General features: G+C 43.2%; 1 protein-coding gene across 1 annotated transcript; it reads right to left on the bottom strand.

Moving 5' to 3' along the window:
- Window positions 1-21,779: 21,779 nt before the first annotated feature.
- Window positions 21,780-89,505, bottom strand: CYGB (cytoglobin). Its single transcript, XM_073683960.1, has 3 exons — window positions 89,058-89,505; window positions 28,619-28,850; window positions 21,780-22,958 (listed from the first exon to the last, which is right to left on the bottom strand). The coding sequence occupies exons 1-3, from the start codon at window positions 89,198-89,200 to the stop codon at window positions 22,794-22,796; spliced, it is 540 nt and encodes a 179-aa protein (XP_073540061.1). The 5' UTR covers window positions 89,201-89,505; the 3' UTR covers window positions 21,780-22,793.
- Between the last annotated feature and the right edge of the window lie 32,391 nt (window positions 89,506-121,896).

The raw sequence follows: 121,896 nt of genomic DNA, 5'->3' as shown, positions 1-121,896 counted from the left end.
GAATAATAGAAATTTTTTACCGTGGGATGGCAAAACCACAGTTATTGTTTACTGGGGTATACCAGACTTTTTTAAATATATAGATTTGCGGCTGAACAGTGAGCGACACACTCAAACTGTGTTTTTTTAGATACCAAAGGCCCAAAACTGGATAGTACAGAGATTTGACCCGTGGAACTGCAAAACCACACTAGGATTTGTCTGGCCTACACCAGACTATTTTCAACAGATATATTTTTGTGTCACAACAGTCAGGAGACACTACTGTTTTTCTTTACGTAAAAAATACCAAAACCTGAATAATAAAGATTTTTTACCGTGGGATGGCAAAACCACAGTTATTGTTTACTGGGGTATACCAAACTTTTTTAAATATATAGATTTGCGGCTGAACAGTGAGCGACACACTCAAACTGTGTTTTTTTAGATACCAAAGGCCCAAAACTGGATAGTACAGAGATTTGACCTGTGGAACTGCAAAACCACACTGGGATTTGTCGGGCCTACACCAGACTATTTTCAACAGATATATTTTTGTGCCACAACAGTCAGGAGACACTACTGTTTTTCTTTACGGAAAATATACCAAAACCTGAATAATAGAGATTTTTTACCGTGGGATGGCAAAACCACAGTTATTGTTTACTGGGGTATACCAGACTTTTTTAAATATATAGATTTGCTGCTGAACAGTGAGCGACACACTCAAACTGTGTTTTTTTAGATACCAAAGGCCCAAAACTGGCTAGTACAGAGATTTGACCCGTGGAACTGCAAAACCACACTGGGATTTGTTTGGCCTACACCAGACTATTTTCAACAGGTATATTTTTGTGTCACAACAGTCAGGGGACACTACTGTTTTTCTTTACATAAAAAATATCAAAACCTGAATAATAGAGATTTTTTACCGTGGGATAGCAAAACCACAGTTATTGTTTACTGCGGTATACCAGACTTTTTTAAATATATAGATTTGTGGCTGAACAGTGAGCGACACACTCAAACTGTGTTTTTTTAGATATCAAAGGCCCAAAACTGGATAGTACAGAGATTTGATCCGTGGAACTGCAAAACCACACTGGGATTTGTCGGGCCTACACCAGACTATTTTCAACACATATATTTTTGTGCCACAACAGTCAGGAGACACTACTGTTTTCCTTTACGGAAAATATACCAAAACCTGAATAATAGAGATTTTTTACCGTGGGATGGCAAAACCACAGTTATTGTTTACTGGGGTATACCAGACTTTTTTAAATATATAGATTTGCGGCTGAACAGTGAGCGACACATTCAAACTGTTTTTTTTTTTTAGATACCAAAGGCCCAAAACTGGATAGTACAGAGATTTGACCTGTGGAACTGCAAAACCACACTGGGATTTGTCGGGCCTACACCAGACTATTTTCAACAGATATATTTTTGTGCCACAACAGTCAGGAGACACTACTGTTTTTCTTTACGGAAAATATACCAAAACCTGAATAATAGAGATTTTTTACCGTGGGATGGCAAAACCACAGTTATTGTTTACTGGGGTATACCAGACTTTTTTAAATATATAGATTTGCTGCTGAACAGTGAGCGACACACTCAAACTGTGTTTTTTTAGATACCAAAGGCCCAAAACTGGCTAGTACAGAGATTTGACCCGTGGAACTGCAAAACCACACTGGGATTTGTTTGGCCTACACCAGACTATTTTCAACAGGTATATTTTTGTGTCACAACAGTCAGGGGACACTACTGTTTTTCTTTACATAAAAAATATCAAAACCTGAATAATAGAGATTTTTTACCGTGGGATAGCAAAACCACAGTTATTGTTTACTGCGGTATACCAGACTTTTTTAAATATATAGATTTGTGGCTGAACAGTGAGCGACACACTCAAACTGTGTTTTTTTAGATATCAAAGGCCCAAAACTGGATAGTACAGAGATTTGATCCGTGGAACTGCAAAACCACACTGGGATTTGTCGGGCCTACACCAGACTATTTTCAACACATATATTTTTGTGCCACAACAGTCAGGAGACACTACTGTTTTCCTTTACGGAAAATATACCAAAACCTGAATAATAGAGATTTTTTACCGTGGGATGGCAAAACCACAGTTATTGTTTACTGGGGTATACCAGACTTTTTTAAATATATAGATTTGCGGCTGAACAGTGAGCGACACATTCAAACTGTTTTTTTTTTTTAGATACCAAAGGCCCAAAACTGGATAGTGCAGAGATTTGACCCGTGGAACTGCAAAACCACACTGGGATTTGTCGAGTCTACACCAGACTATTTTCAACAGATATATTTTTGTGTCACAACAGTCAGGAGACACTACTGTTTTTCTTTACGGAAAATATACCAAAACCTGAATAATAGAGATTTTTTACCGTGGGATGGCAAAACCACAGTTATTGTTTATTGGGGTATACCAGACCTTTTTAAATATATAGATTTACGGCTGAACAGTGAGCAACACACTCAAACTGTTTTTTTTTAGATACCAAAGGCCCAAAACTGGATAGTACAGAAATTTGACCCGTGGAACTTCAAAACCACACTGGGATTTGTTGAGCCTACACCAGACTATTTTCAACAGATATATTTTTGTGTCACAACAGTCAGTAGACACTACTGTTTTTCTTTACGGAAAATATACCAAAACCTGAATAATAGAGATTTTTTACCGTGGGATGGCAAAACCACAGTTATTGTTTACTGGGGTATACCAGACTTTTATAAATAGATATATTTGCGGCTGAATAGTGAGCGACACACTCAAACAGTTTTTTTTTTAGATACAAATGGCCCACCCAAAAGTGGATAATACAGAGGTTTGAACCATGGAAGTGCAAAACAACACTTCTGTTTCTCTAGCCTACACCTGACTATTTTCAACAGATATATTTGTGTCTGAAAAATCAGATACACGCTTTTTTTTTGGGGGGGGGAGACACCAAAAGGTTAATAAGACGGGTATTTGTACAGTGTGAAGGAGGAAAAAAAAAAGAGGATTTAGATGAAAAAAAAAGGATTTTTCCTGTCCCCTGAGACCTGGAGCTAAGTCCAGCAATTTCAGCAACAGGAGCAGCACACAGGACTGTAATGCAGCATTTGCTGGTTTAACCACTGCGTCTCCTATACAGCCTGCCTGCCTGATATCTGGGATGGATATTAGTACTGAGAAGGACTGTTTGTTTGATCTGGCAGCCTTTACAGACACTACACTAACTATTTCGCAGTTTATATCTCTCCCTAAATCAGCAGCGCTGTCCCTACACTGTCTGATCTGGAGCGACTGTGTCCAAGATGGCGGCGCCCGGTTTTAAATACTCAAGGTGACGCTGTGCGTCCAGCCAATCACTGTAATGCCCACAACCAACATGGCTGCGGCATTACAGTGACTGGCTGGCAATCCTGCATGTTCATTGGCTCTGTAAAGAGCGCCAAACATGCAGGGCGGAGACCCGAGCTCCCGCCCGAGTAACCCGGAAATGCTCGGTGCTCGCCGAACATCCCGAGTAGCGTGATGCTCGGGCGAGTACCGAGCAGTGTCGAGCATGTTCGCTCAACACTAATAATAATACATGGACTGGTCGCCTGCCTGTATGTGTACAGTCCTGACCGAGGCTATTAAGTGCATGGTTGGTATGAACCTGAAATTGAAGAAGATTTTAATATGGGGGAAAACTGGGACGGACAAATAGTGTGTGGAAGCGATACGCCAGTCTAAAGAAATGGGTTTTTAGGGTCCGCTTGAAACTGTGGGTATTGGGAATTAATCGAACTGTCCTGGGTAGTGCATTCCAAAGAATTGGCGCAGCACGCGAGAAATCTTGGAGACGGGAGTGGGAATTTCGGATTATGGAGGATTTTAGTTTTAAGTCATTGGCAGAACGGAGGGCATGTGGTAGACTGAGACAAGGGAGGAGATGTAGGGGGGTACTGAAGCATGGAGCGCTTTGTGGGTAAGCGTGATAAGTTTAAATTGAACTCTATATTGGATGGGGAACCAATGCAATGACTGGCACAGGGAAGAGGCATCGGTGTAGCGGTTGGCGAGGAATATGATCCTGGCTGCTGCATTAAGGACGGATGTGCTGTTTTGTCATGTGAAGGAAAGACAAACCTTGAGTTGTTTGTTCCTGAAGCGGGTGGTTACCCGTAGCAACAAGGACTGTGTAGCATCGGCGTCTCTGCCTCCTGCCGGGCAGAGACACCGTTCCCCTCACCGCCGCGGTCCTGGTCCGGCGTCTTCCTGCCCCCCTCCTGCTGCTGCTGTGGCACGCACCGCGCGCAGCTTCCCGGGCACTGTGTTTAGGGCGCGTGCTCCCTGCCTCTTAAAGGGGCCGCGTGCACCGTCCTAAAGAGTCCCCGGCCTATGGCCGGAGGATTTCCCCTTTATAAGCCACCTCCTCAAAAATTGCAATCCATTTTTTCCTGTTACCCTTGCAAAAATAAAAAAAATGGGTCTAAAGTTAAATTTTTGTGAAAAAAAGTTAAATGTTCATTTTTTTCCTTCCACATTCCATTAATTCTTGTGAAGCACCTGAAGAGTTAATAAACTTCTTGAATGTGGTTTTGAACACTTTGAGGGATGCAGCTTTTAGAATGTTGTCACTTTTGGGTATTTTCTGTCATATAGGCACCTTAATTTCACTTCAAATGTGATGTGGTCCCTAAAAAAATGGTTTTGTAAACTTTGCTGGAAAAATTAGAAATCGCCTCCTAACTTTTATCCCTTATAACTTCCTAACAAAAAGAATGATGTTTCCAAAATTGTGCTGATGTAAAGTAGACATGTGGGAAATGTTATTTATGAACTATTTTGTGTGACATATCTCTATGATTTAAGGGAATAAAAATATAATAAAATAAAAATAATTTTCAACATTTTCGCCAAAGTCAAATTGAAGAAATTTTACCACTATCATTGATTACAATGTGTCACAAAAAAACATTCTCTCAGAATCAGGGGGATCCGTTGAAGCATTCCAGAGTAATTACCACATAAAGTGACATTGGTCAGAATTTTTAAATTTTGGCTTGGTCATGAAGGTGAAAACAGGCTTGGGGAGTAAAGGGGTTAAAAAGTTTAAATTTTGAAAGCGTGAACTGTCATCTCCTATCTCAATAATGGGAAAATCTGTCTTCAGTAAATACAGAATTTATTCATGAATTGAAAGTGAAAGATCAATTCAGGAGGCGAAAGAAGCAGATTTCTCTGATAAAATATATCACAAATTTGCTTATTTCCATGTGTACTATTGATTAATTAAATAATAACATCAAAAGAAGATTACGCTGTGAAGGGCTTTCTAAAGTCGTGCCACCTCCACACTGAAAGCCCCTCTGCCGGAAGGAAATTAACATTACTCCTCTCGGCAGTTATGGAGACGCAGTCAACACGGCTTCAGTCACCACTCAGTCCATAGTGAGCAGCGGCTATAATAAACATGCCTCCATACTGACTGATAGACAGCTCTTTACTTGTGCACTGCTGAGCCATCTGTCACTCAATGCCGGGGCGTGATTACAGCCGCAACTCACTATGAACTGAGCAGTGACTCACATCCATGACTGAAAGCCAGAGGCTCTCAGGAGAAATAAAGTTAATTTCCTCAAACCAGACGGGCCTTCAGTGCGGCGGTCACACATGGCTTTAAAATTCTATTCATCTGCAAATTAATCCCATGTCTGCAGGTTAATAGTATTTTGGGACATGACAGGTTCCCTTTAAAGAGGCATTCCAAAAACAAACTTATTGATTTATTGGCTGCCTAGGAAATTGTACCTAATGTGTGTGCAGAGATAGGAAATTCAGATTGTGACCCCTTTTTAGGACATTGATGACATGCAGAATATATTGGCACTATAACCACCTGCCTTGCGACATTAAACGACTGATGATCAGCTACTTGTTTACAGATTGGTGGTTCTTTAATAGTATATTTAGACAGTCAAAGTGCATTTCTTATGTGAACAGAGCAGTCAATGACAGATCCCTCTGTGCACATAGGCTGCCAATGTTCTCGGTAGCACAATTCCTATTTACACAGAATGTTGTTCTACCAAGATCAATTATTTTTAAGTCAGCTTAACAACCAATTCACCCAACGAGTGACCCCTTTGCTCATTGGTTGGCTGATAGGCAGAGAGTTTACACTGATTATAGGGAAACAAGCGATCCTAGGAGCGCTCTTTTATGATAATTGTGCAGTGTAGGTCCAGCTGGGCCAGGGTCTGACCTGTGAAAGAAAAATCGTCTGATTTTTATCCAGAAAATGTAACTGGGTTCGAGGCAGTAGCTGTGGGCGAGGGATTTGTTTCCTCACCACGACTGCTACAGAAAAACGGGGTCAATTTTCAGTGTGTGTACAGGTTACCATGATGGATACTTCCCAGCATCTCTGGCCCGCCACGTATTGCATGGCTCCGATTCCCCGCGACACCACGAACGGGAAACCACTCTAGACCATAAAAACAAACTAATCTTTACTAACAGCTGAATTTGCTTACAAAGAGCAGCAGGAGATGCAGGCATCGTTCCTTAAAAGAGTTGTCCACTACTATTCAAAATAGCCCAATGTGTTTTTATGATGAAAAGAAGCTTTTTTCTAATTACCTCCTGCTGCTGTTTCTGCCTATAAGCGGCGCTATCACTGGCCACTCACAGGCAGCATGTGACCCCTCGCTGATGTCACGTCAAGTGAGGCATGACTCAGCGCTGGGGTCCCCGCGGTGGCTGCTGGGTTGTGGATGGGGTTACCCCGCACGTCACACCAAGCATCCACCGCGCTTTCCCAATGAATGGGGAGAGGGAGAGTGCACGGTGGATGCCGGGTGTGACGCGGGGGGTAACCCAACACACAGCCCAGCATCCACCGTGGAACGCAGAAGAGGGACCAGTGATAGTGCCGCTCTCAGGCAGAAACAGCAGAGGCAGGTAATTAGAAATAAGCTTCTTTTCATCATAAAAACACATTGGGCTATTTTGAATAGTAGTGGACAACCCCTTTAAGTTACAAAACAGTGACATGTCTCCAGGAAACATCTTCAGCAGCACCGCTGGTGAAATTTTCAGAACCGAATTAGGAACTTCCAATCTTCCTAGCTATAATGACATTTAGCTGGGTCTTTCATGATCACTATCTTTCAGTCCACTTTCTCGGGAACCACGTAAACGAAGAGCTTGTGGCTGCAACTTTACTGACTGCGCCCCCAGCCTTGTTAACTTGTCTCTTCTTGGACCCGCAGCTTCCAAGACCTGGCTGACACTTTTCCGTTCACAGAGATGCTTAGGGACTTTAACAAAGTTGCTGACCGTTCCCTTCTCCAACTCGCCTGCTGAAAGTCTTCCGCAGCCACAGATGTAGTGCTTCTTAGATGTTCCCTTTTCTCTCCTTCACTGCTGAATTCTTACACACACACACACACACACACACACACACACACACACACACACACACACACACACACACACACAGGTTTAGATCACCTTAACAAGAGGGTGTCATTCCTTCTTCACTTGCCAACACTTAAAGGGGTTGTCCCTTTTTGATAATGCCCCAATGTATTTTTAAGTTGAAAAGAAATTTCTTTGTAAATACCTTGCGCTGCTGTTCTTGCCTGTGAGCTGCGCTATCACTGGCCGCTCACAGGCATCACGTGACCCCGGACTGCTGCCGGCTCTGACATCCGATGATGTCACGTCATGGTTCCAGATGCAGCATGGGGTACTCACTTCTGCGTTCCACGATGGATTCTGGGCTGTGGACGGGGTTACCCCGCGCATCACACTCAGCATCCACCGCGCACTTTCCCTCTCCTAATTCATCGGGAAAGTGCAAGGTGAACGGGGACCGCGTCACTGATGTCACACCTCACTTGACGTGATATCAGCGGGGGGTCACGTGATGCCTGTGACTGGCCAAGGATTGTGCCGCTCACAGGCAGAAACAGCAGCACAAGTTATTTACAAAGACACTTCTATTCACCATAAAACCACATTGGGGTATTATCAATAGTACTGGACAACCCCTTTAACTAAATTCCTATTTCTAAAACTATCCAGAGATTCCTCCTCCCCACTATGGGCCGGCCCTACCGTTAACCCTGTTATACCCAGCTAACAGGAACTGCAGCCACAGAAGGATAACAATGGAATTCAGTACAAAATAATGCACGTAAAAATGTAGGGAGCTGTTGGAGGAGTGAAACGCCATCCTCATCACCTTCACAAAAACTCGAACGATTCTCAATCATATTATCATCCGTTTTCCATCAGTGTGCCATCTGTGTGTCCATTTCTTCCATTCATGCGACACCCATGTGACATCTGTATGATGTCCGTATTTATACATCATCAGTTTAAAATATACATGGTTAAGTACAGTTTCCTAAGTTAATAATAGCAATGTACAATTTCCTTAAAAATGCATTACTAATGATTCATATGGGACCTGTTTTTTTTATTTTGCGCACCCATAGACTTGAATAGGTGAGTCTCGTCCGAAACACAAAACAGAATGGTGCATGATGAGATCTTTTTCACAGGGACACTTAGTCCATGTGAAAAAACTGTCATCTGAACACTATGGAATAACATTTGCCAGTGTACTATCCCACACAGCACACGTCCACATAATACACTCATCTGAATGAGCCCTTAGGATTTTTATAGCGGGAAAGTTGATAGGGCCTCCACAGTGGCCTCATGAGAGAGATGGCCTCTTTAGATGTACAATATTGTGCATTAGTGTAGACTAGAATGCCCCAAATATGGGTAACCTTCAGGCCCATCAGTAACAGAATCATAATAGTGGTTATAAATTGGCTACAAATAATTGATCTGGTTGAGGAGTTAAGAGATACATGTAAAAATGAATAAAGAATATAGTAGAAAGAACTGAGAAGTACCGAAGAAACTGACAGATAAAAGGGAGATGGTTCGAGCAGAGGGATGAAAGGGGGAAGTATTCTAGAAAAGAGAGAAGGCAGAATTTATGAAAGGAAGCCTCTGATGTTTGATGTGGAGCTGCCTTATGGAGCGCTTGAACAAATAAAGACTTGCTGCAGCTGTTCACTTCTCCTGGCTCATAATTGTAGCACTACATTCCCAGGAACAGCATGATGTAATGTTCTGCAGCTTCCATCTCCATGTGCAATGTGCTGCAGGTGCTCAGTATTTCTTTTTGTAATGCAGTTCTACTTCTATGTCCAATAATGTGACGATCTCTATCGCCTTGCATCTCTACACATAGAACAGTTATCTAGAAGAATAATCTTTCATTAGTATTCAGGACAGGGATTTCAGTACAGGACAATACAATCTGAGGTCACATTGGCCCCCAGGATAGGATGTAATGAAGGCTTAGAATGTAGAAAAACAGATCAATGCTTAATACAAGTTCACTACATGGACCAATTCTAAATGCTGTGGAGGCAACTCTGTTCCTTAAAGAGGAGATATACTAGTAGTACCAATTTGTCAACGTGTCGCAGTACTATTCATTATCAGTTCTGTAGAGGGGGTTTTTGTTGAATATCTTTCTCATTACATCTATTGTTTCTCTGAAGGGTTTGCCTAGGACATTGCCACTTCGGTGCTTGACATTGTAGCTCATCAAATAAAAGAGCCATGAGCACATCAAAGTATTTTACCCACCGTGACAGAAGGTTTTAGGGCAATAGCAGGTAGTTTGCGGTTAACTTTAGGTGCGGCTTAGGTTTTCATGAGAGAAGTAGGACCTGTGGATAATCACTATTGGTGCAGAGAGAACAGTAGGAGGTACCTGAGAAGAGTAGGAGTGGAGCAAGTCATTTCCCCTTGGAACCCAGACCAGAAGTGAGTAGGAGGTACCTGAGAAGAGTAGGAGTGGAGCAAGTCATTCCCCCTTGGAACCCAGACCAGAAGTGAGCAGGAGGTACCTGAGAAGGGTAGAAGTGGAGTAAGCAATTCCCCCTTGGAACCCAGACCAGTAGCAACCCACCCAAATACATTTGGCCAACGTTTGAGGTTTTTATCTTCTGTTGCTATGGTGTGGGGATTTGTCATGGATGGTACTCATTGAGTTGGATAGGAAGTCATTGGAGGTATGGTTTCTCCTCTTCAATTGAGTGATTGAGTTAATGGCCAGTGTTATTCCCGCAGGAAAACCAGAAATAAAAATGGAACTAGAAGATAGTGCCTTGGACATCATGTAACTAGGGACTTAGGTATTAAAGTAATGCAGATAAAAAAAACTATCCAAAGGCCTCCTGGGTGGCCAGTGCCTCTCGATGGCCTAATTCATTAGTTATAACATGCCAAGTAATATTTTGTGTGTTTAGATATCATATATATAAAGAGGCTGCTGTGACCATTACTTGCCAACAACAGCACTGTCTTGTGCCTAAATTTGAGGAGGGTATGCTCATTGTCAGAGATGTGGGAAGGGGCCTATTTCCAACCTAGCACATCTACAATACCCAAGTCATGAAGCTAATCATAATACCAGTCACTAGTTATTGTCATAGACAAGAGTAATGTTCTTTTTGGAAATGAAGCAGACCCTTTTTTATCTTGGACAAGTTAGAATTACCTCTAATACAGCATACCCCATTGCAGCAGAATAGACCTGCATATGGTATATTATCCTTCTCTTTGCCATTACTGAAGAACAGGTATCATTAAATGTTTTACCAGGAATGAATAGTGTTGCATGATAGTGTGGCACCCCAGGGGTCTGGTTGCCACAGTGATAGAGATATCACATCTGGGAGCAAGTGGGAGGTTCCCTGGTCAGGAGCCCTTGAACATGCAACACCTCCTGTTCCAGACCAGATAGGGGAGGAATCTGCCCTATATAAACTGGATCTGGGGCGGGGTTAGAGTAGAAAGGAGAAAGGAGAGAAAGTGAAGCAGAGAGTAGAGAGAGAGTGAAGTTCCAGACACAGGGAAAGCAACAGCTAGGAGCTCTGTAGGAGCAGGAGCTGAGTGCCAGGGGCTGGAAGCAGATATTGCTCGTCCTGGCTGAAGACACTACGACCGGACAACGGAGTCTGAGGCTGTGAGGACTTATATATCCAGCAGCAGAAACCAGCCGGCAGGGGATTCCAGGTCCTCTGGCCATAGAAGCCCGGAGGCTCAGTCACACACAAGGGACCGGTACCGCCATTGAGGAGTGGAAGCTACCAGAGGGTCCAAGTCACCAGCCATACGGGTGAGCACCACACAGTATACTCAGGGATGTGGGCTACTTCCACTCGCTTACAGCAGGGTAGCCAGCAAGAGTGCAGACAGACGGGGAGGCCTACAACTCCACCTGGCCAGGGGAACTCCTGTTTGTTCACAGACTGACCAGGCCTCTTATGCTGGCCAGTACTCCCGGGAGGGTCTGCCTTATCATCATCAGTAAAGACCCTGAACTTCACTGCAAAGACTCTGAGTCGTTCCTGCTTCACCCGTGCACCATCACTCCCAGCATCCACACTCACTGCCCTGAGGCTATACTCCTCCCGTGGGGAGTTGGCCCATCCTCTGCTGCGCACACAACACCAGTCTCAGCGGTCAGCCTTGCAGCAGCGGTACACCCTGACCGCAATCGACGGGTGGCGTAGTCGGACATTAACCTAAAATATATAAAAGACTGCCACTGGTTTGACCACCCTGAGCCACGGGAGCGGGTCGCCGCCACGGAGACTACAACCCCCCAGAGACCCGGCTCCGGGTAACCCACACAACCCACACGCGTGCACACACGGCCCAGGGGGCGCGTCAATAGCATCCCTTCAGGTTAATTTATATAAATGAAGTTCCATTAGTGATTGTATACTTGCATAAGACATTTTCCTGCTGACAGCTTGTACTTAGCTCAGGAGACTTGTGTATATTACTGAATCATGTTGTGAAGTTTCCTATATAACTGGATGGTCATTAGTAACTTGGAATGCAATAGTCTATATGACATTTATAAATTGCTCGGCAGGTAATATATCACTGACAGCGCAATGCTCCAACCTTATTGCTTATTATGCAATATCCTGCAGTGCCAAACACGTTATAGGTTACTGTGTACAGCATATTCTATGTAATTGTCTCTACAATTCTTTTACATGCTATGAAATTGGTTGTGCAATGCTCTGCAGGTCTCTAAGGGTCTCAGGCTTCCTCTCAGCTGTTTTATAGCTGAATCCCTGCTTTTCCATGCGTGAGAGAGTGAGGAGGGGGTTGACTCCTGTTTTGTGACCTCTTCTCTCTGGCGCTGGGGATGTGACAGCTCATACAGATGCTGCTTGTCACCTCTGGTTCTGCATGGTTCCACCAACTGTCACCCACGCATTTATCACACAGACTGACGTCTTAACCCTTCAATCGCTGATGCTGGCCCTCTGGCTGTGAACGGGTTAAGCCAGAAACAATATAGGGCTATCCAATAATCATTAATCTGCAAACTTTATGAGGGAATGTAAAAGAAATACCAGGAATTCTATCAAGAATTGGTCATTAGAATCAACATTTATTTATGATCATTATCCATTTCCTCCTCTTATCTGTGTGTCCAACAAAGACCAGCTGTCCCGACCCTTCAAGATTCAGAATTTGATGAGAAAGAACATCTTGCATGGATCCAGACAGTGTTATATGCTTGGCAGCCATGACTAGTCCCATACTAACCAACCCAACCCGAATAATGGAGCAATAACTTAGTTGGTGACAACCAGAAACATTCTCCCACACACAAGGTCACATATCTCCAACTTTCTGGCTGAACAGTATCAGGGACCACTTAGACAGCGGTAGGTCTGTGCGTGATCCATGTTTCATTTGGAACAGAAGGTTTATCTTCCTGCCAGTTATAGGGTTGTCACCTCGTTAGTAGATATCTTCATGGCGTTTACATTTATTATTACTTATGAGCTTGTTGTTATATTTTATATTTGTTCCATTAGTGTATTCTGCGGGGAAATGAGATAATGGCCAGGAATACAGATGGCTATGTAGACAATAATTTAATCTGACAAGTAGACCAATGAAGTGGGTGGTGATCACTCTGTAACATTGATACTTTCTCAGACCTTCATTAGCTGAATCCTCTGGTCGGTGACTACACAGTCTGGTCAATCAATCCAACTGCTGGCACTGAACTTACCAAACCCTCTGTGCTTATACATGATTTACTACATGGGAAGAGATAGAGAGGGGTGGTTAAAGGGGTCGTCACTTGGCCATGTCATGATTAACTGCTATGATTACTAAATGAATGTAAGGTTATCACCAGAGGAGTGGTAGCAATGGATAATGTTGTATTGATAATATATATGATAATGTCTGTAAAGCGCTGTGGAGTTAATGGCGCTATATAAGTGAGTAAAATAAGTAAATAAATATTCTAGGTATATTTAACCCAACCATATGTCCTCCTTCAGTGACAGCTATCTCTTCCAACCCACCCCCCATACACATGTAATCCCTGTTTAGCCACGATGCATATCTGGCTTCAAGAAGCAGCCAGGTATGTTATTCTCTTAAACACTCCTTTTTTCAGAGAAACCATAGTTTGAAGAGCTGACCAGGTACCATAGGGAGAGACCTGACTATCTGGTGTGACCCTGGGCCAGATTCTCCCCGCCTCGCTTCAGTTCATTGGCAGGTTTCTACCTATGTGCACAAATGAGAGAGACCTGTCAGTCAACTTAAGTGGGGCTAGAGAATCTGTCCAGCTCTTTAAACTATGTCTTCTCTGAAATTCTGGAGCGTTTCAGAGAAAAGTAGTCCTGACTGCGCTTGTGCAGCCAGGCTCTGACTCATGCTACCTGTGGCTTGGGAAGCATGAATCGATTGACAGGTTCCCTTTAATGTTGGGACATTATTTCTTGAACACCATCCACTGGATGCACACATGACTCAGATGTGACAGTAAAGGGAGACTCCACTTCTCACACTCACTCATACACTCAATTATCGCAGGAAGCTGACAATGAACTAAGTACACCACAATAGCCAGTTCACACATCCACACCACACTTCTTCTTACTACCACCACTCGCTGATTTTTATAGGCCAGTGAGATGCCGGCCCTGAGTCTGGCCAGGCTATACTGTCCCTCTTTAGGATTGTAGGCACATTTAGAGCAGAAAGAAACAAACTTTTTCATATATAATATTGTGAGCCCTTGCGGGGCGGGCAGGGTCCTCTCTCCTCCTGTACCAGTCGCTGACTCATTTTTGTTCAAATTATTATACTTGTTGTTTGCTATGTATACCCCTTTTAAACTTGTAAAGCGCCATGGAATCAATGGCGCTATAATAATAAATAATAATAATATACCAAAAAAAAGGTACAGTGATTAAAAAGTTGAAAAAAGATGAAATAATAAAAACACATACATAAAAAGGAAAAACAATATATAAAACAGGAAGGGATAAAGAAAACCCTTATTATTACATCTGGAAGTGATTCTTTGCAGGAGAGATCAATGCCAAAATTTGGACAAATCTACAATTCACATTGTATCTCCTCGATCTGAAAATGAGGTTTTGTGGATGAGATATTATAAAGGGCCTCAACAACACCACTTACCCCTCCTCAGGTGAAAGGAGGATAGATTATTTTATACATGGAGGTATGGAAGCAAACCATAATTCTAATTTATGTTATATTTTCCCACAGGAACCTCCTAATGTAATAATATGATTACCATATTTCCAAGCAAACTTTCACAATTCTAGACACACCAAACATGAAATCTAGAAATCGGGATAATATTATATTTCTGTGGTTTCCAAAGCCCCAAAATCCCGGAACTTGAACCCACAGAAGCGACTGTGATACTCTGATCATAGATATATCCATGGATTGTGTTGGCAACAGATTATTATCAATATGGCATGGAAATATTGGATTTTCATTTTGCCATGTGATGTCCCTAATATGGACTAGAGATGTCTAGTCTGTCTTAGAGAATTTATCTGTTCTATATATTATTAGCACCCCTTTGCTAGCACGAAAACTACACAAAAAAAGTTTCCTCTTCCAGGAACCACTAGCACCATGCTAATTTAATTCCCTACTTACAGAAGATATGCAGCCAGGTGTCAGTGATATCGGATTTATATTTATTTAATCCATAACTCCTCCATAGCTCTCCTAGAGAAACAGAAGATTGGGGCATGTTGAGGTACAGATGTAGCAAAGGGTATAAGGTTTGTCCCATGTTTGGTAGAAATAGGAGTGTATAGCTACCCAACCTCCCCGTTTCCTGTCTGCTGGGGGGATGTGCACTTCTTGATTGACAGTTCGGACCAACAGTGCTGTCATGCCACTGACCCAACCCATGCACTTTCCGATGCCGCTAGAGGCAGTGGCACTAAAGCTGGCTGGGATTGGCAACTCCAGCAATCTAGACAAGCTCCTGAGCAGTGCTTGCAAGCACAATAGGATTGCCTGTAATCTAAGCAACCAGCTTGTAAGCAATAAAAAAATAAAACTGTAATTATCAAGGGGGAGGGAATTTTTGATAAACAGTAAATTAAAAAGTTGTTTGTTTTCACAGGCATTATCCAATTATGTCCATCAATGAAAATGGAACTAAGCCTTTAAAAGCAACATGCGAGGAATGCTACACCAATATCGAGAGCACCTACTCTACTTGTGTAGGGGGCCACTAGTTTACTTTGCATGATGACACTATGCAAAAAGCTTATTCCTTGTGAGGATGAAAATATCTGTAGCCATACAACATTCCTGCTCTTTGTCTCCCACAATTGCAATCATCAGGAAATCCAGCAAAAACAGCAGCTTCAGACTGAAATTGTTTTCCAAGTCTTTTTTTTCATTATAGAATCACGAACCCCTTAGATGAGGTTGGAAAGTAAGGTTACCCCTCGATCCTCTTCTGTGATGAGTTGTGACTTTTTGATGAATCCCAAAGCCTTACCTGGTACTGATATAGTACAACCAAATTATTTCTCATCTTCTCCAGAATACCCTTTGATTGTGGTGTACTGTTGGCTAGTGTTCTTTACTCAGATTGACAAGTCAACCTTACTTTCAAGGTAAATTATAATTAACAGATGTAGCAAAACTGGATTAGACATCTCACTGTATCTTCTGTCCACCATAAAACTATATTATGGTGTTGATTATTGGCTGGAAGGACAAAAGAGAGCTAGATAGGGCATTAACCAGACAACAGGCATTTTTGTTCTGTGGCACCTGTTCACCTGGCAAAGTTATGAGAAAGCACAACTCTTGGAATAACACAGAAACAAGAGTCCAGCAGCTGCGCCGCTGGTTGGCAGATCCAACGTTGAAATTAATTGGTGTGGAGAAGCGGTTATGCTGCACTGATGGCGTCTCAATGAATGAGAATGTCCAGAAAGGGATTTAGAATCACAAATGTGATTTAATCTCTATGCATTTCGATGTCCAACTGACTTCTTCATCAGGAGGACCACGAGACTTGTGATAAAGAAGTCAGTTGGGCTTAAAAACGCGTAGAGATTAAACTGCATTTCTGATTCCAAATCTCCTTCTGAACATTCATTGAGACGCCAGAAGCGCAGCATAACCGCTTCTCCACACCAATTGAAAAAAAAGATTATTCTCATCAGTTTTACCTAATATATTGTCAAAACCACAGATACCATATTTTAATTCAAGACAAGTTCAGCTCTGCCTGTGTACTCAGGTAAAGGGCCTATGCACATGGTCATAGTGTGCCTCTCTTTAATCTGGTTTTCTAATAGAGAACCCATACAGTTTTATAGCGTCCTACCTCCGTGTGCCTCCGACTTCATGAAGAGGTGTTGTTCCAAACTGTCCTGTTTATCTTGGATGCTGAATGTTCAGATGTATTTTCTCCTAAAAGTCTTGTTTTATGTGGCATCATACAACCATCATAGGTTTAGCAAAGTGGGTCAATGTTAGTGCTGGAGTTCTGGGTTCAAATCCCACCAAGGACAACATCTGCAAGGAGTTTGTATGTTCTCCCTGTGTTTGTGTGGGTTTCCTCCAAGTTCTCCGGTTTCCTCCCACACTCCAAAGACATACTGATAAGGAATTTAGATTGTGAGCCCCAGTGGGGACAGTGATGATAATGTATGTAAAGTGCTGTGAAATATGACTGCACTATATAAGCAGAAATAATTGTGACATTTCAACCAGCCTGGCTGAGTTTAATTACATTTTACCATGAATTGCTGCGGCTTTTGCATTTTTTTTGCATGTTTCTTACAGTCAAAACAAAACCCTTGATAAAAAGCAATGCAAATCTCATTTAAGCAGTTCTTTTCCTAAGCATGCTGTATGTATAAATGATGCTTTCACAGCTGGAGATCCATAAGTTGCATGCTATTTCCAGATTTTATATTGTTCAGTATGAGGCATATATGAAGATCAGTACTGAAAGCAGATGGGTTGTACACAATGTTGGCTGTTTTGAGGATGTATATTTTTGCCTTCATTTAGAATGATTTAATTCACAGTATTTAAGAGTTTTGTAAGCAGCAATAATAAAATGGTAAGTTACGGTAATGCATCTGTCAGTGGTTTAGAAACATGACCACATTTAATTTTCTGCCCTATACAATAAATAACGGCTACTTTATAAAAACCCAATAAACTTAGCAGCTGCCTATATAGCAGCTTCCCTTCTATACAGTACAGACCAAAAGTTTGGACACACCTCATTTAAAGATTTTTCTGTATTTTCATGACTATGAAAATTGTACGTTCACACTGAAGGCATCAATACTATGAATTAACACATGTGGAATTATATACTTAACAAAAAAGTGTGAAACAACTGAAAATATGTCTTATATTCTAGGTTCTTCAGAGTAGCCACCTTTTGCTTTGATGACTGCTTTGCACACTCTTGGCATTCTCTTGATGAGCTTCAAGAGGTAGTCACCGGAAATGGCCTTCCAACAATCTTGAAGGAGTTCCCAGAGATGCTTACCACTTGTTGGCCCTTTTGCCTTCACTCTGCGGTCCAGCTCACCCCAAACCATCTTGATTGGGTTCAGGTCTGGTGATTGTGGAGGCCAGGTCATCTGGCGTAGCACCCCATCACTCTCCTTCTTGGTCAAATAGCCCTTACACAGCCTGGAGGTGTGTTTGGGGTCATTGTCCTGTTGAAAAATAAATGATGGTCCAACTAAACGCAAACCGGATGGAATAGCATGCCGCTGCAAGATGCTGTGGTAGCTATGCTGGTTCAGTATAACTTCAATTTTGAATAAATCCCCAACAGTATCACCAGCAAAGCACCCCCACACCATCACACCTCCTCCTCCATGCTTCACGGTGGGAACCAGGCATGTAGAGTCCATCTGTTCACCTTTTCTGCGTCGCACAAAGACACGGTGGTTGGAACCAAAGTTCTCAAATTTGGACTCATCAGACCAAAGCACAGATTTCCACTGGTCTAATGTCCATTCCTTGTGTTCTTAAGTCCAAACAAGTCTCTTCTGCTTGTTGCCTGTGCTTAGCAGTGGTTTCCTAGCAGTTATTTTACCATGAAGGCTTGCTGCACAAAGTCTCCTCTTAACAGTTGTTGAAGAGATGTGTCTGCTGCTAGAACTCTGTGTGGCATTGACCTGGTCTCTAATCTGAGCTGCTGTTAACCTGCGATTTCTGAGGCTGGTGACTCTGATAAACTTATCCTCAGAAGCAGAGGTGACTCTTGGTCTTCCTTTCCTGGGGCTGTCCTCATGTGAGCCAGTTTCTTTGTAGCGCTTGATGGTTTTTGCAACTGCACTTGGGGACACTTTCAAAGTTTTCCCAATTTTTCGCACTGACTGGCCTTCATTTCTTAAAGTAATGATGGCCACTCGTTTTTCTTTACTTAGCTGCTTTTTCTTGCCATAATACAAATTCTAACAGTCTATTCAGTAGGACTATCAGCTTTGTATCCACCTGACTTCTGCACAACACAACTGATGGTCCCAGCCCCATTTATAAGGCAAGAAATCCCACTTATTAAACCTGACAGGGCACACCTGTGAAGTGAAGACCATTTCCGGTGACTACCTCTTGAAGCTCATCAAGAGAATGCCAAGAGTGTGCAAAGCAGTCATCAAAGCAAAAGGTGGCTACTTTGAAGAACATAGAATATAAGATATATTTTCAGTTGTTTCACACTTTTTTGTTAAGTATATAATTCCACATGTGTTAATTCATAGTTTTGATGCCTTCAGTGTGAATGTACAATTTTCATAGTCATGAAAATACAGAAAAATCTTTAAATGAGAAGGTGTGTCCAAACTTTTGGTCTGTACTGTACGTATACAGAAATGATTGGGGTTTGCACCCCATATAGCACTTTAGTTGACCACATTATAGATATATACTCTCATAAAAGCAATGCTTCCAGAGCAGAATAGTTACACAATATGGTATACCATGAAGCATGCTATAATTCTAAAAAAATTGGGAGCCACATTAGTACGACTGGGTAACAGTATGTAGCCCAAGTAAGCTCATGTGCAAGAGTCCAGATCAATCAAATCAGACAGCATTTTTGGTTTATCCATGTACTATATAATTAAACAGAAATAAAGAAGTAAACCGATGACCAAGAAATGTCTCAAGACTTGTGTCCATCTCAGCCGAGCAGTTTTTCAGTTTCAATAAGCATATCAGCATTCACTGATAATGCTATTATCAGTGAAGCTTCCGATGTAGAGACTGGTTGAGGACCCGTAGTGAAATCACGATCATGTGACCATGATGTCACTACAGGCCTTGCAGTCTGAAGAGCTTCAGGACCTTTGGTGAGATCCTTGCATTGAAAGATGACCGTGCAGTGAAGGACAGGAGCAGCGACCACTGAACCTACCCCAGATCGATAGAAGCTCTAACTGGCCAGGGCTCCTGTCCTCCTGCACAGAGCCTGAGAAGGAGCCAGAGACTCCACACCTACCGAGCTGCGCTGCCAGATAAGTTCTCCTATGTCCACCTGTGTGCTGTGCTGCTCTTGTCAGCCTCCTCCTGCTCCTATCAACCTTCTCCTTGCTCCTATTAGCCTCCTCCTGCTCCTGTCAGCTTCCTAATGCTCCTGTCAGCTCCTGTGCCTATCATTCTTCCTCAGGCAGTGTAAAGAGGCCGGGAAACAAACGTCAAACAAGTTCAATATTGTCGATCGCGCTCATTGAATGGCCTAAACTCAGCACATGTAAATACAACCGAAATGTTTGAGTGTGATGGTGCAATATGTGAGCATTTAGGGCCCAACTTTTGCGTAGGGCCCCACTTTGCCTAAAACCAGCCCTGAGTGCTGGATGTAGTGGGGGCCAGTAAAAAGTGGTCGTTAGAACAACCACGGAGTAACCAAAGGCTGCACACTTCAGCTGACGTCATCATGCGGCGCATAGCAGTAAAGACCGCTGGCCAATCAATGGCCGCACGCATCACTGTCATTGAATGTCACTGCTATGCGCTGGGTGCTGACTTCAGTGCGCAGCACATAGCAGTGATGTTAAATGGCAGCTAGTAGCCTTTAAATGTCACTGCTATGTGCCACGCACCGATGTCAGTGCGCGGCATCAGATGGGTCGGTGGCCATGTTAACGACCACTCCAGAGATGAAGCCGCAATGGGACTCCAGGGGATCGCAGGAAGGTAAGAAGATTTTTTTTCCACTGTGAACGGGCAGGGTAGTGGGCAATGGGGCCCAAGATGGGGGGATACATAGAGGGCCAGGATGGTCGGACTAGGGTGTCTGGGGCCCACAGGAGGAATTAACTCTAGTGGCCCACGCTACAGCTATATGCAAATACCTGTTAGCCGTTATCCCCGTTATAGTGGAGTGTCGACTGTAAAACACAGAAGGCTCCTGCACATCTATTGTGCGCCACCATAACTGGGATGTACAATTACAGTAGTTCACATTAAAGGGGTTCTTTGGTTAAAAACAAGTTATCACCGATTCAGAGGTTAGGTAGGTGATAACTTATTGATTGGTGGAATACGATCATTGGAAAGGGCACTAATTGGAAGAAACGGGAACTTTTATACCTAACAGCGCACTTTTATCCCCATTTTAAAGTGCAGTGGCAGGTCGGATGTCTAACTGCAGCCTCATTCATCCTCTTTGGGGCTTCCAGAAAAAGCCAAGTGCAGCGAGCACTTTGTAGTAGGAGCAGATTATATTGTTTGGGGAAGAGTTATTCTGATCTTTAATGATGGTCATAATTGAAGCAACTTTTTTTTTTACTAGTCATAATTACAATTTTAAGTCTATTGGTGTGCAGTTTGTTGCCTAGACATTCGGCCAGTGCTGCAGTGTACCAGTAGTTTTCCAATATGCACCAGGCTTACAAATTGATTTCAATTGAGCTTGTAAGCACTGGAGTGAACCTGGCTATGATTACTTGTGCACACTGTTAGCTCCCTATCCTGGCTAGCTTCCATGCCACTTTGCTTCCGATGCTGCAGAGGTAAAGCTGCCTCATATAACAGCATCCTGAGTGCACAGTTTGGGCCAACAACTATGCCACTTGTCCAAACTGTCAATCAAGTAGGAATGTCCGCACTCCAGCAAGCGTGAAGTCAGTTGGCTAGGGAGTGGTGTGCCCCTAAAATAAGAGGATGAAACAAATGCTTGTACCCACTTACCTATTCCAGTAGATGGAAACTCTAAATACTATTGTGCTCTAGTGGCACCAAGGGTGGCATACTGAAACTTGACACTAAACTATATCACTTAGTATAGTATTGGAGTAGTCAGACATCTTTATCATCATTATTACAATAATCATTCACATAGAAGCCAACTCCATTATAGATCCAATAGTATGTTTTATTTCTATATCACAGTAAAACAGAACATTATATATGGACAGACACATTTTGACACAATTTGTCACAGGCCAGGTGTGTATACATCTCTATTCCACAATTTCACTCCCGCATCACCATCCAAAACATTCTTCCTAAAGTCGTAATCCCTTAGTAGTGGCTTATGGGCCTACTTACTGACATAGGGAGATAGCATTTCCAGGCTGATATACTGCAAGGTTACGCTGATACTTCTTCTTTACAATGCTATAATTTATACCATATAAATCTAAATTTCCCTGTACATTTGGTCCCATAAATAATCTTTAATAACTGAGGATAAAATAAAATGACTGGTGGAAAGCACTGAACCATTTATATACACTGGTCTCATGAAGACACTTGATCAAATGAGAACCAGCCAAGTAAAAATGATGAGAAAAGAAGACTAATTGCCATATACAAGTGCATGCCAAGCAAAACGGTGGGATTTAGAGTGGAGATGTAACTGAGCCATGATGTAATGTTAACCCCGTCATGTACAGGGGCCCCATTTATGAGCTAGGGATCTCTTAAGAACCATCTGTTTCTCATGCCTTATAGAACACAAAAAACGTGGAAAATATGGGACAGAGCATAACAGGGCAAGGACGATCTCAAAATAGCCTCACTTACAATACAAGATATTTCCACCCTAATGATGTGCATTGAAGCTGCACTGATCCTCGGAATGATATGTCTCTGCTCCCGCCCATGGAGATTGACCCTGTTCTATTGTCCTATTGTATAAACTGGATTTGCTTGTGGCTATGTCAAAGAAACCATATCGCACTTCCTGCCATATTAAAAAGCCCATCCCACCCTGTTTGTAGAGACCCTGTAGTTATAACCCCCATGCCCACCCAGCTACCCAAGCCTAATTTCCCCACCACCCGTACTTCCCAGCTGTCCCAGAGATCTGAGATAGCTAGGATCTGAAGTCCTTGGCTTGGCTCTCTCTGGGAGATGGACGTGTTCACACTGAATTACTGGGGTACTGTGTCCAGCCCACCTCCTTGTATGTTGCCAGTACATGACTGTATATGTGGCTCCGTAATTTGCTCCAGGCTAGCGATACTTCAGGGGTGAAATCTTTGGCAAATGCTTCTGCAATGACCTCCAGTATCACCCCGGTCAGGATCTAGGACAGACAAGAAGAAGCTAAAATTAGAGGGACATAACAAAGCACAGTAAAATACTACTATACAGAGTACTATATATATGGGCAAATGGGCAACCATGTCACGAAGCTTAGGACAAATTATTCCATTACATGACATGCCGTTCCTGCACATGTGCCTGTTTGTGTGGTTTATGACATTATTTTAACCTATTTGCTATCAGGATTAGCTAATTCTGTTGGGAGGATTGGATTTATTATGCTGTATTTTTAATAAACCCCCTTGAAATGCAGTTAAGATAAAACAGCACAGATCAAATTCAGAGAAGGACAGGAAGACTCGAACAAGTCCAAAGCCAACAGGAAACCAGTGTAGCAATGTCAGCTCTGCGCTGAAAGACAGATGCCAGGAACCGAGGCAGTAATTGGCATTTCCTCTAACTGCACAGAACTGACTGGATACTTCTTCCCAATACTGATCAGCAGTAGAAATTTAGGACCTGATTCACCATTGCATTTTCTCCATTTTTACGGCATAAATAGTTCTTTGGGACTTTTTTCGTCAAACGATTTGCTAATTTTTTTAAAGTTGTCTTTAGTTGCTTGCTTAATTTTTTTATGTCAATGTGGCTTTTTTAGATGTTTTATACCAATTGTTGAAATGCGCCTTTTTAAAAAAAGTCACAAAATTTGGCGCAAATGCACATCATCTCTCCCACCAACCACCTACTGACATGACATCACTACTGCAGCCAAACAACAGAGACCAAGACAGCGGTGGAGACACAGCTCTGGACCCAGGAAGGGTAAGTAAAGCTTAGTCTATTTATTTTACAAGTAACTGAGCATACTGCAAAGGTTTTTTACAAGGTGATACCCCCTTTAAGATGTTATATAAGACATATTTCATAATCTTGTTTAATAGAATAAACTTAGACTAGACAGTTTTAAAGGGAACTTATCAGCAGAACTCTCTTTGTGCTGTAAATGACATGACTTTGAGCATGCACTGGAACTCTCAAACAGTGATTTTTAGGCAATCGGTATAAAGGAACAGGCTACATACTGTATCACTGAGCACATGCCTTCCAGACTAGTCCTGGTAATTAGCATGCATGGCCCCAAGATATGAAGTGTTAATTCTTCTAAAATGCAGAGATCTTTACATAAATAGGATGATGATAGGAATCAATGTTAAAAGACACATACAGCACTGGTATTAGCTTTCAGGTATTAATACTACTGATAGGTTCCCTTTAAAATTTATCTAAATGGCTCATATTGAAAGACAATTCTGGTGCATTTTTTGACTGTCCAGTATACGCTTATGTGGTGCCCCTGCGGGTCCAGTCGCCACAGAGGTACTGCATCTCACCCAGAGGTGTGGTACCCCACTTTCAGTTAAGGAAGGAGTACTACCCGGGACCCACCCACCTACATCCAACACTACACCATTCCAGACCAGCAGGAGGGGCAAGATGCACTTGTTCACTGCTGAGCCCTGTCCCTGGCTGGAAGGGGGGGAACCAAGAGAGGGGAAACCATGTAGTGGGTGTGGGTGGAGGAAGAAGTTCAGTGGAGCACAGACAGAAGGGTATAAAAGACAGAGAGAAAAATATAGAAGGGTCCAGTCCTGCTCAGGAAAGCAGTGCAGAAGGGTCCATGCTCCTGGCTCCAGTGCTTGGAGCAGGAGTTCAGTAGAGTGAGGGGAGTCGGGCCTAGTGAGAGAAGCCCAGGAGAGAGGAGCAGTGAGGAGGGCTCCAGGAAGACAGAGGGGATCCCAGGGGCACGGCGAGTGCAGAGGCCACCCGTTCGCCGAATTCACGTTGACGTGGAGGGATCAGGCTGCAGAAGGGGACCGGCCCCAAAACTAGTGGAGAACAACCAGGCTCAGCTAGCCAATCGGAGGCTGCAGCATTTTCAAGGTGTTGCAGCCAAAACCCACAATTACATCGCTGAAAAGGTGGCCACATAGGGTCCAGGGGACTGTACGTCGCCCGACAAGGCCCGAGGCCACTGGCTTGGGACACTGATTGCGAAGTGCAGGGCAGGAGGGCGAGAGCCAGGCAGTGAGGCGACCAGGAAAGGTACATAGAACGGGGTCCCGTTTAAGTGCTCCTGAGGTACCTGAGAGATTGCTGGACCCCTACCCCGGAGGACACAGGACGACGTGGGCGGTCATTACCGGCTGCAGCGGTAACCTGGAACTGCCTAGAACTGTGAGTAAAGCCTGAAGACTGCACCCCACTGTCCTTGACTCATTACTGCGCCACCAGCCCTGCACTACACAGCACCAACAACATCTACCTCATAAAATCACTATATCCAGCCCTGGAGCTTAGCTCTACCTGTGGAGAGCTGAACCAACTCTGCTGCGTCACCATCAGCTCCAGTAGATCCGTACCGCAGCGGCGGCTCCATATAGCCGCATACCACAGGTGGCGTCACGAACATTATTATCCTAAAAACTCTATTCCCCTTTTACTTTTCCTTTAATTGACCGCCCTGGGTCACGGACTGGGTCACTGCCAGCGTGACATCCCCAGCACCGACCCGGCTACCGAGTACCCCACGGCCCAGGGGGCACGTCACTTACACCTGATAGTGGATGTCTTACTTTAGGCTACTTTTTAAGCAAAAAAAACTGATGGACAACCTTAGTAAGTTTGGCATATTTTACAAGCATCCTTAGCCATGCTTCCTTTTCTAGGCACTCTCTAAGCTGTCTAGTGAGGCGCAAGAAGTGTGTGAAACCCTTAATGAATGTAGCACATGGCATGTACACTGGAATTCTGGAGCAATTTTAAATAGAATTCTGGCTCATTTTTGTTAATAAATGTCCCCTGAAGTCTCATCAGCCATGTCTAAGTGCTATCTGATAATTAGTTATGACAATCATTTCGCAACTTTTACTGTTTCGGCAATTGTTCCCACTGAACGTTTTCAGACCCCTGAATGACAAATCCTTCTAGATCTTGGGCACAGTGTTGAATTGCCCAACATACACCACTGGAGCCCAACGGATCTCATTAACTTTCCATAGAGTTTGTTGGGTTCTGCTACAATATCCATTGTGTGATTCAATATGATGGAATCAAGACAGAACCTCCAATACAGACGTGATCAAAGTTTAAGTCAGATATGTATTTCAGTCTCAGAAGCAGGGAGACAACCATTGTTGGACTTGTATTAATTGCCATATTGGGTGTCATTCAATTTATTAACAAAAAAGTATTTAATAGGAAGCTGAAGTCAAAAACATAATTTTATTTGTCATTTTAAAACAACCGTAATTATTAGAGCTTTCCCAACTTGCGAAGAGAAGGCATAACGCTAGGTTATACCTAGTCTAGAGCTGCAATCAACTTCTCAGTTTTTCCCTGCAGAGTGGCTCTGCCCATTGTGTAGGGAACTGCGCCATAACTCAACTGACATGAATAGAAGCAGCTGCAGTGCACTACACACTTGGGTAGCTGAGAGTGCCGCTATGTCGGGAAAATTTAGAAGGGATTAAAGGGACAGGACTAAATCAGAGCTGCAGCCCTTTAATTCTCAAGATTGATGGGGGTCCCAGAGATCGGATCATAAAATGTTGGCATATCTTGACTATATATCAGTATTTTAGAGGATGAAATTATGACTTTAAGATAAAACTAGTTGTAATTCACTTATTTAATATGTTGTAGCTTTTATCAATGGTGACTGCATCCAAAATACATAATCCCAAAGGTGACTGCATCCAAAAATCAAGGTATAATCCCAACGGTGACTGTAGCCAAAAAGCAAAGCATAATCCTAACAGAAACTGCAGCTAAAATGCATAATCCCAATGGTGACTGCACCCAAAATGCATAATCCTGATAGTGACTGCACCCAAAATGCAGAATCCTGATGGTGACTGCACCTAAAATGCATAATCCTGAGGGTGACAGCACCTAAAATGCATAATCCTGAGGGTGACAGCACCTAAAATGCATAATCCTGATGGTGACTGCACCTAAAATGCATAATCCTGAGGGTGACTGCACCTAAAATGCATACTCCTGAGGGTGACTGCACCTAAAATGCATAATCCTGAGGGTGAGTGCACCTAAAGTGCATAATCCTGAGGGTGACTGCACCTAAAATGCATAATCAAACTGGTGACTGCACCCAAAATGCATACTCCCGATGGTGACTGCGACCAAAATTCACGATCCCAATGATGACTACACCCAAAATGCAAAATAACATGTTCTGATCCTCAGTTATATTTGAAGCCATAAGTATACATACATTTAGGTTCAAATCATCAAAACTCATATTTATGTCCTCAGGAGATTCCAGGTCAACATACTTTAGTTTCAGCAAGTTGCTTCAAAAGTTTACATACACCCACCTTCAACCATTACCACCAATTAGAGTAATGAATCATATAAAGCCAGTTGTATCAAATTAATGTAAATCATTATTACACAAAATATCACACACAAATATAGAAACCCATTTTACTATTGTTTTTTGGGTTTCCTTTTTAAGGCTTTTATTGTGCAGTAAAAACTACTTGGCTAAATGATTTTTTAGGACAGTACAATTACAGTAATACCAAACATGTATATATATAATTAGTTATTATTATTATTTTTTTTTTAAGTAATGGAAAAAAATTCACAAATTTCTAAGAGAAAATTGATTTGTGTCACACTTTCTCAGAGCCGCAACTTTTTATGTTTCTGTCGATGGACATATGTAAGGGCTTGTTTTTAGCATGGTGAGCTTTATTGATACCATTTAGCTTTTTAGCGCATTTTTGGGGACGATGCAGCTACAGAAATAGGCAATTCTGGCGTTCAGATTTTTTTGTTTTACAATATTTACCTTATGAGTTCAATTATTTAATATTTTGATAAATTGGAATTTTAATGATATAGTGATATCAAATATGTTTATGTTTTAGGTGAAGGGGGAAAAGGAGTGATTCAAATTTTTATGCTTTTTATTTATTTTTTTTATATTTTTGCAAACTTTTATTTCTTTCTCTTGTTTTTTTTTAATCTTTTGCTTTGCTTACAAACAAAAGAAAACCATCCCAACCATAAAGCATGAGGGATGCATCATGTTGTGGGGTTGCTTAGTTGCTAGAGAGACTGGCGCACTTCACAAGATAGATGGCAATATGAGGAGGACATACTATGTGGAGATGTGGAAGCAACATATCAATCAGGAGATTATAGCTTGGGTGCAAACGGGTCTTCCAAATAGAAATTGACCCCAAGCATACTTCCAAAGTTGTGACAAAATGGCATGAGGACAACAAAGTGAAGATAATGGAGCATCACAAAACCCTGACCTTACTCCCCGAAAATCTGACATTTTGCATTCTTGAACTATAGTAGTGTTTCTAAATGACTGAACGTGTAGGTTTAAAGCTCAGGAATTGTGAAAATTTGAGTGTGGATAAGGTGTATGTAAACCTATGATTACGACTGTATATTGTCTTATATTCCCTTCACATTAAAAGCTCCATTCAAAACCACACTGACTTACTATCTGTGGTCACTTGTAGAATTTTAAAGGCAGCTCTAGATGTTAATGGAGTAAAAGATCAAATCTAACGGAAGAACAATACAAAATAACTAAAAACAGCTAGTGAAGCTGCATTTTATAATAATCAGGGTAAAAAATATTTTGAAACCACTCACCTTAAAGAATACAGGGTCCACTTTATGTTTCACTGCATGGCTTTTCCCCACAATAGCCAGGACCGTGGCCACCTTTTCCGGATCTGAAAGGTTTTCAATCACACTGTTGATAGCTCCCATTACCCTTCGGCCATGCTTACGCAATTGAGCACTGCGCTCCATCTCAAGAGGGTCCTCTAGGTCCTTAAACTGGCTGAAGTACTGCTTGGCAGTTGGGAAGTTGACAAAGAACCTTTATGTTTCAGGTCAGAGAAAGGAACAAGTACAAAGGGAAGAGAAATAAAGAGTCAGACATTAGTGCAAAATCATAAAGAACATAAAGGTAAAACTGCCGAAGCTAACCGACACAGAGCATTGTCAGGATGTGTATTTGTACAGTGGTGTGAACAAGTGTTTGCCCCCTACCTGATTTCTTATTCTTTTGCATGTTTGTCACACTTAAATATTTTAGATCCCAAAACAAATTTAAATATTAGACAAAGATAACACAAGTAAATACAAAATACAGTTTTAAATGAAGATCTTTATTATTAAGGGAAAAATAAATCCAAACCTACAGGGCCCTGTGTGAAAAAGTGATTGCCCCTAAACCTAATAACTGGTTGAGCCACCCTTAGCAGCAACAACTGCAATCAAACATTTGCGATAACTGGCAATGAGTCTTTTACAACGCTATGGGGGAATTTTGGCCCACTCATCTTACAAAATTGTTGTAATTCAGCCATTTTGGAGGGTATCCGAGCATGAACCGCCTTTTTAGGCTGAGTTCACACGATGCGTATTTAATGCGTTTCCGCGGCGTTTTTGCAGTTGCATAAACGCCGCGGAAACGCATTAAAAACGCATGGTAGAAGGGCAGCAATGATCCCCAATTGAAATCCGCATGTGCTGTGCCCATGATGCGCATTTTTCCGCAGCGTAAACGCTGCGCTCAAAAATCCGCAGCATGTCAATTAATTTTGCGTAAACGCGCCAATTCCGCAAGACTGCATTTGTACTTGCATTATTGGCGCGTTCTAATATGCGGATGGTACCCGGGTGTGGAGGAGAGGAGAGTCTCCTCCACACCCAGGTACCATTAAAAAGCTGTAAAACAAGAATAAAATAAAAAATATATATATATACTTACCATCTGTCGGCCCGCGCACCGCTCCTGCTTGGTTCCTGGCACTTGCAGTGAGTTGTAGGACCTGAGCTGACGTCAGAGTCATGTGACGGGTCACGTGACGGTGACGTCGGCAGGTCTTTCAATTCAAAGTTGCCGGCGAGGGAGAATGGATTGAGCAGGACAGCGCGGGCCATCGGAGGTAAGTATATACACTCTCTCGGGTCACACTATATAAATCCATGCTGTTTGCATGGATTTATATAGTGTGACCTAGTTGTCAAGCACTTTCCAAGTGATGCTAAAATCGCCTGGAAAGCGCTTGTCAATCCACATGTGGAAACTCATGTGAATCCGCATGTGTTCCGCAGGAAAAACGCATGCACAATCTGCATGCGTTTTTTCTGCCAGGGAGATGCAGAAATGATGCAGAAATTTTCTGCTTCATTTCTGCATCGTGTGCACATACCCTTAAGGTTATGCCACAGCATCTCAATCGGATTAAGGTCAGGATTTTGACTAGGTCACTCCAAAGTATTAATTTTGTTTTTCTTAAGCCATTCAGAGGTGGACTTGCTGGTGTGTTTTGGATCATTGTCCTGCTGCATAACCCAAGTGCGCTTCAGCTTGAGGTCACGAACAGATGGCCGGACATTCTCCTTCAGGATTTTTTGGTACACAACAGAATTCATGGTTCCATTTACCACAGCAAGTCTTTCAGGTCCTGAAGCAGCAAAACAGCCCCAGACCATCACAATACCACCACCATATGTACTGTTGGTATGGTGTTCCTTTTCTGAAATGCTGTGTTACTACTACGCCAGATGGAAAATACACCTTCCAAAAAGTTCAACTGTTGTCTCGTCAGTCCACAGCGTATTCTCCCAAAAGTCTTGGCGATCATCAAGATGTTTTCTGGCAAAACTGAGATGAGCCTTTATGTTCATTTTGTTCAGCAGTGGTTTTCGTCTTGGAACTCTGCCATGCATGCTATTTTTGCCCAGTCTCTTTCTTAGGGATCATTCACACGTACGGATATTTCCGGTACCGGAAAAATCAGTACCGGAGATATTAGTGTTCGTGTGTCCGTGTGAATGATATGTGTGGCATACATGTGGTAATCGTGTGCCGCCCGTGTGCCGCATCAGTATCACACGTACCAGCACCTCAGAATTAGCGGGATAATTAGCGCTGCGATCAGAGCCAGCAGAGGACAATGTTGAGAGTAGTATTCTGTCCCCAGCTGTGTCCAAAACCTGTAAAAATAAGAATAAAATAAAAAAATCCTTATACTCACCTGTCCAAACTGTTCCATGCTGTAATTCATATGAGCACACATCTCAGAAGCAGAGTAGAATGACTCGCTCTAGCAAGTGGGCCCCTGACCTGCGCTGAGCTCAACGAGCGGTGTTCTGACACTCAGTGAGCTCAGTGCTGGTGAGGAACCCGCTCGCTGGAGCAAGTCATTCTGGTGCAACTGTACGTGTCACATGGATGACACACGTATGTTTTGCACACGGTCCGTGAAAACACTGACATGTGCACTGACCCATTCATTTGGGTCTACGCATGTCAGTGTCTCCAGAACGTGTGGAAACAGACACCACACGTACTCAAAACATGGACGTGTGAAAGACCCCTTATGGTGGAGTCATGAACACTGACCTTAACTAAGCTAAGTGAGACCTGAATTTCTTTGAATGTTGTTGTGAGGTCTTTTGTGACCTCTTGGATGAGTCGTCGCTGCGCTCTTGGGGTAATTTTGGTCGGCTGCCCACTCCTGGGAAGATTCACATGTTTTCACAATTTGTGGATAATGGCTCTCATTGTGGTTCACTGGAGTCCAAAAGCTTTAGAAATAGCTTTATAACCTTTTCCAGACTGATAGATCTCAATTACTTTGTTTCTCATTTGTTCCTGAATTTCTATGGATAGCAGCATGATGTCTAACTTTTGAGGATGTTTTGGTCTACATCACTCTGTCAGGTAGGTCTTATTTAAGTGCTTTCTTGATTGAGAACAGGTGTGGCAGTAATCAGGTCTATGTGTGGCTAAGGAGATTGAACTCAGCATCCCAAAGATGTGATAAACCACAGTTAATTTATGTTTTAAGGGGGCAATCACTTTTTCACAAAGGGCCCTGTAGGTTTGGATTTCTTTTTCCCGTAATAATAAAGGACTTCATTTAAAAACTGCATTTTGTGTTTACTTGTGTTATCTTTGTCTAATATTTAAGTTTGTTTTGGGATCTGAAACATTTAAGTGTGACAACCAAGCAAAAGAATAAGAAATCAGGAAGGGGGCAAACACTTGTTCACACCACTGTATATTGAATCAGGCTTAGCTAGGGAGAATCAATAAACTTTGGTGCACACTTTATTTTAATTACAATCTATAGTGCTGTGTCACATGAGGGAACTGTACCCTTCCATTGATCACTGAATGTGCCATAAATGGCAGGTGGGAGTCCCAGTCCTAGGCAACTTACCTATTAAGCAACAATGACCTTTGTTTTCAGAGTCAAAGCAAATTCTAAAATAAAGGCTACAGAAGTTTGCTAAAGAACCAAGCACTGCACTCCACGTGCAACCTCCTCTACATCGGCACCGATGCCACAGTCCAAGCCACTTTGCATCAGCACCTTGGTGGCTCCTGTTGTCAAGCATCTAGGGCACACCCTAGCAATACAGCAGTATCCTCTGAAAGAAGTATACCTTGCCTTAATTTGTTAGTCTTGGCTCCAACTAGTAAAGCCCATTTTGAAGAGAATTTAGATTGGATGACCAGAGATACAGTCAGTCTTTTTCTTTCATGCACACAGGTTTCTGAACACATGCAGTAAAATAAGTCACTGACACTCTAGACTGAATTCACACACAGTAGTTTAGTTGCGGAACTGTTTCATTCAACTCATCGTCTAAGGGGTAATGTCTCTCCCTGTCGAGAGTGACATGCCAGTGTAAGGTGACTCACAGGGTATGCAATGCTCTTCTGGGAAATTAAATATGCAAATTGCCTCTTCAGAGAGGAAGAGGACTTGAAATCTAGTGCCACCAGTTGGAAGTAGCTAAAAGTCAATATTGATCCTTTAACGAGCCTTGCCATATGACTTAGGAAAAAGATTCCGGTCTGGCTTTTATCCTAAGTCATGTGGCAAGGCTTGTTAAAGGGTCGATATTGACTTTTAGGATTGCTAATTCCAATAGGTGGCACCAGAATTTAAGTCCTATTCCTCTCTGAAGAGACAATTTGCATATTCATTTCATCGGACTTGTGCAAACCCATGTGTTTGCTGCCAGACAACCCCATGTAGAAAAGTGGAAATGATTTTCAGATGCATAGATTTTTGCCATAAATCTACTTCATGTGAATATTCACGATAAAATGTACAAGATGACACTTTTCACTGGTCCATATACTATATTATTAATGTGCAAAGCTCTACATTCCTGAATCTCCAAACCATGACCTTTACTCATGTTGTTCTTGAGTTACTGCAGGGTATATTTCATTAATTAAGGGGGGACAGAACCACAAACACATGGCAAAAACATAATGTGCATAAAGCCTTGAAGGGGTTTCCCAGGAACATAATCTTTTACCCAATGGGCCAGTACTTGGTTAAAGTAATAGAGCCTGTTACTCACCATCCCCAGGTCAAGTGCTGCCTCTTCGCCACTGCTCCATTGATTGTTACAGGCTGTAACAGTGACATCATGATTCCAGTGCACATCGAGCCCAATGTAACAGCATGAGCTGCTAACCTCATTGATTGGCTGCAGCAGTGATGTGCACTGTAGTCATGATGTCACCACTACGGCCTGTAAAAAACAAAACAGTAGAGCAGGGGAAGGTGAGTAACAGCTCTTTTTATTATTATTTTAACAAGGTGCTAGCCAATAGGCTGGAGAATGTTATACAAGGAAAACCCCTTTAATATGAGATCTGCCTCTGGACACTGACGATTCCGTTGTATGGTAGTTCCATATATAAGTATAGGAGATTCTGAGTCTTCCAAAGTGAGAACTATAATAGCTTTCTGCCCTGGCTGAGAGCAGGGTTCTAGGCAGTAGACTCCATGCTATGAAGTCCTTGTGCACTGATAGATTATTTAGACAGGTGAGTGGCATAACATGAAGCCCCAAGACAAAATCTTCAACAGGGCCCCCAACTATAAAATGTCTTTAATTGCATTGGTCTTCTCATATGGGCCAAAGAAACCTTTTGAGCACTTCTAGACTTTAGGGCCCAGTTGTGACTGCAACCCCTACAGCCACTACAGCTACGCCCCTAAGAAAGGAGCAATCCTGTTGGCCAAACCCTTTAAGCATTTTGCTAGAATATAATCTTCTTAATGCATTTCCTCAGAACATGTTGACATCTAAAATCTTACAAAATTTATATTGCTGTGATTCAATAAAATTACATTAGTAATGTAGAAATCTGCTGCATGTACTCCATTACTATTTAAATGTGTAAACAACTGAGTATTTTGGGCATTTCCAAATGACCGCCCACACAGTTTCGTGAAATCCCTAAAGCTGGCCATAGATTTAAACATTTCCCTCTTGCAGCGATATTTTTCATTCACAGGAAAGAGTCTTCGTTCTATCATATTTGCAATGATGGGAACAGTTTTCCATGGGGATAATCGTTGCCATCATTCATTTGCATTTCTGCTGTGTATATTTTCGCTTGATTGCTTGTTGCAATGCTTTAGTTTTTATCAGATTATACAGAAAATCTTCACTGGTTACCTAAAATACATTGACTGGTGGGATATAATGCCAGAGCTGAACAGCTTTATAGCCAGCGCTATAGCTGACCTATGTTGGCATGACTTTCTGACCTGCTATCCAATTAAGTATTTACAAAGTTACTGATAGTAAACTAGTGTTGAGCGAGTATGTTCTGTTAACCCTTTTGCCGAGTATGCTCGGGCCGAGCTCCGAGTATTTACAGCTGCTCGGTGATAAGGTTGAATTGCTCCCCTGTGCATGATTTGCAACTGTTTGGCAGCTTTATTACATGTGAGGAATGTGTAAGAAATAGACATTCTTCACATGTAATAAAACTGTCAAACAGTTGCAAATCATGCACATGGGAGCGATTCAAGCATATCACCGAGCAGCTGTAAATACTCGGAGCTCGGCCCCAGCATACTCGGCGAAAGGGTTAATAGAACATACTCGCTCAACACTAATAGTAACATTTTTAAGAGTTAATCTGTTGCGGGCCCAGTTCCTGGAAACCTCTATGAGCTATTTTGACTTGGCCGAAGGTTCTGTAAGCCATGCATTGGCAAACCATGTAATCTAATATATAAAGCTGAATGTGTGTGTGTATGTGTGGCACCCCAGGGGTCTGGTTGCCACAGTAATAGAAATATTATGTCTGAGAGCAAGTGGGAGGTTTCTCTGGTCAGGAGCCCTAAGCATGCAACACGGCCCACCCAGACCTGGGAGGGGAGGAATCTGCCCTTATAAACTGGGTCTGGGGCGGGATTAGGACAGACAGAGCCTGCAGAACAAGCAGAGCAGTCAGAGTCAGAGTGAAGTCCCAGACAGAGACGCAGTCAGGTCTGGAGGACAGCAGACACAGGGAAAGTGACAACAGGAGCTCTGTAGGAGCAGGAGCGAGTGCCAGAGGCTGGAAGCTAGAAAGCTCGCCTTGGCTGAAGACACTAAACCCGGACACGGAGTCCGAGGCTGTGGGGACATCCAGGTCCAGCAGCAGAATCCAACCGGCAGGGGATTCCATGTCCTCTGGCCTTAGAAGCCCGGAAGCACGGTCACAAGCAAGGGACCAGCACCGCCTTCGTGAAGCGGAGGCTAACGGAAGGCCCCAAGTCACCGGCCATACGGGTGAGCACCACACGGTATACTCAGGGACGTGGGCTACTTCTACCCGCAGAGAGCAAGGTAGCCAGGAAAGAGTGCAGATAGTCGGGGAGGCCTACAACTCCACCTGGCCAGGGGAGATCCTACTTGCTTACAGACTGACCAGGCCCCTACTGCTAACCAGTACTCCCGGGAGGGTCTGTATTATTCCATCAGTAAAGACCCTGAACTGCACCACACGTCTCTGTGTTTCATCGCCGCACCAGCACCATCAGCACTGGGACGCTCACACCATCACTCCCATCATCCACGCTAGCTGCCCTGAGGCAATACTTCTCCCGTGGGGAGTTATCCCATACTTGGCTGCGCATACAACATCAGCCTCAGTCCAGCCAGTTCAGAGAGGAGGAGAAGAAGACAGGAGTTCAGCCAGAGAGGGCTGACAGGGAGCTGTGGCTCAGTCTGGGCCCAGCTCCAGAGGCAGGCCTGGAGTGGAGGCCAGAAACAGCAGAAAGAGAGAGGAGAAGGAGCGGAAAGGAAAGTAAGAAAGGAACTGGAACAGAGGAGAAAGGAAGCAAGGAACACAGAGAAAGGCCCAGAGACACGAGGACCGAAGGAACCCCATATGCCCAGAGGAGATACAGGGTGAAGGGTTGGCAGAACAGGGTACCGGAACTCAAATTGGTGGAGGCAACAGATTCCTCAGCCAAAGACCGGATGTTGTTACCACATCTTGGTGCGACCCCTCACTACATCCACCAGAAAGGCATACCGTATAGGGTCAGGGAAACCGGGAGAGGTTTCGCCAACAGAAGGCCCGAGGAAGCTGGACAAAGGTGGGTCACTGGTGGGGACGGCCAGAGAAAGGTAGAGAAGGGAGCTCTGAACCACACTCTGGAATTACCTGGGAGTTGACCGAGTCCCTTGCCTGGTGGACGCAGCGCGGCTCGGGCAGTCATCGCCTGCAGCATTGACATGAACAACAACTGTGAGTAAAGCATTGAAAACTGCAACCGCACGTCTCTGTGGTTCCTCGCCGCACCAGCACCCTTAGCACTGGGACGCTCACACCATCACTCCCATCATCTCTCACATTAGCTGCCCTGAGGCAATACTTCTCCCGTGGGGAGTTATCCCATACTCGGCTGCGCAAACAACATCAGCCTCAGCGGTCGGCAGCGCATCGGCGGTCCCCACTGACCGCAATCCACGGGTGGCGTAGTCGGACATTTGTTATCACACTCAGACTGCCACTGGTTTGACCGCCCTGGGCACGGACCGGGTCACAGCCACGGAGGACTACAACCCCCAGCGATCCGGGTCCGGGTATCCCCTGCACAGCACAGGCCCAGGGGGCGCGTCATATGTATGTATGTATGTATGTATGTCCGGGATTGGCATCTGCATCGTCGCAGCTACAGCCACAAAATTTTGCACAGTCACACGTCTGGACCCCGAGAGCGTCATAGGCTATGTTGTGAGGCGAAATTTTAACCCCGCGCATTCCAATTCAGCAAACAATTTTGCCCCTATCTACATAATGGGGAAAAAGTGAAAGGAAAAGTGTTGGAGGCAAATTGACAGCTGCCACATATGAACAAGGGAGAATTAAAGAATGAGAGCGATGACGCCAAAGAGTATATACCTTACAGTTGCTAAGGTGGGGCCCCGACATGGGATACTCATACTCACCACACACGGGGATATGAACACACACACAAAATGCGCCACACACTACCATGTGCTTGAACACATATACCACCCTCAGCACACACAAAACGCATCTCACAAAGATTTATCAGGCTGCCAATAGCAACCAATCACAGCTCAGCCTCTATTTTGCTACAGTTAATTAATCTGAGCTGTGATTGGTTAATATAGGCAACAAAGGACATTCTCAGTATAACAAAGCTTGTGTAAGGTAATAATATGTCAGGGTGTGTTGGTGGAAAGGCTGATGTCAGTCACATTACTTCTATGTGAGAGGATATAGAAACTGCCTGTTACAGACTATTTTTACTACAATAATGCATCATAAGAAAAGGAATTTCATGGCACGAATGTCAGCTGATGCGAAAAGAAAAGCTGCATTACGGCCCAATGAAAAATGAAGAGCCAATGAACTTTCTGAGCAGAGGGAAGCGAGGCTTGCAGACAAGAGAACAAGAGCTGCTTCCTCAAGGGCCAATGAACTTTCTGAGGAGAGGGAAGCGAGGCTTGCAGACATGAAAACAAGAGCTGCTTCCTCAAGGGCAAATGAACTTTCTGAGGAGAGGGAAGCAAGGCTTGCAGATATGAAAACAAGAGCGGCTTCCTCAAGAGCCAATGAACTTTCTGAGGACAGGGAAGTGAGGCTTGCAGACATGAAAACAAGAGCTGCTTCCTCAAGGGCCAATGAACTTTCTGAGGAGAGGGAAGCGAGGCTTGCAGATATGAAAACAAGAGCTGCTTCCTCAAGAGCCAATGAACTTTCTGATGACAGGGAAGTGAGGCTTGCAGACAAGAGAACAAGAACTGCTTCCTCAAGAGCCAATGAACTTTCTATTTGTTTTGTGGTTTTTGTGTGGAGAATAAATTTTTGTTAACTCATTCTATTTTGCTAACAGCAGTTATTAACCTGGGCGAAGCCGGGTAGTACAGCTAGTACATGAATAAACCAGGTTGAGCAGAAACCTCCATATGTCTAATTAGGGCAGACTACAACTTAAAACGTGGTGATTGTATCTGGTTATTAAATGTGATCAGATGAAGCCACCAATGAAATCACACTACTCCAATTTATTGTGAATGGTAATGGTTTCAGTAATCAGACTGAATCAATTTATTGCGGTTGAAACAAACCAGTGAGATAGGCACTAGAATTTTTTTTTTCTTCAGAGCACACCTAAACTTTACAATAGTCAAACTGGATAACAGAAATTATTCACCCTGACAAGGCAGGATTTATGACTGGCAGAGAGGCGATACTCCTTTGATGCTCCTATCTACAGATGCCGAAAAGGCCTTGAATCTTATTCATAGAGCCAAAATAGTCGATACTCCTTTGCTGCTCCTATCTACAGATGCCGAAAAAGCCTTCGATCGGGTCAACTGGGTGTTTATGGAAGAGATGCTAAAATCAGAAGGGTTGCAGAGCTCCATGCTAAGGTGGATTTATTCTGTCTACAGTACCCCCGTCCAGTGTTCGAGTGAATGGTTTTCTTTCCGAGAGATTTCCCATTACAAATGGTACTCGACAGAACTATTCCCTCTCTCCTTTAATCTTTATTTGAGCCCTTCCTTTGCCATATCAGATCCAACCCTGATATTACAGGCTTAAAGATTCAAAACATCTCCTATAAAATTGCAGCCTATGCAGTTGACCTGTTATTTTTTATCACTAATCCAATTGTCTCACTCCCCAGTTTAATGATGGAATTTTACAGATATGCTTCCTTATGTAACTTTAAAATTCATTTATCTAAATCAGAGGCCCTGAACATAAATCTTTCATCTAAAATAGTCTCAGAAGTCTGCAGAATTCGATTAAGTTTCGTTGGTCACCACAGTTCCTGAAGTATTTGGGCATTTTCCTTTCAGCGGATATAAAGTCCATCTTCAAACTTAAATTTCTGCCATTACTCTAGCCATTAAAGAGGATTGTATGAAATGTTCCAAACATTACTTTACTTGGTTTGGTAGATGTGAAATCCTTAAAATGAATGTTCTTTCCCGCATTCTGTATCTCCTTCAAACTCTGCCTGTTAATATTCCTAGCTCTTTTTTCAAATGTTTTGCTTCTCTACAAAAAGGCTTTTTATGAGCGAACAAACCTGCTAGACTTCCGTGGTCCCTCCTAAGTGGACCAAAAAGCATTGGTGGTTTGGGCCTTCCGGATATAAAAATGTATTATCTGTCTACTCATATGTCTAGAGTTATAGATTGGTGCAGACATGCCTCCGTGAAGCCATGGGTGCAAATAGAACAGAGTTTTTTTTAGCTCTCTTTGTCTGTCCTTTCCTGGCTACCCAACATTTCCCATCTCTCATTGAAATCTCATCCTACAATTAGCACTACAATCTATTTCTGCTCCAGGACAGAGATACGCAAACATCTCCTTCCCATTCCATCTCCATTATCGGTTCTCTGGATTTCCCCCCTGGTTTATCAGACCCAGTTTTCCAGCTCTGGATCTCTCAGGGAAGGTTTAGGGCTAACCAAATTGGAACAAGCACTAATTGGCCTTTATTAGAGGCACTACAAGATATCGCAGACTCCATGCCACTGGGAACCTGGTATTCTCTCCAACTCCGCCATTTTCTCCGCTCCCTCCCAAATACACACAAAGCACTTCCGCATTTGAAAATCTATGTGTAGGGTGTGATTCACCGTACACTTTAATCCATACACTCCCTGCTTGTTATCCCATCGGACCAACCTCCCCCCAGATTTTTAACACATTGGGAGGATGATTTGGGCATCACTCTTTCCATAGAACAGAGGGATAAGGTGCTGTTCTTGGCACATAAATCCTCCATAAGTTCACGCCTGCAGGAATCAAACTACAAACTCTTGTCAAGGTGGTATAGGGTTCCAGTTAAATTAAACAAAATGCTTCCCTTCATTGACTCTAACTAAGTGTTTGAGATGTAGATCTCATAAGGGTGATTTCCTTCACATCTTTTGGTTATGTCTGGTATTACAACCATTCTGGACTAAAGTGAAGAGCATTATCAGGTCAATTACAGGTATTACAACTGACTTGGACCCTGACCTGTTCTTCCTACAACGCTGTGAGACCTCTGTTTCCTCCTATAAACGTTCTCTCCTAAGATTTTTAGTGATGACTGCCTGAGCTTGCATTCCTCTGTTTTGGAAGAAAACCAATTGACCTACTTTGTCCCTTTGGATTTCTAAGGTTAACGATCTAATGTATATGGAGGACATGACTGCTTCTCTTTACAGTAGATATGAGGACTTCTATAAAACTTGGATCTACACTGTGTTCCAAATTATTATGAAAATAATATTTTCTCAGATTTTCCCAAATTACCTATATGAATTGCAGTCATTGTAATTTTCCAGTCAAATAACTATTAGAGTACAATTGAAAGGTTTTTGTACAAACAGCTTATGATAACAGTATATTTTTTAAAAAATAAAAAACTCAAACTGCACTCAAAATGCATGTTCCAAATTATTATGCACAGCAGAGTTTTCAACTTTTTCATTTTAATAAAGAACAAAAAAATTGTCATTTTTGAAATTATAAGCATTAGCAGGTTATTACAAACTGAAATCAAACAGTTTTCAACTCAAAACTTTATTCTAGGTGATGTTACATTTGCACATAGGACCGCTTGTTCGAAAGGAGCTTCTGAACTCTCTCGTCCATTGAATTTGTCAGGTTTTGGATGGTTTCTGCTTTAATTGTTTTGCATGAGGACAGAATACCCTCCTGGAGCTGTTGCTTAGATGTGAACTGCCTCCCGCCATCATAGATACTCCTTTTGATGATGCTCCAGAGGTTATCAATGGGGTTGAGGTCAGGGGAGCATGGGTGCCACACCATAAGTTTGTCCCCTTTTATGCCCATAGCAGCCAGAGATGCAGAGGTGTTATGTGCAGCATGAGACGGGGCATTATCATGCATGAAATGATCTCGATGGTCCAGATGGATGGATTGGAGGATGGCTGGTTGATGGACACCCCATGCAAACACGGCTACGGCGCTAACAAGGAGGAGGTGAAGTAATGTTTTGGGCTGGAATCATGGGGAGAGAGATTGTCGGCCCTTTTAGGATCCCTGAAGGGGTAAAGATGAACTCCATAATGTATGTTGAGTTTCTCAAACAGCACTTCCTTCCATGGTTCAAGAAGAAGAACCGTGCATTCCGCAGCAAGATCATTTTCATGCATGATAATGCCCCGTCTCATGCTGCACATAACACATCTGCATCTCTGGCTGCTATGGGCATAAAAGGGGACAAACTTATGGTGTGGCACCCATGCTCCCCTGACCTCAACCCCATTGAGAACCTCTGGAGCATCATCAAAAGGAGTGTCTATGATGGCGGGAGGCAGTTCACATCTAAGCAACAGCTCTGGGAGGGTATTCTGTCCTCATGCAAAACAATTGAAGCAGAAACCATCCAAAACCTGACAAAATCAATGGACGAGAGAGTTCAGAAGCTCCTTTCGAACAAGCGGTCCTATGTGCAAATGTAACATCACCTAGAATAAAGTTTTGAGTTGAAAACTGTTTGATTTCAGTTTGTAATAACCTGCTAATGCTTATAATTTCAAAAATGACCATATTTTTGTTCTTTATTAAATGAAAAGGTTGAAAACTCTGCTGTGCATAATAATTTGGAACATGCATTTTGAGTGCAGTTTGAGTTTTTTATTTTTTTTTAAATATACTGTTATCATAGGCAGTTTGTACAAAAACCTTTCAATTGTACTCTAATAGTTATTTGACTGGAAAATTACAATGACTGCAATTCATATAGGTAATTTGGGAAAATCTGAGAAAATATTATTTGCATAATAATTTGGAACACAGTGTATTGGATGTAGTACCAGCAGTCTAGTGAATATGGTTGCCTCTTGCTATCTGACTCTCAGACTTGATTGCCCTTGGGGTCATGATTGAACGTCATCTGGTTTGGTTCCCTTGTTCCTTGTTTTATTCCCCTCTTTAATCCTCCCTTCCCATTCACTCCTCTTTTTGTCTCTCCTCTTCCTCTTGATGATATTCTTTTTTTTTCTGCTGTTTTTCTTGTCCTCTACATAAAATGAAAAACTTTGACCAAACTAAAACCGCACTGTGTAATTCCACTTACGATACAGATGTCTTCCTTGGTATTTTAGAACTTTGAGTTCTTCTATGTATTCATTGTCATGTTATATTTCTATAATGCAATGTTTCACTTTGCTTTTGTCACTAATGTCGTTTAATTTATAAATAAAAAATATAAAAAAAACAACTGGGTAATCAAATTGATTTGAATTATCAAGGCTGGATCACAATTAGAGAAGGACCTCTAGGAAAGATATGCATGAAGTTCCTCCAGTATTTCGAGGTAGGGTAAAAATGTAGTCATACTTCCCAAATGAGTATAGTGCCCACATACTATGGCTATATAATACATAATTATGCCAAACAGTAAACAAAATACATATGACATCTAGTATACAAATACTACTATAGAAAACAACTTGTCGTGAGATGACTAGTTGAAAATGTTTAGAGTAGATTTTATGAGACTGGTATGAGGAATTGCAACTCTAATGGCAATTATTCCTTTTTTGCAGATATTAAATACTTTTTTAATGTTAAAACTTACATGTAAAACTCTGGCCGGTGAGCCAAATCAGGCCTGCAGAGTGGCTATATTTGGCCTGCGACACCAGAACCACCCAACCGCCCATTATTCTGTATGGAGGACTCTGTTGGGCCCATTATTCTGTATGGAGGACTGTGTGGGGCCCATTATTCAGTATGGAGGACTGTGTGGGGCCCATTATTCTGCATATTGGTTGGCCCGTGACTTTATCCAAGTTTTTCATTTTGGCCCTCTGTGTGTTTGAGTTTGACATCCTTGTTTTGTTTTAAAAGGTTCATAAGCAAAGTAATAACTGGTCTCTTAGGGCTCGCTCACATGACCATATAACATGGCAGAATGCTATCCATTGTTTTATTGGATAGCACTTGTTCCAATGTTATTCTATGGGGCAGTGCAGATCTGCTTTTTTTTGTACATGAGAAAACAATCACAGCATGCTGTGGGTGCATCCAATGATCGGCTGTGTGACCCCAGTCTTAATGTCACTCTTCAGTCAGAAGAAGAGAATCATTTGCATCTTATTAAAAACATTTACTTCTCATTATACAAGTGTATGTATTTTTGTATACATCAGGTGACGAGAATTAAACAGTATAAACCCATTCTATTTATATCTGGAGATTGTTGAGCTGCACCTTCATGGAACCTGACATACCAAGCTGGTTTAGTCTGTGGTGGGATTCAATCTAACAGTCTCTAGTACAGCTGGTAGAAGATTTAGCACTGAGCCATAGGCTGAGCTGCTAAGTATACAGTCATGGCCAAAAGTTTTGAGAATGACACCAAAATTATATTTTCACATGATCTGCTGGCCTCTGGTTTTTATTAGTGTTTGTCTGATGTTTATATCACATACAGAAATATAATTGCAATCATATTATGAGTACTAATAGGTTATATTGACAGTTAGAATGAGTTAATGCAGCAAGTCAATATTTGCAGTGTTGCCCCTTCTTCTTCAAGACCTCTGTAATTCTCCCTGGCATGCTCTCAATCAACTTTTGGACCAAATCCTGACTGATAGCAGTCCATTCTTGCATAATCAATGCTTGCATTTTGCCAGAATTTGTTGGTTTTTGTTTGTCCACCCGTCTCTTGATGATTGACCACAAGTTCTCAATGGGATTTAGATCTGGGGAGTTACCAGGCCATGGACCCAAAATCTCTATGTTTTGTTCCATGAGCCATTTAGTTATCACCTTTGCTTTATGGCAAGGTGCTCCATCATGCTGGAAAAGGCATTGTTGGGCGCCAAACTGCTCTTAGACGGTTGGGAGAAGTTGCTCTTGGAGGACATTCTGGTACCATTCTTTATTCATGGCTGTGTTTTTAGGCAAGACTGTGAGTGAGCCGATTCCCTTGGCTGAGAAGCAACCCCACACATGAATGGTTTCAGGATGCTTTACAGTTGGCATGAGACAAGACTGGTGGTAGGGCTCACCTCTTCTTCTCCGAATAAGCTGTTTTCCAGATGTCCCAAACAATCGAAAAGGGGATTCATCAGAGAAAATGACTTTGCCCCAGTCCTCAGCAGTCCACTCCCTGTACCTTTTGCAGAATATCAGTCGGTCCCTGATGTTTTTTCTGGAGAGAAGTGGCTTCTTTGCTGCCCTCCTTGAAACCAGCCCTTGCTCAAAGAGTCTCCGCCTCACAGTGCGTGCAGAAGCACTCACACCAGCCTGCTGCCATTCCTGAGCAAGCTCGGCACTGCTGGTAGTCCGATCCTGCAGCTGAAACAGTTTTAAGATACTGTCCTGGCGCTTGCTGGTCTTTCTTGGGCGCCTGGAGCCTTTTTGACAACAATGGAAGCTCTCTCCTTGAAGTTCTTGATGATGCGATAGATTGTTGACTGAGGTGCAATCTTTGTAGCTGCGATACTCTTCCCTGTTAGGCCATTTTTGTGCAGTGCAATGATGGCTGCACGTGTTTCTTTAGAGATAACCATGGTTAACTGAAGAGAAACAATGATACCAAGAACCAGCCTCCTTTTAAAGTGTCCAGTGATGTCATTCTTACTTAATCATGACTGATTGATCGCCAGCCCTGTCCTCATCAACACCCACACCTGTGTTAATGGATCAATCACTAAAACGATGTTAGCTGCTCCTTTTAAGGCAGAACTGCAATGATGTTGAAATGTGTTTTGGGGGTTAAAGTTCATTTTCGGGGCAAATATTGACTTTGCAAGTACAGTAATTGCTGTTAAGCTGATCACTCTTTGACATTCAGGAGTATATGCAAATTGCCATTACAAAAAATGAAGCAGTAAACTTTGGAAAAATTACTATTTGTCTCATTCTCAATACTTTTGACCATGACTGTAGAAGACCTTTCTCTTCCTAAAGAGTTGTATAATATTCTTCTTTACTACAGGCATATTGTACTGGTATGCAGTACAACTCTATATACCTGTACATCGCTATATACCTGTATATTGTTATATTAAGAGTAAAATAAAAAATAAATCAGGGATATTTTTTCCTAGAAAGGAAATAAAAAATTATGAAAAACAATTAAAATAATTACATTTTTAATATACTTCTTAAAAATAAATATCACAAAACGTGTTATGTGTACAAATATTTTGTAAATGCCGGTGTGCATGTTTGATCTATTTATATGCATATGTATTGTGTAAATGCATATATAACGTATTATAATGTGCATATCTGTTTACCTAATGTGAATATGTATGTGTAGCGCCCCGAGGGTTCGGCCGTATAAGGGGTATTGCACCTCTGCCAGAGGTGTGATATTCCACTCCTGGGTAAGGATAGAGTGTGGACCAGGGCTCAGTTAGCTGCATGAATCACACACACCCCATTTCCGGGGGACAGCTCAACGGTGCTCCCATTAGACAGTAATGCAGGCACGATAGAACCTGTCCCTGGCTGGAGTGGGGAGGGGGGAGGAAAACCCAGTGATGTAGGAGCAGGAGGGGACGGTTTCTGGGCATAGGTAGGAGCCCATTGGTTGCAAGTCACCTGGGCTCATACACTAGAGGGAGGTATAAAAGGTGGGCACCATCTTAGTTCTAGTAAGTGCAGAATGAGGAGAAGTTCAGTCAGGAGGAGTGAGAGAAGGAGTTCAGCCAGAGAGGGCTGACAGGGAGCTGTGGCTCAGTCTGGGCCCAGCTCCACGAGGCAGGCCTAGGGTGAAGGCCGGAGCCAGAAGGAAGGAACAGAAACAGAAAGGAACAGAAACAGAAAGGAACAGCAAAGAAAGAGAAGTACCCAAAGTGGAGAGAGGCCCAGAGACACGAAGGTAGAAGGAACCCTAAGGACCCAGGAGATTACGGGTGACGGGTTGGCAGAACAGGGTACCGGATCCCAAGTTGGTGGAGGCGACTAATCCTTAACCAAGAACCGGAGGTCGTGGCCATCTCTTGGTGCGACCCCTCGCTACACCTACTAGAAAGGCACACCACATAGGGTCAGGGAGGTGAGCACGAAGCGCTCCCAAGAGAAGGCCCGCGGGAGCTGGACAGACGTAGTGTCACTGGTGGGGCACGGCCAGAGAAAGGAATAGAAGGGAGACCTGTGCCACACTCTGGAATTGCCTGGGGGTTGACCGAGCCCCCGCACCTGGTGGATACAGCACGGCTTGGGCAGTCATTGTCGGCGGAGTGACTTGGAATATAAAGAACTGTGAGTAAAGAACTTGAACTGCAACCCCACGTCTCTGTGCTTCATCGCCGCACCAGCACTACTAGTGCTGGGACGCCCGTGCACCACCACTCCCATCATCCACTTTCCCTGCCCTGAGGCCATACTCTTCCCGTGGGGAGTTATCCCATCTTTAGCTGCACACACCACACCGGCCTCAGCGGACTGCCTTGCAGCGGCGGTTCATCCTGACCACAATCCACGGGTGGCGTAGTCGGACAATTAACCTAAAACCTTACAAATAGACTGCCACTGGTTTGACCACCCTGAGCCACGGGACCGGGTCGCCGCCACGGTGACTACAACCCACAGCAACCCCCAGAGACCCGGCCCCGGGTATCCACACACACGTGCACACATAAGGCCCAGGGGGCGTGTCATATGTAAATGTGCATATATAGACCTGACAGATGGGAAGGTATGGGGGAGACACAAGTCCTACACAGGGGCTTTCCATTGCTAATGTCCGCCCTTGGCCAACTATCACATTCTTAGCAAGTGGAGACAGTTGCTTTAAAAGCCTAATTGAGAATTGTATTTCTAATTAGTACCTAGATAATCCCGAATACTTAAAGGGGTATTCCCATCTATAAGATCCTATTCCAATATGTAGTAGGGTTGTTTGCTTTTGACCAATGAAGACTGGGAAGAATTTGCTTCCCATGCCTCAGTCTCTGAATAGCTCGCACGTGACCTGGGAGACTTTGGGGGATGGGGACATGTGATTTTGGAGTGGCTGGCATTTTCAAGAAGGATCAGGACTCGGGGACCACATGTAATTAACAAGAGGCGGGTGTTCACTGCTAGCACCGCCTACTTAAGGATAGTGGTGAGTCAGCTTTATGACATGCTAATGAGTGAGAGATGACACTGTATACTGCCATTTGGCGCCACCTCCAACCTGATATTTGACTGAGGGGATGCACGAGACACTTTACTGTTGATACCATCAGGCCCCTGCTGAGGAGCATGCACAAGGCACTTTATTAAGAAGGCCATTACAATCCTTACAAGCTAAGTGTTCACTTTCACTATACATCTTTATCTTTTGAGAACTTACATGATATGTGACTCTTGATGCACCAATTCATTGGAGAAATGCGTCGAGTGATACATACATGTACTATTTTTGAGGTTATTAAGAGTGACACACACATGTACCCTTTTAGGTGCATTATTACATAGAGCGACACATAAGTGTACTACTCAGGAAGGAATTTTTTTCCCCAATGTGGAGCTTAGTGTTTGCCACATGGTTTTTTTTTTGCCTTCCTCTGGATCAACATGTTAGGCTATGGGTTGTACTAGATGGACTTAGTCTTCCTTCAACCTTAAAAACTATGTTACTTACCAGACAGTGTGCGGTCTGGCTAATACCTTTACCCTATTGTTGGGTTCTAGCTCCCTAGCCTATTAGGCTTATGTGATATATTACAATCTCTGATGTCTTTGGGCCTTATGATTTCAATTTCTGCTTATGGTTTATAGACCTAATAAAGCTCTGATACATGTCATTTGAGACTTATGACAGAAATGTTTGCTTATGGTCTATAAATCTAATAAGGCTCTGATATATGTTATTTCTTGTTTTTGTCCTGGACCATTTTCTATTATTATGTCCGGCTATAAACTATGCTAGTTTTCCAAAATGATCCTCTCAGCTACAAATATGATGTGATTGTAAAAATATTTGGTTGCCTAATCATATACGGCTGTATTGAGTTGAATCTGTATGATATTCTAATTGGATCATAATCAGTTTATTAAGAGAGCGACTAGCAGGACGTTTTTGCACAACTAACTACTATATTATAACTATATTTTGACTTCTTGCTTACACCGAGTTGCAGTGGTGTGTTAGGTGTAGTACTTTAATCTGTGGTGTCCAGGTATTCTGGGTTGGTCACCTGGTATCCTATATCCCCTATTGCCTTGATTTGACTAGGGCTTAATAGGGTGAGTTGGGGAGAGCCGCCGAGGAGCGAGAGTGCCACAGGCGTTTCAAGAGGGTGCCGACCTCCGCAAATAGGTAGGGAACAGAGTAGGGGCCAACATAGGGTCAGGGTTCTCCGCCTTTCCCCACTCTGTTTCATTACCCCAATTTGGGGGTGCACACTATATTGGCTATTTTGGGAGATTTTTTCTATTAGTTTTTAACATAATATTAGTCGTTTTATGTGTATTTTCCATGAGTTTAATTTTTTTCCTATACACTACATTTATCTGCTGATCTGTGAATTTGTTCCCAATATGTAGTAGGTGTAATATTAATAATATTAGCAAATACCCCCAATTAGAAATGTAGTATAGTTTTTCTAATTCGCTATTTCTCTATCCTCATGTGCAGGCATTGCAGGACCTTATGTATCCATGGTTACGACCACTGATATAGTGACAGTTAGTTGCTAGTGGTCGTAACCATGGAATGTGTCTGGAAGTGCATTAGGACATACAGTAATGATGCACTTCTATCTTCTCAGCCTCCTGTTGTATTTCCTACCTATCAGCACCCTCTCTACCCTCTCTGACTGACAGGTTAGTGGCTATGTATCAGAGCAACCGAACTGTCAGGGGAGGCTGCTGTTACGTAGGAAATAAATCATGAGGCTGAGAAGCTAAAAGTGCATCGTTACACCCCAATGTACTTCTAGACACAACTTCAAAACATAATTTGTCACTGTTAGAACAGTGATATGGGGTTATAAAGGGATTAACTGGCTTATCTTTTAAAGGGCTACACAGTTACAGAAATTATTTGAGGGAATTAAAGTTTTTGGCAGGTTCCCTTTAAAGTTACATACAATAATCCACATTTGAAGAGGTCCAAATACACATTAAATTCAAAAAGTAATATGTTAATTGGTCTAAACAAATTTCCCTCACTGTAAAATTGCAAGTTTTTAGGTTGTAAGGCTATGTGCCCACGATGCAGAAATGAAGCAGAAAATTTCTGCAGCATTTCTGCATCTCCCTGGCAGAAAAAACGCATGCAGATTGTGGCATGGATTTATACAGTGTGACCGTAAAAATAAAAAAAATAAAGCTATACTCACCCCCGATGCCGCCGCGTGTGCTGCAGCGCTCGTCCTGGCTTCTTCCGGGTTGCCGGCACATCGCGAGACAGCCTGCGGTCACATGACCACGACGTCATCTCAGGTCCTGGAAGGAGAAGCGCTGCAGGGGCCGCCGGACAGGTGAATATAAACTTTATTTATTATTTTATACTTTTTTTTACAGGTACAATGGTACCCAGGTCTGGATGAGAGTCTCCTCTCCTCCAGAACTGGGTACCATCCGCACATAGAGACGCATAAAATCCGCTTGTACAAATGTACAGACGCGGATATTATGCGTCTCAATGCAAGTCAATGGCGGCGCTTCCGCTAAATTAATGAACATGCTGCGGATTTATTTGCGCTGCAGAAACGCTGCGGAAAAATCCGCAGCATGTGCATTGACATTGCGGAATGCCATTGGGGACCATGGGGTGCGGATTACCATGCGTTTTTGATGCGTTTCCGCTGCGGAAATTCCGCAGCATAAACGCATGAAAAACGCATCGTGTGCATGCAGCCTTAATCAAAGCATATCAGTTCGGGACTTTCCCATAGTTAACCCCTTCACGTCATCCGTCGTACATGTACGGTACAAGTCAGAAGTGGGTGTAGGGAGCAGGCTCACACAGCGAGCCTGCCCCATACCTGACAGGTGTATTATAACCAGGACTTGCCGCTAACAATCGTGGGTGGAGCAGGTGCTCCGCCTACGATTGTTAAACTGTTAAATGCCGCTTTTAACATGCGCCGGCATGTGTGCACGTCATTCTCTCCATCCATCAGTGCGCCCGTGATCTGGGGTCGCCGATGGGTTGTCAAGACAGCCAGGGGTCAGCTGAGTGATGACCTCTGTGCCTGTCATTATGGAGCTCCTTTGAAATCCTGCCTATGGTCGGATTTTGAAGGAGAAAAAACCCTAAGGCTATGTTCACACATGTTGGGTTTTTCAGCGTTTTTTGCTGCAGATATTTATGCAAATTCTCAGCTGCATTTTGCAGTACCAGCAAAGTCTACGAGAAAACAGAATTCTCTGTTCACACATCTTGTTTTATTTATTGTTGCGTATTTTGTGCCTTGGTTGGGTTTTTGGAAAATAGAGCATGTCACTTCTTTCAGCGTTTTTTCAGTGTTTTTTCATAGGAAGTAATGAGTGGTGAAAAAAACGCATAAAAAACGCACCAAAATTTGCATCACAGAACTTTATGTGCATGAATCAATAGAGACAAAAGGACAGTGAAAAAAATGCATAAAAAAATGCAGCATAACCTGTGTTTTTGACGCAACTGATTTCCTGCCAGAGATTGGGTTTTCCTGCAGATTTGTGACACTGAAAAACCCAAGATGTGTGAAAATTACCTAAAAGTTCAAATCATCCCTTTTTCCCCCCCCAAAAAAATACACTTATGTGGTGTCGCTGCATTTACAAAAGTCCGATCAAAATATAAAAACAATTAACCCTATCGGTAAACACCAAAAACGAAAAAAAATTCAAGAACGCCAAAATTAAATTTTTTTGATAGCTTGCAATTCTACAAAAAAGGCTGTAACAAGCAATCAAAAAAGTCACATCTATCCCAAAATGGTATTAATAAAAACATTGTGTCCTGCAAAAAATAAGCCATTACATAGCTATATCAGCCGAAAAATGCTTTGGATCTCGGAAAATGGCTGCACAACCCGCAAAAATAATTTTTGCGAACTTCTGATGTTTGTTTCACCACTAAAATAATAAAAAAACTGGACATGTTGGGTATTGCCATAATAGTATTGATGAGGACAATCATATTGCAAGGTCATTTTTACCACAAAATGTACACCGTAAAAATAGTTCCCAAAAAACAATGTCAGAATTGCATTTTTTTTTCACAATTTCACCGCACTTGTAAATTTGTTTCCCATTTTTCAGTACACTATGTGGTACAATGAACGGTGTCATTCAAAAGTACAACTCGTCCCACAAAAAACAAGCCCTCATATGGCTATGTGGACAGAAAAAGAAAACAGTTATGGAGGAAAAAACAGAAATGCAAAAACGGAAACGTAAAAACGGAATTGGCCCTGTCGTGAAGGGGTTAGTGGTACAGAATTTGATGGGGTATTCCAATCTTAAACATTTATAGCATATGGGACCAGTATATCCTATAGATATGCCACACATGCTCAACAATAGGAAATTAATCACATCCAAAGTCCATGTCTGATAGTTATGCCATCAATAATATAATTCTAATAATATGCTGTAATTATAACTAACCCCATAGCAAGTATAATTCTAATAATATACTGTAATTTCTGTAATTCTAACGAATCTCATAGCTAAACTGGACATAACAGACTTTTTGCCAAATTCAGATTTTCTTAAAGTTGAAACATTTGTAAAAGAAGGATATAGACAAATAAATACTTCCAAAGATATAAACTATTTTTTTCCATGGAAATTCATTAACATGATGTAACAAAAATACTTTTCCATTACTAAACGTGCAAGGGTGCACATACTATTGAGGGGCTACACTGAGTGCATAATTATTAGGCAATTTGTATTTTTGATGATTAATTTTATTATTGAACAATTATAGTGCTGTCGGTCAATCCAAAAAGTTAATAAACTTGAATATTTAAGAAAGTAAAACTGAGGTTATTGGACAACTATAAGGCTATGTGCCCACGATGCAGAAATGCTCAGGATTTTTCCTGAGCGTTTCTGCATCTCCCTGGCAGAAAAAAACGCATGCAGATTGTACATGCAGATTGTACATGCGGATTGTACATGCGGATTGTACATGCGGATTGTACATGCGTTTTCCTGCCAGGGACATGCGGAAGTGAAGCGTTCTTCACTGGCATTTCTGCATGTGGGTTGACAAGCGCTTTCCAAGCGATTTTAGCATCACTTGGAAAGTACTTGTCAACTTGGTCACACTATATAAATCCATGCAAACAGCATGGATTTATATAGTGTGACCGAGAGAATGTAAAAAAATAAAAAAATAAATGTATACTTACCCTCTGATGGCCCGCGCTGTCTTGCTTCACCGTCCCGGCTACCGGCAGCGGTGGATTGAAGGACCTGCCGACGTCAGCTTCGCGTGACCCGTCACATGACTCTAACGTCAGCGCAGGTCCTTCATTCCATCACGAACTGCAGCCAAGTAAGGAGGAGCGCACCGCGGGCCACCGGAAGGTAAGTATATATTTATTTTATATTTTATTCTTTTTTTACAGTTTTCAATGGTACCCAGGTCCGGAGGAGAGTCTCCTCTTCTCTAGACCTGGGTACCATCCGCACATTAGAACGCATGGAATGCGCATCTACATATGCAGTGATGCGTAATCCATGCGATCTAATGCAAGTCAATGGCGGCGAAAACGCAGCACTTCCGCAAAATAATTGGTAGTGCTGCGTTTTTTTCCGCAATGATAATCCGCAGTGGAAATGTCCGCAGCATGTGCACAGCACATGCGGATTATCATTGGGGAACATGGCAGACCTTCTACCATGCGTTTTTTAAGCGTTTCTGCAGCGTTTTTGCCGCTGCGAAAATGCTTAAAAAACGCATCGTGGGCACACAGCCTGAGGGTACAGAATTATTATGCAACTAAATTAAAAAAAGTACATTTTCCCATCTCAATTGTTTATTTGTATCTGTTACAGTGAAAATTATTGCCAAACTACTTAAAATGTACAAAAATACATTTCTAACTTTTCAAAAAAAAAATATCAGTGACCAACATCTCCATCCTTCTTTTCAATAACATTCATCAAATCTGTCAAATTCTTAATTTGTTGATCACCTTTTTGGGCCACACCAACCACAGCCTTCTAGACACAGTTCAGAGAGGGACTGTTTTCCTTCACCGTAAATCTTCCATTTAAGAAGGGCCCACAAGCTGTCAATAGGGTTTAGGTTTAGTGAAGAAGGGACCATGTCATAATTCTTTCATCTTTAAAACCTTTATTGGCTAGCCCACCAGTGGAATACTAGTGATACATTCACAAGAGCATTGACCTTCATAAAAATCATAACTTACTTGAATTATGCAGACTTTTTCCTGTACCACTACTTGAAGAAAGTGTCTTCTAAAAACTCAAGTAGGTTTGAGAGTTGAATTGAATCCATCTTCAACCCAAAAAAGGTTCAACTAGCTCATCTTTAACCACTTCGCGCCAGAGCCTGTTTTTGCCTTCGTGACCGGGCCAATTTTTTCAATTCTGACCACTGCCAGTTTATGAAGTAATTACCCTGGAACGCTTCAACGTATTCCCCTGATTCTGAGACTGTTTTTTCGTGACATATTGTACTTCATGATAGTGGTAAAATTTCTTCGATATCACTTGCGTTTATTTGTGAAAAAATCGGAAATTTGGCGAAAATTTTGAAAATTTTGCAATTTTCAAACTTTGAATTTTCATGCCCTTAAATCAGAGAGATATGTCACACAAAATAGTTAATAAATAACATTTCCCACATGTCTACTTTACATCAGCACAATTTTGGAACCCAAATTTTTTTTGTTAGGGAGCTATAAGGGTTAAAAGTTGACCAGCGATTTCTCATTTTTCCAACAAAATTTACAAAAACATTTTTTTAGGGACCACATCATATTTGAAGTCACTTTGAGGGGTCTTTATGACAGAAAATACCCAAAAGTGACACCATTCTAAAAACTGCACCCCTCAATGTGCTCAAAACCACATTCAAGAACTTTATTAACCCTTCAGGTGCTTCACAGGAATTTTTGGAATGTGGAAGAAAAAAATTAACATTTAACTTTTTTCACAAAAATGTTACTTTAGACCCAATTTTTTTATTTTCACAGGGGTAACATGAAAAAATGGACCCCAAATTTTTTTGTGCAATTTCTCTTGAGCGTGCTGATACCCCATATGTGAGGGAAAACCACTGTTTGGGCGCACGGCAGGGTTCGGAAGGGAAGGAGCGCCATTAGACTTTTTGAATGTAAAATTTGTCTGAATAATTAGCGGACGCCATGTTGCGTTTGGAGAGCTCCTGATGTGCCTAAACAGTGGAAACCCCCCACAAGTGACACCATTTTGGAAACTAGACCCCTTAGGGAACTTATCTAGATGTGTGGTGAGCACCTTGAACCCCAAGGTGCTTCACAGAAGTTTATAATATTGAGCTGTAAAAATAAAATTTTCACATTTTTCCCACAAAACCGTTTTTCATCCCTTAATTTTGCATTATCATAAGGGTAATAGGATAAATTGCACCATGAAATTTGTTATGCAATTTCTCCTGAACACGCTGATACCCCATATGTGGAGGCAAATTACTGTTTGGGCACATGGCAGGGTTTGAAAGGGAAGGAGCGCCATTTGACTTTTTGAATGTAAAATTTGTTTGAATAATTAGCGGACGCCATGTCACATTTGGGGAGCCCCTAATGTGCCTAAACAGTGGAAACCCCCCACAAGTGCCACCATTTTGGAAACTAGACCCCTTAGGGAACTTATCTAGATGTGTGGTGAGCACCTTGCACCCCCAGCTGCTTCACAGAAGTTTATAATATTGAGCCGTAAAAATAAAATTTTCAAATTTTTCCCTCAAAAAATGTTTTTCATTCCCTAATTTTGTATTATCATAAGGGTAACAGGATAAATTGCACCATGAAATTTGTTGTGCAATTTCTCCTGAACACGCCGATACCCCATATGTGGAGGCAAATTACTGTTTGGGCACATGGCAAGGTTTGAAAGGGAAGAAGCGCCATTTCACTTTTTGAATGTAAAATTTGTTTGAATAATTAGCGGACGCCATGTCACATTTGGGGAGCCCCTAATGTGCCTAAACAGCGGAAACCCCCCACAAGTGCCACCATTTTGGAAACTAGACCCCTTAGGGAACTTATCTAGATGTGTGGTGAGCACCTTGCACCCCCAGCTGCTTCACAGAAGTTTATAATATTGAGCCGTAAAAATAAAATTTTCACATTTTTCCCATAAAAAATGTTTTTCATTCCCTAATTTTGCATTATCATAAGGGTAACAGGATAAATTGCACCATGAAATTTGTTGTACAATTTCTCCTGAGTACGCCGATACCCCATATGTGGGGGAAAACCACTGCTTTGGTGTACGGCAGGGTTCGGAAGAGAAAGAAGCGCTATGTTGGCTGGGATAGGCAGCAGACACCATGTCACATTTGAAGAGCCCCTGACATGCCAAAACAGCAGAAACCCCCACAAGTGACCCCATTTTGTAAACTACACCTCTCAAGGAATTCATCTAGGGAAGTAGTGAGCATTTTTTAATTTTTAAATTTATACCATTGGGCAGTGAAAAAAGCATAATTATATTTTTACCACAAAACAATGTTTTACCCTCAGATTTTACATTTTCACACAGGGCAATGGGTAAAAATGGTGCCGAAATGTGTCACACAATTTCTTCTAAAAGTGTCAATACCCCATATGTGGCTGTATCGTACCACTTAGCCATACGGTGAGATTTGAGGGGGAAGGAGCGCTATTTGACAATTGGAGAACAAATTATTGTAGAATAGGCATTTGGATTTGGGAGCACAAAATTTTCTGAATTTCTTTTGGGGGGCAAGGACCATTTTGCTTTTCCAGAGCCTTTCTGCTACCAGTAACTTGGAAGTCCCTTATATTTTTAACAGATGATGGACCTGAGTGGGGACTAGCTTTTTTTGAGGACTGAGTTGAAGCTTTTATTGGGAACATTTTACGTAACATTTATCCGGCGCTCTAGGCTGAGCACTTACATCGGGGTTTCCATCTAATTTTCCAAGTGATGTAATTCAGATGAAACCCCTGCGGGATCCATTCACTGTAATGAGGCAGCAGAGTTACTCTGGACTCCGTCTGGCCTCTGTTTAGTGGTGTCCTTTTTTTCAGAAGTGCACAAAACTGTGGCCAACCGCACTTTTATGCACGCCTAAAACAAATGACACCGTGGGATCCCAGGCTAGACGGCATCCACAGTGGCCTATATCTGCCTCATTACAGGGAATCTTCCATCATGGGTTCTGGCTGAATCACGTATTTCAGAGATTTACACGGAAACTCTTGTGTAAGTGCTCAGCGCAGAGCGCAGGATAAATGTGAGCAGAGCCTTACTGGGATCTTTGGGAGACATAATAAACAAATCAGTAGCAGGTGAATAATATTTGTTTTATTTATTTTTTATGCCGTTCCGCGTGTGATATAACTGATTAGATTACTTTATTCTTCGGGTCGGTGCGATTACAGAGATACCAGATTTATATCGTGTTTTTATGACTGACAGCTGTCACACACTAAAATATGCTTTTTTTGCAAAATCTAGTTTTTGCATCACCATATTTTGAGAGCTATAATTTTTCCATATTTCGGCCGATAGAGTCATGTGACAGCTTGTTTTTTGCGGGACGATTTGACATTTTTATTGGAACGATTTTTGGGCATGTGACATTTTTTGATCGCTTTCTATTCCGTTTTTTGTGAGGTAAAGTTAACAAAAACAAACACTTCAGGAATTGTTTTTTGAGTTTTTTTTATGCCGTTCTGCGTGTGGTAAAAGTGATCAGGCAGCGTTATTCTTCGGGTCAGTACGTTTACAGCGATACTACACTTACTGTATTTTTTTTATGTTTTGGCGCTTTTACACAATAAAACAATTTTATAGAAAAAAAAATATTTTTTTTGCATTGCTTTATTCTGAGCGCTATAACTTTTTTATTTTTCTGCTGATGGAGCTGTATGGCGGCTTTTTTTTGCGGAATAAGATGACGTTTTCAGTGGTACCATTTTTATTTCTATTCTGCTTTTTGATCGCATTTTTTTCCACTTTTGTTTGGCGATATGATGAAAAAGCATATTTTTTTGCTCCGTTTTTTATTTATTTTTATTACGGTGTGCACAGAAGGAGTTAATTAGTGTGACAGTTTTATAGCTCGGGTTGTTTCGGACGCGGCGATACCAAATATGTGTACTTTTTTTGGTTTTGTAATAATTTACGGATTTATTGGTTTAATATTTTATTTATTTATTTATATTTATTTTGTGATTTTTTTTTTTTAATAGTTTAAAAACTTTTTTTTTTACTTTTTTTTACATTTTTACTTAGTCCCTGTATGGGACATTAATTTTTATTTTTCTGATCACTGATCTCATGTAATGTAATAGACATATATTACATTACATGAGATCTTCCCTGACTGTTTCAGTCAGAGTCTCCTGTCTGGTATCAGCTACATACAGGCTGAAGCCAGACAGGAAGGACACCATATATGGCAGAGCTGGAGGCGGTCATGTGACCTCCAGCTGCCATAGCAACCCCAGGTCCTCAAACGAAACGGAGGTCTTCGGAGGTAAGTAAGACGACCCCCTCTCTTCCCGCTGTCTCCTATATGCCGCGATCACTATAGATCACAGCATATAGAAGACAGCAAAGGGTTAACATCACTGGGACCTGATCTAATCAGGTCCCGATGATGTACCCTGTCAGAGCTAACGCTCTGCACCGGAATCGCAGTGCTTGCAGGACCCTGGGGGTCCTGAGCACTGCGAGACCACCCACCGTTTTTAAACGTCGGCGCTGCACAGAGCCCGGCAAGCGCCGACGTTTATCTACAGTGGGCGGTCGGGAACCGGTTAATAATACAAGCCCATAGAATTACCCCACCTCCAACTTGCTGGCGTCTGAGTCGAAGTGGAGATCTGTGCCCGATACTGATCCAGCCGCGGGCCCATCCATCTGGTCCATTGAGAGTCACACTCTTCTCAGTCCATAAAATCTTTAGAAAACCTGTCTTCAAATATTTCCTGGCCCAATCGTAATATTTCAACTTATGCGTCTTGTTCAGTGGTGGTCAGGTTTCAGCGTGCCTTACCTAGGCCGTGTTTCTGAAACATTGAATACCTTGTATTTCTGGGCAATCCAGTGAGGTTGCATTTATGGAATATGACAGCACTGAAGCATAATGGGTTCCTGGTTGCTTCATGTTTGATTCTTCTGAAATTTTTGGGAGTTAATGTGCATCTTTTTCTCAACACGTTACAGAGGACCAAAAAACAAAATCTTAATCCAGTTTAATGGGTGAAACAGGAGATCCCTTGGCAGTTTATTTAAACTTTTGGAAACACAAATGCAAAGTCTGGAAGAATAAAGATTAGTTCACTAGATAGTATATCTTTACAACCACATTATGTCATGGGTGCATACAGAGACAGTTGTCGAGGGGTGCATATGCTGTTGATTTGGCTACACAGGGTACTGTGGTGGAGGTGGGCCTAGGTAGGAACATCTATGGCAACATAATATATTTTGCTCTTTCTATATTAAATCTCCTCCTCAGACTATTGGAGAAGAGCTTGTCTGTGTCAGTAGATGCCTTTATATAAAGTTATACACGTGGCACACAGTACCGAGCCAACTGCAGCACGGCACCAGACCATATTTGCCTGTCCGCCATTTATAATTTTCCAGCAGACGTGGTCCTTGTCTCCAGGACACCCTGAACCCAGCACTTTTCTAACTGACGGGCATACTCCATCCGTGTCTATACCCAGACACCTCCTACCGGATTGGTTTCCTTGTCTAAGAATTGCCCCTCACTTCTACTTGACTGGTAATTCTTCTCCTTTGTTCCCGGATGCGTCTATCCACTTGCGACATTGTGATCAAGGCCACAGTGTTGGCCGAAACGTCCCACTAGTCGCCTCAAGCATCACCCTTCAAATAAAGTTTCACCTAAAGCATACCATACCTCTCTACATGTGCAGTGATTTTTATGTTTTATTACTGACGGAACCACTGGCTCCCTTCACTAGCACCGTGCCATTCCACTTTGTTGAGTGCTAGCCTTTATCGTTTCCATTTATATAAAGTTAGTTATCATCATTTATTGTCTTGAAGTGTGATCTTTTCACTGGATTCAAACTTACAACCTGTGATATGGCAGGCTGAAACCTTAACAGTAAGCCGCAGGTTGCACTATTGATTAAAGAATAATTTTTTTCTACCTAAAAATCTAAGTAATATTTTTTTTCTGTACAGGTATACCTTACTAGTACATAGAGACATAGAGATGCTTATCTATATACTAGTGCATCTCTATATACCTGTATATTAGCAGTAAAATAATATATTTTTCATATACTATTACAACAACAACAACAAAAATAATACTTTCATTGTGTATATAAAAAAAATAATCACCATAAAGAAAAATCTGTTAACTGCTTTGTATGGGTTGTTATGATTATAGGGATTGTACCAAATACATTCATGTTATTCTCTGGTCTGTAACATTTATTTCTAAAAAAAGTATTAGAAATTGGATGTGTTTAATTGTTTTTCACTTTTTCTATAGTAATTGTATATGAAAATAAAATCTGACTATTATTTTACCTCTAATATACAGGTACATAGAGATGTACTGATATATACAGTTGAAACCAGAAGTTTACATACACTATACAAAAAGACACATATGCATGTTTTTCTCAATGTCTGATATGAAATCAGAATAAACCTTTCCCATTTTAGGTCAATTAGGATTACCATAATTTTTTAATATTTGCCAAATGCCAGAATAATGAGATAGAGAGAGAATGCTTTAAGGCATTTTTATTACTTACTGTAAAGTCAAAAGTTTACATACATTTCAATAGTATTTGGTACCATTGCCCTTAAAATAATTGACTTTGGTCAAACGTTTGGGATATCCTTCCACAAGCTTCTCACAATAGTTGGTCTGAATTTGGGCCCATTCCTCCTGACAAACCTGGTGTAACTGATCCAGGTTTGTAGGTCGCCTTGCTCGCACCTGCCTTTTCAGCTTTACCCATAAATTTTCAATATGATTGAGATCAGGGCTTTGTGATGGCCCCTCCAAAACATTGACTTTGTTATCCTTAAGCCAATTTGTTACCATTTTGGTAGTATGCTTCGGGTCATTGACCATTTGGTAGACCCATTTCCGCCCAAGCTTTAACTTCCTGGCTGATGTCTTGAGATATTGCTTCAGTATTGCCACATAATCTTCTTTTCTCATGATACCATCTATTTTGTGAAGAGCACCAATCCCTCCAGCAAAACAACCCCACAACATTATGCTGCCACCCCCATGTTTCACAGTTGGGATGGTGTTTTTAGGCTTCCAAGCTTCTCTCTTTTTCCTCCAAATGTAACGATGGTCATTATGCCCAAAAAGTTACATTTTAATTTCATCAGACCACAGGACATGTCTCCAAAAATTAAGGTCTTTGTTCCTGTGTGCATTTGCAAACATTAATCTGGCTTTTTTATGTTTCTTTTGGAGCAATGGCTTCTTCCTGGCAAAGTGGCCTTTCAGCCCATGTTGATACAGTACTCATTTCACTGTGAATATCGACACAATCTTACCAGCTTCCGCCATCATTTTCACAAGGTCTTTTGCTTTTGTCCTTGGGTTGATATGCACGTCGGACCAAAGCACGTTCATCTCTGGGACACAGAACCTGTCTCCTTTCTAAGTGGTATGATGGCTGGACATTCCCATCTTGTTTGTACTTGCGTATAATAGTTTGTACAGATGAACGAGGCACCTTCAGATATCTTGAAATTGTACCCAAGGATGAGCCAGACTTGTGCAAGTCCACAATTCTCTTCCTGATATCTTGGCTGATTTCTTTAGACTTTCCCATGATGCTACACAAAGAAGCACTGTGTTTCAGGTGTGCATTAAAACACATCCACAGGTATGTCTCTAATTAATTCAGATGTTGCCAAAAAACCTATTAGAAGCTTCCAAACACATGACATCATCATATGGGCAGTCCAGAATTGTTTAAAGGCATAGTAGTCGTAGTGTATGTAAACTTTTGACTTTAAGTAAGTAATAAAAATGCCTTAAAATATTCTCTCTTTCTCATTATTCTGTCATTTGGCAAATATTAAAAATTATGCTAATCCTAATTTACCTAATATGGGAAAGGTTTATTCTGATTTCATGTCAGATATTGAGAAAAACATGCATAGTTTCAACTATAGCTATGACTCTCTATGTAATACTACAGTATGCTTGTTCAGAAAAAGAATACTATTTAGACCTTTAGATTGAAAAATTATTTTATACTCAATAGTACAACCTATGGCTTACTGTTAAAATTTCTGTCTTCCATACCACAGCTTGTAAGTTTGAATCGAGTGAAAAACCGCACTTAACTTATAATATGTAAAGGTATCTACTAAACACACACAAAAGCCAGAGGCCTTTCTCCAACATCAGTCTGAAGAGGAAAATCAACATGGAGAGAGCAGAATATATTGTATTACCAAAGGTCTTCCTCTCTGGGTCCCCCCTTCACCAAGGGTGTACATAGAAATCATGGGGCCCCATAGTAAAAGTTTTATTCGGGCTTCCCCCCCTTCCCAAAAAAAAGAAAAGAAAATTCTTGGTGGGATGCAGAAGAGCATATCTCACAACTGTGCAACCCTTACAGAGTAATTTTCCTGCTATTGAAGCCTTAGATTCTCTTTTCATTGCCCCCATAAAGTATGATGCCAACAAAAGTGCCCCCCAAACACAGTATGAAACCCACACAGTGAATTCCTACACAGCACCCTCCAGATGCATAGTATGATGACCCTACTGTATCCACTTGGCAAAGTATGGTTGCCTCAACTGTGACCCCAACACAGCCCTCCACAAAATATTATGGCCAACTCAAAGTATAATGGACCCCAGGATGCCGATACAATTGAAAGTGCGATTCCAGGCCCCCCCAACTCACAGACCCCATAGCGGCTGCATGATCTATTGTCGTTGGCGATACACCACTGCAGGCCACTGTGCATCTAAAACTACTGCACATGAGACCATGGACAACTGTCTCTGTATGCACATGTGACATAATGTGGAGGGATCTCCTGTTTCATCCTTTAAATTGGCTATAGGCATAATATTTTGTTTTTCGATCCTCTACAACTTAGATTCAACAAGACACATCTATTAGGTATATCTGCATATTTTATATGTGTACATGTTTGTACAATGTATATGTATTCATAATGTATTAATGTGAGTGTAATTTATTAGCATGTGCATATTTTGTATATGTGAGCCTCATTTAAATATGCACGTAAGTGAGCAAATGCAGAGGCAGGTGGGACCTGACAGTTCAGTGAGGTGGGTCAAAACCTGACACAAGCCCTGCATACTGTCAACGTCCACCCTTGTAGCTGACAATTACAATGAAAGAACACCCACTGGACTCCTCACCCCAAAATGTAAGTAGAATTACAGGTTATACTAAACCTGTATATAAATCTACTCAGCTCTCCCTGATCTATAACATGCTGCCTGCAGATCAAACTGAATATTCAATAGGGCAGGTTCCCTTTAACATTATTTTTTATTTTATATTTCCATTTGCTTTGTTTTATGCCTCCTTATTCTTAGCAGCCTCTTTTTTAATCCAGGATAAAAAAAATAGTGATTAGGACACCACTTTTAATCAAACTGGGATTTCCTTTGGTCCACTACTTTTTCTCATATCGCTAGTTTGCCATCTAGCATTCTTATATTTTGGGATAAAAGGTAACGAGTGATTTTCCAGTTTGCTTGTAAACGGGATAACCCTACACATGTTCATGCTACTTAATGAAAAAAAGGATTTGTACAGTCTTAGCTAGTTCTCTTTTTCACCTAATAAGACCCATGGTAGTCTTTGAGGTTTGCCTATTACCATGCGTAAGGAGATGACCACATGCCATGTTCCCCCTGAAGACATCAATGCTGCTGAGGTATAGAATGTGAATGTTTTGTTCCTGATATGTTGCCTTGTGGACTGTAGTATTAACAAACGTCCACATGATGCCACTGTCTAGAATGTAGGTGAAAGGTGAAGTTTACCTGTAGCATAGCAGGCACTTATGACAGTGTGAGAGTTAACTATGTATGAGGACAGCCCATAGTGGGTGGACACTTTAGGAATCTCTGGGTAGTTTTCACAAGCAGGAAGTGAGTTCAGTGAGTAGTGTGCAGTACTGCAGAAGAGGTGACATGTTCTATATTGGCTGCTAGGGTAGACTTGGGGCAAGTATCCCAGACAGCGGATCAGCAGATAAAAGAACTCCTCCACCAGAGTCTTCATACCCGGCCTGGGAACCCCGAGAGAGTAATCTGGGACCTAGGGGCACATTCTGTCTGCAAGCTTGCAGAAGAAGTTAGGAATCAAGCCTAGGACGTGGAGAGAACTAGTATCCGGATATACTGTTTTTGGTGAGGAAGATTCTCTATGGCTAGAGAAGAAAGCAACAGAGATGCTTCATCTAGATTGGGAACCAGGGCTGAAGTTGTATCCAGTACCTGTGGGAAAGATGACAACCCGTTGGGCTTTATCGTTTATATCTGCCTGTAAATACTGCCAGTTACCAAGTAAAGTTCAAGTTGTTGTTATGAACTCTGTGTCCTCTGAATTGATTGCTGCCCTGGTTCCAGAAGATGAATCCCTTGAGTCAGAAGAGGCTGGCTGGCCAGAAGTAATTGGAAAACACCACATACACCACAGCAAACCAGAGGGAGGACACACCTTGTCTGTAGGGTGCCAAAGTGAGCATGGGCTACAGCTCGCCCACGACTACCTTGCTTGGGCACCTTAGACATGTAGTCAATGTTTAGTCTCCAGACCAGATAACTAGTATAGTCAACAATTGTGTAAAAATCAAGTGTTAAAAAAATAATGCTTTCTAACCTCTTTTTCAAGCAACTTGTCTCCAGGCCAGCAGCTTCAGAATGGTGTTAGTAGCCAGACCATGGAAGCAATATTCTAAAAATCATGGCCACTAGCATGATCCTACAGCAGTAAGGGTGTAAAGGCTAATTTTATCTATATTCAGTCCTGATATCATGTCCAATGTATACAATCCTGATGACTAGCACTTGTATACTTCCTAATTTGCATTGACCCTTTATTAAAGTAGATCTGCTGCAAAGAGCTAAATGCTTTAAAAGAAACGTGTTAGAAACTTTAATTGCCACCCCTCCGCCAAAACCATTACTATTACTATGTAGACTTTTAAAAAATAAGCCACTCAATTCTCTTGTACCCAAAGTGCTGCTTCAGCAGCGAGAAATCGCGTTTTGAATTTCAGGCTGGAAGTGCATTGGGGTGTGCTGATGCACTTACAGCTCCTCAGCCTCTGCTGTATTCCTGAACTAGCAGCATTCTCCCCTGGCTGATTAACAGGTCAGTGGCCAGTGTACTAGAGCAAACAACCTGTCAATCAGCCATGGAAGGGTGCTGCTAGTTCAGGAATACAGCAGAGGCTAACGAGCTTTAAGTGCGTCGCCATAACCCAATGCACTACCAGACTGAACGTCAAAACATGATTTCTCTCTGCTGAAACACTTTGGGTAATTTAGGGATTGAATGGCTCATCTTTTAATGGGCTATACAGTCATAATGGTTTTGGTGAGGTGGAAGTGAAAGTATCTGATAGGTTTCTTTTAATAAATGGTCACTGCAGATTGCAAAGAACAGGAGTGTTGAAAATTATTGACTTACACTGTAGGGATGTGGACTGTCTTACCCTGCTCTGGCGCCTGAAGACAACAATCACGCCATGTGTATAGTGTCATGTGGTTTTACATATAATAGTGATGTGCATCTTACGTAATGTATTATGGTAATGTACAGCATATGAGTCATGTAAAGTGTTAATGTATTATGTGAGTAGTGTATAGTGCAGGATAAGCATAAGATTAGTTTAGGATAGCATAAGTATGGTTTATATATTAAGTGGTTTGGCAACTGTATAGGATATAGGATGGGAACAATAGGTTTAGTCTGTAAGATACGTCCAAGGTCACTTTACCCTCTTTGGTGTGGGCTCCAACGATGAGCCCACACCTTTTTGGGCACATCTTTTTGGGCACATCTGATCAGCTGTCATATGACCCTAACAGCTACGGGTGGAATCACGATCCACCCGCGGCTGTTAACATGTTAAATGCCGCTGTCAAACTTCGACAGCGGCATTTAACATGGCCGCGCCGGTATCATGTCACTAATCCTGCCCATCGGCGTGCCCGTCACACAATCGCGGGTTGCCGATGGGTTAGCATGACAACAGTGGTCGGCAGGAGACCCCTGTGGTTGTCATTGCCAAACTGCTGTGAGCACCGCCCCATGGTCGGCGCTCACAGCAGATAAGCATTTTTATTACAGATAGCTGGGCTTCAGCCCTGCTATGATTAACACAGGCGATCGCAGCATCTAGTTTCCCATGGAGACTATTGAAGCAAGTCAAAGGTAAAAAAAAACATGTTTTTAAAAATATTAAAAAAATTAAAAAATATATAAAAGTTCAAATCACCCCCCTTTTGCCCCATTCAAAATAAAACAATACAAAAAAAAAATACACATATTTGGTATCACCGCATTCAGAATCAACCGATCTATCAATATATAAAAATAATTAATCCAATCAGTAAGCGGCGTAACGAGAAAAAAATCAAAGTATCAGAATTACGTTTTTTTTGGGTCGCTGCAACATTGCATTCATTTAAAATGAAATAACGGGCCATCAAAACACCGTATCTATCCTAAAATAGTATAAATAAAAACGTCAGCTCGGGCACAAAAAACAAGCCTTCAAACAGCCCCAGGTCGCCAAAAATGGAGACGCTACAGGTCTGGGAAAATGGCACCATTTTTTTTTTTTTTTTTTTACAAACTTTGGGTTTCTTTTTAATCACTTAAACTAAGTGGGTGGGAACTAGTGTTGATAAAAAAGGGGGCACTTCCTGATAGTGGATGGTTAGAGAAGTGTATTGTCAAGGTCAAGTTTAGGTGCGGTGGGCTGCTAGGGGCTGCATGTGCCACTTGTTGCAGGCAGTGGGAGGCAATACTGGGATCCCGAGTGGTCACTCCTGTCGTGTCCAGAGCCCAAAGTCTGGCATAGGGGCTGCGGGACACATTGTGTCCTCTGGTGTACAGTGGAAGATGGACAGGGCAGGGTATAGACGGAAGGTGATGGCCAGTTCCGGGTGCACTGCTGAAGTGGACATGAAATCCTTGAGGCTGACAGGGTCAGTGGGCTTAGGGTTAGTCCAGGATGAACAAGTGACAAGGCTGAAGAGGTACTGTACTGAGGAAGGAACAAACGTTAAATGCTGTGCCCTATCCCACATGTCACCACCTGATGAACTTGAACTGACTAGTAAATGTTTGCCTGTTGTAAAGAACTTGGTGTCCCCTGAATAGTGTATGGCTGCTTGTGATGACGGGAGCCCGGAGACAGTGGAGGCCTGTGGTCTACAAGTGAATTTGATGGCCCCCGTACCTGACAACACACTGGGACTGGGACAATGTTTGTCTGTAAAGTGCCAGAGCGAAACCGGACAGCAGCTTGGTCATGATTACCGCTCTGCAGCACTTTACAACACTATCATATCCAATGTGACTGTCTAAATAGAAAAAAAAATAGGTAAAAGTAGATAGATAGATACAGTTGTGCTCAAAAGTTTACATACCTCACAGAATTTTTCCTTTTCTTGGCCTTGTTTTAGGTAATATGAATGATAACAAAAAAACTTTTTCTCCACTCATGATTATTGGTTGGGTGAAGATAAACGTTACATTTGGAGATAGGTCAACAAGGCCTATGATGAAAGGAACACCATTGCTACAGTAAAGCACAGAGGTGGATCGCTGATGTTTTGGCGGGGGGTGAGCTACAAAGGCACAGGAAACTTGGTAAAAGTTGAAGAAAAGATTAATACAGCATGATATCAGCAAATACTGGAGGCAAATTTGCACTCATCAGCCCTGAAGCTGCGCATGGGACGTACTTGGACGTTCAAACATGACAACGATCCAAAACACAAGTCCAAGTCGACCTGTCATTGGCTACAGCAGAACAAAGTGAAGGTTCTGGAGTGGCCATCTCAGTCTCCTGACCTCAATATCTTTGAGGCACTCTGGGGAGATCTCAAGTGCGCAGTTCATGCTAGACAGCCCAGGAATTTACAGGAACTGGAGGATTTTTGTCAAGAAGAATGGGCAGCTTTACCATCTGAGAAATTAAAGAACCTCATCCACAACTACCACAAAAGACTTCAAGCTGTCATTGATGTTAGAGGGGGTAATACACGGTATTAAGAGCTGGGGTATGTGAACTTTTGATCAGGGTCATTTGGATGTTTTTGGTTGTCATTAAGATTTAAAAAGAGAAAACACAGTAGTTTGACAATAAATGGCTTCACCCAACCAATAACCATGAGTGGAGAAAGTTTTTTTGTTATCATTCATATTCTCTGAAATAAGGCCAAGAAAGGAAAAATTCTGCCGGGGTATGTAAACTTTTGAGCACAACTGTAGATAGAGCAAGGGCAACCTTATGCCAAAATCAGAATGGATGCCCACCTTGATGTTAACATATTGCATCTTAGCCCTCTTTATTCCAAAACTGGAGGGTCTGTTGTTTACCATTTCCTTTCTAATCCTCTTTAAGAAAAAAAGACGGAGTGACCCTTGGACCAGTTCCCTCCCTTCTTTATTTGCTCATGTTGTGGCGCCTGTTACCAGGGAGAGACCTGCTCTTGTCCTTCTGGCAATGTAGAGACAGTGCTCCCATAATAAGGGATGGCAAAACAATATACATGAAACAAATCAGTCATCCAACATTGTGACTGATGCAGTCACTTAATCTAAGACATAATAATAATAATTTTTATTTCTATAGCGTCAACATACTGTGGGTACGGAAAGTATTCAGACCCCTTTACATTTTTCACTCTTTGTTTCATTGCAGCCATTTCGTAAATTCTAAAAAGTTCATTTATTTCTCATTAATGTACACTCTGCACCCCATCTTGACTGAAAAAAAACATGAATGTAGAAATGTTTGCAAATTTATTAAAAAAGAAAAACTGAAATATCACATGGTCATAAGTATTCAGATCCTTTGCTCAGTATTGAGTAGAAGCACCCCTTTGAGCTAGTACAGCCATGAGTCTTCTTGGGAATGATGCAACAAGTTTTTCACACCTGGATTTGGGGATCCTCAGCCATTCTTCCTTGCAGATCCTCTCCAGTTCCATCAGGTTGGATGGTGAACGTTGGTGGACAGCCATTTTCAGGTCTCTTTAGAGATGCTCAATTGGGTTTAGGTCAGGGCTCTGGCTGGGCCAGTCAAGAATGGCCACAGAGTTGTTCTGAAGCCACTCCTTTGTTATTTTAGCTGTGTGCTTAGGGTCATTGTCTTGTTGGAAGGTGAACCTTCGGCCAAGTCTGAGGTCCAGAGCACTGTGGAAGAGGTTTTCATCCAGGATATCTCTGTACTTGCCCGCACTCATGTTTCCTTCAATTGCAACCAGTCGTCCTGTCCCTGCAGCTGAAAAACACCCCCATAGCATGATGCTGCCACTATGTTTCACTGTTGGGATTGTATTGAGCTGTGCCTGGTTTTCTCCACACATACCGCTTAGAATTATCACTAAAAAGTGCTATCTTCATCTCATCAAACCAGAGAATCTTATTTCTCATAGTCAGGGAGTCCTTCATGTGTTTTTGTGCAAACTCTATGCGGGCTTTCAGATGTCTTGCACTGAGGAGAGGCTTCCGTCGGGCCACTCAGCCATAAAGGCCCGACTGGTGGAGGGCTGCAGTGATAGTTGACTTTGTGTAACTTTCTCCCATCTCCCTACTGCATCTCTGGAACTCAGCCACAGTGATCTTGGGGTTCTTCTTTACCTCTCTCACCAAGGCTCTTCTCCCACGATTGTTCAGTTTGGCTAGACGGCCAGGTCTAGGAAGACTTCTGGTGGTCCCAAACGTCTTCCATTTAAGGATTATGGAGGCCATTGTGCTCTTAGGAACCTTGAGTACTGCAGAGATTCTTTTGTAACCTTTGCCAGATCTGTGCCTTGCCACAATTCTGTCTCTGAGCTCCTTGGGCAGTTCCTTTGAGCTCATGATTCTCATTTGGTCTGACATGCACTGTGAGCTGTGAGGTCTTATATAGACAGGTGTGTGCCTTTCCAAATCAAGTCCTATCAGTTTAATTAAACACAGCTGGACTCCAATGAAGGAGTAGAACCATCTCAAGGAGGATCACAAGGAAATGGACAGCATGGGACTTAAATATGAGTGTCTGAGCAAAGAGTCTGAATACTTATGACCATGTGATATTTCAGTTTTTCTTTTTTAATATATTTTTACAAAAATTTCTACATTTCTGTCTTTTTTTCAGTCAAGATGGGGTGCAAAGTGTACATTAATAAGAAAAAAAATAACGTTTTAGAATTTAACAAATGGCTGCAATGAAACAAAGAGTGAAAAATTTAAAGAGGTCTGAATACTTTCAGTACCCACTGTATTCCGCAGCACTTTACATTTTAGAGGGACTTGTACAGACAATAGTTAGATAGGTGAGATGAGGGGATAGGCCAGTCTAAAGAAAAGCGTTTTTAGGGCATGCTTAAAACTGTGGTTATTGGTGGATTAATCGAAGAGTCCTGGGTAGAGCATTCCAAAGAATTGGTGCAGCACGTGAGAAGTTTTGGAGACGGGAGTGGGAGGTCCGGATTATTGAGGATTTTAATCTTAGGTCATTAGCAGAACGGAGGGCACGGGTAGTGTGGCAGACTGAGATGAGAGAGGAGATGTAGGGCAGTGCTGAAGCATGGAGCGCTTTGTGGGTGAGGGTGATGAGTTTATATTGAACTCTGTAGTGGATGGGTAACCAGAGCAATGACTGGCACAGAGAAGAGGCATCGGTGTATTGGTTGGTGAGGAATATGATCCTGGCTGCTTCTTTTAGGACAGATTGGAGAGGGGAAAGTTTAGTAAGATGGAGACCGATTAGTAGAGAGTTGCAGCAGTCCAGACGAGAATGAATCAGAGCGACAGTAAGAGTTTTTGCAGAGTCAAAGGTAATAAAAGGTCGAATTCTAAAAATGTTTTTAAGGTGTAGATGACATGAGCGGGCGAGTGATTGGATGTAGAGAGAGAAGGAAAGATTTGAATCAAGTATAACCCCAAGACAGCGGGCTTGTTGCTGGGGAGCAATGGTGGAGCCACACATGGAGATGGCAATATTCGGCATAGGTAGATTAATGGAGGGAGGAAACACAAGAAGTTCAGTTTTTGACAAGTTCAGTTTCAGATAGAGGGAGCACATGATGTTAGAGATGGCAGAAAGTCAATCACTGCAGTTTTGTAATAATTCAGGGGTGAGGTTAGGGGACGGTGTATAATTGGGTGTCATCAGCATAGAGATGGTACTGAAAGCCGAATCTACTAATTGTTTGTCCAATAGGGATGGTGTATAAGGAGAAGAGGAGGGGGCCTAGGACCAATCCTTACGGAACCCCAACAGTAAGGGGAAAATGGGAGGAAGAGGAGCCAGCAAAAGATACAGTGAAGGAGCGGTCATATAGGTAGGAGGAGAACTAAGATAGAACAGTGTCCATAGAGCAGGGCATGGTGAGGAGGAGCTGGTGATCCACAGTGTTGAATGCTGCAGAGAGATCCAGGAGAATCAGCAGGGAGTAGTGACCATTAGATTTAGCTGTTAGTAGATCATTACAGACTTTAGTGAGGGCAGTTTCAGTGGAGTGTAAAGAGCAGAAACCAGATTGTAGAGGGTGAAGAAGAGAATTATCTGAGAGATAGCGGATTAGACGGGTATAGACCAAGCATTCCAGGAGTTTAGAGATGAAGGGAAGATTAGACACAGGTCTGTAGTTAGCAACACAGTTTTGGTCAAGGGATGGCTTTTTAATTAATGGATGTATGCTGGAGTGTTTAAATGAAGAGGGAAAGATAATAGATGAGAGAGAGAGATTAAATACTTTAGTTAGGTGAGTGGTGACAGCAGGGGAAAGGGACTGAAGGAGATGTGAGGGAATAGGGTCACTGGTGCAGGTAGTAGGGCGAGAAGATGCAAGGAGCCTGAGTACTTCTTCTTCCGTGACTGGTTCAAAAACAGAGAGTGAGCTAGTTGTAATGGGAGATGGAGGACCGTGCATGGTATTAGGGGATTGGGAGAGAATTTCCTGTCTGATATGGTCAATTTTTTCTTTGAAATAATTAGCCAGATCGTCAGCGCTGAGGTTGGTAGTCGGGGCTTTCACTCTTGGTTGGAGGAGGGAATGAAAAGTGTCAAAGAGGCGTTTAGGATTTTTGGAAAGTGAGGTGATAAGGCTATTGAAATAGGTTCGTTTGGAGAGGTGAAGGGCAGAGTTGTATGTTTTAAGCATAAACTTATGTCGGGGTAAAAGAGAATATATATATTTGTAACTTTTATATTTTTGTAACTTTTATACGCTTTTTTGCTAATGTACTAACCACCATTTTGTGTCATATAACAATAAGCTTTCCTTGCTACGTATTATTCAAATCGAAATTTAAACTAAGACAGTTCCAGTGTTGCCAAGATTTATTTCAGAGAAACGAAACAAGATTATAAGCTGACGGCTGCAATATCTGCCCAGAGACTGAGATAAGGAGATGTGGACCAATCAGGAGTGGCCAGACATTGGACTTTCATGGTTTACCCCGCCCCGGACAACCCCTTTTCCCTCCCATTATGTAGTGTATTTAGATTTGTGCATGTAAAAAATAAGTTCAGAACATTGCTGAGGACGTTGTCTGTAGTAGTCTTCTGAGCATGCTCTGAGCTTGAACCAGCTTGTTGTCTGACTCATTCTTTGAATGGTTGACCCATGCTCATAGTTTGAATTTGGAGTGACTGGAGGACGAGTGGAATGTCATCACGACCCTCACAAATGGCGCTCAACGTGCGGCGTGGCTAGCGGTACGCCGCCCTCCCGGACCCATATTGCTGACTTCCCTGGTGGTGACCGCGGTGGCTGAATTTGAGGCCTGATCAACCTCCATCGAACACGGTAAGTTGAGATGTATTTTATATGTCTCACTTGCCTGTGTGTCAGCCGCAGCGGTTCCTGTTGGGTTGTCAGGTTGGATCTGGGTGGGTGACCGGTCGAGTGGCGAGACCTTAGGCGTCCCGCACCACGTCCTGAACCAGCAAGTGTTAAACGAGTGACGTCGCATGCCTGCGCGTGCTCGTGTGCACACCACCTCCTCCTCCCCCGGTCACTGTACTTTTCTTAGATAGCTGCCTCCCGTAACTGATAGTCGAAGTTTCAAAGCATTCCTGAATTGTAGTGTAAGGGAGAAAGGATCTGTGACGAATTGAGGAGTACTCTTCGTCTAACACAGAGACTGCTGTAAAGTCAAGGTTAGGAAACAGTGTATTGAGGAATACTCTACACTGACGGGTGGTGCCGTGGTAGGAAAGAAGACGGATTGAGAGGTGCTCTTCGTCTTATACAGAGAAACCTCATAAGGAGGGGTTCTGCTGTCAGTCAGGGTGCCGTGGTGAGTCGTACTGTAAAGTCGCCATTCAAGGTTAGGGAAGGGATAGATTGAGAGGTACTCTCTATCTTATCAGTGTATTGAGAGGTACTCTACACTGACGAGTGGCGACCTGTCGGCTGCACCAGTAATCTGAGTCGCGACAGATCATTGCATTCTATAAGAAAATATCGTGTATATTCAAATTTGAAAGATCTCGTAAGTTGCGGAATGCTGCTGTAGGAGTTAAGCCAATTAGTGGAGTTACGGGAAGGCAAGAAGGCAAGAAGAATGTTAGGAATTTGTATAACATGATAAGCTTATCCAGTACAGGCAGGCTTTAGTTTTCAGTGTAGAAAGAATGTGTTACACAGAAGTTGGGAAAGTTGGGTGAGGACTTCTACACCAGGCTCATGCACATCTTAGAGTAGATGGTGCAGGGGGGAACAGAGAATGCCGAGCCTTTGTTCGGATACATGAAAGCTGCAGACTGTGATTTGTTATGTGCCCCCAAAATGGCCGTTGCACCTTTGATGCCTGTCACTATACTGAGCCCTCAGTCACCACCCTATAATGGCGCCGACGCCAAATTACCGGAGGGGTGGACGTGTCGGGTGTGTGGAGAGCAAAACCCACTCTGGGGGGCCGCCCATGGCACGATGCCCAGCCTGCCCCCAAGAATAATCCCACCCCCACTCCCACCTCCTCCCTCCAACGGCCATCTTGCTACACCTCTTACTTGTTGTGGGAGGCCCGGAAAGCCCCAATCCGGCCTATATCCACTACTAGATCCGTCCGGTGCATATTACCAGCCACCAGCACAGGTGGAAAAGCCCGCAGGCCCAGAGCACCCATCTGAAGTTAATGTGACACCCTCTGCTCCAGTCCACGATGCTGAGACGCTTCCCCTGTTTCCTATGGGAGTCACCCACAACCCTGGGGATATCCTCCTCAACTCCCCAGAATTTCAGGCCAGACGGCTCTCCCTCCGCCAACATACTGTTACTCAAGACGATACGGAGCCAGATGAGGGATGGGCTCAAGATACTCCAGCCCCCCCCCTCCTTTACCCCATACGTCTCCTATGGCATCCTCCACCCCATATCCATTACCCGTACTCCGGCCCTTGCTCCAAGCAACTGCTGAAAGAGCACCACCCCTCAGCCCCTCAGAAGTCTGGGACCCCTGCCGCTCCCGGAATCTAGTAGACCCATCAAGACGCCCTGTCACTCTGTCAATAGGCTATGGTGACATCCTTACACATCGGGTGGGGGCCATAGTCAACCCTGCAAACACCTGTATGAGCCATGTTGGAGGATTGGCTCGCAAAATTTCCCTTGCTGCTGGTTCTACTCTGGCTGCAGAATGCCAGGCTCACTTAGCCGAAAACGGAGAGCTTTCAAAAGGCCATGGATTCCACAAAAGCAGGATCCCTTAGTACGTATGAATCCGGCCTAGAATACATGAAACAGTTAAAGGCCTGGGCTCAGAATCGCTTGTCAGATCAAGCTGGGTCTATACAAGATGTTCAACAAGACCCTGATGAATCTGTGGAAAGATATGCTGCAAGACTCAGCATGCATTTTGAGGATCTCGGGTACAGTCTTCACGTCAAGACGCAGGCCGCCCTGTTGGTTCAGGCCCTAGTAGATGGCCTACAAGACACTCTCAGAGATGAAGTCCTGAGAGTACGGCCCGAGATTCGTTCTTCTTCTTTCAACGACGCGGTGGACTTCGTTAAAGCTTTCCAAAAATCAATGCTAAAAATGGAAAAAGATACTAAGTCAAAGAAGAAAGCCGCACCTGCCATGGTATATTAAGCTCATGAAAGCTACCCACCCCCTGGCAACCAACATGGAATCAAGTGGGTAATGGTTAAAGGCACAGGTGATGATACTTTTTCCACATATAGAAAACAAGACAGAAGAGATGATAAGGGATCATCTAGAAACAGAAGACAACCTCGTGATTCTGAAAGATGAATGTTGTGTTAGGAGTGTGGTAACCTTGACCACATCCTCAGAGACTGTCCAACCCGCAGACAGTACCATGACCGGTCGTTCCGTGACGGTCCACACAACCATGGACCTTCCCGTGAACCATCTCATCCACGCCAATGACGGCTCGGTCAACCAGTGTCCACTTTCCCGGCTACGCATCTCACGGCCGCCTGTGGGACTGTCACTTTACAGGTGGACCATCAACCACTGGAGTTCCTGGTGGACACTGGGGCGGCCACATCTGTCATTTCCTCTGCACAGCTCCCTCCTTCTGTATCCCTATCACCGGATACCCTCACCTGTGTTGGGGTGGAAGGCCAACATATTTCCTCTCCACTCACAGTCCCTGTGTCTGCAGGACCGTTCACCGAAGTACTCACAAGATTCTTGGTCTCTGAAACTTGCCCTGTCAATCTGTTGGGAGCCGATCTCTTAGAGCGGATGAAGGCAACAATTACCTTCGGAAACCATGGTATGGAGCTTCTTTTGCGGGACCCTCATTCCGAACAAGGGACTGAAGACCGCTGTGTTCTTAAAGCCTTCCCTCTCATAATGATGACCATACAACCTCACACTCTTCTTGATACCTCACTCTCTGTGGTCCAGTGGGCCAGAGGACGTCGGCCTCCTGCAAGTTCCCCCGGTCCGAGTACACCTCAAGCCTGGACATAGGTACCCACGGTTGCCACAATACCCCCTCACGGCTGCACAAGAACAAAGCTTGGGTACCCAAATCGCTTCCCTCCTGGAATCAGGAGTCCTTGTCAGATGTGTATCTCCATGCAATACACCCCTCTTTCCTGTAAAAAAGAAAACCGCTCCGGGAGAGCCTCCAAGATACCGGTTGGTTCAGGATCTCAGAGCCGTCAATGCAGCTACCATTTTAGAAACTCCAGTGGTACCCAACCCAAACACCCTTTTGTCTCAGCTGCCTCCAACGGCCACTTTGTTTACGGTGTTAGATCTGGCCAACGCCTTTTTCAGTATACCCTTACATGAAGATTCGTGGTTTCTTTCTGCCTTCACCTTTCAAGGAGCACAGCTTACATGGACCAGGACTCCGCAAAGAGCCCAGAACTCTCCTAACCAATTCACTCATTCTATGAAGTCTATACTGGAGCCATGGGTTCAAGAGAACCCTCAGGTCACCTTTCTACAGTATGTGAATGATCCTTTACTCTGTGGCACTGAAGAAAATTTGCCAGAGATGTCAGCATCCCTTCTCTGGTTTCTTCACTCAGCTAACTGTAAAGTCTCGAAAGGCAAAGTCCAATGGTGTCTGCCCAAGGTCATTTTCCTCGGACATTGTATATCACAAAGTGCTAGACATCTGACTGAAGAAAGAAAACAAGCCATCATGGATATCACCTTCCCAACCACCTACTCCGCTATGCAGACTTTCCTTGGCCTCATCACTTACTGCAGGCAATGGATCCCTGATGCCTCAAAGCTCATGCAACCTCTGTACGACTGTCTCAAGGATGAAGGCTCAGTTTGGCTTCATGCTGAAGATCCACGTGTTTCTCATCAACACAGACTATGTTTTGACCGCCTTAAACAGGCTGTTGTCTCTGCCCCGGCCTTGGGCTTACCAGACTATACTCAGCCATTTCACCTTTTTGTCTCGGAATCAGAAGGTCATGCCTCTGGAGTTCTAGCACAACGCTATGATCATAAGTATCGGCCTTTGGGCTACTACTCAGCCCGCCTGGACCCTGTCGCCCGAACTGCCCCCACGTGCCTTAAGGCGGTCCACGCTGCTCACATCCTCCTTGACAAGTCAGCTGACCAGATGTCTGACTATCAACCCTGCCACTTTGCTTCCACCTTCTAGGGGGGAAGGTGAAGAGGGTGAAGATCCATTGGTGGAACCTCATGATTGTATAAAAATTTTGCAGGAAGAGATTTCTGCTCCAGAGAATATGGTGGCACATCCGCTCGCAGACCCTGCCTTGCACCTATGGACTGATGGATCCCGTTTCGCAGACCCTCAAGGGAAGTTCCACACGGGATATGCTGTCACAACGGACCTAACAGTCCTCAAGGCTGAAGCTCTACCACCATACATGTCTGCACAAGAAGCTGAACTTGTGGCTCTCACAGAGGCCTGCCACCTGGCAGCAGGAACAAAGGCGAATATATATATATACCGATTCCAGGTATGGACATGGAATTTGCAATGATTCTGGACTCTTGTGAAAGTCTAGAGGATTCATCACAGCTGCAGGTACACCAGTGAAACATGCCTCATGGATTAAGGCCCTAATGAAGGCCCTGGAACTACCCATTCAGGTTGCTGTTATGAAGGTCAAGGCTCATGGAAGACTAGAATCCAGAGAAGCCAGGGGCAACCACCTAGCTGACCAAGCAGCCAAGACTGCAGCAGTGGAGAATGTGTCATCAAAGTGGCAGGAAAAGGAAGAAGAGATGGGGGAGACCCTGCAAACCGTAGCTGTGGCGCTCACTAGAGCAAGAGCCAAAGAACAGCCAGCGGAAGACCATACAAGTCCAGCGGAGACACGAGTGGAATCCAGGGGGGTCAGGATGTCTGAAGAAAAATTGTATGAGGAACAAAGGAAGACCCCCACTGTAGAAGTCAAGCAATGGAAATCGGCAGGAGCCGTGCTGGCAGGTCGCAAAGATTCAAAGGTCAACTCGACTCTTTACCAAGTGGATGGGAAGCCTTGCTTGCCTAAACGCATGTACTCAGCTGTGGCAGCATGGGCTCACGGGCCTACACATAGAGGAAAGAATCAAGCCTTGGCATGTATCAAGAAACTGTACTTTGCACCCGGAATCTCTTCCACTGTGACTGCGTACTCAAAATCCTGCTCTGTCTGCGCTACCTGCAACCCAACGTGTACGGCACGGGTCCCTCTCCAACACCTGGCTAAACCAGACTACTCTTGGCAGAGAATACAAGTCGACCATATCCAAATGCCTAAAGCAGGAAAATAGCAGTACGTTTTGGTAGCCGTGGATATGTTCTCAGCCTGGCCCGAGGCCTACCCGGTTGTCAACATGACTGCTAAAGTCACAGCCAAGAAACTGATCACCGAAATTGCCTGCAGATTTGGAGTTCACCAAGTCATAGAATCGGATCAAGGACCAGCTTTCACAGCAAATATCTACGAAGAACTCTGGAACATGTTGGGAACAGATTTGGGCCTCCACACTCCATACCATCCTGCCAGTTCAGGCAAAGTGGAGAGAATGAATTCCACACTCAAGACCCAGCTCTTGAAAATGACCTAAGATCATCCCCTCCCCTGGCCCGACCTACTCCCCATAGTATTATATCATATCACACACACTCCTCAGGCCAAACATGGGCTGACTCCCTATAAAATTTTGTTTGGGACCCCACCCAAGATAGGAGAGATTAGGCCCCAAGAGTTGTCTGAAACACATGATAGAGTGGTAAAATTTGTGATTGCCTTGTCTAGAGAATTGACTAACACCCGCTCTCCAGTATCTGCTTCTCTCCCAGAATCTACAGGTGATGCAGTACATGATTTCATCCCAGGCGATCTAGTGTATGTGAAGAAGTTTGTCCGGAAAGACTGCCTCCAGCCGCGGTTCGAGGGACCGTACACTGTGCTTCTCACCACCCCGACGGCTCTGAAGCTTGAGGGCAAGAGCACCTGGATTCACGCCTCCCACTGCAAGAGAGACAGAACGAGTCTATAAAAGATGACTACCTTCTTCTATATCCTTTCCATATGCTTACTGTCTGTCCCAGGGTGGACAGCTACCACACAGGGGTAGATACCTCCTTCTTCTCAGGTTGGTTGGGAGGGCTCAAGGGATTCCTCCAACAAGTTTGTCTAGTAATGGGAGGTCTACTAGTATTGGGCCTGGTGGTCCCCTTATATAGAGAAATACACTCCTTTGAACAAGCCTGACCAGACCCCCCATGACAAAGTCCAATTGAAAGATTTAGTTTAGGGACAGTTGGGAGAACTCCATGTGTCATTCAGGATAGGGCTCGATTGTCTGGGGGCGTCCCATAAGGGGGCAGCTTCTAAGATGATTGGGTGAAGAAATCCACCTCCCCTCTCCCCACACATGGACAGTCTCAAAGGCCCCGAAGCAAAGGAAAGCTTAGTGTTTAGGGGGGAATGTCGGGGTAAAAGAGAATATATATATTTGTAACTTTTATATTTTTGTAACTTTTATACGCTTTTTTGCTAATGTACTAACCACCATTTTGTGTCATATAACAATAAGCTTTCCTTGCTACGTATTATTCAAATCGAAATTTAAACTAAGACAGTTCCAGTGTTGCCAAGATTTATTTCAGAGAAACGAAACAAGATTATAAGCTGACGGCTGCAATATCTGCCCAGAGACTGAGATAAGGAGATGTGGACCAATCAGGAGTGGCCAGACATTGGACTTTCATGGCTTACCCCGCCCCGGACAACCCCTTTTCCCTCCCATTATGTAGTGTATTTAGATTTGTGCATGTAAAAAATAAGTTCAGAACATTGCTGAGAACGTTGTCTGTAGTAGCCTTCTGAGCATGCTCTGAGCTTGAACCAGCTTGTTGTCTGACTCATTCTTTGAATGGTTGACCCATGCTCATAGTTTGAATTTGGAGTGACTGGAGGACGAGTGGAATGTCATCACGACCCCCACACTTATAATGGATGAAATCTTCAGCCAGATTAGATTTTCTCCACAGACATTCAGCAAAGGTGGAGCACCGCTGTAGAAAACGTGTACAAGTAGTAACATTGTGTTAGATCGGTAGATGTGCACTATTTGTAGTATTGTGAACTAACTTTGTATGTTCTTATGCTGTGCTATGTGCATATATTATAGTATCAGAACATCCCAGCACACAATGGTTGGTATCACTCTTCTGCTTGGTGGATGACAAAAAAAAGCTTTTTAAAGAAAGGGTTAACAATTTCCAAGGCTTGAGGGGTTTGGAATTCATTAATTGCATGAATACCCATAAGTATATATGTTATATAAACACATTATATATTAATACTCGGGCACAGTGGCAGGGCCTGGCCCCTCACAGTCAGCATGTAATTTCAATTTAATGAGCAGATGCTAATTAACTATGTAATTATAACAGCCGCCCTCGGCTACTTCACAAATGGTCCAGGAGATGCCAGGGAAGCAGCAGGAGACAGATAGAGAAGAGGAGGAGAGAGGGGTCTCACAGAAAACAGAGTAGGAGGAGGGAACAGGTATAGAGAATGTGGAGGATGATACAGGTGACCATTCTACGGGGGCTTTCCTAAAATGTTCCTCTCACCTACTCAATCCCATGACTCATGACTGGATGTAGAGTAGGCACCTATAACAGTAGAAATGCAGATGAAGAATTTCATGGAGGATAGCAATATACAAGCTGATTAACATGGCCTTTATTATGTGGGTATGGAACTGATATTCCCTGTACGTGACCAAGGATGTAGTCAGTGTGAAACTGGCAAAGCAAGATTAAAGCTTTACGTGTGGTGGCAATGAAATGAGAACTGACAACATGACCTATTTCCTCAGCTCTATAGTGTTCTCCTTTTTCCCCCTCACCTAATTTCCAAATTGGGATATTGCCAGTTAAAAGTATATACATATATTTGATTATATATATATATATATATATATATATATATATATGGTTTGTGTATTACATACACATGTATATACTTGTGCATAAATATAGTTATATACCTATCCATCTATTTATCTACAGTATCTATCTATTTATATATATGTAGATAGATATCTATATATTTAGATATATATGCACAAATATATGTACATCTGTGTAATATGTAAACTATATATAGGTATATGGTATGGTATATATACATATTTGTATACAGGATATATATATATAGGCAGATAGATTGGTATAAATATATATCTATATATTTAGATACGGTATATATGCACAATGTGTGTGTGAATTATATAAACCGTATATACTGTATATGTATGTATATATATATATATATATATATATATTATATTTACATTGTGGATTATTTATATTTATAGTTTTTCTTTCTTTTTTATAACCGTATGTATATATATATCTGTGGGACTATATTTACATACATACTGTATATATCTCGATACACAGAGAGGTAGAGGGATTTTATCCATGAGGTCATAAAGCCCACAATTGATAAACATACTTAAATTAATAAAAGAACCACACTACCATTATATATGGGGTAAAACTTATTTATTGGTCGGGTACCTTTGTCAAGTTTAATCAAATAATCAATATAGTAAATCCATAAATAATCAAATACATTAAATATTAAAAATGCTCCAGACATAAATAAATAATTTAATAAATAACTCATTAATAATTATCTCCATATGGATCCACCCAAGTATCTGGGTGACCCATTCTCTGACAAAGCACCCAAACCTAGCAGTATAAATACCAAAAGCAAAATAACAGGGGCGGGAGGGCGGAGCTTCTTCTTCTCTTGAGGTAAAACTGACCCCTCCTGACAGGAGCCGTCACCTTATATAGGCATATGCCCCCACTCTCCCTCCCTTTCAGAACCAATCAGCTGTTCTCCATTTACCGCTCAAAAACCGGTTCAGGCCAGATTAATACCACTTCTGAACCTTCCAAGTAATATTGTCAGTTACCTCATAACCTGACTTGACCATATAATACATTGGGGCTTATTCCCTCACAATGTCCCCATTTAAGGCAATGTGGCCATCTCATTATAACAGTTGTGTGGAATGGAGACCCAGTATCTTGTATAAAATAATTAGAATACCTCAGGGAATTGTTCTATGTGCACAACCCAGAGACAGAAGGGTTTCTTGTGCTATACTGTCAGGCATACATCTTGTTATATTGATGTCCATCTGTGAATTATATTAATCCTAATCCATCCTCTCTTAAAGGGGGTGTCTTGCACCTTCTTGAAAAGGGAGCCTGAACATTAAGTGATGTCATTTTCTAATGTATATGAGTTATGTAATATAAAGAGTCCTCATCTCCATAACTGTTGATGTGTCGTTATTTACAAGGTCACAAGGCAGATGCTGTCCTTGGTTGGAATCGAATCTAAGACCCAGCTACCTTAGGTTAGGTTTACATGAATGCAGTACTCTCCACTGAGTACTATGTCAGGGTTTCTGTTGGAACCTCCAAAAAAATCTTTATTCTAACAGTAACCCAGACGGAACCATTCACTCGAATGAAGCTGATGGCGTCACTGGGGACACTGTTTGTCCTGCGTCCTGGCAGTAGTCTTAGTTTTTTGTTTGCCATGTTTTTGTGCATGTCTGAAAAATGACGACTACTGTCAAGACGGAGGCCAGACAGTGTAAACAGTGACTCTGTCGGCTTCATTTGGTGGCTATGTCTTGGCTCTGTTGGGGTCCAGTCTGAATGCAGTTTTTCAGCGATTCCAACAAAAAAACATAGATGTAGTGCTCAGTGGAGAGCACTGTATGAATGTGAGCCTAGCCTTAACCACATGGCCACAATTACTGTAATGACATAGTCCTCTGTATGTAATCATGGCGGACTTAGCTATGTGTCTGACCTCTGAGACCACACAGGTCACTGGCTGCCAGACTACAGCAGATGGGTGGCGAACCGAACCAAAGAGATGCTGTCTCCAGGCTCCTCACTGAATAGGCGGAATGATAAAAGGCAGTAGAGCCCAGGGAAGATGGTGGTTCTGGTGCAGTATTCATATACCAATGATAGTTCTGGTGATGTATTCATGTAGAAGAGAGACAGAGGATTCAAAAAGATCTAAACCAACTGGAACTGTGGGCAGCAACTAACAGAATGGTTTTTAACAGGGAGAAATGCAAAGTACTACATCTGGGCAAGAAAAATGAAAAAAGCATATACAGAATGGGAGGAGTAGGGCTAAGCAACAGCACATGTGAAAAAGACTTGGGTATAGTAATAGATCACAGACTGAACATGAGTCAACAGTGTGATGCAGCAGCAAAAAAGGCAAACAATTCTGGGTTGCATTAAATGAAGCAATTATCCTTGAAGATCACGTGAAGTAATTATCCCCCTCTACTCCTCTTTGGTCAGACCTCATCTGGAATACTGTGTCCAGTTCTGGGCACCACATTTTAAAAAATACATAGAAAAACTGGAGCAAGTTCAGAGAAGAGCTACCATGAAGGTGACCGGTCTACAAACAATGTCCTATGAGGAAAGGTTAGAGGATTTGGGAATGTTTAGCTTGCAGAAGAGAAGACCGAGAGGAGACTTAATAGATGTCTACAAATATCTGAAGGAATGTAACACTGTAGAGGGATCAGCTTTATTCTCATTTGCGCAAAGAAAGAATAGAACAATGGGATGAAACTGAATGGGAAAAGATACAGATTAGATATTAGAAAAAAACGTTTTGACAGTGAGGGTGATCAATGAGTGGAACAGGCTACCACGAGAGGTGGTGAGTTCTCCTTCAATGGAAGTCTTCAAACAGAGGCTGGACAAACATCTGTCTGAGATGGTTTAGTGAATCCTGTATCGAGCAGGGGGTTGAACACAATGACCCTGGAGGTCCCTTCCAACTCTAATATTCTATGATTCTATGATAGTGACGATGGTTCTGGTGCTGTATTCATGTACTATTGTTGGTTATTGTTAATGTATGCCTGTACTGATGATGGTTCTGGTTTTGTATTCAAGTAGTGATGATAGTTCTGGTGCTGCATTCATGGTTGCTGTCTTGTGGTCATATTTGACACAGAATTTTCCTTTACTTCCTATAGCTAATTGCTCACTCAAGTTACCTGCATCTTAAAATATCTCTAGAATCAGACCTTTTCTCACCTTTGAAACTGCAAGAACTTATACTGTCTTTCTCTAACAAAACTTTCTCCTCTCCATTCTGTCCTAAATGCTGCAGCCAGGGTTGTATTTATGTCCAGCTGCTTCACCGATGCATCAACTTTGTGCCAGTCAATGCACTGGTTACCGATTCAATACAGAATACAATACAAACTTATCTCCCTCACCCATAAAGCTCTCCACAGTTCTGCACCACCCTATATTTCCTCCTTCATCTCTTTCTCTCACCATACCCGTGCTTTCTGTTCTGAAACTGATCTAAGACTAGCATCCTCCATAATCTGAACCTCGCACCTCCGTTTCCAAGACTTCTCTAGTGCTGCACCAGTTTTCTGGAATGCACTACTCCAAATGATCTGACTAATACCTAGCACCCACATTTTTAAGCGGGCTTTAAAAACAAATCTTTTAAAACAAGCACCTCACTTCACAAATCTAACTCTTACCTGCCTCTAGAGAAACATCAGAACCTGCTTATGATGACAATTATACTGTATAGACCACAAAAAGGGGCAAACCCCCATAGGTGTACAATCTACTATCATGCTAGTGCATAACTTCTATTTCGCCTCACTTGCGTCTTCCTGGGGGCGTGACTAAGTGGTGATCACTACTGTGTTATATGGCCCATGATTCAATTAGAAAAGAAAACGTCACTAGGTCCCTTGCCAATTGGAGATGATTTCCGGCATCATGACGTGGGTGGTGTTATCGGTACATAGCGCTCCTGTCCTGCCTCATGAGGAAGTGACCTCCAACATGTGCGAGGTGAACCGCAAGTGTGTGATGCCAGTGGTTGCTCTGTTACGCACTGCAGGAGATCTATGAGAACCGCAGATCACGAATGCGCACCATCGCCAATGACATAAGATATCTATGATTTTATCCTTGTGCCGATGCCTAAACTGAAAAAAATTGTTATTCTAAAGGGGGAAGGTGTGTATAGTAGATATATACAAATCATAATGCCTAAATTTAGTCTTGCCTCCTGGAAACTCACATGTTGGTAGGAGAATAAGGTTTTTTTGTACAGTGATGTTGAACTATATTATTTGCTAAATTAATTGTTAATTTTCACATATTATAAAACAAACTAAAAATACTAAAACTATTTTTTATATTTTGTGGAATATATTATTAATAATTTACCTCAATCAGTAGTGTTTGTTCCAAATTAATACAGTGAAATTATAATAAAAATAAAAAATATGGATAATGCTAATACAAACAATATGAAAAAAATAATAATAAAATAATACATATTTCAAAGGCAGGCCTGTCAGTCTACCCTTATAAACCTATAAGGTCACTTCCAAATGAGGCGGCACAGGAGCGCTATGCGCCCATAACATTGCCCACTTCTTGATACTGGAAGTCATCTCTGGTGATGAGCAAGCATGCTCGTTACTCGAGATTTACGACCATGCTCGGGTGTTTCCCGAGTATCTTCAGCATGCTCTGGTCTTATGTTTTAGTCTCGCTGTGTGCATGATTTGCGACTGTTTGACAGCTTTAATACATGTGAGGAATGCCTGTTTCTTAGACATTCCTTACATGTATTAAAGCTGTCAAACACTCGCAAATCATGATCACTGAGTGACGAAAACATAACACCGAGCACCGCTGAAGATACTCGGCGAGCACCCGAGCATGCTCGCCGAAAGGGTTAACAGAACATACTCGCTCATCACTTGTCATTTCCTATTGGCAAGGGACCTAGTGACGTTTTCTATTCTAATTGAATCATGGGTCATATAACCCGGTAGCGATCACCACTTAGTCACACCCCCAAGAAGAAGCAAGCAAGGCGAAACGCTCTCAATGCCGAGCCGAGATCTAAATTTCCGCTCCTGCCTTACTGCCGACATTTTCTTGAAGCCCAGGACCCATAGCCTCTTACCACCGGGACACCCGCATTTCCCAGCACAGGGCCCGCAGCATCGCCCCACTCCTATCACCGCCAGGTTCCTGCAGTAGCGATCCTGCCTCCTGTAACCCTGCTCCACCGCCGCCACCCCCCCTGGTAAGCTACAGTTGGCATATAAAATGCACCCCAATTTTCCTCCCAAATTTGGTGGAAAAAAGTACATCTTATAGTCCAAAAAATACGGTATTTTTTCGACAAACTGTTGTTTTTATTATGCCATAGATCTCATTTTCTATAATCATATAGTTACATTGGACAAATATTTGGGATTTGTATTGTCTTTATTGACTGTACATGTCCCCGCTTAATTGTAAAGCACTGCAGAATAAGTTGGTTCTTGATGGCGTATTAATGTACTTATGAAGATTCTGATAATGTATTCATTTACTGATGATGGTTCTTGCTGCACTCATATACTAATGGTGATTCTGGTGATGTATTTATGTACTGATGGTGGTTCTGTTGTTGTATTTCTGTAGTGATTATAGGTCTGGTACAGTGTACATGTGTTGATAGTGATTCTGGTATTGTATTCATGTGCTGATAATGGTTTTGGTGCTATATTCATGCACTGAGGTTGGTTCTAGCACTGTATTCCTGTACTGATGGTAGTTCTGGTGCTGTATTAATGTACTGATAGTGGTTCTGTTGCTCAATTCATGTAGTGATTTTAGTTCTGGTTTGTATTCATGTACTGATGGTGGTTCTGATAATGTATTCATGTATTGTTCATGGTTCTGGTGATGTATTCATGCACTATACTAAAGGATCCTGCCAATGGAGAATGCTCTTAGCTTTGATTGACAGCTATCTAATATGTATAGGGTGGCTTAAAGAAACTTTTCTGCTTTCAAGAAAATTGTGTCCCCAGGTGCAGTATGTTATAAAAAACACAAGATGTCCAAAGCTGAGTCTCCATCGCTGGTTCCAAAGTCTGTTATGGTTTGCAGCAGTGACGTCACTGACAGTGCTTCAGTCAATTACTGAATTCTGTAACGTTTATGATCTACATGAGCAGAACCACTGAGCTCATTGATTGGCTGTAGCACTGTCAATATGATGTCAGCGCTGCAGACAATAACATACTCCAGGAACAGTGATGGAGACTCAGCACTGGACCCGGGGAGGGTGAGTTTTCCAGCAAATTGCACTTGTGTTTATAGTCTTTGTGCTCTGACATCACAGTGTTTATTATTCCTGTGCTGTGACATCACTGTGTTTACTATTCCTTTGCTGTGACATCACTGTGTTTATTATTCCTTTGCTGTGACATCACTGTGTTTATTATTCCTATGCTGTGATATCACTGTGTTTATTATTCCTGTGTTGTGACATCACTGTTTTTTTATCCGCGTGCTGTGACATCACTTTGTTTATTGTCCATGTCCTATGACATATCTGTTTATTATACCTTTGCAGTGGCCTCCCGATGATTATTATCCCTGGGCTCAGACATCACCATGCCATTATCCCTTTGCTGTGATATTACTGTGTTTATTATTCCTGTGTTTTAACATCACTGTGTTTATTATCCCTGTACTCTGGCATCACTGAGTTTATTATCCCTTTCCTGTGACATCATAGTGTCTACTATACCTGTGCTCTGACATAACTGTGTTTATTATCCCTGTGCTGTGATATCAATGCTTATTATTTCTGTTCTGTGACATCAATGTATTACCCCGGTGCTGTGACATCATTTTACATTAATACCTGTCCTGTGACATTATTGTGCGTTATCAGTATTTTAGTAGATTATCTGCACAGTGTGATTTCACTGTTAGCATTATCCCTTTTCTGTGCTGTGTGCATTCATTTGTGCATTACAGAAGCCACATATGCTTTTCATGTTCTCAGCTCACAAGTGAAGCTGATAATGCAGAGTGGGGCGACATTCCAAGCTTCGCTATGGCACCTCATGGTTACTTGTTATGAGCCTATACATGTGTTATGAAATGAAAAACATGTACATCATAATTATCTCTTCACCATGAGGGCGTGATTTCTGATGAAGCTTGGGTTTTTAGTCAAGTCCCCTTGAGGAAGCACACTTCTGTCTGTGATATACTCAGGATAAGTTAAAATAGTACAGAAACAATTGAATGCAGTGTTTATAGATCAGCATCCAAAAAAATGGTCCCATGGTGTCAACTTTATGAACTAAGCAACAACTATAATCTTAATCAGAACCATGTTCTTTGAGATGTCTGTTTGCAGGGTATATGCCATCCTTGTCGACCCTAAAACTGCGTGGAAAAGTGACATTCCCAGAATCCTCCTTTCTGTACTGTATGATGCCAGGGAATAGTAAAAAATAGAAAATTTAACATAAACACAAGTCACAGATCTAGCTCCCTGGGGATACTGTGACATCAGAATCTCAGAGCCCATCCTAAATCATTCACCTACTTTACTCCTCAGTTTAACCCCGTCTACTTTTTTGAATTCTGATGAGGGACAATGAGATAGAACAAATACAGGGTATCAAGGTGAGTGAATCCCTCTATATATGTGGCAATAAGCAGTTCATAATCCCCCTTTTTCAGGATTTTGAAATTAGAATATTATTGAACTATATTTTGGACTTTGTTACCTGGATTCACTGTGCAGCTAAATGTAATCTACTGTTTTCTGCAAGCAGCCATTTCAGGCTGGGTAGAGCCTGACTCTTACCTTCATCAATAGGGTTACCAACAAGTCTGAAGTAACATCTGCACTCATGATCACCACTCTTTCTCATGGATCTCCAGTTCTGAGAATCTCTAGAAACATGTAAAACCATGTACATGGCAGTATTACAGATATGTGTTGCCTGGATGGGTAAAATGGTACCAATAGACTTCAACAGGTCTATCCTATTGCAGTTCTATAGAAAGGTGTAGGTGAATTTTTTCTCATACACTCATTCAGAAACCTTAAAAAATAAATTGTTTCAGGACGCAATATACGGTGGCACATGCACTGTTTCTAGACCTGTATGCTGCCGTACAGGTCTTGGTCATGGGTCGTAACTTACATATTTGTGAATGACTTATTGGCTGCACTTTTATAAGCTGCCGTCTTTAGGGTTAGTGCTACTTTAAAGAATCTTAATGGGGAAACCCTTGTCACTGTGCACCTAGCACTATGGGTGACACTAGCAGGCAGAGCTCTGTGCATGTGCTACCAACAGACTGTGCACAGGTCCTCTTCCCTGGCAGAGGGTCATGGTGACACATGGAGGGATTTCCCTCTCCTACAAGAATTCTGACACTGAGTGATTTCCATTTCCAATGTTTGTATGAGACAATAGCTCACTGAGAAATGCCATGTTCTTAGCACACGTACAGTCATGCATTTTGATATTACCTTATCAATATAGAGACCCCAACATCCTCACAGTTGGTATACAAGCGTGCCCAGGTGTCCTTGATGATGTCTCGCTCGCTCTCCGTTATCTCCTCCGGTCTCTCCCATTGCTCCGTCTCATTCTCCCCTTGGACTTTCTCCATGGACCCGTCAGGATGAAATCACACACAGCCCCAGGCAGGAATCAGAGCCCCCTGCAGAGATCAGGATGTATAAAGGGAGGGGGTGATGTGGGTTGTCTGTTCAGGGAGCTGTCTAATTGTCAGACATCTGAGCTCTGTCCATTGCTGCTGTGTGTATGTGTGTGTGAGAATCTCAGCCCAGAAATAAACTGATCAAAAGTAAGATATTTCAATGCATTGTCAGAATGCTGAGGCAGGGAGCAAATCTCCTGTCCCTCCTATTCCCCCTCCTCTTCGCTCCTTCTCTGGTTTTTCAATCCCAGCCTTCTTCCCACCCCTTTTTACCTTCTTCTCTTTCTTAACTCTTTCTTCCTGCCCTTTTTTCGCTTCATTCTATATGCCCGCTTCCTTGCCACCCTCTTATTTTCTTATCCTTGTTGCCTCATCCTATCCCTTGCTCTATTCTCTATTTCTCCTGCCACTTGGGCTTTTTGATGCACCTTCATCTATTGCCAGTGTATCTTTTCATATGGTTACTGTAGCTGTGTCGTACACCCCAAATCCACCTTAGATTCATTCATTTACTATGAAATTGGGCGTAATATATGTGCTAGATCTAGAAATAAATTTGCAGTCCCCCCAGCACAACATTCGGAGACATGGAACGTTTGGGTGCTCTGTAAATAAGAGATAATAAGTAATAGGTAACTTTTCTCTTTTCTTTTGATGAGGTGCATATTTTATCTGTTATATTTCTATCTAGTTTCCCTTTCCTCCCAGGGGCGGACATATCATTGGTGCAACCTGTGGGGCCGCACAGAGGCCCAAAAGGTAAAGGGGCACATTTCTACCTCTAAAGCAGATTGATTTGTACATTATATTGAGCTCTTGGGCTGCAAAGGGCCCTTACATTGTTCTTGCACAGGGGCTCTTTTCTGTCTGTGTCCGCCAGTGCTTCCTCCAATTGCTCTTTCATATCTCCCAGCTCCTGTGAATTGACTTACCTACAAGCCAAGTTCTCTCCTTGCTCTGTTAATTTTCCTTAACCCATTAACCCATGCATCCACTTCTTCGTCTGCACAAATCTGTTGTCATTTATTTGGGATCTTGCAGCCTCTACTTTGTTATCGCTCTATCATTTATCCCCTGTTGTTCTCTGAGTTTTTTCTTTGCCTCCCCCTTTCTGCCTTGGCTTCTCCCTCATTCTCCTTCAGACTTGACCTTGCTCTGTGTTCCCAGGCCACACACAACTCTCCTCTTTCATTCAGTCATATCTTCTTGTAAAGCCTTCTGCGCTGGGAGTATCTGGTAACACTAAGCCGTAACATGCTGGCCCAATGGAACATAGCAGAACATATAATTACAGTTACTGATGTCTACAGCCACACTTGACTTGATGATTAATGTGTTCTCCTTTCTCACAGTGCTGAGAGACTACAGCAAAGCCTGCACAATTATCTCTGAGATCCTGGTGCTTTAATATTGGACATTTTCATCCTTCTTCTGATCTCTGGGGTACAATTGACTTTTTTACTTGTTGCTTAAAAACAACAATTATCCTCCATACTCCACAACTTACCCTTTCAATATCCGTTCAATTTCCTTCCCTCCCTTACGGGCTCATGTTGGTTATTATTCTAGTCCTCCCTTTTATGCTCTACATCTCCTTTACTGCCCTTCCTCTGGCCTCCGCTTCATGTTTACCATCTGTATTGCTCCTCCTGTAGCTTTTAATGGTCTCCAATTTTATTAATTACCCTCCTACTCTGTTTTTTCTACCTTTGCCCTACTTCCTTCCACTCTGCTTGTATGTTATCTTTCATTACTTTTGGTTTTGTAGAATTTGTATTTTATTCAAATACTATAGCTAAGAAATACAACATGATAAATTCGACGCACAGAATCATACACAGGCGCACACAAAGTTTTTCATGTATGCATTTACAAAATTTGCATACAGTATTAACACAAGCACACACGGAAGCCGATTTAAGGAAAGCAATTTTCATACTTTTTGGACTGAAAGCTGAAGATAGTAACTTCACCCAAGTGCAGAAAAGTGCAGCATGCCACACCATAAAGTGCACAAGGAAGTGAGATATATTGCAATCCCTTTCCAAAAGGAGAAGGACCCCAACAAACTAATCTTTCCGAATCAGCAAGCGTCAGTAAGGAACCTGATAGATGCACATCCGCCAATGAATCTCAGAATAGACGTCCCATAAAGGTGCTCATTTGGAATAGCCATTATGACTAACAAACATGGTGGTTGAACACACAAGGCATAAAAAATAAAGATGTGTATTGTGTGAGAACTCTAACCGGAATGATTAAACTTTCTCATATTGACTTGGCCAGAAGGCTAGGCAAATAAAGGTGTATACACTCAAAACATGAAAAAGTGAAGTGTGTGCAATGCACCAAACTCAACTGGGGTTCCCACACCCATGAGTTATGGCACTCTGCACCTCAGGCTTTCAAACAGCTCAGCCTGTGGCTTAGAGCCTGAGGGTCTTCATCAACCCACAGGCGGCACTAACCTGCGTACACTCAGAGGCTTCCAGTCTAAGTATTGGCAGGGGTGTATTTACATACATCTCATGCTACCCTAGGCGCTTATATAAAATGCGCCTCATTCTTGTTGACTAGTATATATGTCTCTGCAGGGCTATGGAGTCGGAGTCGTGGAGTTGGAGCCCATTTTAGTGGAGTCAGTATAAAATGGACCGGCTCATAAAATATATAATAAATTGTGTACAGTAGTTCAATGCAGTTTGTGGGGAATATTTTTTCATAAGAATTTGGGAAAGTTATGAAATGTCCTATAAATGTCTGTCCTATTCCTGATCTAAGGGTCTAGACTTTTAGCTGAGATGAATCTGTGCTACAGTAAATTTATCACTTAAACTTGAGCCATATATGAGGGAGTCGGAGTCAGAGTCGTGGAGTTGGTGTCATGGAAATTGAGGAGTCTGAGTCGGAGGTTTGGCTTACCGACTCCACAGCCCTGTGTCTCTGCATAAACCGCTGCATATTTTTTACTTTTATACTGATATACAATGTGCAATTGCTAATCACAATAAATAATCAAATTTTAAAGGTCATGAAACTATTAACAATTACAACACAAAATTGCACAAAGACTTAGTACATACATGCAAACATAAAAGCACAACAATCAGGCACATTCACAAGCACCCACAAATACTTTAACAGTGTAAAAGCATGCTCACATATGCACAGTCGCTACATAAGTATATGCACATTTAGTAGCATGCAGATACACACAAATATTTCCTACATGCAACTACTTTTTATAAGAAATAAATAAGAAACTCTGCTTCCCTGGTACGTGCCACTATATGCCTAATGGAAAATACAGCCTTGGTTGTTGATCAGAAAAGAAAGATGTTAATTAGAACCTACTTGACTGGATTATAGGAAGGGCAACTAAGAAACTTGCCGTGTCGGATTCTACCATCTACATTAGAGATCTTCACCACCCAATTATATACAGTCCTTCTACTCCTTTCCAGCACTAAAGCAAATTAGCTCCAGAAGTACAGCCTTCTGAAAGAAGCCAACCAATAAGTCAACATCAAATCTTTAACAAGCCTTGACACATCACATAAGATATTTAGCTAAAACAGATTCTTTTCCAAAAGGAAAAAAAACTCCATGTACAGATTGCTGTTTCAGGGTTCTTGCCCTTCATCAGTGAACAGTAGTGTGCTATTGGTCTCGATGAGAGGTCTTTATCGGAGGAATACTTAAAGGGTGGCTATAAAGTGGCACTAAAAAGCCAGTTTTTTTTACCTTGGAAGAGAGATAATTTGCATATCTTTTCCAAAGAAGCTGAACTTGCTTAGAGTATGGTCAGTGGAAGTTATCAATTCATTATATAAGACTATTACTATGGAGATAATTTTTTAAATAGGAGTTTCCTTCATCCTTGAAATACTTGCCAACATTCCTGAATTTCCAGGACTGTCTGATTTTTTGGATGCAATCCCAGCAAATTCAGGGCTGTCCTTGGCTGAAAATGGTTGAGGTTAATGCTAATCCCACCCAAAAGTGGGTGTTCCTGCTTATGGTGAGGGTCATCACTGGGCAGGACTGGGGATAGTACTTAAACATCTGTATTCCATCATCAATGTTGGTGACTATGCCTTCACCAAGCCTTGCCTGTGCCAATTACTTATGATTGAAAAGAATCATTATTGGTCTTATGAGGCAATATCAGTGATTCCATTGGCAACAGGGATTATTTTACGTCAGTCCTGCTCCCTGATATCTTGTTCCTTGCACTTTTGTGAAGAGAGCTTGGTAAAAACTATTGCATATTTTCCTGACTAAATTCTGTCAATTTGGACTAGATCTATCATATAATTCCACATTACTCTGGAACAGTGGAGAAAATGTAGCATATTTTTATTTGACTGATATTTCTTTTTATGTTATAACCGAATGCTGCACATTACTGTACTTAATACTCTGTTCGCCCTTTTTACTGATTGTGGCATTAAATAAACTAGCGAAAATCCAATACCCCCATTGAGACCACCTAACTGGGTTTTACAGCAGAATCACTGCAGTGGCAAATTAAATGCCCAAGGCTGTGATTAAGCTTAGGCCTACTATCTTACATAGTTTAATATGTTTTACCTCCCACTGAAAAAGTCATTGAGTCACTTATTTCTATACACAGTAAGAATCAAACACCAGGTAATTACTACAAAACAACAAGGATATGTTCATACATATTTAAAGAGGATCTTTCTCCAAATTTTTCATGTTGAACTGGCCACACAATGTAATAATGGTTGCTGTGCGGAATAAAACATTTATTTATTTTTTCTTAAAGTTCCCCTCTCCTTTGTGGAGATATTCAAAATATTTGGCACCTAATGAGTGTGTGTTATTTAGCTTTCCATGGGCAGGTGTGAAAAGTCAGATCTAGGTCCTGCCCTCCCCTCCTGTATTTTTAGGCCACTGGTACATAACAAGGTGAGATGCTAGAGTAAAGGACCATCCTGATTAAGTAGCACTTTGTTGCGGTGTTGCCTTTTATGCTCTTTTGATCAAACTATAGTCAACTAAGTATCCTTTGTTATTTACATGTACTATTACTACTTATTTATTTATTAACTGCAGGGTATTATTTTTATTCCAGGTTTTTTTACCTAATGAGATAACTTTAGTTATGTCCAAGTGAGTGTATTAGATATTTTTCATTGGGGGCGTGTACTTCTGCCTCCTGTATAATGCTGACCAATCATAAGCAGGTAGCAACATAGACATGCAGATGGACCTGTGATGATTATGTCATCAGGGTCACATGACCTGAGTTCACAGGTTCTGTCAGTCAAAGTGTGCAACCTAAATATGCACTGAAGATATATTATACAGCACAGACGTTTTGGAAATAATAACTGGAGTTAGTACCTCTACTCTTCTGTGCTGTGTTATAGATCCTCAGTGGTTATTTAGGCTGCACTCTCCGGCTGGCAGAATCTGTAAACTTAGGTCATTTGACCCTGATGACATCATCATCACATGTCCTTCTGCACTTCAATGTTGCTGTCTGCTTATAATTGTTCGGTATCATAAAGGAGGCAGCAGTATATGACCCCAGTGAAAAATATCTAAAAACACCTTCTTGGACTTAGCCACAGTTAACTCATTAAATGCCAGATATTTGATTGCTAATATCTCTGCAACGGAGAGGCAAAATACAAAAAAAACTAAATCTTTTTATTCCACTCAGCAGCCACAATTACATGGTATATCCAGTTCAACATGAATAAATTGGTGAAAGGTACAAGCTGGTTTTACAGTATACATCATTCCCTCATGTGAACTGTCCTGGTTAGCAAAATGGAGTAGTACAGCTTTCAACAGTAGGGCCAGCAGGATCCTTTAAAAGCAGTGATGAGCAACAAGTCTCAGCTAAAATACAGACCTCATTGCAGCAGGAGACAGCACCATCTTTGCATACAATGGCTGATTTAATTGCATATGGCAGAATGGGACATTGTATGAAATGGAAATTTTGTGGTTGAAGGTGAATTTACAGTATCCCTGTCATGCCATGTTATGTCTTTTTTTGAGCCTAATTGTCACATCGCCACCAGAGTCTGCTCCTGTGACTACTGCTTCTGTCACCAGGCACCGCCGTATTCACTCTATGGGCCGCGCTGGTGATAGAGGGAATGTCAGAACCTCAGGCCAGCGGGTTCGGTCCATTCACTAAGGTTAGAGTGGCTAGGACCTGCAGTGCCATCCAGTCTGGCAGTATGGGTGTGTGTTGTCCAGCTGGAGTTATCAGCTCCCTTCTCCAGCCTATTGGAGAACACCACCTACTTAAGCTTCCAGTTGGAAGATGCCAGATATAGCTTGTGCTTCCCTGGTTAGGTGTGTGTCTTTTGCTCCATTTTAGCTTAAGTCTTTTCATGTTTTGACCTCGGCTTATGCTTCTGATTATTTTTAGGGATCCTGATTTTGTCTTTGACATGACCTTTCGGCCCTGATCCTGCTTGGTGACTATTCCTATCTCTGGGTGGCAGCCCATCCATAGGTAGCAATCCACTGGATCCTGATGTAAAACCAGATCCCTGTACAGGGGTTAAAGGGTATTGAGCTTTCTCTGGAATCTGCCAGATGGAGTGGCTTGTGCCAAGTCTGCCCAAGTTAGCCTTTTGAGCCTGTGGGCTCAGACAGGCGTTACATTAATGTTACCATTGATGACCTTGGGATAAACCATTAATATGTTAGAGCAATAGGGATCTGACTCCCGTGATCCCCATTCATCAGCTCAGGAATAAGACGATATTTATAATGTTTGAGCCAATACTCCTATTCTTCAGGCAGTGATTAAAAATTTTATATAACCTACTAAATGAATGACATACAAAGCTAGGCCACAAAGCAAGATCTATAAAAAGACCCCTTGCTTTAATGTGAAACTTGTATTACTGGTGTGTTTTATGTGACCTTTGTACCCCCTCAGGCACCTATGCCCATGAACGACTACCAACTCTGCACCTCTTATTGCTATGCCTCTGCAAAGACTGAAAATCAGTTTTTACAACCCAGAATATATAAACATATCTCTGCTTACAAAGAACATTCCACATTCCAGTGATTTAATGGAATGTTTCTAAATTCAATAAATATGTATCTGATTTATAAATTATAACGAAATTCTAACTCATTAACCACTAATGCAAACAATACTATACAGACTAATATGACAATTAGCTACATTTCCTGGATCAGACGGCCGTAAGTAGTATTTGTTGTTTTTCTAAAATTGTTTTATGTAAAAGTGCTCCTAAAATTCCTGTCAGAAATAACCAACATTGACTTGTGATCTGTATGCCTATATAGAATATGTGTAGGACCAGTTATAAACCGTGAATCTGGCCCTCAATTAATAATACCACTGATAGTACTGCTGTCTTCCTATGTGGCAAAAGTACTGTTTAGACTCCCACAGGCTCCATGGTCTGAATACTCCTACAACATGCATTTCTAGGCTATGTCAAAATTTGTTACAGCATATGCATAATAAATATACTTATAAACAGTATATGTCTAAGGCCCCTCATATACATTAGATAGCCATCGTTCAGCTGATCGTTGGGCCAGCAGCTATCTCACCCCTTTCTCCCATGCATGGGAACGCTCACTCTACCGCGCACTCCAATGTTCTCTATGAGAGAGCTACTGCCAGACATGTCGGATTCTTATCTCTTCAAACAATCATCTCTAAGGGACCCCCAGACACATTAGATTGTCGCCTAAACCCATCGTTATCCACGGTTTTACCTGACGTTAGTCTAATGTGTATGACGGCCTTAACAAACAACACAGGGTGTAATAGGACATGGAACAGCTCTAAGCCAGCCATATCATAGCTATTTCCATGTGTTATAGGACATGGAACAGCTATAAGCCAGCCATATCATAGCCATTTGCCAGTTTTCTCATACACATTCATGCAAGAGCAGACACAGATAGGAAAGAGCCTGTTACACACCTGTCTCAGGTCTGGGCTCTGTTCCCTTCACCCCAGTCTGTTAAATTCTCTTGTGCTCCATGTCGGGCTTTGCAAATTGCCCGGTGTGCTTCCATGTTACAATCTACCTAGGCCTATATAAGGCCTAGCAAGACATACACCTGTGTCTTTGTATTAAAACTTTTAGTTTGTCTGTGCACCACAAACTGCTACCTGTATGTGGTCTCCAGTACATCTGCTATCTTTTTGTGGTCTCCAGTACTTCTGCTGTTTGTGGTCTCCTGTACTTCTGCTACCTGTCTGAGGTCTCAAGGACCTCTGCTACTTGTCTGCAGTCTCCAGGATCTCTGCTACCTGTCTATGCTTTCCAGGACCTCTGCTACCTATCTATGGTCTCCAGGACCTCTGCTACTTGTCTGCGGTCTCCAGGACCTCTGGTACCTGTCTGAGTTCTCCATGACTTCTGCTTCCTTTCTGCAATCTCCAGGACCTCTCCTACCTGTCTGTGGTTTCCAGGACCTCTATTACCTGTCTGCGGTCTCCAGGCTCTCTGCTACCTGTTCCCGATCTCCTGTCTGTCCGCTGTCTCCAGGCCCTCTGCTACCTGTTTGCCGCATGCCTCAACTGCCTGCTGCACCGATGCCCCTGTGCAAAAACAGTAAATGGGAGCATTGTTGTCGAATAGCTCATCATAATGCACAATTTCACTTGCTTTAGAGGTGGAAGTGGCCCCCTTATCTCCTGGACCCCTGTGGGTTACACCAATGATATGTCCGCCCCTGTATTCATACTTGTACCAGCTTTATATTCAGCTTGAGTATAAGTACATTGGGACATAAATACATCAATAAGTCAATATTTATTGAAGGTTGTAGACCAAAGGTCCACTATTCTTAACAGAACAACCTTCACTGCATTGACTACCAAAAATCATTACAAGCTGTTTCACAAGATCAGGATATTTTGTGCATGAGCTTCTGTTATCCATGATTACTACCACAGCGCAAGAAATGCTAATACTCTTTATATAACCAGGTTTTTGAATTGTTTGGTATTTCTCGTATAATATCTTTATCATTGGGTATGCTAGGAATGGATTATAACGCTCCAGCAGTGGTGACAGCTGTGGATACACATTCTGTATGAATATGGACATATGGAATTATGTACTAATAAGGATATTAATATGACTTCAGGGTATTACATCTGCCACTTTTAGTTGGACAGTAATTTCAGCAGTTCTACCTTAGTTTTCTTGTACACGGACAAAGATATAGGTTTCCCATTATCTAAATACCGTGGTTAAGACAGAGTGGCGTGATTGTTGACACTTCCATCTACTACCCAGAACTTGAGGCACATGCCAGACACCTTCCCCCCATGACTACCCTGTGGTTTCTCAATAACAACTTGCAGATGACAGCTCAATTCTAACCTTTCCAAAGGTGGGCGCCTAATACCATAGATCAGCATATGCAGAGAAGTAAAGGTGGGAGGGGGGGTGAGTAGAAGACAAGCAATATAAACTCCAAAAATTGTGAAAAATGTACTATCAATGAGATGAATCAACTTATAGGGCTTGACTTTGCTCTGGGCAGAGTCATAACTAAGGCTTTTTTCACCAGGGGCAAAGTTTAGTTTGCTGTGCTAGCGTACACAGCAACTGGGCTTCCTGCACTTGTGCCACGTGCACCAATTAGCTACATTCATGTGCGGGGGGGGAGGGGGGGAGCATTAAGTGAAAATCTGATACATATGAGTATCTTTGAAGTGGACCTGTCATTGCCCTTAGCATGTAATTATATTACCTGGTATACATTATGCTTTTCTCCTAAATCTGGCATTGTTTTTCTTTTCCTCATGCCCCTCTTCATTTCTGAGACCCCCTCTTCCCTGTATGTAAATCTTGTCTTTTAAGCCAAATGGGCGTTGTCCTCAACTCATCTATGGGAGCCTTCTTAAGGACCAATCCCAGTTGTCTAAAAAAAAAAAGATTTATTTAAAGGAAAGAGAGGTTCATGGAACTGAGAGGGACTGGAACAAAAAAGAAATAGTGCACAATTCAGGAGAACAGTGGTATTTACACCAAGCAAAAATGTTCATATTTATGGCAAGTGACAGGTCCTCTGATTTCTAACTTCTTTAGAGCTCTTTCACACGTCCGTGTTTCGAGTACGTGTGGTGTCCATTTCCACACATACTGGAGACACTGACACACGTAGACCCATTCAAATGAATGGGTCTGTGCATATGTCAGTGTGTTTTCACGGACTATGTGTCCGTGGGCAAAACACGCTGACATGTCTGTTTTTACTCGCAGCACGGGCCACATGTCCATATGTCATCCATCTGACACGTACCAGCACCTGGGAATCAGAGGTACAGTTTGCATTGTTCCCAAGCGCTGCATACTTAAGGCATCTGTCACCATTGTCCCCTGCTTGCGCTGCGATCAGCACAAGCAGGGGACAATGCTAACAGTTGTATTCTTCCCCCGCTGTGCCCAGCAAGTGTAAAATAAGAATAAAATAAAAAGCATTATACTCACCTTTACACCTAATTCTCTGAATCCACTGTCCCCTGAATAACAAAAAAAATAAAAAAACAACCATAATACTCACCTGTCCAACATACTGTGCCACGCTGTAATCCATCTGACCGAAAATTCCGCATCAGATTCTGTGGTGGCTCGAGGTGACTGCACACGCTGAGCGGGCCCCTGAACTGCGCTTATCTCACTGAGTGACAGGGCACCGCTCAGTGAGCTCAGAGCAGGTCAGGGGCTTGCTTGCTGGAGCAAATCATTCTCCTCAGCTCCTGAGCATGTGCGGCCAGATGGATTACAGCATGGGACACTTATTTCATCTTCAGACAGGTGAATATAAGGATTTTTTTATTTTATTCTTATTTTTACACCAGGAGACAGCGGGAGCCGAATACTACTCTTAACATTGTCCCCTGCTGGCTCTGATCGCAGCATCAGCAGGGGGCAATGATGAGGGCTGCATTCAGAACCCGGCACTTGAGAACAGCGCTAACTGTACCATTGATTCCAAGGCGCCGGTACGTGTGATACTGATGCGGCACACGTTTGCCACACATATGCCACACGTATCATACACACGGACGTCACCGGTACTAATTTCCAGTACCGGAAATATCCGAATGTGTGAAAGAGCCCTTAATAAATGTGCTAGTCTCTATGATTGACTGCTTAGTAAACAGAGATTAAGAGGAGATTTGGATATTAGGAGCTGGATGCCAAGTTAAACAAAGCAGAGTTCAATAGTACAGGTAAAGAATTCTTAGCATAGTTATGCTTTTGATTACACTTGTGCCTCTCTTACAGCAATAACTGACCTGCTCCAGAATAATGCTCTCCAGATATATCTTGCTTAATCATTTACAGGCAACCTACTCTTAATATGATATGGAAGAGAAAAAAATTGCACAACGTTTTTCTTCACTCTGGCCACCTACCAAAAGATTCCCCCCATCTGAAACTCCCTATCCTCAAAACAGCATCAAAGCATCAATCTTTCTGAATACACTTGCACACAGTTTTTCATAATTTTATGGTTTTAAAGGTTGAAAGAACATATAACTTAACATGCTTGTTCAGAGTAGGGCAAAAACCCCATGAGGCAAATGCTAATTGCCCCATATTAGGGAAAAAAATCCTACCCAACCGCACATTCTCCAATCAGACTAGTTCCCTGGATCATTGTTCCATCATGGAACTTGAAGTACTTGGTAGGGCAGTTGATCGAAATATCTTGGAGAATTAACCATCAATCTTCTGTGGATGTTGTGACAGAGTCACTGACGTTATACTGTATGTGAGGGGAGGTATGTGTCACTTCGGCTGCTAGCCTGTGTGAACTGAACCTACAAGTTTTCTCCAGCATGTTATAAGTTTTGGGGGTAATTCACTTAAAGGGTGTGGTGGGAAGTCATTCACTCTACCTCCCCTCAGGGTGTGGCTGAGCAAGCTTAAATATTCAGTCACTATTTTGTTTTTGGTGTTATGTGTCTGGAGAGACAAAGGCTACAGACTGGGAGGCTACTGCTCAGGAGAAGCTGAAGGCTATGCTACAACCTGTGTGGGCGAACCCCACACTCCTATGGACTATGCTATTGTTTATCTTTTGTTTTGTCGTTTTACCAGAAAGGCCGTGTTTATTTTTGCTGAACCTGCAGGGCTTTATGCCATACAATAAACCTGCAGAGGAACCCGGTTCCTGAGTCTACTTCCAAAAGCGTCCGAGTGAGTCGTTTTACCACAATTGGTGTGAGACTGCGTGCAAGATTCCAGGAACACTTGTACCTTCTACAGAGATCGATGGATATCCTGGGTAAAGGCTGTAAGCCAGCAGGAGGCATCCAGCAGCATGGAAGAGCTAATTAAGCACCTGGTGCAGAGCAGGCAGCAGCAGCACCTGCAGAGCCAGCAGAGCATGCACCAAAGCCAGCAGAGCATGCACCAGCAGCAGCCCTGAGAGCAGCTACAGCAGCAACAAGAGACCACTAAACTGCTGATGCAACAGATCCAGCTCCAGAAACAGCAGCAACAAGATCAACATAGGCAACAGCAGCAGCAGATTGAGTTGCTTGCAGAGGCGGTCCGTGGATAGGCGACGGCTCCTACAAGTCCAGGTGATGACACACACGTCAGGAAGACGGTAAGGAGAGTGTTACAGAAGATGACCCCGGTGGATGATGTTGAGACGTTCCTGACTGTTTTTGAAAGGGTGGCGGAATGGGAGAGATTGCCGCTGGAACAGTGGGCAGAGGTTCTGGCAAAGCGGTACCCCTAAGGAACTCATCCAGTAAGAGTATAGCCGGTCCATATTTTTGCTCGGACAGGTCTGCCAAAAGAGATTTTGACAAACCAAGGAACCCACTTCATGAGCAAAGTGATGAAGGAGCTATGTAGAGTCCTTCTGATTGCCCAGATACGGACCTCGGTTTATCATCCACATACGGACGGCCTAGAGGGACACTTCAACAAGACCTTAAAGGCGATGCTCAGGAAGGTCGTTGAAAAGGATGGGCGAGACTGGGACTACCTGCTCCCATTTCTACTTTTCTCCATCAGAGAAGTTCCTCAAGCCACTACTGGCTTCTCTCCGTTCGAGCTCCTGTATGGACGGCATACAAGAGCTTTCCTAGATATCACCAAGGAAACCTGGGAGGCCGAGGTCACACCCCACCGGAGCATCATCGAAGATGTCACCCAGTTGCAGGAGAGAATGGCGAAAGTGATGCCCATCGTGAGGGAACATCTCCTCCAGGCACAGGAAGCCTAGGCGAGGGTGTATAACCGGTCGACAAGGCAGAGACAGTTCCAGCCTGGGGTTCGCGTTTGGGTTCTCATTCCCACCGTCGAAAGTAAGTTCCTGGCCAAGTGGCAAGTCCCATATGAGATGGCCGAAGAAAGCTGCACCAGGTGTACCATATAAATCTTCTCAAGCCATGGCGAGATCGGGAACCCGTGGGAGCTCCTTGCATGGGAGCCACTCCTGATGGTCAGGTGAAGGATGTCATGATAGCAGAGACTCTGTCACCAGCCCAGAGGCGACAATGTCGTGAACTGCTCCAGCAGAATCGGGACCTGTTGTCAGAGTTACTGGGGGATACCCAGGTGGTGGAACATGACGTGCTAACAGAGCCGCATATAAAGGTGAAACCGTACAGGATTCCTGAAGCACGCCGGGAGGTGACCTCAACCAAGATGAAAAGGATGTTAGACCTCGGTGTGATAGAGTAGTCAAAGAGTGGATGATTGAGTCCCATTGTCCTCGTGCCAAAACTCAACAGGGAGTGGAGGTTTTGTAACGACTACTGCCGGCTGAATGAGGTGTCCAAGTGCGACGCATACCCGATGCCCCGCGTCGACGAGCTCATAGAGAGTCTGGGACCGGCGAGTTATATTACCACCCTCGACCTGACGAAGGGCTATTGGCAGATCCCCATGTCCCAGACGGCCAAGGAGAAGACGGCTTTTTCAACACCTGATCGATGTTTCCAATACACTCGGATGCCGTTCGGACTACAGGGGCCCCAGTCACCTTCCAGAGGGCTATGGATTGGATCCTATCCCACATAAGAAGTATGCCGCAGTCTACCTTGATGACATTGTGGTCTTTTGCCCAGATTGGGCTAGTCATCTACCCAAGGTACAGGCCATTCTGGATGCTCTGAGGAAAGTGGGATTTACTATAAATCCAAGAAAAAGTGCTGTTGGAAAGAAGGAGGCCAAGTACTTGGGCTATGTCATCGGGAGAGGCGAAATAAAGCCACAAGTCAATAAAGTGGAGGCAATCCAGCACTTGCCACAACCGCTCTCCAAGAAGCAAGTGAGAGCATTCCTGAGAATTGTGGTATATTACCAGCAGTATATCCCAAATTTTGCCATGATGGCCGCGCCACTTACGGATCTCTAGGTCAACAATGGTGAAATGGACGGAGGAAGCAGAGACGTTTCAACAGTTGAAGCTAGCACAGCAGCCGGTCCTGGTCGCACTAGACTTTAAGAAAGAATTTGTGGTCCAGACAGACGCTTCAGAAGTTGGCCTAGGGGCCGTACTCTCTCAAGAGATAAATGGGGAAGAACACCCCATCCTCTATCTGAGCCGGAAGCTCTCGTCCTGCGAGAAGAGCTACGCAATAGTAGAAAAAGAGTGTTTAGCCATAAAATGGGCCATAGATACCCTAAGGTATTACCTACTAGGCCGGAAGTTTAAACTGGTGTCAGACCATGCCCCTTTGAGGTAGTTAAGGGAAAAGAGGGGTAAAAATGCCCGGGTAACTAGATGGTTCTTAGGTCTCCTGGAATTTTCACGTCGAGCATAGGCCCCGGAAGTTACATGGGAACACTGATACCCTCTCTAGAATTCCATGGCTGGTGTCTGAAGGTGCCCAAACCCCCAGCTTTGAGCAGAGGGGGGGAATATGTGACAGAGTCACTGGCGTTATATGCAAGGGGAAGTACAGTGAAAGAAATAATTATTTGATCCCTTGCTGTGTTTGTAAATTTGCCCACTGACAAAGACATGAACAGTCTATAATTTTAAGGGTAGGTTAATTTTAACATTGAGAGGTAAAATATTACCCAAAAAATCAAGAAAATCAAATTACATAAATAAGATACATTTCTTTGCATTTTGCAGTGAGAAATAAGTATTTGATTCCTCTGGCAAACAACACTTAATACTTGGAGGCAAAACCCTTGTTGGCAAGCACAGCAGTCAGACGTTTTTTGTAGTTGATGATGAGGGTTGCGCACATGTCAGGAGGAATTTTGGTCCACTCCTCTTTGCAGATCATCTCTAAATCATTCAGATTTTCAGGCTGTCGCTTGGGAACTCGGAGCTTCAACTCCCTCCATAAGTTTTCTATAGGATTAAGGTCTGGAGACTGGCTAGGCCACTCCATGACCTTACTGTGCTTCTTTTTGAGACACTCCTTTGCTGCCTTGGCTGTATCTTTTGGGTCATTGTCTTGCTGGAAGACCCAGCCACGACACATTTTTAATGTCCTGACGGAGGGAAGGAGGTTGTCACTCAGGATTTTATGGTACATGGCTCCATCCATTCTCCCATTGATGCGGCGAAGTAGTCCTGTGCCCTTAGCAGAGAAACACCCCCAAAACATAATGTTTCCACCTCCATGCTTGACAGTGGGGATGGTGTTCTTTGGGTCATAGGTAGCATTTCTCTTACTCCAAACACGGCGAGTTGAGTTAATGCCAAAGAGCTAAATTTTTGTCTCATCTGACCACAGCACCTTGTCCCAATAACTCACAGAATCATCCAGGTGTTCATTGGCAAACTTCATACGGGCCTGCACATGTGCCTTCTTGAGCAGGGGGACCTTGCGGGCACTGCAGGATTTTAAACCTTTAAGGTGTAATGTGTTACCAATGGTTTTCTTGGTGACTGTGGTCCCAGCTGCCTTGAGATCATTAACAAGTTCCCCTGTATGGTTTTAGGCTGATCTCTCACCTTCCTCATGATCAAAGATATCCCACGAGGTGAGATTTTGCATGGTGCCCCAGATTAATGTCGATTGATAGTCATTTTGTATTTCTTTCATTTTCTTACTATTGCACCAACAGTTGTCTCCTTCTCACCCAGCGTCTTACTTATGATTTTGTAGCCCATTCCAGCTTTGTGCAGGTCTATGATCTTGTCCCCGACATCCTTAGAAAGCTCTTTAGTCTTGCCCATGTGGTAGATGTTAGAGTCTGACTGATTAATTGAGTTTGTGGACAGGAGTCTTTTATACAGGTGACTATGTAAGACAGCTGTCTTTAATGCAGGTAACGAGTTGATTAGGAGCGTCTAACTGGTCTGTAGGAGCCAGAACTCATAATGGTTGGTAGGGGATCAAATACTTATTTCTCACTGCAAAATGCAAATAAATTTATCTAATTTATACAATGTGATTTTCTTGATTTTTTTGGATATTCTACAGTATATCTCAATGTTAAAATTAACCTATCCTTAAAATTATAGACTGTTCATGTCTTTGTCAGTGGCAAACTTACAAAAACAGCAAGGGATCAAATAATTATTTCCTTCACTGTATGTGACACTCCGGCTGCTAGTCTGTGTGAACTGAACCTACAAGTTTTCTCCTGCATGTTATATGTTGGGGGTTAATTCACCTAAAGGTTGTGGTTTTCTGTGAATGGCATAGAGATGGGTGGGAAGTCATTCACCTTACATCCCCTCAGGGTGTGGCTGAGAAAGCTTAAATATTCAGTCACATTTTTCGGCGTTGTGTGTCTGGAGAGACAAGGACTCCAGACTGGGAGGCTATAGCTCAGGAGGAGCTGAAGGCTATGCTACAACCTGTGTGGGCGAACCCCACACTCCAATGCACTGTGCTATCATTTATCTTTTGTTTTGTCGTTTTGTCAGAAAGGCCGTGTTTATTTTTGCTGAATCTGCAGGACTTTATGCCATACAATAAACCTGCAGAGGAAACCGGTTCCTGAGTCTACTTCCGAAAGCGGCCAAGTGAGTCGTCTTACCACAATGTATACTTGCGCAAATCTTTCCGTCTCTTAATCCAACACAGGCTTGATGGTGTTAAGATTAGGTCTCTTTGAGGGTCATATATCATCACTTTGGATAGTGCTTGTTCTTCTTTCACTGAAGATCATTCTTAATGACAGTGGCGCATGTTTAGGGTCATTGTCCTTCTGCAGTATAAAACTGGAGCCAATCAGATGCCTCATTGATGGCATTACATGATGGATAAGTATTTGCCTAGGGAGGACAGCAAGACATCGGCAACACGAGGATCGTAGATGCAGTGGTCATCCAAGGAAACTTAGTGCAGCAGGTGAAAGACACATCATTCTTCCCTTTGAAATTGTAATATGTCCAGCAGTGCCATCAGATCAGCACTGGCAGCAATAAGTGAGACTGAGCTACCCCAATGACTATTCAGATCAGAAGTGGTCTTCATGGAAGAGTTGCAGACAAAAACCATACCTTCGATATGGAAACAACGCCAAGTGTCTAAACTATGCATGCTCTGGATTCATGAGTCTAAATGGGAAAATGTTTGCCTGTAACAGAAGGCAATGCGCTTGCTGGAGAACGGTACGAGTGTCTGCAGGCAACAATGAAGCAATGGTGGAGTCTTCCATGCAAGTTTAGAGGCAGCATTTCAGCAAATCGAATTGTGAATTTGGTCAAGATTAATGGTGTCTTCGATGTTGAAAAATACAGGAAGAGTCTTATCCATCATGCAATACCATCAAAGAGGCATCTGATTGGCTTTAACCTCTTCCTAACTTTATTTTTTTTGTTTTCATTTTTTGCTGCCCTTCTTCCAAAAATCACAACTTTTTATTTTTCAGTCCACATAGACTTATGAGGGCTTGTTTTTTGAAGGACAAGCTGTACTTTTGAATGACTCTATTCATTTCACCACATAATTTACTGGAAAATGGTAAGAAAATTCCAAGTGCAGTGAAATTGCGAAAACCCCCCGCAATTCTGACATTGTTTTTTTGGAATTGTTTTTACGATGTATATTGTGTGGTAAAATTGACCTGGCATTATGGTTCTCCTCCTCAGTACAAGTAAGACAATACCAAATTTGTCCAGTTTTTTATTATTTTAGTGATGAAAAAAAAAATCAAGAATGTGGAAAAAAAAATTGAGGGGGAATTATTTGATTGTGTCGCCATTTTCTCATACCCGTAACGCTTTCATTTTACGGTTGATAGAGCTGTGGGAGGGCCTTTTTTTTGCAGGGTGAGACAATGTTTTTATTGATACCATTTTGAGAGAGATATGACATTTTGGTTACTTCGTAGGGCATTTTTTGCGGTGCAGCAGTGACCAAAAAAAAATGCAATTTTGCCGTTTTGAATTTTTTTGCTGTTTGTTCTTAACGATTGCATGAATTATTTTATATTTTGATAGATCAGACTTTTCTGGATGCGGTAATACTAAATATGTGTAATTTTTTTTATTTTTCATTATCTTTATTTTTAATGATGGAAAAGGGGGGTGATTTGAACTTTTAAGTTTTTTTTAATTTTATTTTCGTATTTTTTTAAAAACTTTTTTTTTCTTTTTACTGTATTTATTAGTCCCCTCAGGGAACTTGAATGTGCGATCGACTGATCACTTGCTCTATATATATCGCAATACCACAATATTGCTGCAAATAGTAAAAATCACAATCTCATTTGAAGCTCAGCCACAAACTTGGTTTCAATAGAGCTCGGTAGTGACAGGCATGGAGGTCTTTAACAGACCCCCGGCTGTTATATCATCCCAATAGCGCCCTGTGAGCGCTGATGGGTGCATAAAAAAACACGTTTCCATTAGAGATGAGCGTTGTTCTACTCGAACTGTTCGCCAATCTCAAATTCGAGCTGTTTTGGGCGGTGTTCGAGCCGGTCGGCGAACACGAACAATTTGAGAAAAATTCGGCTGTTCGAGGTTATGTTCGATAACTGTTCGTGCACCAAAATCATAACTGGATTTTTTCTCAGTAATGATGAAAATTAATGTTAATACGCAGTTTGAGTGTACAGCGGGGCGGGGGGAGGGGCAGGGGATGGATCTCTGCAGGAACAATGAAGATCTCCATTTTTTTTTCTCTTTCCCGCATTTGCAGTGGGGAGGTGCAATCTGTCAGCCTATCAGCAGCGCACACACGGAGCGAAGTGCTTTTTTTCACACAAGCAAGGGCATGTGTGATTGGCAGTGTATGTCACATGTCCTTGCCCTATAAGACCAAGCCATTTTCCCCGTCGCCACCATTTTCTCACTGCTGCAGCTGCGTGTTAGACGGCACCGCTGTTGCTGTGTGCGCTATACCTTGTTAATTTCAAGCCAATTTTCGCACAAATATACAGATAGCTTGGGAGTAGGGAATAGTTGTGATTGCAGTCCTTTTAAGGACTAGGTTACAGCATTTCCTACGACTTTTATCAGGCAGGTCTGTGCTCTTAAATAGATAGATTGTGGGAGTAAAGACTAATTGTAATTGGAGTCCTTTTCAGGACTAGGTTACATCAGTTCCTATCAGTTTTTGCCAGGCAGGTCTGTGCCAGTGCTGTGCAAGTTTTTTTCACAGCATTTGGCTGAATCTAGCAAAGCTAATCCTTTTTGGCCTATTGCAGAGTGTGTTAGTCAGTGGAGTAGCCTATCTGTGTTGCAAGATATACCACCTGTGTATAGAATACCAATTTTTTTACTGCACCTAGTGAAGTAAAATCTTTTGGGCATAGCATCATTCTATTAGTCCATCTATACTGACCTCCATCAGGTTGCAAACTGAATATAATTTTTTTCTGCATCTAGCTCTGAAAAAATATTTGGGCTTCTAGCGGTGTGTGGGACTTGGTCTATTAGTCCATCTATACTGACCTCCATCAGGTTGCAAATTAAAAATAATTTTTTTCTGCATCTAGCTCTGAAAAAATATTTGGGCTTCTAGCAGTGTGTGGGACTTGGTCTATTAGTCCATCTATACTGACCTCCATCAGGTTGCAAATTAAAAATAATTTTTTTCTGCATCTAGCTCTGAAAAAATATTTGGGCTTCTAGCAGTGTGTGGGACTTGGTCTATTAGTCCATCTACACTGACCTCCATCAGGTTGCAAATTAAAAATAATTTTTTTCTTCATTTATCTCTGAAAAAATATTTGGGCTTCTAGCAGCGTGTGGGACTTGTTCTATTAGTCCATCTATACTGACCTCCATCAGGTTGCAAATTAAAAATAATTTTTTTCTGCATCTAGCTCTGAAAAAATATTTGGGCTTCTAGCAGTGTGTGGGACTTGGTCTATTAGTCCATCTATACTGACCTCCATCAGGTTGCAAATTAAAAATAATTTTTTTCTTCATTTAGCTCTGAAAAAATATTTGGGCTTCTAGCAGTGTGTGGGACTTGTTCTATTAGTCCTTCTATACTGACGTCCAGCAGGTTGCAAATTGAATATAATTTTTTTCTGCATCTAGCTCTGAAAAAATATTTGGGCTTCTAGCGGTGTGTGGGACTTGGTCTATTAGTCCATCTATACTGACCTCCATCAGGTTGCAAATTAAAAATAATTTTTTTCTGCATCTAGCTCTGAAAAAATATTTGGGCTTCTAGCAGTGTGTGGGACTTGGTCTATTAGTCCATCTATACTGACCTCCATCAGGTTGCAAATTAAAAATAATTTTTTTCTGCATCTAGCTCTGAAAAAATATTTGGGCTTCTAGCAGTGTGTGGGACTTGGTCTATTAGTCCATCTATACTGACCTCCATCAGGTTGCAAATTAAAAATAATTTTTTTCTGCATCTAACCCAGCCAATAGTTTTGGCCTAATACCACAGTTTGGCCACTCAGCTCTGCTCGGTTACCATCCATTGTTTTTTTGTGCAAACAACTCCAGAGTTGTGAATTAGTTAACCACCAAAATGAGTGGAAAAAGGCCTGCTGCTGGTGGAAAGGGGAATAGGCGTGTTGGGAAGGGGAAAAAAGGTTGTGTCCGTGGGGTAGGTGCAGAAGAAAGACCATCTTCCAGCCAAACTAAAATGTCTACTTCTTTTAGCGGACAATGTGATAAGATCCCTTTCTTACGGCCACGCCAATCGCTACAAATTCCAGATGAGGCACAAAAACAGCAGGTGCTTCAACGGATATCAAGTGCTCCTTTAAGTGGGCTCTCCTCCACATCAACTTCAACATCACAAATACTCCAGTCCTCAAAGGTGTCACCCAAATCGCACTTGCTTCCTCACAGCTCCCAAATCTCCAGCTGCCCGTCTGAGTATGAGGTAGAACAGATGGTTGAGTCTGCAGAGCTGTTTACTCATACTATAGCCTGGGAATCAGAGGTCGACTCCAGCGCTTCTGTGAATCCAGACGAGGAAATGATCTGCACTGATGCCCAGAATCTTTATGAGTCGGATCCAGGACCAGACGCAGAAGGTTCTGACCATAATGTAGACCCTCATTCCCAAACTGTAACTCCTGTTGGTGGAGACAATGAGGAAGACGATGATAAGACTCAAATACCTGATTGGAGCGACAACTTTAGTTTTTTGTCAGGGCAGGAACAGGTTGGCTCTGAGGACGACGGGTGTGATAACGCACAGGGTGATGATGATGAGGTCGGAGATCCCACTTACTGTCAACCCACAGTCAGCCAAGAGATGAGGTCAGCAGAGGAGGTGGAGGAAGATGCTAGTGACGACGAGGTCAGGTTGCGCCTTCCTGGACAGAGACGTAGTACTGGAAGCACGTCAACAACTGCATCCTCAAACACAACTCTGCCTCTCACCACAAGTCGTGGTGGCTCTTCAGGTCGCATGGGTGCTAAGCCTTGCATAGCCTGGGCATTTTTTCAGATCGATAAAGATGACCCAACTCGTGTTATCTGTAACATTTGTCAGCAAAAGCTAAGTAGAGGCCAAAAAATACATAGTTTGAGTACTTCATGCATGAACCGGCACATGGACATGAAGCATAAGTTGCAGTGGGAAGCTCAGTGTGCTACAATGCGGTCTAGCCGGCCGGGCCAACCACCGTCTGCCATATCTTGTGCATCCGCGGCCTCTTCATCCTCTGTGACTGGGGGGACAGCAGTCACACCTGTTTTGGGGCGCAGACCTGCCACCTCTTTACCCGCAACAGCCAGCGTGATTGGCAGGTCATCATTTTCTTTGGAGGTGGTAACACCAGCTGGTCTTGAGCGCTGTCCGACATCGATAGCACCACCTTTGGATCAAGGCAACCTAACATGTCCGCCTGCATCTTCCTCACAGACCGGCAGTTTGCCGGGGACACCCTTATCAACCCCGTCTAAGCACAATAGCCAGCCCTCGGTCCCTCAGATGTGGACAAGTAAAAGACCATTTCCTCCTAGCCATGAGAAAGCTAAGAGGTTGAATTTCACCATCTGCAAGCTCTTGGCTACAGAAATGCTGCCTTTCCGCCTGGTGGACACAGAGGATTTTCGAGACCTTATGTCCGTCGCAGTGCCCCAGTACCAGATGCCCAGTCGGCACTACTTCTCAAAGAAAGGTGTGCCTGCGCTCCACCAGCATGTCGCACACAACATCACCGCTTCTTTGAGGAACTCTGTGTGTGACAGGGTGCATTTCACCACAGACACTTGGACGAGTAGGCATGGACAGGGGCGTTACATGTCGCTGACTGGGCACTGGGTAACTATGGTGACAGCAGGACAAGGGGCTGCTGTCCAAGTCTTGCCGTCCCCACGAGTTGTGCGTCAATCCTCTTTATGTCATTTTTCCTCCACTGCTTCTGCCTCCTCAACCTCCTCTCGGTCTTCCACCTGCACCCAAAGCCTGTCTGGTCATGCCACAAGCTTTCTAACTGCGCAGAAGGGATCCTGCACACCTCCTTACTATGCTGGCAGTAGGGCTCAACGTCATCAGGCGGTTTTTACATTGAAATGTCTGGGAAATGTGAGTCACACAGCTGAGGAGTTGTGGTCAGCTCTGGAGAACCAATTTCATGAATGGTTGTCTCCACTGGACCTGAAACCAGGGAAGGCCGTGTGCGACAATGCTGCAAACCTGGGTGCGGCCCTTCGCCGGGGCAATGTCACACACGTGCCTTGTATGGCTCACGTGTTGAACCTGGTTGTCCAGCAATTTTTAGCCCACTATCCCAGACTAGATGGCCTTCTGCAGAGGGCACGGTCGCTGTGTGCTCACTTCCGCCGTTCGCATCCCGCAGCTCAGCGACTTACATCTCTACAGAAGTCGTTGGGCCTGCCACTTCACCGGCTAAAATGCGATGTGCCTACCCGGTGGAATTCAACTCTGCACATGTTGCAGCGACTGTGGCAGCACCGACAAGCCCTGGTGCAATACGTTCTGACGTATAGCCTGGGCCAACGAGATTCAGAGGTGGGGCAAATCACGCTGGAGGAGTGGTCTCAGATCAGGGACCTATGCACCCTTCTGCACAGTTTTGAAATGGCGACGAAGATGTTTAGTGCTGACGATGCCATTATCAGCATGACTATTCCGGTGATTTACATGCTGGAGCACATGTTAAACAGAATTCGGAGTCAGGTGGTGGCACAAGAGGAGGTGGAGGAAGTAGAGGAGGAGGAGTTGTATGCGGAAGGGCTAACATCTGCAAGGTCCAGAAGGTCGGCAGCACCAAGGCGGCAGGCATGTGAGGGTGGGGGAGATGGTTTAACCAGGGCGCATGGTAGCAGCCAAACTAGTGAGGAAAGTGCAGGAGCCCAGGAAGAAGTGGAGGACGAACTGATGGAAGACTCATCAGATGAGGGAGACCTTGATCACATTTCTGTTGTGCGAGGTTGGGGGGAGAGGACAGAGGAAGGAAGCATGATTGTTACCTCGCCACCAACACAACAGGGACTTGGTGCTCCTGGATGCGCAACACACATGAGTGCCTTCTTGCTGCACTACCTGCAACATGACCCTCGAATTGTGAGAATTAGAAATAATCCTGACTACTGGGTTGCCACACTGTTAGATCCCCGGTACAAAAGTAAATTTGCAGAAATTATTCCTGCCATAGAAAGGGATGCACGCATGCAGGAGTATCAGCAGAGACTGTTGCAGAATCTTACATGTGCTTTTCCACAAAATACCAGTGGTGCACGTAGTGAATCTCACAGTTCCAACTTGCCAACCGTGGGACCGTCAAGTGTTCAGCACTCAAACCGTAACAGAACCACAGTATCTGCTGGTAACATCAATTTTGCGGAATCATTTCACCACTTTTTTAGCCCATCCTTTGCAAGGCCACAGGAGACAAGAAGTCTGACACATAGTCAACGCCTAGAGACGATGGTACAGGAGTATCTCCAAGTAAACATTGAAGCCACGACTGTGTCACTGGACCCTTGCTCTTTTTGGGCTTCCAATCTGGATAAATGGCCGGAGCTAGCCACTTACGCCTTGGAGATCTTGTCATGCCCCGCAGCCAGCGTTCTGTCTGAACGTGTGTTCAGCGCTGCTGGTGGTGTGCTGACAGATAAGCGCACGCGGCTCTCCACTGATAATGTAGACAGACTCACGTTCATAAAGATGAACAAATCATGGATCCGAAACGACTTTTCTACCCCTGTGTCATCCTGGGGAGAGTAAAAGCTTGATGATTGGTTAAAATCACCCTACCAACCGTTTTAAGCTTTCAAATTACTAATCATGTTTATCTGTATCTTGACTGGAAAATAATTTGGGCTTTGTAGCAGTGTGCAGCACTGATCCTATTAGGCCATCTATAATAAGCTTCACCAGATTTAAAATTAAAAATAATTTTTAGCTGCATCTAGCCCGGAAAATAATTTTGGGGCTCCGAGATGCGCAAGACACATAAGTGCCTTCTTGCTGCACTACCTGCAGCATGACCCTCATATTGTCAGAATTCGAAGTAATCATGACTACTGGGTTGCCACACTCTTAGATCCCCCAAACTTTTCGATCAACCTTTTCATTTTAATAAAGACCAAAAAAATGGTCATTTTTGAAATTATAAGCATTAGCAGGTTGTTAGAAACTGAAATCAAACAGTTTTCAACTCAAAACTTTATTCTAGGTGATGTTACATTTTCACATAGGACCCCTTGTTCGAAAGGAGCTTCTGAACTCTCTCGTCCATTGAATTTGTCAGGTTTTGGATGGTTTCTGCTTCAATTGTTTTGCATGAGGACAGAATACCCTCCCAGAGCTGTTGCTTAGATGTGAACTGCCTCCCGCCATCATAGACACTCCTTTTAATGATGCTCCAAAGGTTCTGAATGGGGTAGAGGTCAGGGGAGCATGGGGGTCACACCATAACTTTGTCCCCTTTTATGCCCATATCAGCCAGAGATGCAGATGTTTTATGTGCAGCATGAGATGGTGCATTATCATGCAGAAAAATGATCTTGCTGTGAAATACACGGTTCTTCTTCTTGAACCATGGCAGGAAGTGCTGTTTGAGAAAATCCACATACATTATGGAGTTCATCTTTAGCGCCTTCAGGGATCCTAAAGGGGCCGACAATCTCTCTCCCCATGATTCCAGCCCAAAACATTACTCCACCTCCTCCTTGTTGGCGCTGTAGCCGTGTTTGCGTGGGGTGTCCATCAACCAGCCATCCTCCACTCCATTCATCTGGACCATCGAGCGCTGCACGGCACTCATCCGTGAACAAAACAGTTTTGAAATCAGTCTTCATGTAATGTTTGGCCCACTGGAGCCGTTTCTGCTTGTGTGAAGTGGATAGAGGAGGTCGACAGGATGGCGTATGCACAGCTGCAAACCTCTGAAGGACCCTGCATCTTGTTGTTCGGGGGACGTTGGAGGCACAAGCAGCTTCAAAAACTTGTCTGCTGCTATGACAAGGCTTTTTTGCCGCTGCTCTTTCAACCTGACGTAATTGCCTGTAGGAAAGAGTCCTCAATTTGCCCTTATCAGCACGCACACGTGTGTACTGTGAATCAGCTACATACTTCTTGATTGCCAAGACACTTCATCCTGATCATCGCACAATGTTGATTGTAGTCATGCCTTGACCTAAACACTCCACAATTTGTTGCTTCTCAGCAGCCGACACATCCTTTTTCTTTCCCATTTTGGCAGAAAATGTAGGCTGCTTAATAATGTGAGAGAGCCTTCTTAAGTAGTCTTGCCTTTATTGGACACACCTGCCAAACTAATTAGCACAGGTGTCTGCAATTGCTTACAGTGATATAAAGAGCCCTGACACACATCACCATCAATGAGTTTAACTGACAAACAAACAAATTCTTCCCTTATCACTCCTAAACACTTTTTGCATAATAATTTGGAACGCGGTGTACATGTGCTTTTCCACAAAACACCAGTGGTTCACGTAGTGAATCTTACAGTTCTAACTTGCCAACCGTGGTCTGTATGGAATTGTTCAATAAAGGGCCCAAAATTAAGATAACATAGATGGGAGAGGTCTCTATGAATAGGAATTCCTAAGTATTTGATACCCTGTGAGGGCCAGGCAAAGGGAAAGTTGGACTGGATGGAATCCTATATGGATTTAGGGAGACATCGAGGGCCTCAGACTTCGCTGCATTGATTTTAAAATTTTACCATGTAACAAAGTGATCTATTTCAGCCATAACAGCAGGGATGGATATATGTGATTGAGTGATATATACTAGGACATCATCAGCAAATAGAGAGCACTTGTACTCGGTGCCTCCCACCTCAATCCACCTAATATTGGGGTTATGGCGAATTGATGAGAGCAGGTGCTCCGTCACTAGGATGTATAAGAGAGGGGACAGAGGACATCCCTGCCTTGTCCCATTGGTGATTGTGAAAGGTGATGAAAATGTTCTGACGCACCCCCTGGGCCTTGGGACACCCGGAGCCGGACCCTTTTTGGTGGATGCTGGTGGTTGTAGTCTTCGTGGCGGCGATCCGGTTCCATGGCTCAGGGCGGTCAAACCAGTGGCGGAACTATTTATGTGGTTTTGATGTTTAAATGTCCGACTACGCCACCCGTGGATTGCGGTCAGAGTGAACCGCCGCTACAGGGCAGACCGCTAAGGCTGGTGTTGTGGGTGCAGCAGAGCGTAGCATAACTCCCCACGGGAGGAGTATAGCCTCAGGGCAGTGTATGCGGAGGATGGGGGTGATGGTGCAGGGCAGCAGCAGTAACGACACGGAGTCAGTGATGCAGTTCAGGGCCTTTACTCACAGTTCTTATTATCCAGACCACGTCTGCAGGTAACGGCTGCCCACGTCGTACTGTGCTCACCAGGTGAGGGGCTCAGACAACTCCCAGATAACTTTGGAGCGCTTCACAGGACCCCCTTTGTGTGTCCTTTGTCTGGCCTTTCTTACCAACACTTATGTCCGGCTGCCTCGGGCCTCCTCTTGGTAAACTTGGCGCCAGTTTCCCTGACCCTATGTGGTGCCTTCCTAGCGGGTGGAGCAAGGGGCTGCGCCACATAAAATGTCAGAGCCTCCGGTTTCTAGCTGAGGGTCGTTTCCTGCCTCCACTAGTTCGGGGACTGGTCTCCCCCTTTGGCCTGACCCCTCCACGCAGGTGGATTCGGGCGTGCGGTGGCGACTCGCCCGTCCGCACCCCTGGGATCCCTTCATTCCTCGTTCCTGGAGCCTTCTCCGCTCCTCTTCCTTCCTTCTCCCTCTTGCAGGCCTGGGCCTCTGTTACTAGGCCCGCCTCCGGAGCAGAGCTCATGCAGAGCCCCTGCTCCCTGCCACTTCTGCTCAGACTTCTCTGCACTGAACTAAGATGGTGCCCACCTTTTATACTCCCTTCTCAATGCACCCAGGAACTGCTTCCTCCCTGCTCCTGCACTGCAGGGTTCCCCTTCCTCAGTGTTCCCTCCCCCCACTCCAGCCAGGGACAGGGACTGTCGTGCCCATCTCAGGGGCATATTGGTCGCCCTGCCCCACGGCAATGTGGTGTAATGCATGCAGGTGTCGGGTCCTGATCCACACTCCATCCTTATCTGAGAGTGAGATATTACACCTCTGGGTGAGGTGCAATACGTCTGTAGCAACCGAGCCCTCGGTGCTACAGTTCCATTTATCTTCAGCCTAGGTGACGTATTGTGATACAGGGCCGTGATTTTGGCTATAAAAGGGTCCCCTAGACCCCTACCCCAAGCTTTTTAAGAGAATCATATATGGCGTGCCAGGAGACTCTATGGAATGCTTTCTCAGCATCCAACGAGAGTATCTACTTACAAATTTTTAACTGCATCTAGCCCAGGAAATACTTTGTGCCTAGTAGCAGTGTCTGCTAGTCAGCGGATTATCCCGGCTGTTAAGCAAGCTACACCACCTGTAGTTTGGACACTTAATTTTTTCAAAGGAAATGCTTCGGGACCACGGGATACTTAGTGAAGAGCATCAGGAGGCACCCCAAGGCATAGGGGCTGGGACTGGCACTAGGATGCCTTGCGGTGGACAGCCGAGCTCGATCCTTATAAAAGCTTTTTAACTGCAGCAGCTTTAGTGGACGCTACTGGAGCTGGAATTACGCGGCTGCTGGCATGAGACTTGCCCTCCAATAGATCCTTGTAAATGGATTTAAAGTGTATTCATTCAAATTAGAGGGACAATTTAAATTAAAAAGCTTAGAGCTGCCTCCACCACAGGGGGGCTCTCTCGACCCACCAGCGGACAGGCACCAGTATTGGGAGAGGGGGGCTGGCCGTCAGGGTTCACCGCGGCTCTGGCACAAACCCGGCGACACGGAGGTGGCACGGGCAGGAGCGGACTGGCCGTCTCGGCTTCTCACTTTTTGGATTTTAGAAGGGCATGACATGCCTATATCTGTGTCTCCCCCTCCTTTTACTCCTCCACCTCTTTTCTTTTCGCATGACTATATGTACTTGTCACTTTTCCATGTGTTAGTTGTGTCTTCTGAGCAGTTTGTCAGCTTTTGGACACCTTTGAAGGTGTTTTCTATGTGTTTCTATGTGTTTTTGTTTGCCTGCCATTGGTTTTAACGGTGTTCGAAGGTGTTCGACGAACAGTTCGACGAACTGTTCGGCGAACACACGGGTGTTCGACGAACCGAACCGAACTCGAACACTACGGGGGTGGCTCAACACTAGTTTCCATGCCAGTCCGCTGTTAATACTGCTCTATACACCCACTACTGACTATGTCGATAAGGGGTTAAATACTGTGTTCAACTGTACCTAGAAGAATTGATTCTGTTTTGAAGGCAAAGGGCAGTCACACCAAATATTGATTTGATTTAGATTTCTCTTTTGCTCATTAACTTTCCATTTTGTTAATTGAGAAAAATAAACTATTGACACTTCTACCACACTTCTTCCACATCTGCATAAAACTATTGCAAAACTATATACAATACTCAGCATAAATGAGTACACCCCAACAGAGGTGTAACTAGAGTCTGATGTAAGATTTGTACCGGGCCCCCCCCTGATAGATATAGATATAGATATTGTCACAGAGTCACTGGTATTATCTGTGAGGGGAGGTATGTTTTGCTATGGCTGCTAACCTTCGTGAACTGAACTTACAACTATTCTCCAGCATGTTATATGTTGGGGGTTTAAATCACCATTGTGAAGAGAGTGGTTTTGTGTGAATGACATAGAGATGGGAGGGACGTCATTCACCACACCTCCCCCTCAGGGTGTGGCTGAGCAAGTTTAAATGCTCAGTCCTTTTTTTTTTCTGTGGTGTGAGTTTGGAGAGACAAGTCTCCACGCTATGTAACTCAGCTCAGAGAGAGCTGAAGTTTGCTGCAAATTGGTGCAGGCGAACACATACACATATGGACTGTGTTACAATTTGTCTTTTGTTATACCTTTATGCAGGGGCATACATAGAAATCATGGGGCCCCATAGCAGAAGCTCTAATTGGGCCCCCCCCCCCAAATAAATAAATAAATATTTGTCTTTGTCACAGAAGAGCAGATCTCACAACTTTCCAGCCTTTACATAGTAATTTTCCTCCTGCTAAAGTCCTAGATCCCTCTTTCATTTCCCCATAAAGTATGATGCCAACAAAAGTGCCCCCCAAACACAGTATGATACCCCCATGGTGCATTCCTCCACATTAGCCTCCACATGCATAGTATAATGACCCTACAGTACCCCACTTCAACTCCCAAAGCAAAGTATGGTGACACCAACACAGTATGATCCCCCAACGGTGACCCCCACAGTGCCCTCCATACACTATAATGGGCTTACATACAGTATAATGGCCTGCACTAGCCCTCCTAACAGTATAATGGCCCCCCATATAGCTCTCAAAATATTATAATGGCCCCACATAGCCTTCCATATAGTATAATACGCCACTGATAATCCTCCATATAGTATAATGCGCCCCAATAATCCTCCATATAGTATAATGCGCCCCCCATAATCCGCAATATAGCATAATGAACTTCCCATGGTCCTCCATAGAATATAATTCACTCCCCACAGTCCTCCATACAGTATATTACACACCCCATAGGGTAAAATGCAGCCCCCATATAGTATAATGCACCCCGCAGTCCTGCAGTATTATGGGCACCACGTACTCACTGAATTTTAATATACCGTATATTTTAAATAAGCCGACCCGAGTATAAGCCGAGGCCCCTAATTTTACTACAGAAAAACTAGAAAAACGTATTGACTTGAGTGTAAGCCTAGGGTGGGAAATGCAGCAGCTAATAGTAAATTTCCCAATCCTGGTACATATGGCACCCCTCATCCCCCAATCCTGGTATGTATGTCACCCCTCATCCCCCAATCCTGGTATGTGTGGGCCTCCTCAATCACCCAATCCTGGTATGTGTGGCCTCCTCAATCCCCCAATCCTGGTATGTGTGGCCTCCTCAATCCCCCAATCCTGGTATGTGTGGCCTCCTCAATCCCCCAATCCTGGTATGTGTGGCCTCCTCAATCCCCCAATACTGGTATGTGTGGCCTCCCCAATCCCCCAATCCTGGTATGTGAGGATTGGGGGATTGGGGAGGCCACATATGCCAGGATTGGGGGATTGGGGAGACCAGGCATATGTGGCCTCCTCAATCCCCCAATCCTGGTATGTGTGACCTCCTCAATCCCCCAATCCTGGTATGTGTGGCTTCCTCAATCCCCTAATCCTGGTATGCATGGCCTCCTCAATCCCCCAATCCTGGTATGCGTGGCCTCCTCAATCCCCCATCCTGGTATGCGTGGCCCCCTCAATCCCCCAATCCTGGTATATGTGGTCCCCTCAATCCCCCAATCTTGGTATGTGTGGCTCCCCCAAACCTGGTATATATGGCTCCCTCATCCCCCAATCACTGCACACACAAAAAAAATAAACACTAATACTCACCTTCCTTCCTCACCTCTCCTCCCGCGCTGCGTCCTGTCTGCTGCAGCTCATGTTGGCATCTGAGCAATGCGCATTCTCAGATCCCGAGGTGAGCTGCTGCTGCCGGCATATTCACTCCTCTCCATGCCAGGACTATGGACGTGGAGAAGCGTGAATATGCATTCTCTTTAGTAGCAGGCACTGTCAGCAGGAGCTGCGACTCAGCGCTCCTCCGTGCCCACTACTAAAGAGAATGAATATTCCCTCTTCTCCACACCCATGGGAGTGGAGAAGAGGGAATATTCATGTCGCTTTAGCAGCAGGCACACGTGATAGCTGCTTCAGCGGCTACTGTGTGTGCTCCGCTCCGCTGCAACCTCCCTCCCCCCACCAATACTCACCTATACAACTCGTCTCCACGCTGCTTGGTTCCCCCCGCTGCTTGAGGCCCCTCGGCTCACGGGCCCCCCGCGGTCACGGGCCCCATAGCAGTGGTGTGGTCTGCCGCCATTGGCGGTACGCCACTGCCTTTATGCCAGCAAGGCTGTGTTTATTTTGCTGAAGTCTGCAGTGCTTTATGCTGACATAATAAACCTGAAGATGAAACCATTCCTGTGTCTACTTCCGACTGCAGCCGAGTGAGTCATCTTGCCACAGTTGGTGTGAGAGTGCGAGCAAGATTCCAGGAACATGTGTACCTGCCCCAGAGATCAGTAGATGTCCTGGGTAAAGGCCGCCGGCCAGCCAGAGATGTCTGGAAGCATGGAGGAGCTCGTCGAGCACCTGCTGCAGAGCCAACAACAGCAACATTAACAGCACTTGCAGAGCCAACAGAATATGCAGCAGCTTCTACACCAGCAACGAGAGCAGCAGCAGGAGAGCCAGCAAGTACAGCAAGAGACTAATAAACTCCTCATGCAGCAGATCCAACAGCAGGAACGGCAGATGGACCTCCTAGCAAGGGAGATCCGCAGCAGGGAAACTGCCTCTCCCCCAAGCCCAGGTGGTGTTTCATACGTCCAGAAGGCAGAAGGTATGCGATGCAAAAAATGACCCCAGGGGATGATGTTTCTGACTGTATTCGAAAGGGTGGCAGAGCGGGAAAGACTGCCGCCAGAGAAGTGGGCGGAGGTGCTGACCCCCTATTCAACGAGTGAACCCCAAAAGGCCTACTATGACCTGGCCCTACAGGATGCACAGGAGTATGCCAAATTAAAAACAGAGATATTGGCACGCTCTGGAGTGACTATGTCTGTCAGAGCGCAAAGGGTCCACCACTGGGCGTATACTTGGAACAAACCTCCTCACTTACAGATGTTTGACTTGCTACATCTAGTCCAGAAGTGGCTGCAGCCAGTCTTCCTCTCCTGCCCAGATGG

This window comes from Phyllobates terribilis, unplaced genomic scaffold, assembly GCF_046119375.1.
Source record: "Phyllobates terribilis strain yellow unplaced genomic scaffold, ASM4611937v1 Scaffold_5__5_contigs__length_657084704, whole genome shotgun sequence".
Taxonomy (NCBI): domain Eukaryota; kingdom Metazoa; phylum Chordata; class Amphibia; order Anura; family Dendrobatidae; genus Phyllobates; species Phyllobates terribilis.
The sequence above is the reverse complement of the archived record's forward strand: the minus strand, read 5'-3'. Positions and strand labels throughout refer to the sequence as shown.

Excerpts from the sequence above, each read along its gene's own strand:
- CYGB (XM_073683960.1), bottom strand. The coding sequence starts at position 89,200 with ATGGAGAAAGTCCAAGGGGAGAATGAGACGGAGCAATGGGAGAGACCG. Across the intron at positions 28,851-89,057 it reads GGGGTCTCTATATTGATAAG|GTTCTTTGTCAACTTCCCAA; the intron begins GTAATATCAAAA and ends TGAAACATAAAG. Across the intron at positions 22,959-28,618 it reads TGGACCCTGTATTCTTTAAG|ATCCTGACCGGGGTGATACT; the intron begins GTGAGTGGTTTC and ends TGTCTGTCCTAG.